Source organism: Dermacentor silvarum, chromosome 10 (assembly GCF_013339745.2).
Source record: "Dermacentor silvarum isolate Dsil-2018 chromosome 10, BIME_Dsil_1.4, whole genome shotgun sequence".
NCBI classification, from domain to species: domain Eukaryota; kingdom Metazoa; phylum Arthropoda; class Arachnida; order Ixodida; family Ixodidae; genus Dermacentor; species Dermacentor silvarum.
In genome coordinates, this window is record NC_051163.1 from 48,789,895 (window position 1) to 48,927,377 (window position 137,483).

The 137,483-nt window shown below is 46.7% G+C and overlaps 2 protein-coding genes and 1 long non-coding RNA gene across 8 annotated transcripts; 1 reads left to right on the forward strand and 2 right to left on the reverse strand.

Annotated features, from left to right (window-relative positions):
- The first annotated feature begins 2,134 nt into the window (after window positions 1–2,134).
- On the forward strand, window positions 2,135–12,784 carry LOC125940519 (uncharacterized). 3 transcript variants are annotated; one of them, XR_007463720.1, is made up of 4 exons: window positions 2,135–4,063; window positions 4,933–5,036; window positions 8,752–8,967; window positions 11,208–12,784. It is a non-coding gene; the product is annotated as an uncharacterized LOC125940519 (long non-coding RNA). The 3 variants fall into 3 exon arrangements; XR_007463719.1 differs by lacking the exon at window positions 2,135–4,063 and having other exon boundaries at window positions 4,082–5,049; XR_007463718.1 differs by lacking the exon at window positions 2,135–4,063 and having other exon boundaries at window positions 4,082–5,036; window positions 11,208–12,783.
- A 17,014-nt stretch (window positions 12,785–29,798) lies between these two features.
- Window positions 29,799–78,531, reverse strand: LOC119431184 (TNF receptor-associated factor 5). Of its 4 annotated transcripts, none has more exons than XM_037698654.2 (3): window positions 78,176–78,304; window positions 35,762–36,235; window positions 29,800–31,807 (listed from the first exon to the last, which is right to left on the reverse strand). In XM_037698654.2, exons 2-3 carry the CDS (start codon window positions 36,056–36,058, stop codon window positions 30,689–30,691), a joined length of 1,416 nt encoding a protein of 471 aa, XP_037554582.1. In that variant the 5' UTR covers window positions 36,059–36,235; window positions 78,176–78,304; the 3' UTR covers window positions 29,800–30,688. The 4 variants fall into 4 exon arrangements, with proteins under 4 accessions (XP_049512740.1, XP_037554582.1, XP_049512741.1 ...); XM_049656784.1 differs by lacking the exon at window positions 29,800–31,807 and adding an exon at window positions 32,999–33,117; XM_049656783.1 differs by lacking the exon at window positions 35,762–36,235 and having other exon boundaries at window positions 29,799–31,807; window positions 78,176–78,531.
- On the reverse strand, window positions 60,993–64,442 carry LOC125940518 (TNF receptor-associated factor 6-like). Its single transcript, XM_049656785.1, has 2 exons — window positions 64,061–64,442; window positions 60,993–62,243 (listed from the first exon to the last, which is right to left on the reverse strand). The coding sequence occupies exons 1-2, from the start codon at window positions 64,355–64,357 to the stop codon at window positions 62,109–62,111; spliced, it is 432 nt and encodes a 143-aa protein (XP_049512742.1). The 5' UTR covers window positions 64,358–64,442; the 3' UTR covers window positions 60,993–62,108.
- Window positions 78,532–137,483: the final 58,952 nt, after the last annotated feature.

Sequence of the window (137,483 nt, forward strand, 5' to 3'; positions counted from 1 at the left end):
GATAAAACGGTTTCAGCGACTGAATAGTCGACCAACACGGCACGAGTTTTTGCAGCAGTGCCCGTCCGTGCCACTTTTTATTGTTTTCCGGGGACTTCCCTCCGAGATCGGGCCGCGCGCGCGACCCTTCCAAAACGTTTCGCGACTAATCCGCTAGGGCAGGGCGCATACGCCGTCGGCCAAGGCGAAAGGCGGTGTTTCGTGGCATGCCAGCGGCGTCCTTCAACAGGAAGGTGAAGGGGCTGGGGGTAGAGCACTGCACGGGCTCGGGCTTACCCGAAAGCCCGGGCCGGGTAGAACAGTTTTTTCACGGGCTCGGGCCGGGCTCGGGCACGGCGTGTGCTTTTTGACCCGGGCCCGGGCCGGGCTCGGGCTTTCTGGTGGTGTGCATGTAACGTGCAGCGAGTTATTCTCGGGCCTCTCAACTCTGAAAAACATTATTTTTCGGTCTCGGTTCGGGTTCGGGCCGGTTTCGTGTCGGGCTCGGGTCGGGCTCGGGCCTAAGGTAAAGGGGTGGCGAGCCGGGCCGGGCAGGTAACGTAGATTATTTCCTGGCCCGGGCCGGGCCCGGGTTTCGCCATAAAATTTTGATCGGGCTCGGGCGGGCCGCCCAACGTAAAAACGGCCCGGGCCGGGCCTGGGCTGAAAAAATAGGCCCGTGCAGTGCTCTAGCTGGGGGTCGTGTGGGTATGGTTGCGTCCCTTTACGAAAGCGCTACTACAACGCTTGTCCGAACAATTAAAAAATAAAGTTTGCCTAAACTCCTGCTGGTGGCTTCGAATTATCGTAAGGGAGCTAGTACAGACACGACTTTGTACTTATTTTTTTCCCTCTTAATATGAATATCCCGGGCTTCAATATCGGAATAAAAATATTGGCAAGCCACAGAGTACTATAAATGTTTTACTGTAAAGTCCCCTACGAACCATTTTTGCCTTCGTTTTCCCGGAGTTTTGTGTGTCATCACGCAGCAGCAGTTCAGGCAGAAACAAAGCGTGACTACGTTTCGGCACTCGCCCCCGTTTCCTCGGTCATCTATGAGGCTGCTCGTTAGGCCTATGTTGAAGCGTAACAGAAGACTGAACAACATTGCGCAAGCGCCACTTGGTCGTGATGTCATGATCGATCTGCAAAGGTTGCGAAACTCGGAACTAAAAGCATGCCAGAACCTATTACCAGAGACATCAGTTAGTGGACCACGATTGAAGTGTGACAAAGTCAGAAGGGGAGAAGGGGGGGGAATCGACCCAATGAAGCAAGGAAACCTATGTGAAAACAAAATTAAATTCGAAAAGTTTAATCAGACCACTGCCAAATAAAGTGGAAATGCAGTTTGAGATACTTTTGGCGTACTCAAGCAGAACAGGTTCATTTATTTCTTATTTTTTCCCAGTGTATTAGCTGGTTCTTAGTGACCCCTACCGACCAGTGCTTCTGGAGCATGAGATAGCCTGGTCTGCGCAAGCTTCAGTACAGCTATTATGTCGTGCGGAATGGCGTTGCTCACTTGAGCCCGGTGGTTTTGTCCAAGTCCTTTTTTTTTTTCACTTATTGGAGTGTTTGTTCAAGGCTTGGCACATGCATCGCTTCAAACTTCATCTGAGATAGCACAAGGCATCCAGTGACAAAAACCGTGAGTGCAGAGCGTTTGATATTGTGCATGTTCACGCTACTGTATCCGACACGCTGAGTCCCGCCGTGATGATGAATGCGTAGCAAGAAACGCGGCGTTATGTTCGTTCGCTCTCCATGACACAGGCTCTGAGTGCACTTGAGGCAGCAAAATAAACAGGTTGAAATGCTTGATAAATGATAATATGGAACAATGCAGTTTTGTCTGATAACCATTGGATACGAGTGCGTGGTTGCACACAGAATTGCGAAGGCTTCAATGATTCTGTGAGGTTTCGTATATATTTCTACACTGGAACTGTGCGTTGGCCATCTGCTTTCCATCCATCAAAACATATTTTTTTTTATTGGTGTGTACTCGGTGCACAATTGTATACGATTAGAAGCGAAATAGCTTGGTACTTCTCTGCCGCTGTAATTCCTCCAATTCCCTCGCGTTCTTAAAAGTAACGTATAGAAGTAATTGCGGTCACTAAGAGCCTACCCAAGTAACACAGAACGTAGCGTAAACGTTGCCTGATTGTAACAAATGTCAGGCAACGTTAAACAGCCGACCTCAACGTTGAATGTACGTTGCCAGCTGTACGTTCAAGTGATGTCATAAATAAATGTCACAGCAACGTCCTGACACCCACGTTGTGTCAACGTTGCGTGTAAACATCAATTTAACGTGTAAATGGTATCAATGTAGCAACGTTACAAAACAGCACGTTCCCAGAACGTTGCCGGATGTCACCAATATTGACATTAATGTGATGCCAGGCTGCTGTGGCATTTCGCATGTATACGTTCATGCAACTATAAGATATTGTAATTTTCAACTGAACATTCATCTTTATCATACAGTGAGGTATGGAGATGTATAGTGATTATGCAGTAATTAATATCTTCTAAGGAACACCATGTTAAATTATGTTTATTATGCTTCTCCACAGATAAGATCTGCTACAAATTATATCAAATGGCAGAAGCATTCACATGGAAAAAATGCTAATTGTTGCAACGGTTCACCTATAGTAGACAAAGTTACGCATAAAAGTATTCCCTTCTTCCACACCAAATGCACAAGACTTTGTGACTGCTTGCACGCCACATGCCCCTAAAAGTGGAAACATTAAGCAAGGGCCATCATGAATAGGCACAAGCCCCATGATACGAGCTGCATAAAAATGACGAACACATGCACACTGCACAGTGGATACACACAGATCATATCTACTTGTCCATATAAAAAACAGTGCATTTTTTTCAGTTCAAGTATAGTTTACATCATAGAAACGGCACTAGAGCAAAGGACTATAAGCCACCAATAGGGCTGCAAACACACCGTACACCAGCGCACATTTGTTTCACACACCACACAGGACACATGCACGCAGCAGACATGTTTTTTTTAGGAGGAATCTTCGCGAGCCGCACGATAAACACAGAAGGTACGGACGACAGGAGTAAAACCCGCGCACATTCAACACACCGACACGAAAGGAAATGCGGACGATACGGGTGTAACCTGCGCCACACGAGCTATCAACCCTCGTGGATTTGATCCTTTCCACCTGAAACAGTTACAACGCACACGAAAACATCGAACACTGCACATCTGTACCTCCGATATCGTGTCAACAATTCCTGAGGCAACAATTCATGTTCACGACATCAGAAAGTTATCTAAAACTAAGTGACGGCGTAGGAAAAGTAGGCAGCATCGCTAAACGTCATGGATTGGCTTCGAGACAGCTTCGAGACAGCCCAAACCGTTCAAATCAAGCCACAGCGACGGCTTGATAAGGATAACCAAAGCTGATCTCGAAGGCCATGCTTATGCTGGCTGCAGATGGCGGAAGCAATTCAAAGGTAAAATACGTTTTAGAATTTCTTTCTACGCCAAACTATAGTGTAAAATATAGATTGTTCTACAGTTATTTTGTCTCGCAACATCTATACGTAGTTGTGTGTAACCCGGCACAAAATTTTAGTATGCGAGTGTACTGGTTAATATTTTTCTCATCACAGAGGCCACAACATTCTCACAAGTATGCAGGTGGCGCTATTGTTTTTCCTCCGTGTTCTGTGATGGCGGTCGTATGTGCGGGCTGCTACGAGCGTCGCGTTTGCTTGATCGTGTTTTTGTGTTTGCTGTTATGAAGTAGGTCGCAGTTAGCGTGCACAGAAGTGCCTGAAGATACCTTGTGTCACGCTGCAAACTCGCCGTATGCGTGGCGCGCGAGGCAAATGTGGCCCAACGATTTTATGCCGTGGAGTGCGGTTTCTTTGTTCTCGTTCTGGAAAGTTGGGTGGACGTCGCAAAGAATGTGTGTTAGCGCGCCTCAGCTCGTCCACTACGCAGCGGCATGTATGCGGGGAGTAACATCGTCGACGCAACACCGGCAACTTGGAGAGTGCTTCGCGACCGCGTCGTACCATTCAAACGGTAAGTAATCGTGCTGGCTAACTACGCGCGTGTTGTGTGAGCTTCTCGTGTGTGCATAGCGTGCGCGAGCGTATGAAATAGAAGTCCCGCGACAACAGTGATACCTGTGCTGATGCTTGCTGAACGCTGGTTGTCAGCGCTTAGTTACGCAAGTTTATTGCTTCGATGCGAAATTGAAAATCTTGATAAACGTTTTCTTCCGATGAGAAATATAACGTTCGAAAATAATCGTGTTCATCATGTGCGTGCGGCGCGTGAGCTCCCGCTTTTCTCCTGAAGTTGCATAATGACTCATTTGCCTCTTTACCGATTCTTATTGCAATGACGTTTCCTTGCTTACATGGCAAGGAAACTTGTTTCATATCTACTTGTCCAAGGAAACTTGTTTCATATCTACTTGTCCAAGGAAACTTGTTTCCTTGCCATGTTTCCTTGCCTCAACGTTGTAAATAATATCTGCTTACGAAGTTTTCGGTTTACGGCAGCTTTAGAGAAAAAAAATTTAAGCAATCACAGCTTGCTACTAGTCCAACTTACTTTTTAAGACAAGATGTTTTGACATACCTTATACGTAACTAAACATGACAGGGGAAAGTTAAACTGAGTCATGAAAAAAAAATGAATTGTTTTGTAAACAAACATTTCTTTGCTATGTGCTGCTGCGTGTCAATAATTTTACTGTGATCAAAGGGTCCCCATTATCAAGACATTCATCAGTGACTTCTACTTTGTGCTCTGTTGCCACCCTGCAATAATGCAAACATTGTTTTTGTGACTATATTTAGATGCTCCATGCATGTCTAGACAATTTGACAGCTTTATAAAGCTGTGTGCCACTGCTATAAGTTAACACAGAACTTATTTTATAGTGGCGAGGCTGTGACCCATAACAGTGCCTACATAACGGAGGAGCCACCAGACCCCTTGGCTATGCCTGCCGTAGTGCAACGTATAATCTGGATGGTCGGGTCAGGTATGTATGTAGTGTACGTGTTCCAAAAAGTAGCATCTTGGTATCATTTGTGGATAAGTTAATCGACATTAGTCAACACAGCTTACTAAATAGGCCAAATATTTATGCAACTTGCTGTTTATTTGTGTTCATAGCTGTTATGCACACCTTATTGTGTTCTATATAAAAGTAGACCTAACATGTCCTGATGTTAAGTATTTTTTCTTGCATCAATCGCTTGGCTGCAAGTTACATTTTAATTTTGCTTAGTACACACTATTTATTACTTTTCATTTTCGTTTTCTTGTTTTGAAACTGTTTCCTATACTGTAGGATTTTATTTCCGAATTTTTAGTGTTTACACTCTTGTGCAGCTTCTGCGCATATAAGAATTCAAAGTGTAATGGGCCAGATATGTCATAGGTGTAAGCACACAGTGTGCTTACCATTGTTTAACATTCATATTCACGGTTATTTCTGTCTTATTCCAAGAATAACTGCCACTGGAAAATACACATTTGATGAGCTCAAACTTCTTGAAATGATACATTAAGGCCAGTATTCACTGTGCTGCAGTTACTACAGTTCTGAAGTGTTTTCTAGTAAGCCTGCTTTTTTCTCTCCCATTTTTTAATATTCTTGGCAAGCTATCCCTATTCATGCAAGTAGGCATTGTAGGAGTTGCGAATCTATGTCCAGTTACATTATTTTTCTCTTTTTTTCAAGTCAATACAGCATAGAACACATAGCTAACTGGTAGGTAGTTCATTGTATTGATGCTCTATTATTAAAAAAGCACACTATTTCGCACATGTCTGCTTGCTCTTGCCATGTTTGCTGGTTATTGCAATGTTGCTCGTCAAATGAATTTGATTTCAACTACACCATACAGAACAGTCTTATTGGCTTTAGTGTAATTTTAATAGTGACAATCAACCAACAAGCCCTAATTCTACAGCTGTCAAGAAGTATTTCTAATACTTTGGGGTCCCTTTCCATATTTTCTGTTTCATCCTGTGTATTTGGTCAGCACAGTGGGCATTCGGTCTATTCATTCTGCTTGGCGCTGCTCAGGTCAGAATATGTTCAACCTGCAAGTCCAAATTATAATATGTGTACGACTTCATTTACTGGCTGGATGAATTGAAAGAGCATTATATCTGATTCTAAGAGTATTTTTGTCAAAAATACCAGTGTCTAGAATAAGCATCATATGCACTGCAACTCTTAGTTTTAAGTTAGGTAGGCAAATATCTATAGGTATCTATACTTGTGCATATACTTTCTACATATTGGCTAGTGTTTTAGCTACACGAAACGGTCTATGTTGTCACTACTCTCAAGTCAAATTTATGGTTGATGCGCCACTTGTTTTTGTTGTGCACTTACACTTCTGTGGTGTCATAAGCACTGTAGATGCCTGACAGCTGAAGTATTGCACCAGTAGACAGTTTTAGTTTAGCGTACGCTATGTCATTGCGTACGATATAAAATAGTGGGTCATCACTGCGCATGTGCAGAACGCTATCCGACCTCTAGCGTATGCATGCTATTTCTCAGATTTAGCATTACCGTCTGTGCGTGGTTTGCGTAGTTTACGTTAAACATGGCGGTGGTCCCCGCTGCCCACTTCGAATTGCATTTGGCGTGGCTTTTGCAGAATTCGCTTCGTTCGTAGAAAATGACTGTGTAAGCAACTTTCGCTTACCGTCAGGCCGCTTTGACAACAGTGTAATATGGTTAACCTTGTGGAGTTTTCGAGATCACTTCTCATTTCGAACGACACGAAGCCTAACGAGGGAAACCGACATATATCAGCGCCACCTGTCAGTGAAGTCGAGAGATAGGTGCGACGATGGCATATGGCCTCTGAGATCGGAAGATCTCGCAGGCCAACTAAAACTAATAAATGTGTGCTGTTTAGCGTACGCTGTACTATAGCGTATAGGCGTACGCTATTAGTTGCGTATGCTATACTAAAACTGTCTAGTGTTGAAGCTAACTGGCACTTACTATTGCTACAGTATGCCAACAGATACCTATCACCGTATTTGTGCATTTTCTAAGAACCAGCCGTGTTTGCTAGGTGAAATTTGTAGTGTACGTATGAGTTTGCCGGTCAGTTCATGTAACTTTTCAGGATAGAATTTACATGGGGAGGAAAAGGGTACCATACAACATGACTGCTGCTAACTGACCATTTATTTTGATGGAAGGATTAAAAATAGCAACACTGGATGTGTGCTTATGTTGTGCACAATTTCGTTCAGAGGGAAGGCGTAAGTTGTAATATAAAGGCATAAAATCACAATAAATGATATTTGTGTAAAAAGGAAAGTAAATATGGGCGCAGACTAACTTCAATCACTTGTCATCTAGAAAGGACGCCTTTTATGTCATGAATTGATCATGGGGTCTGGCTCGCATGTCTTGTTTATGTGGTATGCCTCACTGATCTCGTGTCAATTTTTCACCGTAGGTGAAAACAGATGATCTTAATTCAGCCTGAAGTCCTATCGCGGCAATGCACGGCCAAACTGGATGAGCAAGCTGGTCTCTTGAGTGAAATATGGGAACTTATTTGGCACATTTAGTTACCGGCCAGTCTGCTCTGTGTACATTTGACCAGTTGTGAAAAAAATACAGTGAGCTGCCTCTCATACACACTAGACAAATTTGGTGGTATCTTTAACCAAGCAAACCTCCCTTGCCTGCTCGCCTTTCTGAATTCACTTGTGAACTGTCGTGCATATCCTGCCTACTTTATTTTTCGCTGGAAATGTGCGTGCATAGCAGTCCACATGAGAATTGAGGCTTGCTGAGGTAAAGATGCAACCCAATTTGTCTTGTGTTCGTCAGGGGTAGCATAGTCTGTTCCTTTGATCATGTATATATTAAGTCAAATGTACATGGGGCAGACTGGCTGGTGCCTCAACATGTGCCCAGGAGAGCACCATAATTCACTCAAGGGAGGAATATGTTCGTGCCACTTGACAATGCACTGACACGACTGGTGCTGCGCGCCAAATTTCGATTGTTCCTCTATGGCAACCAATTGACCATCAAAATCAGTGACGAATACCACATTAAGGAAATGGGACATGTGTCAGTTGTAGAGATACAAGCTATACTTTGGCTACCACTAATTGCTGAGAGGGTGATTAGAGACAGTTTCTAGGAGAGCTCTTCATCTGGTTGGCTGGCACAAACTGTACCTGTTTCTGCACTGCAAAAAGCTGAAAGACTCTACTTGGGCTCACTGAAACTGCTCTTTAAAATAAATTTGAAACAGGGTAAGCTATATAATTTTGTGTGCAGCCCCCACACTAATGCCACTGGACGTACCTGCCATTTCCGGTTACATTTATCGCACGGTTAGACATATTTCTTTTTGCTACCAGCACTTATTGACATAAAACCGATGGCCTATTGCACAAGCAATAAAAGCACATCAAAACGCTTGGAGTAATGTGAAATTTAGGTAGGTTCATGTAAACAAAGCAAATTAATTGCTTTAATAAGAAAGTTGTGCAGACTGGGTAGGAATAGAACCTGGAGTGTGAAAGGAGCACGCTTCCCTTACGCCACGGCAGCTCTTTGGTTCTGGCTGACTTAAGGTGTGCCTAGTGCGTGTCACACTGTGCACGTCACATTGCAGCCATTTGGTTGACTAAAGGTGCTTTCACGTTCCCACACGCAAGCTGTCTTAATGTGTCTCTGCCATCTTTTATTGCAGGTACACCTAGGAAATGTATACATTGGCAACGATAACTGGGGCCTGCTCCAGTGCCATCGCCGGGATTCCCTGTTCTGCAAAAAACTCGCATAACTGATGTGGGGAGCCCTGGCGCTCGGTGTAGGAGTATCACAGGGGCTCCTTGTCGGTGCTTGAAGGACGGCAATGCTGTTGTGAAGCCGACATTGAGCCCCGATAAATTGGAAGCTGTGGGTAGTAAGTATCATTCACATTTTTTCAAGTTTTTGTAATGTTTGTAACAATGCATTTGATGCATATCTTTCGAAATGTGGTACCCCTGAGGAGAAAAAAATCATCTTCTCATGCTTGGTTTTGGCCGAGCGGTTGAATCGAGTGACAAAGTTTTTCGCGTTTAGGTAGCCTAAGAAGAAACAAAAGCAGAATTAACAAACCAGCTTATTTGTGGCTACTCATGAGTTGCATTTCTTTGTTTAAAAGTGCCTGTGAAGTGGCGCTAACCTACTTATCAGGTCCAGAATTTTCGATTAACACCGCTTCCAAAAGCTCGCGTTCTAATTTGGTTTCTTCAAGGCCAGAACTTCCGTATTCGTCATCCGCGGATAGCAACGGCAACTTTTGCAGTGTAGAGCAATATTCAACCCTTCTCCCGATATGCAACACCTGTAGCGTAGTTGTAGCTGGTCGTTCAGGCACTGAATTGCTGTGCAGATGTAGGCAACAACACAAGAGTTAAGACGAGAGACATGCAGCAACTCTTTAAAAAAAAGCTTTATTTTTGCTAGCCCATGTTTATAGCTGCCAGTCACTGCATTGCACATGCGCAATTCGCACCCTTAGGAAGAAAGTAAACTGTCTGACAAGTGTACAGAAGGTGTGCTGATACACACAGAGCCAAGTCGCGAAATCTTTTCAGCCTCAATTATTTTACGTGTTAGTTGATCACCGCTTCTGCTGGAAATGGTACACTGAGCAAACGACGGTTCACAGTCACGCGAACTGCAATGACATTCAAGCCTACTGTCACGCACATTTTTCTTGACATTGTATGAGTGCTCTCTAGCCGGTGATTGATGCAGTGTCCCATTTGACCTATATACTGTTTACCACCAGGGGGATACAATAAACCACATTGCTAACACAGGTGACAAACGGAATTTGGTGTTTTGTTGCATATGTGTGGCGTGCTGTGACATTGCCTTTGATTACACAACTTTAGAATGATATGCAATTTTCTTGATATTGTGAGAGCTTATGAATGTAGGGTATGACGGCCAGTTTTATGTCTGTCAGATGCAGTGACCACATGACCTCTACTCTGAAAAGCGCATGCACCGAGTGGTTGCCATGTGATCACTCCAGTATCTGACCGACTTAAAGTGGCTGTCATACCATACATTCATAAGCTGTCTCACAATATCGTGAAAACTGCAGATCGTTCCAAAGTTAAAGTTGTCTTCTTTGCACCTCAGAAGCTTATAAAGTTGTGTAATCAAAGGAAATGTTTCAGGGCAGCACACAAGTGTAACAAAAAGCACAAAAATCCGTTCGTCACCTATGTTAGCAACATGAATTACTGTACCCCTCTTGTGGTAAACAGTACATAGGCCAAACAGGACGTTGTATCAATGCCCATCTGAGAGAACACTCTATAATGTCAAGAAAAACGTGCATGACAGTTGGCTTGCATGTTGTTGCAGTTCATGTGCCAGTGAACCATTGTTTGCTCGGTTTACTGTTGTCAGCAGTAGCGGTGATCAACTAACACGTGAAATTATTGAAGCTGAAAAGATTGCGCGACTTGGCTCTATGTGTGTCAGCATCTGTACACTTATCAGACAGAGTTGACCTACCTAAGGGTGTGAATTGCGCGTGTGCAATGTGATGAGTGACGGCTATAAACATGGGTCGCTGAAAATAAAGCTTTTTGTTGGAAGTCAGCACACGTCTATTGTCTCGTCTTTTCTGTCGTCAATATCTGTGCTGCAATTCACCAATATGTTGTACCAACAAGTCAAATTTATCACTCACTCATTGGAACTTACTTTCATCACGAATGAAATGTGGTTTTGGTACCGTGGTAGAGCATTCACATCATTTGTTAATTTTTGTTTTCTTCAAAGACTGAACTGGATGTAACAAGCAGCCGTGGCATTGCAAGGAAGCTTTATGTTGAAGGAATATATTGATACTAACGTCTTAACTGCTTAGCGCAATAAAGGAAGTTGTGGGTATTGTTTATTGTGCTTTCCTTGCTCTTGTGTCCAAACTTATAGCTATAATGGTTAGGTTTTACTGAAATTTGCTTTTTGATGTTTTGCATTATTCTCCTGTGTAAAGTCACTATTGTTTGTTTCACAGTTATGCGAAGCTTAAGTTGTTTGTAAGCATTTTTATAGCCTGTTTTCACAGTAAACATGGCTTACTTCAGTGTTTCAGATGGCACTTTATAGTTTGATGTAATGATGTCTCTGCAGGTTACCGCATTATTGACTTGGAAACCAGTGAGGTCTGGATGCAAGTGAAGCTACCGAGGGAGGCATGTGTGCATCACTTGTGCTGCTGGCCATCCTCTGCAAAAGTGATGGCTGGCAGTCAGTGCTTGGATGACTTTCTGTTACTCTACGCCTTGGGCTGTGTTGACTACTTCACACTTGCTGCCATGTCTGCAAGCTTAGGCAAAAAGACCGGCTGGATGCTTGGCAGGAGATAGTATCCAACCGCAGTGTTACTGTGTTGTGTTGTACATTACAAAGTGATGGAGGACAGTATTTGTGCTGTTATTAAGAAGTATAAATTGTGTTCTGCCATTGAAATAAGGGAACTCGACACAAAGCAAAAGATTTCGAAGTCTGACCTACATGGGAAAGCAAAATATATTGTGTTGTAGTTGTAGCTGTTAGTAGAGTCTTAATATGCGATAGAAGACCTTGATGTTTCATAGAAAATATATTTAAGTGTGTTATCAGTGTTTAAGTTACTGTTATGTGTCATTTGTTTGCCAGGATGATGTAAGCAGACAGTAAATAAATGCATGGTTTGAGATTATAACCAGGTTTGTCTATGGCATTCACTATTATTTAAGGTGGACCAATGCATATTCATGGGTGCATATTCAACCACCACATTCCTCCTGCACAAACAATTCCTACATACTAGCGTTTGGTCTTAGCAGCTGATGTTGGCTATTATACAATTTCTTGAAAGCACATGCAGCTACCGACACATGATTTTTAGAGCAGTAAGTCGGAAGCAAAGACTGATTTTTTCTGTGGTCTAAGCTTAAATGATATGTTTAAGGAAATGAACATTTGTGGAATATATTTACTTTCCTGCTGCGAGAACCTTTATACGAGAACCTCTGCACATTGGACGTGCATGCTGCTTCTCTTGCTGTTATAGCCAAAATGAAAAATTGTTCTTATGAACCACTTCGCAGCTTTGCATTGTGCACTTTTACTTGCAGTTAGCATTTATATGCTGTGCTATGGACAACAGCAAGACAAGTCAGGCAAACCACCATGTGAAACACTTTAAAGATTCTGGCTTAGGGCGCGTTGGTACTATATATAGTGCAAGACAGATGAGCTGCCCGTACAGCAGCGCTGTCAGCATTACACGGCTGACAGCACCGCAAACCCTTAAATTTATATTTGTTTGACAGATAATGCATTCTAGTAGGTTTCATGTCGTATATGCATGAAAATGTAAACAAGAACTGGTGAAAACAGCATTATTTTACGTGTATAGTGTACCTTACCACAAGGTAAAGTACACAGATATCTTGGTAAACTACACAAGATATATACGTAATAAACGCTGTTTTTCACTAATTCTTGTTTCACATTTTCATGCATATGCAACATGAAAACTACTAGAGTAAATAATCTGTCAAGCAAATATAAATTTAAGGGTTTGCGGTGCTGTCAGCCGTGTCATGCTGACAGCACTGCTGTTATGCATGTCTACAAATATTCTGCAATGTCAGTTGAGTGTTGCTTGAACGTCACATACGTACGTTGCCTGAAAGCTCAAGTGACAAAGGCAACATCTACATTACGTTGCCAGGAAGTTCTGTTAACGTTATGTTAACGTCGTGAATGTGCTGCTCAACGCTGCCACAACGTTACGACCCTGCGTTGTGTGGCGATCAAAAAAGAGGACATTAGCAGCATGTAGGCAACGTTATACGCCGACATTTGTGCACATTCAGAGAACGTTATGGCAACATTTTGCGTTACTTGGGTAATTATGTTCACCTTATTACACAGTCCAGTCGTATAGTTTAATGATGCGCTGTGACGTCATCTGAGGTGAGGCTTACTCAGAAAAAAGGAAAAAAAACTGCTCGCCTTAAACATTCGCGCCACGAAGCTTAAGTTTTGTACATACATTCCTTCTACTTCGGGGTGTGGTGTCATACTTTTTCTTTCTTTTTTTTCTTGACAGAAATTGCACCCACGACATACAGATGGTGACGGTTATAACATGCCACCTCGAAAGTGTAGCCTGGGTAAAACGCGTCGTGAGGAACAACAAATTATGGATTGAAGGATAAAGAAAAAGAGTGGAAATAACTCATATATTCGAATGATGTTGGGTGTACTCAAGGTAACTTTTCTTGTATAATCATTGATAGTTATGTGTCAAAGCGAAAATTCGAGACGCTGGACGTTCCATCAGTGGCATTTGATACTGAGCACGCGAAGCCGCACGCCGGCCTTTGCGGCCAGACGCATGTAGACAGAAGTGGCGAGAATATCTCGTGAGCAGCTCTCAGCCATTTTATTATTTTCTTGTAAACGGCTGTCTCAGCTTACATATTGCGCCCACCTTTAGAAGCAGCGTAAACCAAGATGCTGGGTGGTACACCAGCGCGATTTGAGTGCCTCAGAACTTGGCTTTAGAAAAGGTGCCCACAAATGTGGACACATATATAGCGAACTAGAAGATTGGCGAGAACGCTCACAGCTATAATTTGTATTTCTAACAGCAGCCGCTTGAGCTGAGATATGGCGCCCTCCTTTCCGGGCTGAGAAAGTCGCACGATTTTAATGCCTCACAACTTTTCGCTCAGGACTCAGTACTTGGCTTTACAAACCAGTGTCTACAAATGTGGAAACTGGTAGCCTAGAACCTAGAGGAGTACTGACACTAAATTTCAAATTCAAATTACTTCTGAGGCCGACTTCTGTGGGCAACACAAATAAAATATCAATAGCGTGCGCAGCATGGAGGACATTTAAATTCAATTTTAAGTTACGTGCGGCTAGACAGCAATGTGCCGCAACGGGCCACATTGGAACGCCTTCCGTTTCGTGTGTTTCCCACCTAAAACATATAAAATCATGCAGAAACTCGTCCAGGAGTTGTCTAAGTATGCGTAAGCATTGTGCTACTTGCTCATCCCCACGCAGCCCGGTGTCATTATCACTGTTACGACACCTGCTGCGACCAGTACAAACGATAGCGCTGCGGTGACGCAAACTGGTGCTGGCGGCGGCGCAAGGTACAGCGGTGAGCACTGTTAGGGTGAACACGCGAGCGCGTGGCCGACGGCACTGTCAGCGCCCCGTTACGGTCATCACTGGAAACATTGCGCATGCGCATCACGCCTTCCGCGAAATAATTGTTCCACCGCGCGCATGACGTCATGAATGCACTTGTTCGTCGTCTGCTAGCCGCATTTTTGTTTTCTAAGCCCATGCATCCTGCATTTTAAGATTTCTTTAAACATCTGTGCTTCAACAGAACACGACAAAAAAACTTGTATATCTATGGGGGCGTGTCTATTCGTTCCCTTCAAAGTTGTTGTGCATGCAACGCCGTATATAAAACAACCAAACATCTTTCGCAGCCGTTCATTCTGTCGCCAGATCGTATTATGGCTAGGGTTCCCGATGATGAACGGCGCTCAATTGTCGATCTTTCCCTGAAAGGTTATTCCCAGCGGTATATTGGCGCTTTAGTTAATAGGCCCCTGAAGACTGTGAACAGGATAATTCAAGCCTACAAGTATGAAGGTCGCATTCAGGATGCACCCCGCGCGCCCCGCCCTAAAGCTACCACAGACGATGAAGACGCCCTCATAGTTGCAGCTGCTGTTCGTAACCCTTTCTTGCCAGCCCCAGCAATACGCGAGGACTTGGATTTGGACGTTTCGGACACCACTGTTCGACGTCGCCTGCGTACTGCGGGCCTTCGCAGTCGCGTCGCAGCGCAGAAGCCACTACTAACGGCGGCAAACAAGGACGCACGACGGCAGTTCGCTGAGCTGCACGAAGCATGGACATCAGAAGAGTGGGGTCGCGTCATCTTTTCGGATGAGTCGACGTTTTCGACGCGACAAGACCAAAGATTGCGTGTTTGGAGACTACCAGGCACACGGTGAGGCAAACTTCCTGCTTTGAAAAGCAATTGTTTTAGTTAACGTCACAATGCCACGCAGGAACGACCCGGACAACGTGCAAGGTGTTTGTGCCAGTGGGAGATCGAGTGTGAACGTGTGGGGTGCTGTTTCAAGATATGGTTTAGGGCCCCTGCAACGTATACGTGGACACTTATCGTCGGAACAATACTGCAACATTTTGAACAATGTGCTGCTCCCATATGCGAGCAGTTTATTCCCAGACGGTGATTACCTGTTCCAACAGGACCGGTCACCGATACACACGGCGCGGGCTGTCAAGGAGTTCCAGGCGGAGCAGCACATGCAGCTACTGGAATGGCCTCCGAAAGGAGCGGACCTGAATGTGATAGAAACCGTGTGGGGCCGTCTGAAAGCTTCTTTGGCAAGGAAGCCCCTTTATTCCGCGACTTCGGACCAGTTGTGGGCGCAAGTCAGCAACGAGTGGGAAAGGCTGAAAGCCGATCGGGAATATGTTCGATCACTTTACGACTCGTTACCGTCCAGAATAGCTGCAGTCGTTGCTGTAAGTGGTTACATGACTCGCTATTAGATTTGCTCATGTTTTTATATTTGTTCTCATGGTCTTGTTAAACTTGAATTGCAAAAGTGCAATTTTCTTGAATAAAAAGTTTAATAATTATCCCTCTTACACTCACTTTTTTCCTTCACGCGCCAATCTTCAATCCAGATGGACCTTGAAATGCAGAAGGTATCAGCTCAGCGAACAAAAAATGCGGCTAGCAGACGACGAACAAGCGTATCGATGACGTGATGCGCGCGGTGGAAAGAGTGTTTCGCAAAGCACATGCTGCGCATGTGTAATGTTTCCAACGATGGCTGTTACGCGGCGCTGATAGTGCCGTCGGCCACGCGCTCGCGTGTTCACCCTAACAGTGCTCACCGCTGTACATTGATAACGCAAGCATAGTACTGCAGGTGGGGGCGCCAGGTGCGCTTATGACGTTCCAAGCATCATAAGCCGTTATTGCTCTTTAGCTCCTTGTCGATTCGCGTCGAGCCCTTATAAACCGTGATCAAAGGACTCCGGCACGGCACGGACCGAACAAACGTAATCTGGCGCGGCCGCGCGGACCGTATCTTGAAAGCCATCTGTGAGACGGACAGAGTGCCGACTGCTAATAACTCCGCACGCTGTGTTTTCGCCGCTTCGTTCGCGATGAAGCGGCAGGTAGCCCGAAGGTGGTACAGTCGCTTGGTGCTGCAAGCTCTACCTTGAAAGCGATCGTCTTGTGAAGAGGGGGGGGGGGGGGGGGGGGCTGACGGACGCACGGACAGTTTTTCGTTGGGTAAGCTAGCATAGAAATGCTTACGCATTAAAAAAATATTTAAGTATGTTCTTCTCTTGCTGAAATGATGCATTTTATTGTTCAGATGGTTGAATATAACATTCGTCACTCTTGCCTGGTTCTGAGAAAAAAGAAATCCGAATTAGCCTTCGTCTATGGGTTTAGTGAGCTAGATAGCTCAATGTACTACGGGGAAGCCAGCTGTTGCTATAGTCGCGCTAGCATAAACTTGTGTCGCTGCGCAGTTGCTGCAAGGAAAGTAGTCCTCCCGGCAGGGTTGCGACGTGGGATAAGCGGTTGGTTTGAAGATGCCCATGCCTAAAAGTGATCGGCCACATCAAGTATTAGTTGGTCGTTAGCTACTTATTACAAAGAAAAGACAAGATCCAAGTTCTAGTACTCCTTTAATAGCTTCGCTGCAAAATAAATAACATGCTCAACTCCCCCGGAATTTCGTACTGGATGAATAAAAACGGAATCAGGAACTTTATTTGCAATATTCTATAAAATGAAACTGTCAAAGATTGCCGCTATAACGGCGAAGAGTCGTGAAAATAAAAGCGTTCTTCAATAAAATAGTACACCAAAAACCAATTCTCTCTAAGTGAAACAGCAGTGTCTGCTCCAACATCAAGCATGGTATAAAAGCTGGTTTGTAGACCAACATGGGAAGGTGGGACTCTGGAATAAGTGCCGAAGCGTGACGGGCTGAGTCAAGCTCCGTCACTCGCAGTCGTGTAGGACGATTTGAAATTTCAGCTTCCTTTCAAATACTTTTTTCACATGAAAATCGTAACAGTAAACTTGCGTCCACGCGTCGCATTCTGCCTCTTCTCGTGGCAAACAGTACGGAATAGACGGTACGCTTATCTCCGATACATGAACGACCTGCGGCAAATAGCTGCTCACTGCACACCTGTTTTCCCAATCTAATCTTAGACCCCATCTTTGTCCGACGTCCTCGCTCAATATACCGTAAGTCACTCTGCACCACGCGTGCCGATGACGCAGCCGACACGTTACGGTAGCGTTGCAGTACTTGTGCAGTTCGTAGACATCTGATATGACCACACGATAAACGATTTCATTCGCATTTGCACAATGACGCGTGCACGTTTTCTTCAGCGAGAACATGTGCTTCCCCCTGCTTTGCGACACCATAGACGACTGAGCTGCCGGGAGGTATACTGTTTCGTTGTGTACTCTGAGTAAGCGTTCGAGGCACCAGCGAGACTGGGCAGCGAGGACTTCCAAATTTTGAAGGATATCCGTCGCCTCCTTCCGCCTTGGCAGACACACACCCGAATAATGTGCACTTGCAGCCGCCTCAGCCTCTTTTGCCCGATACCTTTCCTCTTCTCTCGAATCCAGCATGCGCTGATGCAGCTGCGAGACTTCGCCGATAGCGTCCGAGAACTTCTCGGTGGCTGCAGCCACGGTGGCGTTCAGAGTCTGGAGGCTAACCGTTAACGCTGCGCTGAATTCCTGCTGCTGGGCGCTTTGGGTTCTGGCAACGTCTGCGAATTCGTTCACTTGGCTCAGTAGCCAGTGCATTCTGTCTTCATTCCAGTTCCTTGCTGGTTCACCGATTCCTCGCCCAGTCGCGGTGACGTCACCGGTAGCGGAGGAGGAGGTGGCGGCTTCACCTCGTACCGAGGACTCAACGAGAATCGCAGATGAGACGTTGTTGGTACCACACCCGACGATGTAGTGGGCGGCTAGCTCAGTGTTAGGAATGTTCTCGCCGCAACGTTTACACGGTAAAGTGTGGAAGACGCACTCTGCTTCGAAGTGTCGCAGTAGCTCCGACAGGGGGCCGACGAAATCGCAGCCGTAGGCGTCGTTCCAGCAGTGAGCCTATAATAGAAAAGAAAAGCAGGTTTTTCTGATAACGAGACTCGCTTTTTTTAATGAGTCTACATGTTCCCATGTATATATGGCTCGTATAACCTCCTAAAACCCGTTGTACAATATCAGTGGCGTAGCCAGCAATTTTGTTCGGGGGGGGGGGGGGGGGGGGCTCAGGTTGCAGCGTGGCCTCCTCCTCAAAGATTTTGTAGAGGGATCAAACACATGCATAATTGCATTGTAATTGCCAATGCCATCGTATATTAGATGCTGCAAACGAATTATTGAACACTATGCAGTGTGAATACAAGTAAAATTGTATTTTTTTCATAAGAAATATTTTCGTACGCCCCCAAAATTGTGGCAGAAATAACTAATAGCAATGCTTCCGCGTTTTTTTTTCTATTTAATAAGTACAGAAAATATCACGCGAATTTTTAGAACTATATCAGTTCGAAACCAGCAAGGCAGTGCATGCAGTTGAGGTGAAAAACGTGAAGGCCATGAAATTAACAAGTTGAGGAAAAATATTTTGATGAATCTATGTCATTCAAGAGCCTTGTTTACACTTTTGTACGTATGCAACATCCAGGGAAAAACCTAAATGACGCTGTCCTTCGTTGTAATTAATTGCGCAGGAGTAGCTGTTACCTGTCGTGTATTGTAATTGCAGCGAAATTATAGTCGCAACAATGAGTACATATAAAATGCGGGAGTTCTGCAAAATATACATTAGAAATGCGAACATAGAATGGAATATACAAATGCGAAGATACAACTTGATAAAGGGCAAAAAAGTGGAAACAAATTTCACTGCGTGTATATACAAAAACTCCCAACAAGATATTTAAATATACGTATAAGTCTCCAATATACGTATCTAAGCAAACGTCACTGTATATAATGCGTCAAACTGGACAAATAAACATGTTGCGCAGTAACAGATAGTAAAATTTACGCATAGCAAGACAGAAGATCCAGGTACGAACAGAACTGATCGCAGAAATTGTGACATGTACTTGGGCCATGCGGTGGTCGCGATAGCACCACATGGGTAGATTAATAGAGGAAGATCCAGAAATCAATACGAAAATGTGTATTTTAACAGCCTGCACAGCGGCAACAATTATTCTGCGCCCAAAATCAAAGAAGGCTATTGCTTTGTTTCAAAAAAGATGTAAAAGCAGGTAGCCAACAAGGAAAGAAAAGGCAAACGAAAGCCACAGATGATGCGGAAAGTTGAACTACCCAATATCCGAGTGTGTTTGTTGGGAAACGCTGCGTCGACCAGGCTTTCAATGAGCAAGGTCGGTCAAAATTGGTTATTGATGTCCTCGTAATTTTCGTATTCACATAAAAATTTTGATTATGATGCTAACTGTTACAATAAATGGCGAACATTTCTGCACTGACAGTGGTCACTAGAAGGGTGACTAGAATTTTCAGCAGTTTGTACACATTTACATAGAACCTCCAGTTGCAATGAGAGAGGACATCTATCCTGCTGCTATAACCTAAAAACACTTCATCAATGTCGTTGGCATCCTTGTTTAGGTACCTTGCACAAACATTCGATTCCAGCAATATACGTCGTTTCGTCAGCAAGTAAGGAGAAGCGGCTGCAGCGTTTACTTTTGCATCTAGGCTTTCTTTGATAATCTCACCACAAATTTCTATAATTTGGTTTTGTACATCTGGGCTTAAATACAAGGCATTACTGGGGCAACTTTCCAAATGGTTCTTCAGATATGTATCTCCACAATCAGCTCGCATGCGAACAAGCGCTTTGAAAATACCAGTATTTCCAGCCGGGGCATTGCTTAAATTCATAGGACCACTGTCCCTATATATGGCCACGGAGAGCCAGACTTTGTCGCCCGCAAAAAAGAACTGTCTCAATAAAAGGCCGCTAACTTTCTTCTGTTCTCTCTTATTTTACTTTGCCTTCGCTGGTCCTGCTGATCGATCACATTGGGCACGCTTCCTGAAAATGTTTGGAGAAATTTATCAGCTGCCAGCTGATAGTCACGGTGTTTTTTTTGTATTTTCGTGTATGGAAGATAGCGAGCGCCTGCTTCCATTTCTGGAACGGCGTGAAAACGAGGGCTCCAATGCGCGCTTGTTGGCCCAAGTTTATGAGAACTTTAGGCCCATAAGGTTCCAGAATTGAAAATCTAAAGCACGCCTTTGGAAATGTCAGTGCACCTTTCGCGTGAAAAGTTTATGAGAACGTTATACCCACAAAGTTTCGGAATTGAAATCCACGTGCTCCGTAGATTCCAGGGCCGCTGCGAGATGCCGCGACGCGCCCGCTCGCTATCGAAAAGCCCTTGAAACTTTGTGATCGGATGGGGCTCCTGGCGTTATGTGACTCCAGGTGCACAAGCGTTGCCACGAAATCCAGCCCGAGTTCTCAACGTTCGTGCCGAAATGTTGTTTCGAGCGTGAAAAATACATTGTAGACAAAATCCAGAATGATTCCTGGCGTCGGTGGTTGTTTTGGCCGGCGTCGGGAAAATAAATGTCAAAGAGGGGGCTGAAGCCCCATCAGCCCCCCCCCCCCCTGGCTACGCCCCTGTACAATATATATGCACTGACTTCAATTTTTAAATGCAAAGCATTTCTTGTCGGCGGCTCTGTCCGTCGCTCCCGTCGCCACCACAGCACATGCGCGTCCCCTCCCCCTCTCTGTCCTCTCCTACGCTCCCCCTTTCTCTCCTCTAGGAACCCGGAGCGGCGCGCACGACAGGTGGTGCGACTGCTGCATACTCCGCTGGGGGCGCCACGGTAGTTCCGCGGTATGAAAATGACGGAGCGCGCGCGCCTCATTCTCTCTCCCGTGCAGCGCCGCGATGAGCGCTCGGGCCGCTGCCGCGAAACCATCTACCGCTCAAGCTAACCATCTCCCCGCTGCTTCGCATCAACACATGGTTCCCTTTAGCGGGAGATGGAGTAAATTTTTTCTAAAATTTTCCGGAAGTTGTTACTCAAAATATTTATACCTGTTTGAAGTCCGGTGCATATGGAACTGTACAGATGTGGTTTACTCTTGTTCTTCTCATCCGCTGTCGACAAACTTGAAGTTAGGTTGATCTAGAACTCTGTGTTGCCACAGACGGTTGACAACAGACAATGTGTAACTGTGTTTGGAAACCTTTGAGATTGCGTGAAAATCCAGGATGCCGCAGCAACATGGCCATGCACTATGCATACATAGTTGATACTTCATCTCCGTTTAGGTAATTAAACGCAGTATTTACCATAGAAAACTTGAGGAGATAGTTACTTCTTCCACGCACATGAAGATGCAGCTTTTGCCATCTAACCGCGGTATCGAAAATTTTGAAAATTTTCGCAGGTTAGTAACATATCAGTAGACAATAAAAAGCAGCTCGAAGAGCTATTATGCACCGTATAGCTGTAGGGGACGACAAGTGTATGTCGAGAGTGGGACGACGTAGCCGAAATGACGATGAAACGACCACGAGGACATCACGACAAGGGCACGATAACGAATGCAAGACGACGGTAGCACAAGCACGAGTGTATGACGACAGCATGATTAGGATAGAATGATGACGGAACGATACCAATGGAACGACAAAGCCTGTATGACGACGAAGGTGCGACGCCAAGGAGATGATGTCTCTCAAGCGGTTGCCATAGTAACACGTCAGCGTGACGACGATGACTGTGTGGTGACAAGATTCGGATGACGAAGTTAGAATGACGACGATAGAACGGGAACACGGCATCGCTACTACAGTATGCAACGAATGCATGGTGATGGTCCTATAACGATGATGGCATCACAACGGTACTCATTGAGAACAGTTGGATTAGACAATGGCTTGGCTCTATGACGTCATTGCGTGAACCGGATGACGAAGCGGGAGGGACGATTATCGAACGACAATGAAGGCATAACAAGAAAAGCGCATATCTAGCGGCCCAACCATGAAGACAACTTGGGTCCCCGGATCGGCGAAGTAGACTATCAGTGGATGCCGAGAGTGTGCCGTCCATGACGTCACAGCATGACACCGGTACGTGGCGGCCGTTATTGGCATAGCTAGCTTTTCAATATAGATATATTGATTTAAATGGAGAGAAAAAATAATGCAGAGATAGGCAAAACGCTATTCTGAAGCATGTATAGTAAAATCTTATTAGTTAATTAATGGTATAGGTCTTCCTTCTTTTGAGTGTGTTACGACGCGCTGTTCTATTAGACTATAGGCGGCTATTTGTCATTGCCCCGTTTCAAAGGGGACGAATATGGAAATCAACAACAATCTTGAGCGCAGAAGCACTTTGTCACAGGTTCGCCTGACACGTAAGCTGTTACTGTCGACTGCTCATTAGGTTGCCAACCTCGTTGATAGCAAATAAATATATGCTGAACAACTGTTCGACATCGGTTGCCGGCATAACGCGGATTGCGAGACAAAACTAACACAAACTCAAAATGGCTGGCAACAGATATTTACCTCGCTGTTACGAGGATGGCACGTGTACTGACCTTGAGGTTATGCTTCTTGGCAGGCAGTTGCACCCTCTGAACCCCGTCTTCGTAGAATGGCTCTCCGTCCAGGGGACAGACGCTCCCTTCGTCTTCGACAACGCAGCCTGCCTGGCACTGCTCGCACAGCGCGTGGAAGCAGGGCAGAAGGACCGTCGTGCTTGGAATCACGTGACACAAGGAGCACGCGTAACGAGCCAGCATCAGCTCATCGGCGAACCGTGTCGGGCGCCAGTTGACGCCGCTGACCGAGTCGCACACTCTGTGCAGAGCTCCCCGTCCAGCATCAGGCATGGTAGCAACGGAGAAGAGTGGCAATGACCACATGCGCCGAGGATTCACTTATGGGGGCGCTCCGGTCACGAGCACGTGACCAAAGATAACGGCGAGAGCTGGCGTAGCTGTTTCGGCGGAGGTAGAACTGTCTATAGGACGGCGCCAAGAATCGGTGTCTACGAGCAAGTCGCTTTCGCTCAGCCACGTTCGTTTGTATTGCGATAGAAATTATATGGACACTTCAACCGGATTTCTGCCGTCGCCGTCGTCGTCGCCGTCACCGTGAGGTTCCGTATAGATAAAATCTTCGCCGCGCGCCGTGTGCCCGAGCGGAAGCGTGCGGGGACGCGCGCTATCACGGAGAGCGAACGCACTCAATCTCCCACGCGCAAGCAAAATAAGGAAGCGGGAAGCGAGCGCCGGAAGGAGCGGGAGGGAGGGAGGGAGGGAGGGGGGGGGGGCGCACTTCTACTCTGCCAACAACCGCGCTCGTCGCTCGCCCGCACCGTCTCTTATCTCCACACGGCTCTGACCTTTGTTTGGGCTGCGCATTCGCCGCGCTATTTCCGTTGAAGCGATAGACCGCACGTACAGTCAACCACAAAAGTTTGCGGACCACGCGAGCGCGTGGCCAAGAGCCTCTTCGCGACACTTCCGCTACGTCACCAGCGATCGACAGCAGCGCTACGTTGAAGACGCATCCCTCCTTAAATCTATGGCCTGTCTATTTTCGCACTGTGCGCAAATATTTTCTACCTATCTCTTTCAACGTGACGCGCTCTTTGTTAGCCAGGGCTACTTGCTTATATTTTGAGAGCAGAATATCAGTACAAGTAATCAGACAGCGTATTCTTCGGCTGTTATCAGTTCTATTTTCGCGTAGCCACGCTGTTTTTTTTTTCGTGAGTGCATGAGTGAGCGGTGAGGCAGCCATGGGACACAGATGCTTAGTCAGTAGGCAGAATTTTTCCGTTCCTACCCCATCGCTAAGTGACAGTAGCGGCCGGGATTTGATCGCCTGCGCCCAGGTTTTGCTGCGCAAAGCCCGAACCACCGCGCTGCTATAGTGGTTACATTTAGAAAAATAAGAAATAATCGGGTGCGATGACTCTTTTTATAACCCTTTGCGACACGGCGTCCTCGTTTGGGGACTCGAACTTCGGAGGCGCGTCCCACGCCACGTGTTTCTTCAAATGACCTAAAACTCAGTGTGCACATTCGTGTCCGCTTCCTGATGGGACAACTAGCGGTCAGTTAACTTCATTGTCCTGCGTATTGCTGCAGATGATCACTTTGCTGGAGACACTACCATGTTAGACAATCGTTCGACGTGCCGCGTTCCAAGACCAACGTCAAGAGTATTTTTTTTCTCCGGTCGACACGAATACAACCGAAAAAGCAAGTGTGCATGCGTTTCGGGCCTAATAGTTGATTATTTTTATGCAAGCATTGAAGCTGACGGATTTCAGAATAATTAGATAATGAGTTATACGCTAATTAATTTTTTTTACTGAAACTCGCACAAAACAGCACATTGCTTCGTCTTCTTTCTTGGAATGTAATAGTGAGCGTCTTGAAATGATGCCATGCGCATTTGACGCATTTGCAGACAGTGCATCATAATTCGTGTCTGAAGGGGATGAATTTATTCACAAGACATTTACAGAAGTGTGATGAAACATAGGTCTCTCAATGATCTAGTAGGAAGTGAAATGTCCGCCGTTTTCTAGCACCTTATTGATGCGTGTGGGCATGGACTTGTACAAAGATTCAGTAATCTCCGGTCGACCGCGCAGGCTTTCCCATTCTTGTGCGATCGCTTGCCACAGCGTATCGGCCGTGCGGCCGCGGTTGGCTCGTGTGGACAGCCGTTTCTTCAACATGCCCCAGACATTTTCTATGGGATTCAAGTCGGCGCCACATGGAGGCCACTCAAGCTGGCAAACAGCATGTTCTTCTAGCAATGACTGGACGATACGTGCTTTATGGAACGGGCTGCGGTCGTGTTGAAAAAAATAGCAGCCGTCGCTGAAGGGACCGTCCAGCGCATACGGAACGAGGTGTCTAGTGATGACGTCGCAGTACCGTGACGCAGTGAAGGGCCCTTCCAGACGCACAAGGGGACCAAGGCCATCTTTGCTGATTGCTCCCCATACGCTCACGGAACACCGTCCACTGGATAGAACACTCTGTGTGTAATTAGGCAGATATCTGCAAGAAATAGCATACAATTGGGTTCCAGCGGCGCGTCTAAAAATGTTGTGATTCCTCTTGCGTATGAACTTTATAATGCTGTTATAGAGTTGCAATAGAAAACGTGCAAACATCATTAGATAGTACTGAAAGACCCACTGGCAGCTTTTAATTAGCTTCAGAGTAAGTAGTACTATGAAACAATCGTTAATGTTTTCAACATAATACCACTACAGAAAAATCTCGTAATGTCCAAAAGCTCATTTTACGTGAAACATGTTGTGATGCAGAATTAGCTTCGTGAATTAACTGCCAATACACTGTAAACACACCTGCAGTTTAGTGGACGCCAAACCCGCTTCCGTTGTTCCCAGCGCGTGGAAAAAGTTGACTCGTCGCTAAAGATGACATCGCCCCATTTCTCTGTTGTCCAATCTTTCATTGCTGTAGCGAACATGAGTCGTTCTTGTAGCTGGCTGTCTGAGAGGCAGGGCTTCTGTGCTGCTACGAAAGACTGCAGGCCAAGCTCACTCAGCCTTCTTCTTACAGTCTCAGACGATACCGTGAGCGAGAGCGCTTCTCGGATATCCTCTGCACTTTGAAAAGGATCAGCCACGATGGCGGCCGTAATCAGGCGGTCCTCTTCCTCAGTCGTGGCCCTTGGACGCCCACTGCGCTCCATATCTGTGAATCTGTCATCGTCGCGGAAAGCTTGAATAATCCTATTCACGGCAGTCCGGCTCCTGTTGGTTCGGCGGCAGATTTCGCGCTGAGGTATTCCCTCTATAAATAAACGCACAATGTGCCTTCTTTCGTCAAGTGGAACACGCAGCGGCATCTTTCCAAATAGGCAATCACCACGTGGCCTGAAGCAAGTCTACTACGTTTTCAGCGACTGATGCGAAGATGCGCCTATGTGTGAAAGAAAATTTTCTATGCATCCGCTTTTTCTTTATTTTTGATGACAGTGATACACCTCCCTAGCCTTTCTCTGAAGACGCAGAAGCAGCAACACTCATTGGACCAAGATGCTGCCAACCAAAGTGCGCCAGTAAACGTCGCGTAAAAAAATCGTCGCAGCGCTTCGTGACACTTATCTACCCACTGGCACACCAGTCGACAAAGGTTGCAGTGATTGCTCCGATACTGCTATCAAGCCAGATATGTGGCGGTGTTATCGCAGACAGCGCTCTGCGTCAACACAACGAACTAACAATGTCATGCACGGGAATAAAAAATTAACAGGCAGGCGAGTACCAAGAGGGCTCATATCCGGGAGAGCGCCCCTGTCGCCGCTAGGTGGCGTACCGCTAGGTGGCGCGGATAGGCAGTCTGGCACGCGCTCGCGTGGTCCGCAAACTTTTGTGGTTGACTGTACCTTCGCCCGCTGCGGCGTATGCGCTTGCTGCCAGCGTTTTGGCAGTCGTTGTCTGCAGCCATTCAGTGTGATCTATTCGTGTTTGTTTGTGCGCGCTCACACCACGCTTGTTCATTCAGTTAGTAATAGTCGGGCCACATTTTCCAACGCACGCTACACATGCAATGCTGCCCGTATCGGCAGTGCAGCGCTACAGGTGTGTCCCTTCGCACGCTCTGCCCACGGGAAGCGCTTCTCATCAACACCACCGTTTCACACGCGCCTTCTCGTGGTCATCGAGTCTCTCTTCATGTCGGTCTACTTACGCCGCAGCACGCCTGCTTACTTAATCAGCTCATGTTTACTACAATTCATATTGCTAACAAAGCCGCTCACCTTACTTCGTATGACATTGCTGTGTTGCTATCGCATTCATTGCTTCGCCCTTAGGGCGAAACTGTGACATTTTTTTTTCTGCTGTCTGTGCCCCAAGCCCGTTATTCCTATAGTGGCACGGGCTGGGGTAGTTTGGTTTAGTTTTTTTTCCTTTTTAACCCCACAATATTCTATGTCTGTGCCCCAGGCAATGCAACCGTATACATGGTATCGAAGCTTTCACTGAAGTCCATGCGTTCAGAAAATGGCAGTTCATCAGCGTTTTATGGTGTTCAGCGCAGTCTATGCAAGTAAGGGTACACTGTCAGAGTAAAAAAATAGAAAAATAAAGTGGATAGGACACCATATATTTGGTAAAAGAAGTGACGTTGTTTTTGTTGTTGATACAATTTTTCTTTTTTTTTTCTTTTGTTCGTTATTTTTGTAGCGTTGCGATTAAGGCGGTATTTTTAAGCATTCTGCAATTGAACACAAGTGCGCTCTAGATTAGGCATTGAACATGTCAAACTCCGTTCGCTTGGTGCTTTAAGTTGATACCGGGCTTCTAGATGCAAAGCGTGATCAAATGCGGGCTCATGTCTCGTGACAAGTCCCTTAAGTTTAGGTATACTGCTGTTATGCCTTGGTGTCGCTGCAAGAATTAGCGCTCTGCGTGTTCTGGACCATGGCATTAACTTGGCCCATGTTCGATATTTCTACCACATCTGGCTAAGCACACGTTTCCACGTAACATGTTTGAGCGGAATGGAAGAGCCGCTGTGAATGCGAGCGCGGTCGCAGAAGCCTCCGCAACATTGTGTTTTGTCCTTCCGATTCTACCTCAAGCTTTTAGAAATCACGCGGCGTATGAAATAATTGACGTGCCCCAAAATTTAACGTACCGGCGCTTTTACATTTTGCCCACATGGAAGTTTGGCCGCAATGATGGAACCGGCAAGCTCGCGCTTAGCAGCGCATAGCTACTAAGCAGTAGTGGTGGGTGCAGGACATGTGCATTTCGATGGCGGACATAACAGTCGTGGAAATATTTATGAATAGTTCTGGAATGCTGCGATCATCTGGAAGGAAAGTTTGTATAAATGAAGACGTTCACTTTGCTCCTTGCAATGAAACACATCGCATGACATGTCGCCGCGTGCCATGCCGCGCACTCTCTCTCTCTCTCTCTCTCTCTCTCTCTCTATATATATATATATATATATATATATATATATATAACGCACGGCAAAGCGCATAGTCGGAGGCATTTTTTTCGAAAGTTGCAGAAATAGTCTATTTTGCAGAAGAGTTTAACTGAAAGTGAGTTTGTACGTAGCTGCAACGGCGATTTCTTAAAGCTTAAGGTTGCTCTCGAGTTAACCAATTTTAAGTATTGATATATCAGCTTTTCAGAACTACGATGCTATATACGTATGATTAATATTTACAGTGCCTTAACACGGCTTATATTCACCACATGCATGCACGCAAGCAGTCGTCGAAAACGCCCACTTGCGGAAAGCGCTGGCGCAACCGAAAACCGAAACCTCGAGCGAAAGATTCGGACTACTCGGCGCAGTAATACATGTGCATAGGCTCCGCCACCGTAGCCTTCGCTGCACTGCCACAGAAAGTTGTCGCCAGGTATAGGGGACCGTTTGTTACTGTCCCGTTCCAAAGGGGATGCCAATTCATCATCATCCCCAATCGCGTAGCTAGGCGGCGAGATCGAAGCCTTTCCCTTTTTTTCGGAGATGCAGGGAATTTACTGATGACTGGTTGATGCCGAAGCGTGCCATGAAGGCTCTGTTGCTGGACTGCACAGTCAGCCATCAGCGCCGCCATCGCACAAACTCCTCGGTGACCTCGAAAGTTGAGCCAGTGTAACGTGACGGGAATAACTTTTAATCATGGATTCCCGGACCACCCCCCCTCCCAACCAAAAAAAAAAAAAAAGGCGCAAGTTGCTTATTCGGAAGAGTTCACACGCTTGGCAACTTCCCTTTTTTTAATCATTAGTGCTTACCGTATTTGCTCGTAAATGGCGCGACAACGAATTTAACGCGATGGGGCACATTTGGTCTGCCAGAAAAAGAATACGCGTATAGCGGGTGTTCAAAATTAAGCATTACGGAATTTTTAAAAATCACCTGTGGCAGGTAGCGTAATTCTTATCGTTGAGCTGGGTTATTCGAAGACGCAGACATTAGTAGCACGAGAAATCGACACACACACACTCAATTAACAAAAATTCACCTAATGAACTTTTTAGTTAATTACTTTACGACACATATTGCAATTTACGAATTGTAGCCGGTGAGTTTGCACGACGCATCCACTTGTAATACATTTCCAGGATGACACTAGTTTCGAGATATTATTTCTCAAAGTGCGAGACGAAATATATGGGCGTTCCAGTTACTTGTGTGCTTCAATGTATAAAACAGCGGGGGTGGGGGGAAAGCATTTTGTTACAAAAAAGTCAGGGGAACAACAGAGCACTTTTAGGGCGCGTTTGATGGCGCATATCTCCAAGCTGGTGTCCTTCTGTAAATTCGTTCCAAGTGGATACGCCTGACAAGCTGACAGGCTACAATTCGTAACTTGCAATATGTGTCTTAAAGTGAATAAACAAGACGTTAATTAACAAATTTTTGTTAATTAGATGACTATGCGCTTCGATTTATCGTGCTACTAATGTCCGCCTCTTTGAATAACCCAGCTGAACGATAAGAATTATGCTATCTGCCACAGGCGATTTTTAACAAATCGGTAAAGCTTAATTTTGAACGCCCTCTATATTACTACTCTAACGCGATGGGGTGGCGCAAATTAACCACGAACGACGCAAAAAAAGAAAAAAAAAAGCACGGATTCCTGCAGGGGCGCTTTATTCATCGAGACTGTCAAATCCCATTGCAAAATACAGTGGAAGGACAAGTATGTCCAGAATTCACTCGTCAGTGCTCGGGCCTTTGTCACTCTCGGCGAGAACAGCGTCGTCGCCCTTGTAAATAAGGCTATTGGACAGGAAGCACTACAGATGTATGCGCCGTTAAATGGCATGTGCGACCGCGCCAGTTTGAACACGGCCCCGTACGCGATAGCGGTGGTGACCGGTAGTTTACCTCATTGCAGTTTGAAGCGCTAGAAAAAAAGAAAAGAACTAGGTAAATCGCTGTCACGAACCCTAATATAACTCCATGCGTGTTGAGAGGCCATAAAGTTTGAAAAAGAAAATAAAAATGTAACTCACGTTATATTTATGCAAATTTGGTACGTGTCAACGCAAAATTGTCGAGCTGTTAAAACACTGACGTGTGATACTGAACACGCCGCAGTGCGTCAGCCTTCCCCACCGCATGAAAACAGCTGTGGAACGCCTCTTGAAATCGTTTCTCTAAAAGTGAATGGACTCCACTCCAACGGGTTTCCATAATGGATGGATAAGATAATGAATACATTTATTTCGATTGTTTGAAAAGAAAACGGCATAGTTGGCGGCTATAACGGCGAAGTGTCTTGAATATGAATAATTTTCTTTCGAGAAATGAGACCACCGCACCTGCTCCAACATGCACCAGCTTATCAAAGCTGGTTTACAGGCCCTCATGGCCGTAAACCGGACGTCGAGAAAAGCGGCGACGCGTGACGGGATCAGTTAAGCGCCGTCACTCACAGTCGTGTATGCAAATGTGAACCTGCAGCGAATGTTCAGTGAACTTTGTCCTAGTAAAATAACGAAGAAAGTAAACTTGCTGGCGTGGGTCGTAATCTTCCTGTCTGCGCACGAAGTCATAATGACAAGGATGCGGCTTCGCTGATTTTACATAAACGACATGCGGTAAACTGCTGCTAGTTGAACACGTGCTCCAAATTAACCTAAGCCCCCATTGTGGTACGCCATTACGCAGCACTTTACCAAAAGTCACACTGCACCATGCGCGTCGACAACCCAAACGACATACTACGCGAGGGTTACGGTGCTCTTCAAGGTCCCTGACATCTGATACGACCATCAAGTAAACTATTTCATTCACATTTTCACAGCTAGACGTGCACGTGCCCGAATCCTCATGCGTGCGCATCCCCCTTCTTTGCGAGAGAATTGAAATATGAGCTTCCGGGATGCGTATCGTATCATTGTGCGCACTGAGTAAGCGTTCGAGGTACAGCCGAGACTGGACAGTTAGATTTTCCAAGTTGCGAAGGATATCCGTCGCCTCGCCTTGCAATGACACCAGTACACCTGAATCACTTGCAGTCGCCTCAGCCTCTTGTGACCGAGAACTTTCTTCCTCTCTCGAAGCGAGCATTCGCTCATGCTGCTGCGGAGCTGCGCCGATTGCCTCTGAGAATTTTTCGGCGGCTGCAACCACGGCGGCGTTCATTGTTTGGAGGCTAACCGCTAGTGTGGCGTTTAACTCTTGCAGCTGAGCGCCTTGGGTTCTGGTAGCCTGCGTGAGTTCGTTCACTTGGCTCTGTAGCGTCGGGATCTCGTCTTCGTACGCGTTTCCTGCTGGGACCTCGACTCCTCGCGCAGTCGGAGTGACGTCACGGGTAGCGGCAGCAGGTTGACTTTGAGGCGAGGACTCGGCGAGCATCGCAGATGAGAGGTTGCTTGCACAGCACCCACCCTTGTAGTGGGCTGCTAGCCTAGCGTTTGGAATATTCTCGCTGCAGCGTTGGCACCGAGAAGTGTGGAAGGCGCACTCTTTCTCGAAGTGTTGCAGGAGCATCGCCAGGGGGCCGACGAAATCGCATCCGTGTGCTTCGTTCCAACAGTAAGCCTAAAATTGAAAAAGAAACCAAGCAGAATATTCTGTTAACAAAACTCGCTTCGCAGATATATCTTTGTCAGTGACTCACGGGTGCCCCGCACTTTCAGTGCACCCAAAAATTAAGGACGTCATCCGTGTCGTCCTAAAAGCCAGGTGATGGTAAAACCCGCATGACTTCAAGTGCACGTGTTTGATAGTAGGTGCCCTGGTCGCGGCTTTCACTACATTTTATTCATCTCTTTTTATTCGTTCCCCCTTCGAAAACGCCTTGATTGAAACAAAAAGGATTTTCATATAATCGATTAAAAGTTGACAGTACAGTAACATAATTCCGCGCATAATTTGAAGTGGACGATCTTCTAAAAGAAGTACCTTGTTATCGTTATTCAAGCCAAAATTCATACTGTCGAAGCCAGAGATGGGCAACCACACAAGGTTCCTACGTCATGTCTTCGACCTCAACCTCAATCAGACCTCAACCCCACAAAGGGAGGTGAGGCTGACGACTGGTAGAAATTTCGCGAGTGAAGTCAACAGCGTTGGCTTCAACCATCAGCATGACTGAGCACTTAGCGTTTATCAACACTGTACATTCATGTGGCGCCGCCCTGAAAGGCAGAAATCAACACACATTTTTCGCCCCGATGCCATCCCACCCCAAGATCTAGCAGCGTGAACTACACATGTGAATAATAATGACAAAAGCACGCTTATAAGTTGTCATGACAATAAGTAATGGGTGATCTGGTCATCCTATTTTTGGTGGCGCAACGAAGAGGAAGTAACAAAAGATAATTGAAAAGGGCATCTTGGGCACTGCCAAATTGCTGAGTCATGGTAACTGACGGCAGCGTTCCGACAAGCTTGCCGGAGCGCGGTGAACTCCGTGCATGCGCTCTGGTGGCCATAAGTCTCGGCAATGGTAAGGTGGTGACGCTACGCTATAGAACTCTGTTGTGCGCCGTCGAGCGGGAACCTTGAAGGCGACCGCCGTCGTCTTCTTTAGTCGTCTTCATACCGGGTTGGCGAAGCAGCGTACTGACCAGGAGAGGGCGGAGAGACAAGAATACACGATACTCACTGCACTCTCTGTATTCTTGTCTCTCCACCTTGTCCCGATTAGTGCGCTGCTTCACCAACACGGTATGATGATTCCTCACCAACTCGCCCATCTTTCCCCATCACTGAACATCTCTTGCCGTAATTATCTGGCCCAGCCGCTACAGGGGAAGAGGGTGGAGAGAGAAGGGGAGGGTTGTGCTGCCCTCGTCCTGTCTGAGCGCTCCACCAGCGTATTCTTTACCGGCTCGAACGAGCCTCTGCAAGAGCCAGTCAGCTTTCAGTGAACTTTCATCCACCATATACCAGTTACCTCCGACCAACGACGAAAACGGTCGAAAGAGCCAAAGAAAGGTATTCGATATCATATGAAACGACCTTACAAACACCAAGAGACGCATTCCTTACGGACGTGCGATCAAATCCCGACCACGGCGGCCGCATCTCGCTGGCGGCGAAATGCACCAACGCTTATGTACCGTGCAAGGGGGGGGGGGGGGGGGGGTGCACGTTTACGAATCCCAGGTGGCGCAAATTAACCCGGAGTCCCCCGCTACCAGGACCTAAAACCAGGACCTCAAATGAGGTTTTGGTTTTAGCACGTATAACCACAATTTCTAATGTTGATGTCTTGCTGCTGAACGCTGAAGTTTGCTCAACACAAAGCTCGAGCTCGGTATAATGCTCTTGCTTCGTCGTTCGAGCGCCAGCCTTGCCTGGCGAATCTGAATCGCGTCCTTCCACTGGAGTTTCTTGCGCAAGCTATAGGCGACAGGGGTACACTCTAACAGGGGTGTTTTCGGGCTAATGTGGGGCAGGGAGGCTTCATCGCACAGCCTATGTCAAGCGCTGGAACGTGTGCATCTATGGTAGCTCGCATTCTATGGTAGCGAGCTACCGTGAGACAGCTTAAGCGCAAGGTGACTCATCCCACCGCAGTAGCGTCGATACCACCGACCGGTGTTGTTACGCCGGCTCGCGAAATTGCCACTAGTGCAATGCGATATAATCCCGGTGCTCGGCCTTTTGCTGCCATTCAAATTAGTCGCTACACTGCAAAAAAAAAAAAAAAAAGTTCACACCCTTTTGGGTCGTATCTTCTTCTCAAACAATAATCATCTACCTTGCTTGCGTTTCCTTTCTTGAAAACTCAGCGCTGAATACTTTCCTGCCGAGAATGCTTAGTCACGCTGACAACGCTCAAGCCTTTCGTGACTAGGACGTACCGGGCTCGCAGCGTTGAAGAAATGAAATGCCGACAAGACAGATAAAGATTATTGTTTGGGGACAACATACGGCCCAAAGGGTGTGGACTTTTGTTAGAGTATACGCGCTCCGCTGGAAGCAAAGAAAAAGTGACGCAGTTGAGGAAGCAACAGCCCATGCCAGCGATATCGCGGTGCACGAGGCATAATGGCACCCTACTCGCGAAGAACACTCGTTCAAGGTAGGGAAGCTCAGACAGCATGGTAATTATGGGTAGTACATGGATTTGTACAAACTTCGTCCTTCTGGCCTTAAATGGCTTCGTGATTTTGTAAACCCGTCATTTTCAACGAAGTAAGGTCTATTATATAATTAAATAATATCAATAAAGCTGTCCCTACCCCCCGCGTAAGATGGTGAACCGGATGCTCGTCTGGTTGACGTCCCTGCCTTTGCTTTCTCTGCCGTCCCGAGGTTATAACTGCAAGTTAACCAAAGTCGACGGCGGACTGAGTGGCATTGGGGGCCCACGGCAAACCGAAATATGAGACAGTGCACCGTGACATGGGCTGAGCCTCTTTCGAAGTCGGGAGAAGCGCTGAACAAAATTCGATTTGAGGAAACACCCGAGAACGTGGCAAAAGGAACGGGCTGCTAAACTGCACAAATATTTCCACCTCAAGATCGTGGACACAGAATGGACACAAGGGTGAAGAAAGTGTGGAACAAATACAGGGTGACAGGAGGTGTAAATAGACAACCTGAAGTTATCAAACAGGATGCGGAGAAAAACAGACAGTGGACTGGATGTAAAGGTTACGGAATGTCCGCTTGGCTTCGACGTTTTTGGAGCCAAACGCACCACGCCGGTCTCGAAACCTTCGAATCGTCCGTGCCCGGGCCGAGCATGAGCCGTCCATACCGTGATAGCACCGCAGCGACGGCGACACCGGCATCACCGACGGCCGTTACAGCGATAGCTAATTTTGGAGCATAGAGATAGTTCAGTGAAGAGACAAAATAAAAGCAGAGGCAGGCGAAAACGCTACCCCTCAATACATCTAAACGATGATAAGCTGAACCAGGCTATAGGTCTCATTTTGGCCGTGTTATGTCGCTCTGCCAAGTAGCTATACGAAGCCATATGCAACTGCGTGTCGCCCCCCTGTTTCCAAAAAGACGCGATTAGAAATCATCATTCAGCGCAGACGCATTTAGTGTCGCCATCGCGTGATCTAGCTGGAAACGTTCACGGTCAACTGTACTTAAGGTAGCCAGCCTTGTTAACAGCTAAATTTACAGGGTGTTTCAGCGAACACGTTCAAAAATGTTAAAGGTGGCCTTTGGCAGACAGCACAATTCTAGTTCATGGGCTGGTCTACTCGAGGAGTAAATTACAATATGGACAAGAAGGTAATTGTAAAACTTCATTCGTGAATTTTTCTTAATTGCCCGATTTTTTGTGCAAGTCATGTCTGCTTCTTTGAGTAGACCAGCTCATGAACTAGAATTGTGCTATCTGCCACAGGCAACCTTTTGACATTTTTTGAAACTGTTCGCCGAAACACCCTGCGGATACCGAACTGTTCGAGATCGGGAGCCAACAAAACGTGAATTTGGACACACAACGGACATAAACTGAAAGCAGTTAGCAATAGATTTCCCCTAGCTGTCACGTGGCGTGACACGTGCACTGACCTTCAGGTTCGGCTTCTTTCTATCTGGGAGCTGCAACTTCTGTAACTCGTCCTCGCAGAACAGTTCTCCGTCCAGAGGGCAGGCGCTTCCCCCTTCTTCGACGACGATCCCTGCCTGGCACTGCTCGCACAGCGCGTGGAAGCAGGGCAACAGGACCGTCGTGCTCGGAATCACGTGGCACACACAGCACGCGTGACGAGCCAGCATCAGCTCGTCGGCGAACCGCGTCGGGCGCCAGTTGACACCGCTCACCGTGTCGCACACTCGGTGCAGAGCTGGCCGTCCGTGATGAGGCATGGCAACGACGGAGAGAGAATGCCGGGGCCTCGCACAGGCGGGCGCTTCTTACGTTTGTTCACAGTCACGTGACTGCCGATAACTTCGACAGATGACGCGGCCACGAGAGTGGCGCAGCCGATAGCAGCGTCCTTGAAGTAGTATTTCCCGCTAACCCAGGTTGCCGCTCTGCGCACTCTGTCAGGAAGAGATTGCGAAAGCAGAATTTAATCACTTACGCTCGTATTTGTAGCATAGCAGTTCGGTCCTTCGGTGGTTGTTTTGCAAGCTGGCTTTGCGACTCAGGCTGCCACCACACCGCACCGTCAAGGAAGAACTTCATTCTATGGCATGCGGCAGTCCTCGCCTGCTTCGCATATGCCAGTCGCCAGAAGCAATGACCGTAGGCGCCGAGGGTTCACTAATGCGAGCCTTCGCGGTCGCCTGACCAAAAAAAAAAAAACAGGATAATAAATAAATAAATTCGGTAGACACTTTGGGCTCCTTACGTATCAGAATGCGAAAGCATTATTGTCGGTTTAATCACAGAATTTTTCGCGCGATCCTTGTCCGCGCAAGCTCTGGCCTGAGCTCTATCTGCGCCTCGGTAAGGCCAAATCAAGACGCGATCGCTTTCCCACGAGGAGTTCATAATTCTAAGGTCTGTTCAGCAGCGTTCAATTGGATATTAATGCATTTTATTAAGGCGAAAGCGTTAGGTGTTTATTTTGGCGATGACCTTTCGATGACCTTGATGAAACTGCGCCGTGACGAAAAATGGCCGACGCGGCAAAGAGTAATAAAAGCACGACAGTGAATGTTCGGATTGACATCACATTTCTCAGGGAGACTCCTGTAAACAAAGCAAATTAGTGGCTTTGAAAAGAAACTTTGGTACATATTGGCAACGCCTCCTCTAACTATATGCCAGTCAAACGGGCGGCGGGAGCACTGCTGAACCCTTTCCTACCCCTCTCTCAGGGCGTCCGCTAGAGGCGCTGAGGTCTGACACTACGCTCCCTCCTCTGAAGGTAGGCCCAACGCCTCCGTAAGCCGCACCCGTGGTGCTGCGGTGTTCTTATGGTGTGTGCTTTCTTGTTGTAAGCATATATAACGCTAAATACTGCAATTATACAGTATTGTTGCGTGCCGTTGTGCACGCAGTCAGCGTAAAAAGGAGCCAGGTGTCTCGTTTCACGAGAAAGAGCAAGCGTGAGCACATTCTGGCAAAGAAAACCTATCATGCACTCGTTATAACAACCACGTCGAATTTCGAGTGCATTCGACATCTGTTTCTTGTCAGAAAGTTCGAGTTTGTGTTGACGAGAAAAATATCAATTGACCCAATTAAATCCTTGTTTGGATTCCTGCGCAGAGGTGCCATGATGCGCTGGATCTAAAAAAGTGCGGTATACGGGCTGGAGGAAATGCTCAAGACTGGAATTGTTGCCGCTTCGAGTAGTAACGTGAAAAGTTCATCCGCTTTCGCACCCAAAAAAACTAATTCCATCTAACCAGCACTGAAGCGATGGAGCAACCAGCAATAAAGTGATGGAGAAGCTTTTCAGTGTAGCAGAGAACTGTATGACCAATGCGCCGACACAATGCCGCTCGTTTCAAACGCGGACGTGGCCAGTGCAGCTTTAATAGGAGGGTTCAACGTTTGCGCGGCAAGTGAGCGAATCCCAGGCGTAAATTCCATTTCGCTCCTGCAGGCGCCGAAAAGCAACATTCCCTTACACGGTCTCATCGCTCACTACAACTGAGGACTTTACTACCCGAACGAGGAGCTGTTAAATGTTCTGAGAGGGCTTCGGAAATTTGCTGAAACCGTGCTCTACAAATGAAGCTCTATTGTTAAGCCGTTAGAAGCCTGCGTTGAAAGAAGCGTCCGGGCTCTTATGGAACTTCCTGTGCTTCTTTGCGAAAAGAGCGATGACAAAGCAAAGAAATATACTTCTCCATCTCATCGCAAATAAGTCTGTGAAGCCCATTTTCACGAACTATGCCGTTGGAGTGACGGACGGAAACAGGGCGAATAAGCTTTTTAAGCAGAAACCATTGTCCCGCAAAGTGTTGAAGCTATAGCTGGACAACTCTGTGAAGCCGTGATGTTCTTCTTCATACGGAAGGAGACAATGCGTGATCATTTTTGTCGCCCACAGTAAGGGTGAAATAAACACAGTTTATACTTGCGTCTCTACTACGCGGCGTCCTTCATTTTTGCATGTTTATCGAAACAAACCGATCGCTCTTCTTCCCGCTTGGGGCAGCGCCGGTACTTCCAGCTGCTTACGATTTACTTCGCACTGATGCGAAAGATAATTAACATCTACATGTGATAATCTGCTAACAGCCACAGCAGATGTTTCAATTTTAACGCCCAAAATGTTGAACGAGAGGCCGCTGCTGTGTCCCGCCCCCTTCCCGACCCATACAAGCACCACGCAAGACAGTGTCAGAGCGTGGCGCCACCCCTCGGTGAAAGCGCGCAACTCCATGGCGGAACGTCAAAAAATGGGGAGCGAGCCGTCTGCCTGGCATCTAGTTCGAGGAGGCATTGATATTCGTCTGAGTGGGAATCGAACCCAGGCCTCTGCAGTGCGAGACGAGCAGGCTTTCCTGATGATACGGCTGCTATTTTTCTTCTTTATTGCATGAAATTATGAGTAGTTTCGTGAGAAAATTAGTTACGTTACATTTATACACACTTGAAAACCAATGCATATGTAGCTGGTCTAAAAGAAAGTGTTTCCAGACAGTTGGTAGGAAACTGACAGAGTTTATGAACATACTTCAAGTGAACGTCGGCTGCCAGTTGTTGACAGGAGGCTACTATCGAGTTGTTAGAAGGCGTAAAGACTGCTGGCAGGTTCTAGTAACAATAGTCAACAGGCTTTCTATTCAATGTGGCTAAAATGTTTGTAAGGATCATACAGGTAAACTGAGATTTCAGAACAATTTTACTGCTTTTGCAGAAGAAAAGTTGGATTAATTGAGAATTAAAAGTGGTCAAAGCCTCACTGTCCTACATTTCACGTCGAAACCACACTGCCGTTCTGTCAATATGACGTCACAGATGTCATAGTAAATTCTCGCACTTGGGTGCTATAAGCGAACGAAAGTTTTCCGAAGCATGCTAGATTGATTGTTTCATTGCTTTATTATACAATGTAATCATTTTTATGAGCAAACAATAATTCAGATACAAGACGCTGTTAACACTCAAGAAGATCGTTTGGGAACTTCGCCACGTCACAACGAGTCTTTTGTGCCAGCACCCTTTGTGACATTAACATACCCCCTCTAAAACTCAGCGCATTTGTTTTGGTATTAGATAAGCGTACCCTAATACACGTGAGCAAGATGTTCATTTTCAGTGTCCATCAATTCTCAAACTCTCTTATATTTTGCGCTGATATAGAAGAGGGTTTTGAGGTTGCCAGTACGAAAGTATGAAAGACGTTTACTGGCATCACGGGCTCCTGTAAATTGAGAATTATCTTGATCTGAGTCTTTTTTCTTGTGCCAAGAAGTCCCTGCGAAGGTTTTTACTGAAGCGTGCTAGGGTTGCCAGATGGCGCCAACAAAAAATAGCCAAATGATCTCAAAATGTAGCCCAAAGATAGCCAGACCCAAATTTTTTGTGACCCAAAAGTAGCCAAAAACATAGGCAAAAGTTTGATGAGGTTCTGCAGGTGTCTTACAGATGGTGCAGATGGTTCACCGCGTGTTTCCGGCTCCAAAATTACTTCCGCCTCATGCAACCAGCCCAACAGTGGCCTCAAGATCTGCGGAAAGAATTCTAGTGAGAGCTGCCACTCAGACGTGGATTTGGACACCACTTATTGTTACAACGAGCCGAAGAATTTCGTTTCCGATTGATTCATGACGTTATCAATATTTACTGAGCCACGTTGTGAGCTAACTTTACTTCACGCCTCGCTTTACTCGAGGCATTTTTCTGTAAGTGTCGGGCAAAATACTGCCAGCTCCAGCCTCTAGGATCAGCTTCGGCTGGTCACGATCGAGTGCCCAAGAGGCGGTCCGAGCTCAATGCATTTTAGACTAGTGATGCATTCCCTAAGCTTGATTCATAAAATAAGCATGTTATTTCTATCCCGCTCTCTCTCTCTCCTTATCTCTCTCAATTTTGTATTTTTTACTCGAAAGCAGCTTGACGCTGAGTTAGCAAATGCTGCCGCTTAGAGGCACAATGGACTCTGGAGAAAACTTGAAACCTTCTCGCATTTTCCTCGTGCTAAGAAGAGACAGTTGTGACTGCAATTCGCCTTTGAGTGCAAAAACGGAACGACCTGCTGGCTCGTAGCAGAAGAGGTTAATTAAAGTTACAGTTTCGATTGCCACCTGGATTACGGCGCTGGCAATAACCCGCGTGGTATTAGTATCGAAGCGTTGAACTGTGCAATTTTAAACAGGGATTCGCTGGCAAGATTCGTGCAATCTGAAAACGTGTGCGTAAGTTTCTGCGAATGCTGGCACGAATGCGGGTGTTGCCAAATCTCCGAGAGGGGCTGTGTAATTTACCTTCAGTGTGACTTGAAAAAAAAAATCATCGGATCTCCCGCTTAAGGGGACGCTAGCACAAACGCGTTAGAAACGTGCAGTACTCTCTAGTAAGGGGGAGCGGCCACAGCGTCTTACGCAGCCATTTACACATGCCGGAACGTGCACCGCGTTTGCCGACGCCATCACATGACTGCTGAGAGAGTATACCCCCCGTATTCATAAACGCTCCTCGACTTGAACTTGACTTGCCACCGCTTTGGGCAGCGCGTTCGAAACGCGTTGAAGGTAAGGCGGAGAGGCCAAAGCGTCTTGCACCAGCTTCTTACACGGGCCGTAACGCGCTAGCACAAACGCGTTAGAAACGCGCTAGAAACGCGGCCTTTCGTTAATGTTGGGTATTTATTGCCATCGTGGTGCGTGTGTCCATGTCCGCTTCGTGGCGTAGTGGGCTAACGCCGCGCGCTCGGAAGCGAGGGGTCCCTTGTTCGATTCCGCGCTACGGACAAAACTTCGGAATTTTTTTAGGGGCGAAGCTCCTTAAAGCGGCACCCGTTCGTCCCTCGTCGTAGTAGTAGTGTGTAACCAGTCTGAGAAAAATGACAAAAAAATTCCGTAGTTGTGTCCGTAGCGCGGAATCGAACCAGGGACCCCTCGCTTCCGAGCGCGCGGCGTTAGCCCACTACGCCACGAAGCACACATAGACACAAGCACCACGATGGCAATAAATACCCAACATTAACGAAAGGCCGCGTTTCTAGCGCGTTTCTAACGCGTTTGTGCTAGCGCGTTACGGCCCGTGTAAGAAGCTGGTGTAAGACGCTGTGGCCTCTCCGCCTTACCTTCAACGCGTTTCGAACGCGCTGCCCAAGGCGGTGGCAAGTCAAGTTCAAGTCGAGGAGCGTTTATGAATACGGGGGGTATACTCTCTCAGCAGTCATGTGATGGCGTCGGCAAACGCGGTGCACGTTCCGGCATGTGTAAATGGCTGCGTAAGACGCTGTGGCCGCTCCCCCTTACTAGAGAGTACTGTACGTCTCTAACGCGTTTGTGCTAGCGTCCCCTTAAGCGGGAGATCCGATGATTCCCTCCGGAGCTTCGCCCACTCATCATCATTCACCCCGTGGATATGCTGTGATTTTTTTTCTCATTTTTCTCAGACTGGTTACACACTACTACTACGAAGACGGGGACGAACGGGTGCCGCTATAAGGAGCTTCGCCCTTATTAAAGAAATGTAATTCCACTAGGGAACACATACGCGCGCGGCGTCGATGTTACCGTGTTTGGACTTTAGACGCAACCTCACAGCGACGACCACGACTACGGTCGAAATGCGCTTGAGTGCCCATATAATTGCTATCGCAATAAAAGCAAATACCTCCGATTGAGTTACCTGTTATTTTATCATAGACAACAACTTTTGTTAAACCTAGTGAAAGTATTCTCACGTTCCAAAAATACTCATTTTACGGGTGGTCAGCCCGCCGGGGCAGAGAACAGTAAAGGAAAGGAGCCCGCGCACTCTGATAACCCGTTCTTCGCGAACACACTCGGCTCGACCAGGCTGGCGCACCCTCCGTTACCGTCCCTACGTCACACTAACTGAAAATGGCGCACGTGCGTTCTTACTTCTGCAAAACGGAAACGCAATAAATATCCTATAGCGCATTCGATTACCCTTTCTTTAATAAAGCCGGTGGGCCGGCAATATCTGTGTGTTTCCAAAGACTAGAAGGGCAAGAGGGGACGGAACGGCAGCGATTCACCACGCGTGCCGTCGCTACCGATCTTGAGATAACGGCAGACGACGAGCGAGTACAAAGTGCGTCCACCGCAAGTACGAAGTGCGACAGTGCGCTCGTGCCTGTGCCGAAGTTCGTGATCATGTGGGAGCCTCACGCAAGACATTGACTCTACCTGAAAATATCCTCATTCTCAACTGCAATATTTTAAATTTTGAATGGTTTTATGCTTTGCAGACGTAATAGTTGCCTTCGAGTGCGGAATGAATTTCCGAAATTTTGTAATAGAGTAAGAAACTTGCCGAGTTTCTTACTCCATTCCGAAACAACGCACCACCAGACGCTTTTAAAACCAAATATGCGCATAAAGTAAAATTAACCTGTGAAAGAGGGGTCCTTCTCCCATTCCTTCTTATATGCATGGCTGTATTTCTCCCACTTGCCCATGCTTAGTTTTGAGAACGGTTCTCTACTGAACCACGCGTGAACCGGCAGCAGATGGCGCCGAAACCAAAACAAAAAAGAGAGCTTAGGCTGGAAAGACGTGTAAACACGGCAGCGATCCAATCAGCGCCGACATTGCCTAAAAACACAGCCTCCGAGATTGCCCACATAACTTTTTCGCCGCAATGAGCTTTGGGTTTTCATAAACCGGCGTTCTCAAATTTTGTCAGTGCTGACGTGGTCCCCGGGACCCGGAAGTGCTTAATACAAAAATAGCCCAAATATAGCCATGTAGCCAACTCCGAATTTTCGACGCCAAGCCGCGTAAAAAGTAGCCCAATTTGGCTATTAATAGCCCAATCTGGCAACCCTAGCGTGCACAGCCTTTTATTTCATTGCCGAAACGCGGTTCAAAAGACACCACATACTGAAAGTGTACACAACTGAAAAAAAAATTGCTGCAAAATGATGTAAATGTGCGCGAACGACGAATAGCATGCGGAACACCACACTACGACACGACGCTATATAAAAACGGCATATTTATCCTGCCACCCATTTTGTACGGCCGATTACTAGCCTCGCTTCACACAGAATGCAGTCCTCTGTGCATGCTCAGTAACCGGCTCACTATGCAATACTTTATTCGCGAGCATGTTTAGCATACATTGAAAATTACAAAGCTGAACTTTGTGTACGTTAGCCATTAAAAACTGAATGTTTTTTTGGTGCGATATTACGAACTTATTAAATAAGTCTTGGCGGACGGACGCAATTCTCTCCAGGAAACGGGCACTTTCCAATTCAGGAGGTCAGTCTACGCCGTCCCTTCACCACGAACTGTGGCTAATGTTCGGGCTGCCAGACTTCTGGTAAAGGTCCTTATGCCTACTTATAATGTCACGGATTCATCAAAGCCGTTTCATTTGCTCCCACCAGCGGAGTGATTGCAATCATGACTTACAAAGGTTCCTATGCCAGCTTTGTGATCAGCGTATTTTGTTTTTGAAATTTTAATGACACAGTCCTGCCTTACATCACATCCTATCTGTTTTTTTTTCTATCAAAGGAAGCCAACAAAATTGCCAAAGGTCTTGCGCACATCCTATGCTTTTGCATTCTAAGCGTGTCTGCGGCTTTTCGGGAAGACCGCAAGTGACCTCCATAAACTTACTACTGCGAAAACAAACGCCCTGCACCTCCACTGAGCTGTTGCATGAGGCGCGGAATTGCTATAATACCAAGTATTTCTATGGAAATATATGCAGAGCTCTTTCAAAGGTTCGCTTTATGAAAGCTTCATTTTAACCGAAGGCTATTTGGCAAGTATCGTCGGCATCCTTTCCTCTGTACCGGCAAGAAATAAATTCGTAAACATTTGGTAAAAATCTCGTAAACATTTTAATAGTTTCTTGCCGTAATTGGAGTCAAGGTGTACATGCTTGCAGCAGAAAACGCTCGGTGTTAAAAACGGCCGCAGCAGAGGCGTGGATGTAACGATAGCAGCCTAATAATAGCTTTACTGTTTGGAAGGTCCTGAACTGCTTTTCATATTAAATTCAAGATTGAAGTTCAAATATCCGTGTCTTATGAAGCCGTCCACAGCCAGCTGATCTCGCGTTACACTGAACGTCGTATCAAAGTGTGGAATACCGTTTTTGCGGAAATTTCCTGATGTTACCACTTCTATGGAAAAGTGATGGCGGGGATTGCTGTTTAGCACTATCAGTGACACACTGTCTCAGAAATAGTGAGAGGTCCCCAACATAAAAACATAAAGAACTTTCACATATAAACGAGATGCCCGCGCAGATGACGAAAAGGTTATCGTGAAACAGGTATCCCTATTCGACCAGTTCAAACACCCGGAAAAAATGATATGCCCAAAGCTAAATAGTTTGTCAGCGTTTTTTATAGCTATAAGTGACCGCTTGGATGAGGGTACGTCTTGCCATGAGACATCATAGGGCACCACCACGTTCGTGCAATTTAGTATCGTATCGAAAACAGTTGGTATGTCTTCCTGTGCGTGGTTTTTTTTTTTCCAGAAATAATTTTAGAGTGTACACCAGGGGCGTAGCCAGGGGGGGGGGGGGGGGTTGCTGATGGGGCCTCAGCCCCCCTCGAAATTTTTTCGTGCTGGCCTGCACCGCCGACCAAAACTACCACTGACGCGGGGAATCATTCTGGATTTTGTCTACAATGTCTTTTTCACGCCCGAAAAAACATTTCGGCACTAACATTGCGAACTCGAGCTGGATTTCGTGGCGACGCCCTTGCACCTGGAGTCACGTAACGCAAGGAGCCCCATCTGAGCACACACTTTCAAGGGCTTTTCGATAGCGAGCGGGCGCGTTGCGGCATCTCGCAGCGGCCGCGGAATCTACGGAGCGCATGGATTTCAATTACGAAACTTTATGGGTATAAAGTTCTCATAAACTTTTGACGCGAGAGGTGCACTGACATTTCCAAACGCGTGCTTTAAAAGATTTTCAATTCTGGAACATTATGAGGTTCTTAGAATGTTCTTAGAAACTTGGGCCAACATGCGCGCACTGGAGCCCTCGTGTCCAAGCCGTTCCAGAAATGGAAGCACGCGCTCGCCATCTTCCACACACACGAAAATACTAAATATCACCCTGACTGTCCGCTGGCAGCTGATAATTTTCTCCAAACATTTTCAGGAAGCGTGCCCAATGTGATCGGTCAGCTAGACCAGGGCAGGCACAGTAAAATATGAGAACGCAGAAGAAAGTAAACAGCCTATTATGGAGGAAATTGTTTTTTTTTTTTTTTTTTTGCGGGCGACAAGGTCTGGCTCTCCGTGGCCACAGGGACAGTGGCCCTATGGATTTAAGCATAGCCCCCCGCTGAAAATACAGGTATTTTCAGAGCGCTTCTTCGCATGCGAGCTGATTGTGGATATACATATCTGAAGAACCATTTGAAAAGTTGCCCCAGTAACACCTCGTATATAAGCCTAGATGCACATAACCAAATTATAGAAATTTGTGGTGCAATTATCAAAGAAAGCTTCGATGCAAAATCAGATTGCTTCTGCATACTTCCTGACGAAATGACGGACATCGCTGGAATTGAACAGCCTACTGTTTGTGCAAGGTACCTAAACAAGTATGCCAACGACATCGAGGGAGTGTTTTAGGTTTTAGCAACGGAATAGATGCCCATCTCTCATTGCGACTGCAGGTTCTATGTAAATGTGTACAAACTGCTGCAGATTCTAGTCACCCTTCCAGTGACCACTGCCAGCACAGAGAGAAAATTTTTTAACAAGAGCTTACCAAAAACTACTAGCCCTCTACAATGTCTGTGGAACGCATGGTTAGGCTGGCGCTCTATACACCCACAGAGACGTCGGCATCAGCGTGTCCGAAGTCATTGACCGCTTCGCTCAACTTCCCCGCCTAGAGAAGTTTGTCCTTTGGATAGCGAAGCAGCAAAAATCAATGCAAGTAAAGAGTCCTGTTCCTTCAGGTCCATAAGCTCGTAATTGTGAAAACGTATGACTGTTCATTAGCTTTTAGAAACCGCAGAAATTTTCGCCGTTTATTCTAGCAGTTAGCATCATGATCAAAATTATCATGCGAATACGAAAATTACGAGGACATCGTTAACCAATTTTGACCGACCTTGGTCATAGGAAAGCCCGGCCCACGCGGTGCTTGCCAAAAACACACTCGGATATTGGGTAGTTCACCTTGCCGCATCATCTGTGGCCTTCGTTTGTCCTTTTCTTTCCTTTGTAGCTACCTGCTTTTATTTCTTTTTTGAAACGAAGCAATACCCTCCTTTAATTTTGGGTGCAGAATAATTGTTGGCGCTGTGCAGGCAGTTAAATTACACATTTTCGTACTGATTTCTGCATTATTCCTCTATTATTCAGCTCATATGGCTGCTCTCGCGACCGCCGCATGGCCCGAGTACATATCATGATTTCTGCAATCATAGTTTTGTTCTTGCCTGGATCATCTGTCTTTCTGAGCGCAAAGTTTACTATCTGTGACTGCGCAACGTGTTTGTCTTGTTTGAGGCATTGTATACAGCGACGTTTGCTTAAATACGTAGATTTATTGGAGACTTATAAGTATATTTAAATATCTTGTTGCGAGGTTTTGTGTATACAAGCAGTGAACTTTCTTTCCAGCGACTCTTTTTTGCCCTTTAGCGAGTTGTATATTCGTATTTGTATATTCCATTCTATATTCGCATTTCTAATGTATATTTTGCAGAACTGCTACTTTTTATTTGTACTCACTGTTGCGAATACACGACCGGTTACAGCTGCTCCTGCGCAATCTATTGCAACGAGGGACAGCGTCATTGAGGTTGTTTCCTGGCCGTTGCATATGTACAAAAATGTAAATAAGGTTCTTGAAGATTCATCAAAATATTTGTCCTCAGCTTATTCATTTCATGGCCTTTACGTTTTTCAGATCAGCTGCATGCACTGCTTTGCTGGTTTCGAACTGATATTGTTCTAAAGTTCGTGTGATATTTTCTTTACTTATTAAATAGACAAAAAAAAAACGCGGAAGCATTGATATCAATTATTTCTGCCACAATTTTTGGGACATACGAATATATTCTTGTATGAAAAAATACATATTTTACTTGACAGTGCATAGCGTTCAATAATTGGTTTGCAGCAACTAATATACAATGGCATTGCCAATGCAGTTATTATTCATGCATTTGATCCCTCGACAAATTCTATAAGGCGGAAGGCCGCGCTGCAACCTGAGCCCCCCCCCCCCCCCCCGAACAAAATTTCTGGCTACGCCACTGGTGTACACGGATTCGTGAGCCAAGGCTTCCAACTTTCGCAGAATTAGCTTCTGTTCCAAGTGCCACGGAATCTCCATTTCCCCCGAAGTGACTACAGTGGTGGCCTCTTGATTTTCAGGAAATACATTTTTCTGCGGCAATGAATCAACTGCTCTTTGCAGACACTGCTGTTGCTGCGTGAAATTCGAGCAAAGATTCGCCCCAACTTTGTTCACTTCTGCTTTCAATTTTGCTTCAGACTCTCTAAGGACACTAATGATTTCCTCTAAGTGGGCGGCTTCGCGAGCCCTTGATTCTTCGACGAGTTGGTAATTGCACTCTGAACATGAGGCACGTGACTAATCCCCGGTTCTCTGAGAAGTGCCTTTGGTACATTCAGACCGGCATTCAGTGGTCGCGTAAGCATGCAGGTGATTTTGGCCTCAATTATCTAATTTGCATACCAAGTTATTTTCGGAGCCCGAGACCATGCGGCTGGTAACTGAAAATCGCGGTAGGTCTAAGTTTCTGTGTAGTTCCAACAGTTTGTTCACTTGTCTCTGAAGAACAGAGAGCTGGGCGTGACACAATCCTGTCAAGAAGGACTTAATTTCTTCCCGCGTGGCACTCACGTCACGAATGGGCAGTGAACTGTCCTGCACGTTCGGCTGTGAACCTCTTGCAGAGCGATCACTTCGGGAGCATCCGGCCACATAATGTGCCGCGAAGTCTCTGAGCAGTATCCTTTGTTGGCACCGTGGATACTGCAGGGCGGGGAAGGCACATTCTCTCTCGTTGTGTTGCAATACAGCTTCGATTGTAGCCTACGAAGTCGCAGCCATCACCCTCATTCCTGCAGTGAGCCTGGAAATTAAACGGAAGCAAAAAGAAAAGAAAACTCAGTGTTAATACTGGTGCAGTCTAGGTGCATATGTTTGAACATAAGCAGAACCGATCCGATAAGTAAGCCTCGTAATAGGTTCAAAATCAGGTACATCAAGGGATAGCACTCCTATCTCAGTATAGAAAAAATAATTGCTCATATTGGAAGCGTCCCGTGTTTTCAAAGGTACATTTATGTAACGACGTAGCTAAAGAAAAGATAAAGGATGCCGATTGAGAGTATTCGTGTCACGGGAAGCATCTTCGACCATGTGCTGCTTTGTAATTAGGAAGAATTTCTTATGATCACAGTTTTTGCTATTGTCACAGTCATTACTTTGTTGCCATAGTAAATTTACGCGCAGTTCTACATCACGCACTAAAACGCCGATCCATTGTTAAGGGTGCCACGGAAGTGTTATTTCGATGGTTCATGGCGATTGTTTTTCGAAAATGCCTTGCCAGTATATGGGCACGCGGAAATGTTGACAGACGCGAAGTAGTGATTTCCTTTAAAAAAAAAGCGTTGCGTGCCTCATAATCATATCAGTGGTTTTGGCACGTAAAACCCGATCATTTTTTTTCTCTAAAATCGAATTTGTGTCACATGACCTTGCATTCAATGTCTGGTGCATCTTTGGGATCACCTTTAGACTAAGGCTTCAGAGCAGAGCATTAAGCTTTGCTTTTGGAGAGTTTCTTTACACTATTACGTAGTGGGGAATCTGGCGCTGCTGCATACGCTAGTTTCATAACTGATGATGCGCATCCATGGGAATGCCGGGATCTGGGTGGGAGATGCTTGTTTTACATGGCTTGGCTTAAAACAGCCATTTCCGCACAAAAATGCTTTGTGATAATGAAATCATCATACATTGACGAAGTCAACAGTTTGATGAAATATTATCTAGTCAGAAAGAGGTAATTCACGTTGGGGCCCCCATACAAAACGAGGGCTAAAACGTCGTTTTCTTTAAATATTTGTTTAGCCTTGTCGGCACTGCTTTGTTTTTCGTCATATAAAGATTTTGTTCCTGTTTTGTTTTTTTGTATCTAGTGGAACAAGTGAAGGAAACAAAAAAAGTCGCAGTTTCGCCCGAGAGGAGAAGCATCATTGCGGTAGCAAAGTAGTCGACAGCGAAGTAAGAATAGCAGTCTTATCGGCCGTATAAACTTGTAAACATAGGCATACTAACTAAATTAACAAGCATGATGTCATGTGTGCACATGCAAACTTGAACACATTTCACTCGATGACCGCGGAAATTCGCTGTAGGAACGCTGGAGTGAGGAAGCGCGGCATGCGAGCGGATTGACCTTCGTGCTGTCGCTCGCATCAACGCGAACTAAGCCACGAAAACAAAGCGCAGGGCGGACTCTGTCCCCGCCGTAGATGGTTTTCAAGATACAGCGGCCCGAGTGGGCGCGCACGGCCGCCCGGAGTGCTTCTACTGAAGCGTTTGAGAAATAATGCGAAAAGCCATCCCTCTAGTAGGTGATCTCTGACTACGTCGTGCTTACCTTGGTCATACAAAAGATATTTTAAAGCATCCTTTCAGTGTTCCCTTCCAGCCGCCTTTATATCTACCGCCGAGGCACGCCCTACAACAAGCCTTGCGGCGTTTTGTAGACATTACACTCTGCGCTTTGTAGTCTTTTTCCGAACTACGATTCTCATTCCATCGTTCAGAACAAGGACTTATCCGCTCACCTTTAGGTTTCTCGCTCTCTTGGCGGGGAAGTCAATTCACGAGCACTCGTCCTCTTCGAAGGTCTTCATATCCAAGGGACACACGCAGCGGCCATCTTGATCTCTGGCCACGTTGCAGGAATCGCACAGAAAGTGCGACGATGGCATGCAGCGCCGTCCTCTCAGGAACGACGCGGCAGAGGCCACAAATGCGCGAGTGCGGTTACGTCTTCAGCGAAACGCGTTGGTCGCCAGTTCACGCCGTTGACGGCGTGCCGGCTCAGCACATGCACCGCCCTTGTTCCCGGGTCGCGGCATGGCGGCAGCTCGGTTACTTTCTTTCGTCTCCCGTACTGATGAAACGGGGCGGATGCTTTCTGGCGTTTTTATCAGGCGCAAGTTGTTGCAAGCCAGCTGAATACGGGCAGTCGCTATGGCGACTGCCCGTATTCGGTGTATACATTCGACAATGCACGTTGTCTACAAACTTGGAGATCGAGCAACTGGCGATAATTCAAGCGTCGGGAACGGAATTTCTCATCCCATATAAGCACAAGTGCATGAAGCGCCAAAATATCCCGATAAGTGACCGAAACAAAACGGAAGCTGCAAAAACAAAAAAAAAAAGAAAAGTGAACCGACTACATGTGACCGCCGTCACGATACTGTACAAGCTCATGCAGTAAAATGTGAAGGTCAACTCACATGTGTGAATTAGGTTAAGCGAAGCTTCAGTCAAGCAAGGTAGCAGTTTAAATTCCACACGACTAACATGATGCGCCCAAAATTTACGTTCACCTCGTATGCAGCGCGAAACCATGCACATTATTTATTTTTATCCCACTCAAAGGTCACAACTTTAACCTCTAGCAGTTCTAATGCTCACTGCACAAACTGCTCACACATTATGCCGCAACACAACCAGCAAAACAGGCTGATGCACAGTCTCAGACGTCTGTGAAGCGATCATGCCCAGTGAGGAAGCGTGGCCGGCCCAGGCCAATGGCAGCTATGTGACCCCGTGCATCCAGGTTCGTATTGCCTCGGCAGATCCTTTCCCAGCACTGTGTTTGGACACCGAGAGCACGCGGTGGCCTGGACGGAACAGCGTTTCTCAAATGCACTATAGGAGCTCTCTGGCTGGGCCCATGCTGTCGCAACCCGTTCTGGGCGTTCCAGCTGTCTGCTTTTTACACGTGAAAGAGAGGGAGAGAGAGAGGGAGTATGGCAGTAAGGGCTGTATTTTATTGAGGATAGTGAATTCATAAACACTCGCAAGACTCAACTCTTCTGTTTCCCTGACCGACTGGCTAGAGTGTTCACATGCTCTCGGAAACTTTATCGCCCTCTGCCTCAGCTTTCAACATAAGCAGGTTTTCTCCCCTATATGCGATGACCAATCTGAACCATTACAGACGTTGGCCTACAATACGTGTAAGGCTATGAATCCGCCGTATCTACACAGACACACTGTGGATTCTATAGAACATCTATAGCTGATTATTCGTTGTCTAAATCAATTCTAGCAAAGGCAGAGGGAGGCTTTTCAAGTACCATCGGCAGCGTGGCTGATTAGAGAGCGGACAGGCGTGTATTATTCGGCAGAAGAGGAGTAGAACGTACAGCGCATAGAAGAGATAACTGACGATTTGTTAGAGTAGCAGTGTGGGTACCAAGGGATCGGAAACACAAAGGAGGATGGCGGATAAAAAGGTGGCGTGATCAGATGAGGAGATCTGTGGGCATGGGAAAGCAGTCGCGCGACGCAAGATAAATAGTGATTGGTGATTCCCGCGAGAAGCTTTCGCCCAGCAGTGAACAATACATTTGATGAAAAAATAACGACGGCGTCATAAATCGGGACATGCTGATGATCACGATAATGACGACGACGATGACCTTACCTGCAGTTTTTGCATGTGCTTCTGGTAAAACGTTTTTCTTTGTCTTTGTTTCTTCGTTACAAAACTGCCAGTCGAATTTCGAGACCATAGCAATTTATGTGATGAAGAAAGGAGCATGTACAGGTGCCCCAGAAAGTAAACGGAGCCCGCGAGCGGCGGCCGAACTGCATCTCCGTGCGCTTGCGGTGGTAGAACGTGCTACAGAGCATGCGGTGCATGAGTTTGCGCCTGATAAGTATCCTGCAGTGTCCGTGCAATATACATTTAACCGTTGCCTTATCGACGGCTCCGTCGCAAGCGCTCTGCTTCCAAGCGGTCAAAGCTAGAGGAGCTATTTGCGCTTGTAGCCGCCATTTATCGATGACAAGCAGCTCTTGCCTGAATCATTTGCTTCCTGCACACTCGACTAGCGTCACTGGCCGAGCTTTTTTTCTAGCCGTTGTCCTTACCGCAAGCGCGAACCGAAATCTGGTGTCGTGCTGCGGTTCGGTGATTTCTAACCGCGGTAGATTACGACCGCGTGCGGCCACTTAGCACGCTTTATTCAAGCAGTTAACGAGTTTGTTTTCTCGGTTCAGGCGAAACACCTTTTAACTCTCTAGTCTCGCCATGTCTGCTATGCTTAAAAACGGTGTGAGGTGCTCTAGTATCATTTACTACATACATCTTGCATCCTCTAAATGCGTAAATGTCTTCGTAAATACCCCTTGGCAATGCCAAAGAGCACCCTTGCAATGTTTTCTTGTAAATGTTTGGGTAAGTCATACATAAAATAGGCCCACAAGATCAAGAAGATGGACAAAAGATAATATTTCGCAAAAGACAAGTATACTTCAGCGGATTTTACACCACAAGGAGGTGGGGGTGAAAGCATTTACTAGGCTATAGGAGGGATAGGAGGTATGCTTATTTGACCAGCCCGTAAGGGACTGGTCCTTACAAATGCTAGGCGGAGGTCCCTAGTTGGGGACCCGAACTAGGGACAGTCGTGTGCGCCCGGGCGCGCCCGACTAAGGCTTGTTGGGCCTGTAAGTCGTGGCATCCCAGTAGGGTCGCCTGCCAGTCCTCCCGGGTTGGGTTGGGGATGGGGGGAACGGCCGATGTCGGCGAGCGGCCGACGCGCTGGCACGAACATAGCGCGCTCCCATGCGGCGCCGTGGAAAGGGTAGCTTGCACAGCAGTCCCTTCAACTAATGCACACGTCATCAGGAACGTTATGAAGGAGTCCATTTGTTTTATTTACTTTCAGTGAGATGACGCCGATGGTGGAAACAGCGCTGGCGCCACGCGTCTCGACATTCGACCATGGCCAATGCCGACTTCCTCGGCTTTAAGGAAATAGCCGCGCCATAGTGCGACACCTGCAATGTCCCACATCACGTGGGCGTTCTGAGACGCCTGGTAACTGCCAGGGTGCTGTTCGCAGCAGCAGCTCGCTTTCCCCTTCCCCGCGTGCAGCGTAGCCAACCGGGCGATACCTTCGTTAACCTGCCAGCCTTTCGTTCTTGTCTCGATCTCTAAAGCACACTGCTGCCTCGCGCCAGCATGTCTCGCACGAGCATCGTTAGAACACCCTCCGAGGAGCTTGAGGGGAACGCTCAACCTTCCTATAGCTGTCAATGCTTCAACCTCTTTCAGGCATAATTGCCGAATTTCTTTATCACCTTTCTTTTCTTAACTACAAACCGAACCTGTTGAAGTTAAGTTAGCAAGAACCACGGCTATGTAAATGTACATATAGGAAAGATTTCAGCTTTGCAGAAATGCTGCCCCTGAGGCGAGAGAAGCTGTGGAAATCATGCATGCCATAGACGGTCTCCTGGCTACCCTTCAGTAGCCTGGACCACTCTCTGGTATGATGGAGGAACCGTGATGATGTGCACGAACTGTTGACTGTGCAGCAGCCATCACCATCCCTCTTGACATGCCACCTTCGTCTTCCTAGACTCTCTCAGTCGGTCCTCCAAAGCCCTTTCCCCAGCGTGGAGTAGCAGGCTAGAGGCTCAGGTCAGCCTTTCCACCTTTCTCTCGTTAAAGCTTCTCTCTCTTGGTAATGTCGCGTCCTTCCGCAAAACTTAATGTAAGACATAGAAGCCGGACCGAACATTCACCGAAGAAACGTAGACACGTGTTCGGCGGCTCGTCTTGTCACTGAACGTAAACAGGATAGTTCAAGAACAGCAAGAAACCAAGTAAAGAGAGAGACAGATAAATTGGATGCAAAAGGCAGCGAGCTTAACCGGAAGATAGTTGGCCAGTTTGCTACCCTGCCTTGGGGAATGGGTAAAGGAAGGCAGAAAGATAAAGAAAAATACACATGCATAGAAAGAGAGGGAGATAATTTTTTTTTAATTAGCAGGTTGACTTCGTAATACTGCGAGCACCGTAGCGTATGTGTAAAGCTTGTTCTGTGCGAGCCGAACAACGTGCCCTTGCGCGGTTAAATACGATTAAGTGCCGCAGCTTCGTCGACACGCATTGAACAAAACGATCCAACTTTGAACGGTCCGAAGAGCACATTTTAAGTAACAGAAGTGCTTCCATCTCGATTACACGACGTAGGTTAGTATGCGCGTATGCAGCCTTTCGCAGGCTTCACAACGTTGACACAGACTGAGAGATAAAAGCTTTGCGGTTGGCTACTATGCACTGGGTGATGGAAAGAAAACTGCAAGGCTTGTTACAGCTCTGCGATTTCAGGTCAGAAACAACGACCAACTAATGCCGCCAAGATCATTTGACACCCGAAGCACCGTACACCCAACGTACCACTGAAATACATGCAGTAGAAATTCACAGCTTAAAATGTTCTGAGCAACTCATGCGCAGCGCTTATAATCGCCTACAGCCACAAGTTAATGTAAGCCCTATCCTGCCTCGCATTACTAACTCCGTCTGCGTAATCGCATCTCGCGTAGTATCCTTAAACTGTTAGTGTACACGTGTATGTCAGTGCCCACGTCTGCCCGTCCGACGTGAGCATTTTAAGCCACGAAGAGCTGGGCCAACTGGCATCTCACACAAAGGAAAGTGTTATTTGGCCAAAAGTTATCTGGCAACTCGATGATGCTGCCCTGCTGATCCGCCTGATAAACGAGTTCCAGTTGCGAGATCGTTTCCTCCACGGGTTTATGGGCGTGGTTTGCCTCTCTGTCTTGGAGTTGTGTTGCTGCTGCTTCATGCAGGGTATATCATAATGGCTGAACGGTTGCAGCGACCAGAGCTGGAAATCAGAGCTGTCTGTGCTTCCTGTGGTGCAAGCGAAACACTTTGTCAATTAGTATTGGAGTGTCCCTCCTACAGTACGCAGCGGAATGTACTTTAGAAAGAGCGTCATTCACTTAGCTTTCCTTGTGGGACAGTAGATGATGGTTTATTTCCCGCTGGTCGTGCGTTCAAACGCGATCAAGCCCACGAGACCCTTCGATCATTTTTGAAGGGAAAAAATGTAGACTTTTGTTTACAGCCTAACCTTTTGCTCTAATTTTGCTCTAATTTGTGTACCATTTAAAGGATGCTATGCACCTAACAAAGGTCGTGGGGCGAACATCCATGTGTTATGTTGTGTCGTTCTACAACCTTCTTTTATTCTCTTCTTCTTTTCTCACCAGGCGCCTCCCTCTTACGTTATTTTGTTGTTCATTCGCCATTCTTTTTCTACGTACAGTTAGTCTTCTAGAGCCGGCTAGGCTGCGTCGATAGCAGCACAAGTGGGGCTTGCTATCGAGGCACCCCAAAGTCGGCAAGTATTCTGCCCCCCCCCCCCCCCCCTTGAGGGATGCTGCCAGCTAGCTGTGTTTCTCCTCCCTGTGATTGTTTTATGTATGCCACCGTAATAATAATAATAATTATCGAACGATACCATGGGTTAGGGGAGGAAACAATATTGGCTGGACGTGGAAAGACGTGGGTGACGTTATTATGGGTGCGCTTAATGTCAGCCTGTAATTCAGAACAAGTGTCTTTAGCCATCGAAACGTGGCGTTGTCTGTCGTCTGTTCCCTGTGCTTGTGTGTTCTGCTTAGGCTGTGTAACAGGGCATTCACATTGTAAGTCAAATAAATGGCGAGCGTTATTGCATAGGGTAACAGTATAGGTCACTGGAAAGCGCGCCAACGTCCCGATCAGTGGTGTCCTGTCGTGCCCCACTGAACACAGCTTTTAGTTTACTTACGCTGAAAGATTCGTTCATTCGATTGCAGTTGGGAGGGATGAACAACACTATGTGCCAGGCCATGCTTTCTGCTATACACCGAATCGGATGCCTTGTAATATAATCCTTCTTATCATTACAGCATGCATGATGAGAGCTTCGATCAGCGTTTATCATCTAGTAGAACCGAGTGGTACAAATGGACACATCAGGTTTCGTCCACTCACATGCTATTCGCGCAGAAAGATATTCGTTCGCTCTTCATTCAAACTACTGACGACAGATGACAAGTTGTGTGGTGTGTTCTTGTGCAACGTTCCATGCTCCCAAACAATCCGCGCCACATGCGCACCAATTGTACGTGATTTATTGATGACAAAGCATCAAATGGCACATTTAGCGAAAAGTCCATCGTCGTCTGTAGCAGCCAAACGACAGATATTGCATCACGCCGTGACATTGCATTGCTGTCATTATTCCATAAATTCATTCACTCTCACGGAATATCCCTACCATGTTTGAAACGCCACGTTTCCACATCGCGCAGATTGCACAATGATTTCACCTGTACCCGCGTATATGGTCGTGACGCAAGCATTTAACTTTTCACCACTGTCTCGCGCTATCCGTCTTTGGAACAGCCTTCCGGATAGCATTGCGTCACTCACAAATCATGACGCATTTTGCAGTACTTTGACGAAACATTTTGCTTCACACTGATCCCAGTTAGCTAGTACATGGTTACTTATCAAACCGATTACGTTTTCCATGCATTGTTAGGCGTTATGCCTGTGTTATTTTTTTTAAATTTTGTATTCACTTTTTTATTTTTCGCTTTTTCACTAGCATGCAATGTGTAACGTCCTTTGTAACTATGTAACGTATATTGTAACTTCTTTTTTTCACCTCTTGCTGTTTTTATGCAATGCTGATCTGTTAATTTCTTTTTCTTCTTTTTTTTTGAAGATCTGTCTGGTTTTTGTTATATGCAAATTTCTTCGTTTTGTGCCAATGTTGGCTTCCTTGTAGCATCAATATCTTTTAATCGAGTGAGGTCTCTATAAATAAATAAAAATTTCCCATTGGCTGCGACGCCACGTCACCAGCGGGCATTGACAGAGCAGACAAGGCGACGCGACGCAGAACGTCTTTCATATGCAGCGAAGTGTGGCCCAGAACGCGAGTGTCTGTTGGCTCGAAAACACGAAGCGTAGCAGCTTCGAGCGAGGGCGACGAGCCTAAAGGAAAGTAGTGAACATTTAGCGCAGAAACGCGAAGGGCACGTGGTGTCGACACGGTGCAGTGAGACAGCAGTAGATCTGCAAAACTCGAGAACGTTACTCGCAGCTCAAAATTCGAAGTACCGCTGAGCGGCGTTCAAATGGACACGAATGCTTTCGCATTCGCAACTCGTATGAAGTGCTCAGGTGTCCTGGTATCGTATTTGCATTCGCCCCCTTTATGTGTCGACACATTGACGTCTCGTTTCGCATCATAGAAAATATTGCCACCCGTCCGTAACCACACCGTAAACAACGTACGAAACGTGGGACGGGCAGCGACATTACGGCGTTGCAAAATCTTGTTCGAACGCACACACGCCGCAGTGTAATAGCAGACTGGGATTATTACCACCCAAACCAGTTGAATTTTGTCTAACGTCAACGAACTTTAGCAATTTGAGTTGTTTAGGCGTGTTGAATATGCAAAAGCATATCACCCGAAGCGGTGGAAAATACAGCGCTTAATGATTGATTGGCGGGGTGAATAATTAATATGTTTGTTTGATGTCCAAAAATAACATCGAGGCTATGAGGAATGCCATATTAGGATCTCGGGAATAATATTGACAACCTGGGGGGTTCTTTAAAGGGACGCTAAAGAGAAATTCTTTCAGCTCAATTAGTAATTAACCTTTTTTTTTAGAATACCAGGAGAGCCACTCTTATTGTAACATGATCCTTAGTAATCGAGAAATGATTCCTGCATAATGATAAGCTGCATTTCTAAAATAGCTAAAGATGGAATATCGCAAATTTCGGGAACTGTTACTGAGCCTCGCAGCCCGAATACGAAATAATACATTGAAATTCCTGACGTCACGCTGACGTACCGGCTCTCGGGATGTGGGGTGAAATTTAGGAAGCAAAAGTGGGAATTCAATTTTTCTTTCTAAAAATAAGCCTATTATGGAAAACATAAAGTATTGAGTTCTGAAAGAACAGTTTATCAGACTTATATGACAGCGTTTCTTTTTACTATGGCACTATTGCGCACCCGAATTTCAACAGCAAGATAAGAATCACTGCGTTTTAACGCCGTGATTATGGAGCCGCCATTATCAGCGCCGCAGTTCATTAGCAAAGCGGCTTTGTGAAGACACATATATTACAGCTGAATGCATAGATTTGGTGCACGAAGAGATATCTATCATTCTTCGAATACCAGTGCCGTCAAACTGGCGTGTGCCCATTTAATGATCGCTCACGAAATCCAGATGACTACAAACCTCTTCTTTCTTCTTTCTTGGGTTTTACGTGCAAAAACCAGTTCTGATTATGAGGCATGCCGTAGTCGAGGGCTCCGAGTTAATTTTGACCACCTGAGGTTCTTTAACGTGCACTACAACGCAAGCACACTGGCGTTTTTTTTTTTTTTTCTCATTTCGCCTCCATCGAAATGCGGCCGCCGCGGCCGGGATTCGATCCCGCGACCTCGTGCTCAGCATCGCAGTGCCTTAGCTGAGTGAGCCACCGTGGCGGCTGACTACACTCTAAGAAAAATGCTGGCGAAAACGGGAGTAACTGGGCTGTTACTCCTAAAAAAGGGCGCTTTCGTCCCTCAAAGGACTAGCTGCAGGAGTGTGCGTGTCGTGTGCAAATTTTGGGGAGTAAGTGTTTAGTCCCTGGGTCGAAAAGGGAGCAACGACAGGAAGAACGGCAACAGTTACTCCCCGTGCACTTCGCTGTTTTCGTCCGTGCGCGGAAAACGGTATTGTCTATAAATCTTGAATAATTTGAAGTTCGTGCACTGTCTATTAAAGTACATACAAAGCAGCACTATGTCTCTTCGTGTAAAAATATGCGTGAAACTTAAAATTTGGAGTGTGAAGAACCATGCAAGGCATGTGCAAGCCATAAGTGAACGATACACATTAAAGGCGCAAGTCATTGATGGACTGCCATATGCTCTTGGTCAATAGTACCTAAGTTCCTTCCGTTCCAAGGAGATTACATAAGTGAAACGATACGTAGCTCAAACGGGGGCAAGCTAAGTGACAGATGAGTTCGCATTCTATGTCGTCTTGCGTGCCCCGTATATGCGCGCACTACACGTACGTACATCGCGTAATGTCTCATCGCATAATCGCGCAACTTTCTTTTTGCAACCGCACGGTTGCAAATACACGCAACGTTAGACTCTCCCCGCGTAGCATACACAAAATGCTGAGTCTCTTGTATTGCCGCACCTGCGTTTAGATGCTTAACCTTGGCTCAGTAACCTGTCTCGTCAAGCGAGCTACCGTGGTGCAGTGGAGCCCCATCAGGCGCTCCCGAATGGCTGGCTATTATTGCGACCCAGACGCAAGACCAGCACGCATGTATTTCCGAGAAAGCGTACACAGGTTCCTTGGGACATTGAAAGCGCAAACAGATGTTCCCGAGTGGCTGTCAAGGCTGCAGCCTTTGGTCTTGCTCAGGGAATTTTAAAATGACAACGCCTGGCCGCAATGGCAATTTGGCCACTTGAGCGATCTGGCGCACTTTCTATTGTTGTGTGTTCATTTGCTGTACTGTGTCGAAGCCCGGCAATAAAGAAAGAAAAAAAAGAAAGAGCTACCGTGGTGAAGTGGGTAGAGTACCTGACTTGTGAGCGCGATGACGTGTGTTCGAATCCTACTTCGGAGTGCTTTTCTTTCCTTTTTTTGTCATCTCAATAGTTTTTTATCAGCGTATAAATGGCTAATTTCGTTAATTCCATCCTTGCGGAGCAGCGAAAAAAATTACCGTTACACCCTTGAGGAGCATCGGAAAAGAGCAACTGTTAGTCCTTGATGGAGTAACCACGTGGGGAGTAACCGTTCATCCCCTTGCAGTTACTCCCCAAAAGGACGAATGGTTGTGGCAGGTCAGTTACTCCCCAAAAAGGACTAACCTCGACATCCCATATGGACCTTTTTTTATTAGAGTGTACAAACCTCAACCTACCAAACGACGGAAATTCGGTGATATAGCCCGCAGCGTAGGATTATCGTGTTTCCGCCAGCATAGTCGGTGACAACCTAGGAATTACAAACTCCACCCATAAAAACTTAGTGCACCTGCCTTTCACCTGTGAAAGAGAGGCCAGCCAACTGGAGGCCGCTCACAACGAAATGAAGTTGCTCTGTTGATCTAAATGTTAGGCTATAATTGGAAAACAAAGGCTCGTTGCTTCAAGCTAAAGTATTACTTTTGGCTGAGTATATCAGCGTCACCCATTTAATTTGCCCGAGAAATTCATGTTTCATCCTGAAACAACTGACCCGAAGAAAGATTATACGCAAGAATAGCTGATTTACGCATGCAATAATACCGCTTGATGTCAGAGAAACAAGCGAACCTTATTGGCCGTACATAATCTGAGTGTAATTGTGAGTAAAGTCTTGCTGCCACGCCTTTCTTTCAGAGGTGAAGGATAGGGAGACTGCATTTTTGTGGGTGGAGTTTTAATATTTAGGTGTCACCGATTATTGATAACAGACATCGATGTTCATAACAATAATATCAGAGGATGACAGGGAAATCGGGACGACACAACAGAAAAAAAAATACATCACCTTTATTGCATCTCAAGGTCTTTGAACACACAGTAAATGGTGTCGTCTTATTCAGCGAAGTGTAATTTAAATTAAAACGGGCGCTCAATTTCATGGGACTCCATTTCGTCGAAGAACCGTTCAATCGTGACTAACTTAATCGGACGCCGTCCCTCAGAATTTTATGGCTATTTCAAATAAGAGATGCTGGTCTATTTCGCACCTCGTATACTGTGTAAGGACATATATTTGCCGCCATTCTTCGTAATGATATGGTTCTCTTGTTAGGTCGACAGAACCCCTCCCGTGCAGTGCCTTAACCCTAACAATGTCTGGAAAACTATTCGTATTTATTTGTTTTTCCCCCCAACTGAAATTGACCACAATGCCGTATCCACTTCGTCGGTCGACCTTAATACTGAGCCATGTATCTCGTCCAAGCAAATGAGAGAACAGTCTGACAGGATTTCCTGCTATCGGAAGCTCTTCCGTGCTTGATAAAAGCATCCAATAAAGTATTTCATCAACATTTCCACAGCTTGCCGAGCAAGATTCTCCAGACCCGGCAGTCGGCTCATCCAGTGCTCGTGGGACCAGGGTCAACTCTGGTCTCCGGGTCCGGGGGAGTGGTACGCTCTGGAAATATTTTATGTCATCGAGAAAAAACTTACAACTGTCAACTGAGGCACATAAGTCCCGAAGGATGCACTTCTCCTCGCACCACGGCGCCTTTTCGTCAAAGGAACCAGCTCCGGCCGCCACGTCGCACTCTCGCACCCGTGAACTATCCGGTGCTTTCGAGGTCAGCATGCGCTCGTGCAGCTGTGAGGCCTCCCCAATCGCTTGCGAGAATTTCTCGGCGGCCAGGACAACGTTGGCGTTCATAGTTTGAAGACTGGCCGCCAGCGCAGCGTTTAAATCGCGCAGCTGGGCGCCTTGGATTCGGCACGCCTCCGTCAGTTCGTTCACCCGGCTCTGAAGCCCCGGGATCTCTTCTTCGTACGCCCTTCTCGATGGCTGCTCGATGTCTCCCCTATCCGCCCCGACGACATCGGTAGCGACGGCTGCGCCACCTGGTCGCGATGCCTGAGCGAGCGTCGCCACTGAACGTTTGCTGCACCCGCCGATGTAGTGGGCTGCTAGCTAACTGTGCGGGACGAGCTCGCCGCACTGCTGACACGGGAACGCGTGGAAGGCGCACTCTTCCTCGAAGTGACGCAGAAGCGCCGCCAAGGGACCCACAAAATCGCAGCCATGGACTTCGTTCCAGCAGTAAGCCTTGAAAAAAAAAAGAGCGTGGCAAAAAAAAAAAAAAAAATATGTATTTCGACAGGAATGAACGTTAAACAAAGCGTTAAATTCACAATACGCACAAGTAACGCATGAACGCGTCGCAGTATGCATATGTGTTGCTGCGACACTATTGCAATGTTAGCGCGTACAAAGGCACGATGTTTTACATCTGTCTAGTCACGTGATAACACAATTATACAACTTTGTATATGTTTAGTGACCAGTGATGGGACTTCATTTTTCGACGCCTTTATTATTTATTTATTTTTTTGTCGAAATTAATCTTCCATAAAAGCGTGTAGGAGTCTCTGTGCAGTGTATAAGTACAACTTTTGTTATTGTACCTTATTTTCTTGAAGGCGAACTGCACGTAAATAATTCAATGTATGAAACAAGTGCCTTAGAATCAACGTCTGTGCCAGCGAATTTTACGCTCTCTCTTCCGCGTCCCTTCGACGTTAATTGGCAGCCCGCGCAATGGGAGACTTCTTGCTTCTAATGGGGGCTTATAACACGCCACAGCTAGCGTATCCTGCACGACCGCGTCATTGGTATTCGGGCGTGGTTGACTACTTTTGACCCTAAAGCAGTGTCATTTGCGTCATGTGAAGAATCATTAAACGAACAGATGGCCTTGGACAATGACTTTACCCTATAGTGTCAAGCCACGTGCCGTTCGAAGTAATGATATGGTTACGATGTGATATGGTCACGAAGGATTTAGCCAGCAGCTACTCTGGCAAAAAAAAAAAGAAATACTAGGCTAAGAAAAAAAAAAAGGAAAAAGGCGAGTAGCAAGATGTCCTAGAGTATCCCCCTTTGTGTACAGCTTTATATGTCGTACACTCACTGGACAGAGAAAGCCCGCCTGAGTTTTTCGAGCTCCTGACTTCAGGCTAAGTTGAAGAAAACGCACGATAATGATTACTCTTAAGGAAGCGTTACCACGGGAGCTCCTATGTAAATACTTGGTAGCGGAGAAATCGTTTTGATCGACCTCAGCGGGACAACAATGGCATGAGCACATCGAATATCGACAAAATGTCTTATTTCAATTCTTATTTCAAAATCTTATTTCAATTCCATCGAATGGCGACGAAATAAAGCAGGGGCCTAAAAAGGAGAGTGCATAGTAAAGCACAATCTTTCTAAGTATCGAGAGAAAATTCCCGCTTTCTTCGAATTAATACACCTTTATTACTATTTAATTTGGTACATTATTTCGACTTCAAAGGTATCACTTAAATGGCACTCAGGCAGGCAAGAGAGGTCCTGTAAATTATTCTGGAAATGCATTGCCTTACACTTTATAAATCACACAAGGTTTCAAAAAGAAATCTGAGGGTGTCGAGCATCTCACTAGTTCAGTTTGGCGTGGACGCACGATTCGTATATAGTCAATAGGGGGGTACTCTGCATGGTGGGTATAGGTGTACTGCTCGCACGAGTTGCTGAAGTTGTCCACGCTCTGTGCATTAGCTTAGGCTAAATCTATCGGATGCGGTCACATGAGCCTCGGCGTTTGGAGCCGTTTAGAGTGGTGCTGCTGCCGGGGGGACTCAGTGAGCGGTCGCAAACTGAGAAGCGATACATGGTGATAAAGTTCGCAGCCTCGCAGCACGGCGGGACATCGCGCTTTCAAAGCGAGCCATACACAGATAAACCTCGAGCCATCATATATATATATATATTTACGTCCCTCCCTCCCTTCAGTGGATACCGAAAGGGCCACACGAACAGGTATTTTTTTACGAAATGATACGAGATTTCCCTTCGCTGTGAAAGGAGCGAGAAATACTAACCTTCAGGTTCCTCTTCTTGTCATCGCGAAGATGCAGATGCTGGCACTTATCTTCACAGAAGGGCTCTCCGTCCAGGGGGCAGACGTTTCCGCCATCTTGTACGACAGAACCTGCCCGGCACTGCGCGCACAGGGCGTGAGAACAGGGCAGCAGGACCGTCGTTATTGGAATCACGTGGCAGACGCAGCAGGCGTAACGATTCAACGTTGACTCGTCCGCGAAACGCGTCGGGCGCCAATTCACGCCTCTTACCGAGTCGCACACTCGGTGGAGAGCTCGACGCCTGTGTTCGGGCATGGTGGCGATAGAGACGACCACACCCTGGCACACGCTGACAAGAGATTTGCTCGCAACACGGCCGCCTGGATCGGCGCGCGCGGCGGGGTTGCGCATCCGGCCGTCCCGTTCGACGCGCGCCCTATTGAGAAAAAAAAAAAAATGTAATTGAGGAAGTTCCCCCGCGCGCCGCGAGGCGGCGCTGTGCTCTCAGCCCTCTTGGTGCCAGCGCTAACATTCGCAAATGCCATTATATGCTTGAAATCGGATATATTGGCGGGTTTGGAAGTTAACCAAAGATCAGTAGGCCGGTTGGCTTTGGGAGCACGCGGTAATACGACAAATGAGGCAGTGCATGGAGACATGGGTTGGGCCTCTTTCGAAGTCAGAGAAGCACAAAGCAAAATTAGTTTTGAGGAAAGGCTCAGGAACATGGATGAAAATAAATGGGCGGCTAAAGTGCACAAGTATCTCTACATGAAAAGCGTGGACACAGAATGGAGGAAGAGGTCAAGGAAGTTGGCAACCAAGTACAGGATAATCGAAACTGTAAATAGACAACCAGGGGTCATCAGAAAGAAAGTGAGAGAAATAGAGACCGTGAATTGGATGCAAAGAATGGAAACGAAAAGGACAATGGAGATTTACAAGAATGAGAAGAAAGAAATTAGAAGGGAAAATCTGTACGATAACACAAAGGGCAGTGCCTTGCTATTTGAGGCTCGAGCCGGTTGCCTAAGGACAAAAACATATCGGAACAAATATTCGGAACTAGATGAGACATGTGTATGCTGCAGTAAAGATCCAGAGACCACTCAGCACATCCTAATGGAATGCGACGGGATCCACCCAGCGAGAACCGTAGGTAACGTGCAACTCCCAGAAGCGCTTGGGTTTAAAGTGGAAGGAAACATAAACAGATCAGCCGTAGAGATCAGCAAGAGACGATTAGAGTACTGGTGGAAAAAAAGCAGGGAAAAGATGGATACGACCTGATCTCTTAAAATCATAGGCAGCGGTACAAGCTAAATTTTTGAAAAAGAAAGATAAGGTATACAAAAATGCTAGATAAAGAACATGTGTAGTATACCTGATTAAATCAAGCAGGCTAGGTGACTATTTGTCGCCACCCCGTTTCAAAGGGGATGCCAATAAATCATCATCTTAGGGAGCCTACATGCAACGCCGTTTTAGGGTGGTGACAGCCTTTGTAAGGGCACTTGCCGCCACCAGCTAAATTGGCGGGTTAATTTTGGGGACCAAAATGGCGAAAGACCAGCCGACAGACCACACTTCCCGAAACCCTTGGTGATGTCAAATTAATTGACTTCTTTTAATAAACCTTGGCCTCAGCAGCCAGAGACAAATGGCGCGTCTGAGCGCCGTACACGGCACGTATACGTTTTAGTTAAACAGACTAGCAAGGACAGTCTTTATTACAGCACACTTCGAAAAGCACCCTTTATATATTATGTACAACTGGAAGACAACGACAATGCTTAATGCTGTTCACATTCTTGGCGTGAGATAATCCTACCACGAGCACGCCATCGTGCTTTATAAAAACTTGTTGCTTTATATGTGTCGCATGACGTGCAATAGAAAAGTAAGTTTGATATGTTAAAATAAAGCGTAAAGACATCTAGTATATTAAATATGTATATGCAGGCTTCTTGTGCGCGTTGGCGCAAGACTAAATTAAAGAAATTTAATAGATCACGTGCCAACATGAGTACATCAGAGCGTGACAAAAAAAAAGGCAGAAAGACTGTGCACCAAAATGGCTACCCACCAAATTTGGCGGTAAATAGTGGTCAAAATGTTGCTGTTGTCCCCACCCTAAAACGGTGTTGCATGTAGGCTCCCTAACCCCTCTGCTGGGGGCGTGCTGACGCATAGGCAGGATGTTTACGCGACTTGTCTGGCGCATTGCATGTGCCTTGAGACATGCATCCTGGCGAGTGAGTTTCCGCTGTGCCTAAGTGCTTCTCCGACCACGCTGGTTAGTCTTGCGCTCGCTCTTCCCTTCCAAAAGAAACTTATTTCATCACCGTGGTCATGGTGTGGATACGTTCACGGGCCGAGCGCTGTGTTCACAGAAGTCTTAATATACAGACATCATGGTGCTAATAATAATCTTGCAGTACGTTTTCTCCGGCCTGATGTACCTGCCAAATTAATTATTCGGCGCCCTTGCACGCGCGTAACATTCACATGGTGAAGTTCCCGCGATACATCAGTGGTGCAGAAGTGGTTTCTCCTTTAAGCCTCGAACTACTCTGTTACTTGGAAGTGTTGCTGCTGAAGGCCCTGTGTGACTAGCATATATGTTCTCACAATTATTTTCACGTTGTTGTACCACATTGGCTTGAGGCAAGTGATTCGTTCTTACAATCTCGCCTGAGATTCCGCGTGTGATTTACTATATTTTTCAGAAACATGCCGTACTGCTGCGTGCCCTGCTACAAGTTGAGCACCAAGAAAAGGCTTCATCTAAGCTTACACGAATTTCCAGTGGATGAAACTCTTTGGCAAGCGTGGCTTAAAGCCATATCCAAGAAACACTGCTTTCCCAATGGCAGCTCCGCCAGTAGCGTCGTCGGCTCATTGCACTTCTTGGGCACGAACTACTGTTTTGAGTCCGCCAAGACCCGGCACCTGAAGCGGAATGCCGTCTCCAGTGTTTTTCATGGCTACCCGTGCTATATGCAGTGGTAGATACAAAAAAAAGATGAAAAAAAAAGGCGAAAGTTGGAGCGGGAACGACCACTGTGCACAGTTCCTATAACAAAGGGTGTTATGGGTACAGTGAACAGCGACAGTGAAGCAAATTGTGCAATAGCAGGGGGCCATGAAGACAGCCATCATCTGCTTTTTCCCTTTTGGGAACTGCCATCCCCCGAGTTGTGATAGCTTGCTGGAATGTCATGCTGCCAGTGACAGGCAGGCTAACCACCGAGGTAGTGGAAATCGGCGCCCAGCCGATTCAATAGAATGCCCAATTCAAACCACCGACGACATGGTCCCACATAAGCATTCAGATGTGAAGCAAATAAACCGCTTGAGGGTGTAGCTTTTCAGGAACAATGATGTCATGCAAAGGCTTCGAAGGGAAAATGAAAGCCTGAAGAAAAAAAATGTTTTCAAGTCCAATACACTGCACTCTGCATTGAGCATGCAAAGATGCAAGACTGCCGCGATTTCAGCTCTCCATTTCCAAGCTCTGAGTCGTCCTATTTTTCGCTTTCCGAAGCGTATTTTGACAAGTAGCCATGTGATCAAGCTCATTGTAAGTCATAAACAAAAGTTTGCGGGCTGCGGATTCGCGAAAAAAAAAAAAAAGATCTGCGTAGCCTCGTTAGTCAGGTGGCATTCCTTCGAACAGAGCTCGAATGCCTTCTCTCGTTTGTAGGCTTTCCATTGCCATGCTACGCTTGAGCGCACGGAAATACTTTTTCCGCGAACTTTGGCTCTTGAGTGTACTCGCTTCGGTCAGCACCATATCGACAGAGGCTGGAGCGCAAACTTACCACTAGCCTAAGCAACCACCCCCGCAAAAAAATAGCGACAGGAGCCATCGGTGCTTTTGTGCGCCCCCTTTTTGTCCCGCACAACTTTTCTCGGTTTCTTGTAGAGCGGTATTTTCAAGGTGGCGCAAATCGCCTCGCGCGGAGCCGTAGCGAGGGGTCGGAGGCGCGAGCGTGAACGCCCCTTTTCGCAATTGCACCCTCTCCGTCCCAATGGGACGGCCGGAGCAACGCCGCCGCGCGCGCCGGTCCCGGAGGCCGTGCTCGCAATCATGTGAAGGCACATAACATCGTCAGATGGCGCGCAGGCATCAGTGGCAGTAAAACCCCTATATTTATAAAAGTAGCGCCATCCACTTCCCTCCTCCTCCGTTCCACTATCGCGCTCGGCGCGACCAGCGCGATCGAGGCGCGATATCGAAAGTGGCGCCGCCTGCGTCGGGCCTGCCGTGGCAGACGACAGCTAACGCGCTACCAGAGGAAATCCGAGGAAAACTTCGATCGCGCCCTGCGGAGACGTTTTTGAGGCGCGATTTTGCTTCGTCAGTCAGTAACTGGTCTTAATAATGCCGTTTTGGAAGTAGCAACGCGACGATGCGAGACGGCGCAAATATCAAGTGTGCAGCAAGCGTTTGCGCACGCCGGATGGTAAACAAAAAAATCCTTTTGCCCTCGCCTTGTCGGTTGCGACAACTTAAAGTGCAGCAGCATGCTATCACAACGAAGTTCTTGTCCCTAACACGTTTGATCCGTTTGTGCGTACAGCACTTTCGTCGCACAGGCCCGAGAATGGCAGTCGGAGCGCGCTGGAAAGAAAAAAAATATACAAAAGCGCGACGCGAACTTCCACGTGACACGGATTGGCCAATGGGGGAGCGGAGGAGGCTGGGGCGACAGGAGGCGGCTAAGAGAGGGCGAGGAGGAAGCGCCGGGGTGAGCGCGGTGGCGGCAAGATCTAAGAATGGCGCTACTTTTATAAATATAGGGGCTTTAAAGCCCCTACCAAAGCGCCACCCTAGCCACCCTACCAAAGCGCCGGCTCCGGCGAGGGCCTTTTTCTGTGAACTGCCGCGCCGCGCCGCTGCTGCTCCGGACCCGTGGGCTTCTCGCGCTCGCGAAGCGCGCGGGAAGCGAGGGTCGTCTGCTACGCGCTGTGTTTTTTGCGTTCACTTTCCACACAAAGCACTTAAACTCTATTTAACTTCAACAGTGTGGTGCTGCATGGAGCTCACCCATGTTTGAGCGCTTCTTTAGGGCATGGGCAGCAATATAAAGCAAGAACTAACGTATCATGACTAATCAGCGCGGCCTAGCTCTGGTGGTAGAGTTCGGGAACGGTATTACGGTAACTGTGCGTGCGTAGAAACGCGCTAAATGAGCCCGCGCAAGGAAAGAACGTAAAAAAGAAAAGTTATTCGCATGGATACGCGGGCAATAGCACCATGCTTGCAAGAATAAGAGTAAATTAGTAAATTACTCGCGCAGTCAAGTGAAATACTTGCGCGCGTGCAGTGACCGCTTCGCTCACCATTACGCGCTTTTCGCTCATGGTCAGTAGTGGTTTACAGCTATATGCATATGTATTTCTTCGAATATTTTTTAGCCACGACAATATTTTATTATGAACAGAGCAGTGTGAGAAGATGTAAGGGAAGCAAGAGAAAGAGCAAAGACGGCCCTAACGCCGCAATATTGTTGGCATATTTCGTTTCAGAGATTGCGTGCACGAACAATTCTTGCTGTGCGCTATCTCTTCAATACAAACTTCGCGCATGATGTAACTTAAGGTTCACCGTGAGCGAAGGTTTTTTTCAAATTCAGAAATTCGAAAGAAAAGCCATTCGATCCAGCCAATGTAGCTAAACAAATATATTTATTTTTCGACATTGAAATGAATAGATAGGTACTACTGGCCTACCCATTTACTAATTTGTTATGTAAAGGTTATTACTGCAATAGCCTTGTTTTAATAATCCGTGAATCCGTGAAATTACCAACATGTGACTTCTCATTATATCATAGTTATTGTGTAACGTGTGATTTTTTACGTAAACTAACAAGCCTTCATGGCGCATGACGATGTTTGTGCTTGCATTATATTGAGTGGAAAATCGTCTTGAAAGTTACTGCATTTGATGCACTACAAATATCGCTATTGATTTTACATATCCCTAAAATAGTTACCTTCAATAACAGCAAAAAATGAAAAGGTTATGTTCTGGTGATTTGTCGCCTCTTTCATTACGTAACTACAAGTACGTAGTTAGTGATCAGTAAATATATTTGCTGTGTACGAACCAGCGAGCATACGCAATAAATATTCCTAAAGTTACTTTCATGTTAAAATTCAACCCGCCGTGGTTGCTCAGTGGCTGTGGTGTTGGGCTGCTGAGCACGAGGTCGCGGGATCGAATCCCGGCCACGGCGGCCGCATTTCGATGGGGGCGAAATGCGAAAACACCCGTGTACTTAGATTTAGGTGCACGTTAAAGAACCCCAGGTGGTCTAAATTTCCGGAGTCCCCCAGTACGGCGTGCCTCATAATCAGAACTGGTTTTGGCACGTAAAACCCCATAATTTAATTTTTTTATGTTAAAATTCGCTTAGTGTTTGCGCTCTTGCAACACAAGAAGGCGAAAGACGAGTTGCACATACGTAATTCATCATGTTCGTTTTCTGACGCTTGCTCGTAATTATGAAATGAGGCATACGTATACAATGTTGCACTGTTAGCGTTTCATTTATTTCGGTTTGTCTTGTTTTTGCCGCGTATATTTCTCGCGTACCCTTTACTTATACACGCCGTGCTATAGCTTATTAGTGGCTTTGGTAGGTTGTACTGCTAAGCTCGATGACGCGGGTTCGATTCCCGGCCACGGTGGCTTACATTTCTATGGCGGCGAAATGCATAAAACACCCGTGTACCGAGATTTAGGTGCACGTTAAAGAACCCCAGGTGGTCTAAATTAACGGAGCCCTACACTGCGGCGTCTCTCATAGCCATATTGTGATTTTTGGGTGAAAAACCCCAGAAATTATCATTACTATTATTACCCCTTACCTGTGTTCTCAGTTCTTCATGATATATGGGCAAGTTGAACACGTTGACATCGAGATTGACATTCAACACGTTTTTATCGTCACACCCACAGCATCAGAGGGATTTCTGGCCGTAGTCATATGACCACACGTCATATTGTTATCGTTAATCGTGACGTGAGTGCAAGTATGTCAAGTTACTAATGCCATGACTCATCAGTCATCTTAGCCACACATTAGTGCCTTTACACACTATACTTTGCTATATATTATACCAAGTGAACGACCCGGGAGATTTACGCGGTTTGTATTTATTTTTTGGTACCGCGGCATCGGCCAACAGACACATTCCGCTTCCCAAGAGCCCAGTTAAGGATCTCGCCTTAATAAAGAAAAAAAAAACAGAGCATGGGATGCAGTCTTGTAAAGCAAATCGAATGCAATAAATAAATGAAAGGAAACGATAGGGTGTAAAAGCGTTAGCATGAGCTAGCCATATCTGCTACGCTCTCTTGGTTATTATCGCGGTCTCCAGCTTATTTTCTTCTGCAGCAGGTTCACGTTGCTCATTCCACGCATAACTAAATGAAGTAAGCGCGCGGAATGCGTTACTCAAACAGCCGCGTAAGCGCGGACCAAGCGAGCTAGAAGGAAATAGACAAAATACCCGTATTCACAACCGGCAAACGCGTTGTCTGTGCGGTAAGTGACTGCGGTATTACCTTGCGGTGACGTGGTATTTATATATATCCCAAATTATCGCGATGTTGGCTAATAGCAACGAAAATATCAGGCTCGTAGCAGACGAACCCCGGCTTGGCGCGGCTTCCGCAGCGGAGAAAGCCCACGGGTCCAGTACAGCAGCGCCGCGGCGCGGGAGTTCACACAAAAAGGTCCTCGCTCCTCCCATGCATTCGCGCGGCACTTTGGACACTCTCCCATATTCTAGGTCACTCTAACGAAAGTGCTGTACGCACAAGCGGATCAAACGTGTTAGGGACAGGAACTTCGTTGTGATGGCATGCTGCGGCGCCTTAAGTTGCCGCAACCGACAAGGCGAGGACAAAAGGCTTTTTTTTGTTTACCATCCGGCGTGCGCAAACGCTTGCTGCACAATTGATATTTGCGCCGCCTCGCATCGTCGCTTTGCTACTTCCAAAACGGCATTATTACGACCAGTTACTGACTGACGAAGCAAAATCGCGCCTCAAAAACTTCTCCGCAGGGCGCGATCCAAGTTTTCCTCGGATTTAGTCTGGTAGCGCGTTAGCTGTCGTCTGCCACGGCAGGCCCGACGCAGTCGGCGCCACTGTTGATATCGCACCTCGATCGCGCTGGTCGCGCCGAGCGCGATAGTGGAACGGAGGAGGAGGGAAGTGGATGGCGCTACTTTTTATATATAGGGGTTTTAAGTGGCAGCGCTGATAACAGAGACCTACGCTTCCATCAATAGGCGTCCTTGAAACACTTCTCTCCCCCATGCCCACGTTTCCTGTTCGCGCCCTTCCCAATCTCTCCTCTCTCTCTATGGTGCGCGGTGTCGGACACAGATTCCGAACGGAAACTTGACTCGCCTGCAGACCTCACCAATGGGCGTTTCCGAGGTGTCGCTCATGCTCTTTTTCAACTGTACTTGAGACTGATGGCATATTCGGGTGGTCGTGTTAGCGCGCTCTGGTAGCGCTATGAAGGTCATGTAAAACAGTTACTAAGTGTTACCGTTCGCATAAACGGGTTCCTCTGATGATAACGAAGCCGGATCATCACTTCCACACCCGGTTATTGTCGTAATACAGCTTTAAAGTTCTGTTTCACCTCTTTTGTAGCACGGCCAGAGCGCTATGAAACGACCACTCGAATATGCCATTAGCCTGCAGCCTTAGCATCGCCCCGTCACCAAACAAGTTCCTTTTGTCAGATGTGGCTTGGCTCTCACGGACAAGCACTCGATCCTTCTTTATTGTAACAGGCAACGGCGACATGTAGTAGAATTTTTTCAGGTGCGTCAGAAACTATAGTGCACAATCTGTGCGCTATAGTTTACTCGCCGTTCTTATCTTGATTCTCGCTGGTCTCACCTTGAACCCGCCAACGACAGAATGTTCTCGAAAGGTCCTCGGAATCAAGCCGAAGTGATCAAGAATGCAAACACTGACTAAACGTTCTTTATTCTTGACTGGAAAAGAGAAATTGATACAGGAAAGACAGGGACTGAGTCACGTGTATTGTGGAAAGGAGAGAGCCGTTTGTTGGAAAACACACAGAAACTTTTAATAAAACTACAAGACTAACAAAACCATAAAATAAACACTCAAAAAGACATCATGGCAAGAACCGCACTTAGGGCTAGGATGGCGTTAATAACACGCAAGTTCGGGCAGGTAGCGGGTGTGAGTGCGCACTACAGTCTCGATGCGGCGAAGCGGAGACGAGACGACGAGAGAAGCCGTTTCGGTCTCACCAAAAGTCGGTGTAGCGGACCATCGGACAAGCTACTGGAGCGTGGCAGCTCTGGCTTGGAGGAGGTCAGACGTCTTGGCGGCACGGGCAGATGGCGACGGCGTTCTGGCCACGCAGCTGGTCGTGGAACTCGGGCCCGTAGCCCTACCGCTCACGTTCTGCCCACGGGCACAGAAGCTCGCCGGCCTCGGGCAGCAGTTGACGATAAGGTAGAGGGGCGACTCCCAGGAACGGGTTGGCAGGAGGCCCCGTCGGGTAAAGTCCTGGTGGCTCCGGTCCGGAACCCGACGGCCCGTCTTCAACCCCCGGTCTGGTGGCCGACCTTCTCTCCTGGTGCCGCTTCTGGAACTCTCCCCTCTTCTGCCAGTGCGGATCGCTTTTCTGCCGCTCTGGCCGATTTGTCGTTTTCTCATTGGCCACTTTAAGCTCCGTGTTCTCTTGCGATTGGATGTCTTTTCCTTTTGCTATTTCTCTTCTTGCGCCGCGTGTTCACGCGCAGTTCTTAAACGTTGTCGTCTTTCAATCCAGCACGGAATTGGCCTCGGCGCGCGCACTACATGTCCTCTGCTTCTTGTCTCCAACCACCGCACCGCGTCGCGCACCACACATATCAGAGTCTCAATCCACCGCACCGTGTCGCACACACCACAGTAACTTCGCACTATAGCGGCAAACTTCAAGAAACCAGAAAAAGTTTACGTCTGTTGAATTTAGTCCACTCGATCACACACAATTTATTCATGAATTCTTAGCATATATATTACAAACACATGCGCGGCAATCCAGAACGACAGTAAGTTCACCTCTGCGAATTCTCAACAGTGCTAAGAGCCCTTTATTTGTGTAGTTCTTTTGCCGATGGCATAGCACACACTCACATTGCTATGAAAATGTTTGATTAGGGGCCCCTCGAAAGAAGAACTCGCTATGTGAAGAAGTCATTTCACCCGCACGTTGTATGCCACGTATCATTGTTGCAAATATTCTCTCCGCAGATTAGACCAAGTGTCGAGGCGTCCGCGAAACGCTGGCCGCTTAATACGGATGCAGAACACGTGACAAAGGTAAGGTAGGAACTCCAAAGTTAACTTGGGATTAATGTGCATGGAATGGCTGTGGGCGCACCAACAGCAGGTTGAAGGAACGTAGGGAATTCAGCGGCGTTCTGTTGGAAGATCAATTTGCAACATCATTTCTCCGTCAATTATGACGCCGTCTGCAGCGAGGTTTTCTCGGTTTAGTCCGAAACGGTGATAGTAATGTACAATACCTCTTGTGCGCTCGCACGCTCGGCATTGAACTTGACAAAATTTCTCGAAAGCAAGGTTCTTGTCGGTGTACTTGTTTAGCATTGTTACTGTGACATCGCCGAATGGAAATCTAGAGTTTTTCAACATTTCAGTCACATCTACAGTCACGTATAAGCGAGATAGAACCCCAGAAACGGAAAAAACAATCCTAACATGTACATCTCTACATATCCACTTATTTATGATTGTGAGTTCGAGTGCATGTAAGGTAAGCATTTTTTCAGCATTGCCGATTGTTACTACGTACATTTTACCATTAGGGAAGTAATTCCACGGGGCACAATGTCCCAAAACAATAGAATTAGCAACACGCGAAACCCACGGCTGGCCATCAGGCAACTGAATCCGCTGTTGTAGTAATTCTAGAGCGCGCAGGGATTCGTGGGTGAAGGTTTCGACCTTTCGAAGAATCAGCTGTTTCTCTAGGTGCCACCGATTGTTTCCTTCCTCCAAAACGCCTTCACTAGCGGCCTTTTCAAGCACTCTATGGAGAGACCTGCAGTTGCTGCATGAGCGCCGAAGAAAGATTCGTCTCAACTCGGTCGACGTCTGCCTCTAATTTATTTTCCGAATCTTTAAGCGCGCAGAGGATTTCCTGCAGTTGGGCGGCATCACGAGCCCTTGATTCTTCAACGAGTTGGTTCATTTGGCTCTGAACCGTGGTCAGGTCATCACTGCATCGGTCTCCGAGAAGTGCTTTGAGTTCACTCAGGCCGGCGTTCAGCTGTCGAATAAGCATGGAGGAGATATTGGCCTCCATGCTTTCCATACTCTGTTGCAATCTATTATCAAATCCACTGATTACACGGCTGATATTCTGCAAATGGGCAGAGTCAGATGCTTTGGATAGTTCCAAGTGTTCTTTCAATTGTCTATGACGAGTAGACGGCAGGTCGTTGCATGGATCTGTCAAAAAAGGCTTCCTTTCATTCACTCTGGCACTCACGCCGCGAGAGGGCAATGAACCATCACACCCATCCGACTGTGCACAGTCCGCAGAGAGATCCCTGCGGGAGCATCCGGCCACATAGTGTACTACAAGGTGAGACCGCGGCATTCTTTGTTCGCAGCGCGGACACTGGAGGGAGTGGAAAGCGCATTCTCCTTCGTAGTGTTGCAATACAGCTTCGATTGTGCCCACGAACTCGCAGCCGTCACTTTCATTCCAGCAGTGAACCTATACATTAACGGAAACAAGAAAACTCAGCGTTAACGCTAATACGCGCGCAGCGTCGTTACTCGCAGACTATAGCAGAACCAATATCCAAACGTAAACATTGCAATGTGGGTCAGACTTAAGCACATCCAGAGCGTGGCGATTATATCTCAGTAAAGGAAGAAAAAATGCACAGATCGCGAATGTCCTACGCTTGCAAATGTACATTTGCGTGGCTGAAGAGAGGTTATTAAGGGACGCCGAATTAGTACCTTTCGTGCTAACGTTAGCAGTCCTGCCCATTTCCTTGTCTGGCTTTCGAAACGACTTCTTGTGAACATAAATTTTGCTATTGTCACTGATTAATTTGTTGCGATGGTAACCTTATGTGTAGTTATAGGACGTGCAGTAAAGCACTATCTTTTGTTAAGAGTGTCTGGAAAGTGCGGTGTCGGTTGAATTGAATTGAATTCTGGGGTCTTACGTGCCAAAACCACGATTTGCTTATTAGGCACGCTGTATTAGGGGACTCCGGATTAATCTCGACCACCAGGAGGTGTTTAAGGTACCCGAAATGCGCAGGAAACGGCCATTTTTGCATTTCGACCCCATCGAAATGCGGCCGCCGTGGCAGGGACTCGATCCCGCACCCTCGGGCTTAGCAGCATAATGCCAAAGCCACTACGCCACCATGGCGGGTAATGTAACGGCCTTATGTTTGGTTTAACCCGTTAAATTCTAGTCTTTGCAGTGGTATATTTGTAACGATGGTACGACCATGCGCCTATCATCGTCGTTAAATGTATGTGCAACGACTTCGTCCGCGATAAGGCGCGTGTGCGCGCGCAAGCACTGGCATTCTCATGCATAAAACAACATGGCAGCGGCTGCTTTCGTTCTAGGGAACTATCAGGAACTAAGTTTTCGGTAGCACCAGGCCAAGAACAAACGTGTCTCGATCGGCGCCCCCTAGTTAGCCTTGCATTCGATAATTTCAGCAGCACAGGACGAGCCAAGGCCTCATCGAAGCTATAGCTCAAGTTTTACGTTGTTTCCTTAGCCGATGTCACGTACAGTCGTGCCCATAAGTTTGGAAACCCTGCGAGCGCGTTCGAAATTGCGTGTGCGACATCGTCCATCCTTACTCGCTGGCCTGCTTTATCCTTACTCTGCGTCCGTCCTTATTCGCTGGCCTGCTCGTTCGCTTACTCTGCGCCGGCGTGTGTGTCGTTGATCAAAATTATCAGCACCCGTCGTCAATAGCGCTTAAACTCAGTCAAGATCCCATTCAACTGATTGACGAATCTCAACTGTTATCCCTGTCGTAGGCGGCAGGTGATCGAAAATCATATCGCGTGTTACTCAAACATTAAAAAATATAAGAAGATTGAACGGGGCTAAAACAAAGCGGTTCAGAGTGAATAAACTTTATTTCAGAGACCAAGTTCTTGATGCCCCGAGGTTAATCAAGTACTTTACAACCTAACGGCGATGCGTACAACTACGGCGAGCGCTATGGCAGGAGTATCCCTAGAAAAATACGACACGTATCATGCAACATTCAGTGATTCTGTACCTCTAACGTCACACTGGGGCATACCCGTCCTGGCGGATTGGCCGAGAACAGGCACACCAATCAAGTGACACATACCAGACTGCTAAGTCAATGGAAGTAAATCGAAGAATTCGCGAAATATAAATGTCTATTTTATTAACAGATCGGTATGTTCAGCGACCTGTGAGCCGGCATTATACCTTTATATTTTACGTAGGAATCGTGCATATTGGGACATTCCCGTTAAGGAGGACTGACCCAGAACGCAGTGGCACATACTGAGCGACTAAATAAAAATTAACTAACAGGATTTCTGGTAAATATAAATCACCATTGTATTCACGGATTAGTGTGCTTAGAAACCCTTGTGCGCGGACATATATTAAGATTTTATGTAGGAAGTTTTTTTTTTTGGCGTTGCGCTGAACAAAGCTCCACCTACATGGTCAGCATACAAGGTGGGTAGCTCGACATAACGTTTATGCATATATCACCAAATATACTTCGCTTGACAGCAGCCGCAGCCGCGCCCACCCGCACATCCAGCAGTAACGGCCAGGAATATTTGGGAGGGTTCACAAAGTAACCTTCTCTTTAAAACCGGTGTCGAAACTACCTTCCAGCGTGCAATTCCGGCGTACACCTCTGCCACAAAGACAATTAACCCCTTCAGAAGGCAAACAAGCCTTGCTTTAGGCAAAGGTTTCGAAACATTAGAAGCCATGATCTACTTTATGTCCCTAACGATTGTCGTTCGTTGTCATGCGCAGAATTAGGGCCCTATCCACTCACCTTGAGATTGCTCGCTCTCTTGGCGGGGAAGTCAATCCACGAGCACTCGTCCTCTTCGAATGCCTTCATGTCCAAGGGACACACGCGGCGGCCATCTTTATCTCTGGCCGCGTTGCAGGAATCGCACAGGAAATGGGAGCATGGCAGAAGCACCGTCCTCTTGGGAACCGTGCAGCAGAGGCCGCAAATGCGCGGCTGTGGCAAGTCTTCAGCGAACCGCGTCGGTCGCCAGTTCACGCCTGCGGTGGCATGCCCGCTCAGCATATACACCGCCCTCGATCCTGGATCCGGCATAGCAGGCGGCTGGGTTTCGTCGTTTGGTATCCTGCACTGACGAAGCGGCCTTTGCTGGCCTTTCTATCCGGCGGATGGGTGTCGCTCGACAACTGCGATAAAACCGGTTGCTATGGCTACGCAGAGTTGATAACAGCTTCCAGACCACCCGCTTCCCTCCCCCAACCCAACTTCTCGTTGCGCACCACTCTCCCCCGGTACTGTTTGTTACTTCCTTGATATTTCTGCCGGCGTACTTTGCGGGCGTTATCGTGATAACAGACAGCTTTAGTTGGGCGTACGCAGCACATGCGTACGTAGTACACAATACGTGGCGTACGCTGCAAAGGAAGCAATTAATACCCCTGACACACGGGCAAAAGTAAAGTCCTTTGCAGGAAACGCCTTTTGTTACTTCGAAGGAGCCTTTGCCGAAAGGAGTTGCGCCGATGACACACGGCAGCGCACTAACTTCTTTAGGTGGTTCCTGAAATGAACGCTGCAAAAAGAAAAAAAAAAAAAAGCGCTGCTTGTGAAAGCAGCCAGAAAGAAAATGTTTACAAGAAGCTGCGCATGTAGATTACATTTAGTGATAGTAGAACCTAAAAAGATTTTTTACCATTTTCATGGCTTAAAATGCGTATATTTTGAATTCAGCATGGCGGCGCTAACGACGTGGTGCGGGCGTTTGAGAGTATAGCTAGAGTAAATCTTCCCTTTTCGACAAATCGCATTACCACTAAAATTTAAAACATTTTCCAAGGTAAAACAAATACTTACGGGGCACCTTAGTTATGTAACAGGTGTTCTATTGATGAGTCGTGCTATGCGAGAGTACACCTTCGCGCTCGAAAAGTAGATGCCGGATCTTCTTTCCCGCAAAAAAACTTTGTCGGGAGGTCGATACTCCTTTGTCGTGTGTCACTGCGCTTGAACACCTTCCCGGTAGATGTCCCCTTACCTAAAGGACTTTAGAGTGCCCGTAAGTCACCGAGCGGCAGAACTAGTTTCATTATCTGCGGGGCCTCTGCGATCGGCCCACGTGACGATCACGGAGGCCATGGTAACGGCCACAAGCATAAAATACAAGCCGCTTGCTCGAACCTCCGCTTGCATGGTAACATGCTCTTTCCACATAAAGTAGACGTTACTTGAGTAGGGTTAGCTGTTGCTGTGCGCGTCGGATGCCACTGCGGCCACCCTGCTCTCTTGTTTGCTCGAGGCTGTGCGAGAGCGTGACCCAGCTAGCCCCGCGTTACGCTCGCAGCGTCTTGTTACGGGCGTACTCACGTATCTATGAAATAGATGCGTTCCGTTCTGCGAGTGCGCGCTTCTCGCCCGCCGCTTTCTTACGTACTTCCAACTAAATGCGCCTAATCTTGTACGCCAGGGTTGGCTTGCTGTTCAGTTTCTCGCCAGAGTATACATAGATAAGGAAATACAAGAAGAGGGGGACCCTCGGCGATAAATGGCAACAGGAAACACATCACGTATTAGTGTTCACACCATCCGTTAGCTGAAGACGTCATCGCAAAACAACAATAATATTAAATGAAGTTAACAGACACTGTTTTATTTTTTTTATTCCTCACGCTAAAACCAAAAAAAGTTTTCCGTATAAAAGACGTTATACTTTGCGACTTATTTTTGTTGCGTTACCTAGCGACAAGCCAATGACACTACAGACACGCCACCTAAGCCACCAAGGCCACGGCTGTGTCAGCAGGTATACCCCCAGGTAAACGGGAGTTGCGTCACGAGCGCCAGTTTATTCCTCGGTGCCGGTTAGGCTATGCTTCTGAGAGAAAAAAAATTAAAAACTCAAGGCTGCTGTCATGGCAACAGCTTTGTTGATGCGCGAGGGGGAGACGCTATCCCGCTTGTCGTCTGCTATGCGCTCGACGAGCGCGCGATTTTCTCGACAGACGCAAGTGGAAACGAGCGCGAATTGTGTTTGCTGTTGCAGTACGTTTCTACTAACAGCTGTCATTTTCAGCCTCTTTCTTTTTCTAGTCATAATTTCTTTTTGAGTGTGCGGTTGTTCGCGTATTAGTTTGCTTCTTGAAAATTTACCCGAGTTCGTTCAAGATACGAGAGCCAGCACGCCACGGCGTGCGACTATGGCGTTTCGGCAGAGCACTCATAGTCAGAAACGTTGCTTTATTTCGCATTTCTAGCAGCAAATTTTGCACCTGCCAGAGAGAAAATACACAAAACAACAATACGAAGCTGAGTACGTCGTATCTTCAGTACAAACCGTACATTCTTTAGGCGCATCACTACATAATTAAGAAATCGAGAAGCGTTTGATGGGGGGGCTAGTTGGTAAGACATTTAGGAAAATTATAACTGCGCTAAAACGAGACACGATAACGAAGTGGACAGGACGATCGCAGGTCCTGTCCACTTCGTTATCGTGTCTCGTTTTAGCGCAGGTCCTGTCCACTTCGTTATCGTGTCTCGTTTTAGCGCAGTTATAATTTTCCTAAATTATGAAGAGCCTAAACCCTGAAGAGCCTAAGGTAAGTCTTCTAAAGCAGCCTGCAGTGTGCCCACGAATTATATGCATGCGATTCACTTCTTTTATTGCATGCATGCATATTATGTGTACATGGTGCGTGCCTATCGACTTTTTCTTGTAGTATAATTTGCATGAAAATGCTGGCAGCACTGTTAGAGAACAATTTCACACGCCGTGTTCTTACTAGCTTCCACCGTAAATGCTTCAGAATTCAATATAGTTTATTGTTGACGCCTCCCTGTCCAACGCTAAATTTAATGGCATGATAAGTGCTTGCGTACAATGGCCGACTTAGAGCTCCTTGTTCAATATTTGAACTTGTTAGCAGCTACACAAGGCCAACTTGCATGAATAGGTGTACATAAACGTGTCGTAACAGTGGCATAATATGTATCCAAGAACAAGCAGTTTGCACTCTGAAACTCCAAAGCCGAGGTTGCGCCGGTGGCCTGTTCACATCGCAGATGTATTTCCCTCGCTCTTTACATCTCGTCGCTGTGCTGCCTTCGTCTTCTAAATTTTGTCTTCCGGTTGTTGTTGCTTTGGTGTTTGTTTTAATATGCGCTTATTCTACTCGAGTATCGCGCACGATACACGCTTTGAACCCGGCGGCGTGTTCATAAATGCTCGGGCTCCAGGCGAAAGCATACATTTCGCGGGAGGTTTTAACAGCAGAGCTGTTCAAGCCGGAGATTGGCCCGTATAACGTAGACCAGAAACTGAGCCTGGCGATGACGGCACCGCGCGTTGCCTAGCAACCACTTGGCACAGCTGCGCCTCGCTTCGCCGCCGCGCCGAGCTGCTACGACCACGCACCTGCTCAGGCTAGCCATGACGTCAATTCGCGTCGCCTAGCAACCACATGTACCTCGCATCGCCTAGACATGTCAACGCTTCGCCAGGCCACGTCGTCGCTTCGCCAAGCTTTGCAACCGCCTAGTTACACGCTTTGCCCAGCCGAGTTGACAGTTGGATGATCGTGTGGAGGCGGAGCTTGGTCGTGACGTCACTGGGGAGATAAAGCTTGGAGCTGCCACTACGGCGGCAGAACTCTCGCCGACTCTGTTCCGGGTACATGTAGCCTTGACAATGGGACGACCAAAGAAGATCCGGACACCCGAAGAAGAAGCCGCCCATCTTGAATCTGCGCGTCGGTGGCGAGCCGATCCGGAATACCATGCCGAAGTTGCAGCCAAGAAGAGGCGTCGTCGAGTCGAATATCCCGAGTTTCGAGAACAAAAACGCGAGAGTGTTCGTTTCAGTATCCAGCGTCATTGGGATAGCGACCCTTACCCCCGCATTCAGAAATGCAACTTCGCTTCAAGTCCGTGCTTGACTTGAGTTAAGTGACGCCTATTGTGAACGTGCCGAAACAAACGCAATGAGTGTCCATGGCATGTTCACGCCAGGCGTCCTTTAAATCAAGTCAAGCATGGGCTTCAAGTTAAGTTGCATTTCTGATACGGCGGTTACAGTAGCTTCGCGTAAATCGAAAACCGCTGAGTAGTGCGGGGGACCGCCCGGAACGGGAAATAAATGCATCGTCTAGCTATGCTGAGTCGGGTCTAGCGAAACTGAGTCGAGCCTATACTGAGCCGAACCTAGCAACACTTAGCATTCCCTAGCGAAGCTTGGCCGAGCCTAACAAAAACCTGGAATAAGCTAGGTCGATCACAAGCTCCGCTGTTTGCTCCAGACTTGCACCACTAGTGCAAGCTGCGCGCAATTTTTTTTGTGCCTGTCGCCTTAAAGGCCTGGTCACCTATGCCTATGCTTTATAGGCCTGGTCACCCTGTCAGCCAAACGCTCTTTTTTTTTTCTCGAACAGCCACCTTTTTTGCTGGCAACCCATTCACTAAGAGCTTGGTTACAGTAATCTCAGTAGAAAACCATTGACGTGGAAAAAAAAAGCAAAAGGAACGAAGTGTAGCAGTCTCATCGGTAATTTCAATTATTGGTTCCTTGAGGATTATCTTTATGCTCTACGATTATATTAAGCGGCAAAACAGCCATTGAAAGGAGCTAAATGGAAAGGTGTACAAAGGAAGCGAAGTGGTACATTATGCGGCATCACTTGTGTGTATCAGGTCATGGCAGGGTTCTTTAATTTATTGCAATAGCTGTTGAGTGTTCTTCAATTTCGCTGAGCTAGTCTGGCAAAATCACCGTAATCCTTATAAGATTTTTGGCAGAATATATATATAAAAAAACGATATTACATCCTACCTGGGATCTGTTCACCAGTCTACAACGAGTTACCTTTCTGCCACCATTGCCATCGTGATAAACAGCAAGCGGATTATTGACATTTCTTCACATCAATTCGACTATCGCGCCTCCGCCAACCCCTCCCTTCCCGCACGCAACAATTTTGCCACATAACGAAAATATCTTGCTAAACCACGGTATTTTAAACAGTAAACTAGTTTCATTCCCACTTAGTTAGCATCAACTCTCTGAATATCAAACGAGGAGTTTAGCCCTCGCCAAGTCGACGGCTGGAATGGCTCTCCGTTCCTTCGGCGATCTGCGGAGGCTCGGCGAGCACGTTGCTCGGCACAAAGCGGGCTATGACAAAAGCTCGTGCGCTGCTGCAAGCCGGAATCTCCTCCGACCACAGGGCCAGGTCCCTCCAAGCTTCCCGCTCGGCGTTTGTCCAGGAAGACATGCCGTAAGCGAAAATTTGCTCGTGTGTTCTCAGTAGTCCACGAACCAGGTCGTGGAGTAAGATGACGTTCGTGTACGGCTGGAAGCGGGATGCATCGGGCCTGTGGACGAGACAGTAAGAATAATGTTCAGAAATGTTAATGAGACTTCTGCGTGCAGTTTCCCCTCAAACTTCGTGTACGGCTCCTAGTTATATGGCACCAAGTCTCTGTGAATTCTGCATGAATAACACATACGCACAATAACATCAGCAGAAAGCTTGGCCACCGAAAACGTTTAATGCGACAACAGCACAAATGGTTGTTATTTGCACGATGCACGTATCGTGTTTTTTTTTTATTCTGTATGCTGAGCATGTCTGTGCATTTATGTTAAGTGAAAAAAAAAAGAAATGAATAAGCAGTCGAAAGTTGGCGCTCCCGTTGGCCCCATCCCTCCTTCATTATTTGCGCTAAGCGACAAGTTTTATTATAGCAGCATATTCTTGCCGCCGACATGGCCATCTTTTGAACAGCAACTTCTTTGAGCTCCACACAACGTGGTCCTGAACCGCTACACTGTAGTGCTGTGACTACCGAAATACATGCACAGACATTATAACTCAGAAATTCAACTTTGTGGCCGCTTATGTGACTCAGTAGCCTTTTCTGCTGTTGAGCACGACGTCGCTGAGCCAATTTCCAGCCACAGCTGCCATGTTCCGCGTGCAATATATATATATATATATATATATATATATAGTATACCCAGGTTGGAAGATTTTATCAATGACGGTAATTTGACCTAAAGTACACCTCTTGAGCTTGCTCATTCATCATTCATTGGTAAGGTTCTACATCTAGAAAGCACAAGTATAATTTGATAGAAGCTAATGAGGACTCCGAGGAATAAATTCAATTACGTTGAGTTCATATATGCACCCTGATAATAAAGTGCGCAACAAGCCTCTGAGTTTAGCTCTGCCTCAAAAATATGGTCTACGTGGCTACGAGTTCAAACGGCGAAGTCGTACCAAGTACCAGGCCGCCCAAAACATTCAGCATGCTCACGAGGAAGGGTAAACACATTGTGTTCAAAGCGATTTCTGAGCAAACAGATCGCCAAATGAAGTAGACCAGAAAGCGTCAACACTAAACCACAGCATTGGTTCTCTCGTGTAGTTAACTTAGGCGACACCTTGCTGAACGCAAGTGACCCTTAGGCCCTTCACTACAGCGTCTCCTATTAGCCGGCTGTTACTTCGTAGGATATCTACAATATAAAACAATTATAAGCGGTGACTTTTCATCGCACCTGACAATTCTGTCGATGAGAGCGAGGCTGTCGCCCACAGCGTTTCTCTTCTCATCAGGAAGTTCGTGTAGGCCAACGTAGACGGGCATCTCTCCTGTTTCAAAAAAAAAAAAGAGCATGAACTACTGCGCCATCACTCATTCTCTCTTTAGGATAGGCCATCTGCAAGCTTTCAGACAGCTTGTTTTACACGTCCGCAAACAGTTGCAGTTACAACGGTGCAACTCGCCGTGTAAACGGTCAAGCCTTCGTTGGTAACGCAGATATTACAGAGCTTTAAGATACCTGCTTCTACTGTTCTGCGGTTACCGCATCCGCCTACGCCGCGAGCCAGGTTCTCAAGTTAGCTAAACTCTGTTTCACGCTTATAAAATGCAGCGCTGCGGAAATTACACAAGAAGCGCAGTCATACAAGCCTCACTAAGAGTGCTTCGCAGAGCAGTTTATTTTGAACTGCGACGCTTTCCGTAGCACAGCTACTTCATATATGACAATGACAATGACAATGATGTTTATTTGCATCAGTACATAACGCATCAGTACATGACGCGAGGGGCATTACCACTAGAACTTGTGCACACAAGCTTACATGAAAAGTTGCATTACTTGGGCACCACGGTGCCGCCAGCATGTGATGTACAAAGTTTTTGGTCGCGCTACTGGTGCGCTTGCAGAAACGTGTCACTTGCGCGTTCAGTGACAAATTAGTTCACTACGTGACGGCTTCCGTGTAATATTTACGTCATAACTTTCGACCCACAAGTATATAGGGGCTAAGGGTACGTCGAATTACTTGATGCATACTTATGTGCTTCTTTCATTAGTGCTCTTTCTTGATAGTGAATGCGAATAGTGAGAGAAGCCTTCGTGGTGTTGCCTATGTATGAAACGGAGTATAAGCCAAGACAGGGGCACGCACGGCAGCTATTACATGCAAGTGTGACAAGTGAACGAGGCAGCAATTCTGCGCTCTCTATATATACATAACCCATAGACGCATCAGAGCGTGGACGTGGAAATACGGCCAGTTAGCGAAACTTTACATATCTAGCTAGAGTTTAGATTTAATTCACACCAGCGATAAAATCTGTTGCGAGTAGTTTGAACAGCAATGATGTGTGTTTCTTGACGTGGCTGAGCAAAGTGCCACGGAAAGCCATCAAACACGGAAGCAGAAAACTTGAAGACTAGCTGCAACGAAATTTAACTTTGGCTTGCTTGGTTATGTAAGTTTTGGCTGAGGAGCTTACACTAGCAAATGAATCTTGGCAAATCTGCTGGGCGGCTAACTGAAGAGCCGCGCTGGTTCTCAACCGGGAGCTGCACCATTTCTAAAGATTGGCGAACGCCGTCATTTTTTTTATTTCTCTTGGTATCACAAACGTCTACGTTACGTTTGTATGCGTCCCGCGTTACATCAGCTCGTATTTAAAACTCTAAATTTCGGATTGAAGATGGGATATATTTACTAAATCGGAAAGTATGCTTCTGACAGGGTACAAAACTTTGTTCCATTTGGCCTGAAGGTACAGAGTAAATATGATGGTATGCTTGTTGAGGTGTTTATAATAATGTCGCTGTCAATGTATTGCTTGACATTTTCAGAGCTGCGGCGCTCCCTGAGGGCTTGTTTCCGACTGCAACGGTGGTTGATACGAACCTAAGGGCAGTCCATCATGTTTCTATAACAACATTGAGTCGATCATTTCTCCCTGCTCATTTCGGTCATTTCGTTATTTCTTTGAGTAGTAGAGGTGCTAAAATAGCCAAATGTCCGGATCGAATGGAATACGAGTATTCAGAGAAAAAATTCAGTGCCATTCCACTCTGTGAAGCTGGATGACCAGCCAATCTGTGTATGTGGCCATCGACCGTTGCTCCGGTGAAACGTTTCAAGTTTACGGGATCGGGGCCACATGGACGGTTCGCATTTCTTAGCGCCTCGCGGTCGTGGCGGGCAGCACGCTTACGATTCGCGTTGGCGGCTCGCTCATCGTCGGTGGCCTCTTTCCGCCGCCACCACGCCCATTCCCTTTTCCGTTCACGCCGTCATTCTTGGTTGGCACGCTGTTCTTCTTCGGACCCTACAACAAGCGGCCTACCCATTTCACAGTCAGAGCAGAACTGATAAAACAGCCTGTACGTAGAACATGACGCCAGGAGACGGAGGACACTCAGATTGGTAGGCACTAGTGCGAATACGCGGCGTGGCGTACACGTGTGTGGTGGGAACGTTGGCATGGCCGACGCGGGTCAAAGAATAGGATATCTTCTTATCAGCTTAATATCTTATGCGGGTTATATTTGGACCGAAAATATTTAACTCATTTTAGAAGTTGACGGAGTTCTTGAAGCCTGCTTCACCCCCGCCGTGGGTCGGCCAGGTACCGCACTACCTTCGGGATTTTTGGCAACTAGCCATATACAGCTTCGCTATAAACACCTCTAAACAGCGCGAAATGTCAAATTCGCATGCAATGCGTTTAGTAAAAATAAAAGGGTAAGAAAAAAAAAACGACGTAGGCTTTATTATTTCACTTCACACAAGTTTACAAATGGCCTTACGGACAACTGAATGGCTCCTAAATGAGAACCTGAAAGATCATTAGATTTTCACATTCTGACCAAAACCATACGTAATAATGGACAGAAATAGCGCATCACCAGATGTTGAAGGAGCAAAGAGCAATACTATAGTGTTGCAAATTGCTTTAATAAATGCAGCTATAGTGGGATGGTCCCAATAGTAAATTTTCTGGCTAAAGTAGAGATTAAACATACGTAGGCCATCTTAAGGCGAGACATGCTTACTAATATACAGGAAGTTATTAAGAGGAGGTTGAGAACCGCATGCCTTAGCTTAGTTAGTTAAGCGTGTTTCGCATGCGTGAAACACGTTTAACTTTATAGTTATAACAAACATTCACGCACCTCCGCCCGAGTAAAGCCTGGATGCTGCAAAATCCACGATGCAGGCCTCCCATCCGTGCAGCTCAACGAACAAAATAGTGTTCATGAATCGGTAATGGGCTACGCGACGGCGTGCTGGCCTAACCAGCACGTGCCCAGGGGTCAGGGCCCGGTGCTCAAACTCCAGCTCCGCCTCAGCGACCGCTAACGCTAGCGCCACCTGCTGGACCACGGAGCGGAGCTCCAAGGCGTTGTTGAATTGCCCGAGCTGAGGGAGAAAAGAATAGCGTACGATAAGGCTCAGAATGGGCAGTTATTGCTGTGGAAACTAGGGCAATATGACCAACGCTGAATTTGTGTGACCGTAATAATTTTGTTACGTCGCAGTGATGGAGAAAAATAAAAAAATTCCCGGAAGCGTGAGTTAAAATCTTAACTCTTTATTGGGGCTACCGTGTGCCTAGGAATTCAAGCACCACTACGATAGTGGTGAGCACGGTTGTACAAAATGGGGTTCGTGGGACAAGTGCGTCGGTTATCAATTAATAACTCATTGCAAAATCCAGCGTATTCACTGGTGCTCGCGTTCGTTCGAGATGGTATAACTCTATACGCGTCGCTCCTACAATCGGATTACGCAAGGCTTTTACCTATTTATTAGGCGACGACATTTTAAAAATGTCAAATACATTATGCGCGTCTTTACGCTGAGCGACGAATCGATAACCATGACAATCAGGTGAAAACCAGTCACCGTGCAAGAGGAAAACAATATACGCTTGATAATATTGCACACGTCTTTAACGAACTATTTAGCTAATGCTTGCTATGAGGGTATGACGACGTATACATCTGCCACCGTCGACACCAGAACTTGTCTCGCTCAAACGAAGCTACAAGCGTACGGGGTTGCTGGCAATCTCAACCTTGACTGACCCCAATTCTGGTGAGCTTCAGCATTTTAACAAAGGCTGGCATATTCAGCACGACAAAGCCGTTAGCCGGGGTTTATAGTATAACCAACGTTTGTAGGCTACACTAAAAGCTTTTGAACTGAGCCAGCCAGCGAACCAGCCCCACCTTGCTTGCCTGCATAGCCATATCAAGTCAAGGAAATCACACAGAAAAGTATTTTTAATTGATCAACTTGTTATTTCAAACTTTCCTACCAAAAAAACTGGTGACGGCGACATAAAAGCACTGTCAAACGAGTGCTCGACGGGCGTCACCACCCATACTACTCCCATACTACTTCGTCACACTACAATCAAATTCTGCGCTAATCTATAAACAAATTCACAGTTTTATCAACGAAGACACTTGCCTGAGCCAATGCTTTCTTTGGCTTTGAACGGTTAAATATAGATTGCATATTTTGTTACAGTCGGCTGATGTTTTTTTTTTTTCGTTTCTAGTACGAAGAAATTAAATTGAAGCAGTCTTTGACATGGCGCACAGCTTTGACCAATCCGCCTTAGAAGCATTTGTACTGAAGAGGATGCGCCGTGATCTTGACGGCAGGCAACAATAATTTCATGGCGGAACTTACCGTAATTTTGGAGAGCGGTTCACCTGCGTTTTCCATGCAGATGACGGCGTAAGGTGCGTACAGCTTTCGTCCATCTGAAAGTATGATGGACGTAAACGGTGTGTCACAAGAACCTAATTTTAGTGTATACGCGTACTGAAGAGATTTCATTGAGAGGCCTTCATCCTGCGATGTACGTAATAGATCATGATGATGATGGTGATGGTGGTGTCACAGTAAGAGTGGCAATCAATATGCGACACTTAATAATATGCACTTCATCTCAGCTGGTAACTGTAACCCAGCTCTATTCTGCCTGTGTGGCTTGACGAACATCACAAGGGGCAGCTCATCCCAATGCATTCAAGCTTCGGGCTAAAAAAGCCACGTCTGACACCAGACTTCCTTCGTTATATCCAATCTTCGTTATAAGCATGTATTCGTGACATGCTGATATTGGTGAGAAACGCTTTAGACTACACGTTGGTCGCCAAGTATCGCAATCATAAGACAACAGAAATTACTGCGGCCGCAGAGATTAATCTCCTGGAGGTCAAATGGCTGAGTCGATAGGATCCTCATGAGGCATTGATAAGAGCTAGATTATCTATAATAAGACCTGCACTTAAACACTAGCATTTCTCGACCTGCGTAGGACATAAATAGGTCCTTCAGCGCGTGCCGCACGGGACACTTTTTTCACAATTAACTTGCGTGTTTAACAAAAATCTTTTTTGTTTTATGTCTACCGGATACACTACATATATCTTCAGCGCATAACATTTCACCCTTCCCGCTAATAAAATTAAACTGAAAATTACGCTAGTGTCTGTCTGGTCTCGTGTCCATCTCCAAGTTTGTGCGCAAGAGCGTACCGTCATTTTAGATCGTCTTCATTCAGTTTGTTAATGCATGTTTAATATGTCGAGCTTCGACTGTATTGTCCGGGCAGTGACCCCTTTCGAATAGTCATCGAACCTACAAAAGTGTATACGTAGCACAACTTGAGGCGGCGAAAATTAGTTTCGCAGATACATTCAGACATCAGCGTGTAGAAAAGAGCACCTAAAAGCCTAAATCAATCCTGTGCTTTACTCTGTGGATTTGAACAAGGCTCAAAAATTATTCATTAGGTGAGTGAAAGCGCGGGCTTCTTTTATTTGCGCTTCAATTAAGCAATCAATAGGACAGGTAAAACGACAATTCATTATTTGACTGAACAAGGAGGCTAGCTAGGACAAGCAGGTAAAGGGACAACGAGTATAATTTTGCCATCATGTAGAGAAAAATTAAACACCTCAGGGAACACTATCATAGCGTGCTCACACTTTCTGAAATCTGCCGACCCTTTCCTCGTCAGGTAGCTGGCGCATGCACTTTCCAGCAGCCCGGGATAGCTGTCCCAAACGCAGCGCGTCCTGTGAAAGATCCGGGAAAAACTTAAAATGAATATTCCGGCTGTAAAGTTCTCGCTTCATTTCATTTCATTTCTTTACTCTCAACGCCTTTCGGCGTTACAGAGATCAGTGCACGAACAAGAGAGAAGTTGCCAGAGATGATTACATAGTAATGCTCCGACCAATGGAGAATCTGTGATAGAGATGATTGCAGGCAGCCTTAAAGGCACACTAAAGAACGACAACAAAATCACTGTAAACACGCGAAGCATTCTTTAAAAACTCTATTCTGATTCATGCGGCAAGAAAAAAAAAAAGCGGTTTACCGGAACAGAAATCGGAGGTCAAATGTTGTCATTTTGAACTCCCCATTTCCTTGCAGCCAAGCATGTCCGTAATACGTCATCGATTTAACGGCATCTTCTCGTGCTCGCCTCAATATAGATCAGGATAAGTTCTCGAAACTCACTAGGTTCACTCTTCGCTTAAATTACAATACAACTGTTTGTTCGTTCAATGAGTGGCAATTAAATGGAGGCAGGCACACTCACAATTGGTGACATTGTGGCAGTTAGTGCGGGGAAGACTAGGTGGTGTCGCCACCGGTCACTCGCTTCTCCGCGTTTTCTGGCCTTCCTAAGCCTGATCTCATTGTATGAGTTCAGATATTAGAAAAGGTCAGTCCACTAATGCAGGCTTACTTAGTGGCTAGCGACCTGTAAATGAGGACCAAATACGATATTAGGTTAAGCTCGAGTGAACATCTGCAGTTGCAAAGTGCTCGACAGATAGGTTTGATATGGCGTAGAATGCACAAGAACAAAATCCCGGGGGGAAGAAAACCGCGGCATTTACGGACGATCACTCCGTGACGTCAGAAGTTTTGACGGCGCTTACTGTGGCGCTAGTGAATTGCATACTCATAAAAAAGACGCTTAGCTCACAAACTTTGATGTACTCTAATGCACACAAAAATACCTAAATATGCGAAAACATTGTCGAATCCATGACATTACGGTGACGTCACAGGTTCCGTGGCTCGGGAACGAAATTAGAAAGCCGAAAGTGTGGCCATCGTTTCATATTCTCTAATAGTATCCCTAAATGTGGAAATAATGCTTTCTTTTATTTTATTTAAAAATAATATTGCGCCACTGCTATGTGAACAGTTTTTCATACGAACCATACCAAAGTGTGTAGATGGGTTATTAGTCCCCGGTAATGTGTATTTAACGCAAGTATTGCGCAATGCGGTTTGTAGTAAGCTTACATGTGAAGCTGAGGGAAGCCTCTTGTTTGGTTCTCCAGGCCTTCAGCCAGCATCGTCAGGGACCTGTATGGATGAAGGGAAATTAAAGAGCATAATTAAAGGCATTACACTCAATCCATTTTGTTCTCAGTATTGAAGGGATGATGTTGGCAGTGTGTTTTTAATTTTTTTATTTGTACATACTGCAGCCCTATCGGGCTATGGCAGGAGTGGGTGTGAAACATGGTCTCCCAACACCAGCCAGTTATGTTGTCATAATATCATAGAATTTTAGTTCATCAAGTACGCCTGCGAACGAATGACACCAAAGCTGCATGGACTTACTTTTCGAGGAAAAAAAAAAACTATCCTTGCTTCAGCTAGCAGAGTGCGCGCTCTCATATAAACAAGTAAATAGTAGTTATGCGATGCGGCGCACTCGCAAAGCGTTAAAGAGCGCTAGCTTGCACTAATGAAAGACTGGTTATCCCGTCGTTATATGCTTTCGTATGTGACGTAATGAGTACAGCATCTAGCTGCTGCGCTGGAAAACTCGGGTTAAAAATCCACGTAATATTTTAGTAAGCGACAGCCTTTGACATGGCGTCGAGGTGCAAAAGCTACCGAACCACGCCATACGCCGTACGAGTAAGCAAATGAAGCTTCGCCGTATAAAATAATCACTCATGGAACCACGATGGTTTTAAGCGTTAACATTTCCTTTCAATGTAGGGAGGATGCTTGAGTTGCGTTGTATTATGCGTTATAGTGGCATTTGCGCGTTTATTATGCCTTAGGGAAACTGGCTACAGATTTCTGACTTTGCATTTTACGCGCAAAATGATTGTTCTGGACCTGGAAACCATAGACAAAAAGCACTGGGAGGCCTCACAGTGCACTAATTAATTTACCCTATTAGATTTTACGCGAACATGTTTCGGTTTCATTGTCTCAGGAGCTGTTTGTGTTTGTCGTTGCGTCATGATCTAGAGGGTTGTCATGTGTGCGGAGGACATCGCGAGGTTCTGGCCCTCGCTCCGGCTTGCACGGCTCTCTTTTATGGATCGACATCGAGCTGCAAGACGGTTAGCAGCACCGAAAGTAAGTGAGGCGCTATTAGAGTAAACTATTTTACTAAATTCGACTTTTTTTAAGGGAAAGGGGGGTGGGGGGAGTTCGAGGAGGTTTACGACGTGCATTAACCGCAAAAAAAAAAATAAAAAATAAAACGTTAAGTCGAAAGCGGCATGTCAGTAATCTTTTATAGAGAAGCCAGGAGCGAGAAAATTCTTCAGCGACTCACCAGCCAATCCGGACCTCGTTGATGAGGCACTGCATGTACTTAGTGATGCGCGCGCAGTCGTAGACCTTGAGCGTCATCGTGTCGCCGCGCACCGTGGAAACGAGGAAGATGTCCGCGTACTCGCTCTCGTGTAGCTTCACGCAGGTGTCCACGCGACTGCAACGTTTGATTGCCGTATTTACTCGTACACAAGCGCCCTCTGCATCCCATGCCAATCGTGACCACAATGGGCGAGTGTGACCTATTTCCGACAAAGAAGGAACTCTCAACCTTAGGGCAAGAAACCGTGCCATGCTATAGGAAGGCAAAATGTATACGTACGATACTGAAGCAGTTCCGTTGTGTTCCTATAGCTCTTTCTTTAAATACCATTGACATTCCTCTTTGCTATACCACTCTCGTTTGATAACGCCATTAACGCTTTAAGAACGAGGCTTATAAACACCCAGAAAGAAAGTTCATTTTCGATCTAAATGTGCAAACACATCAATAATAAGCATAATCAGCAAAATAAATAATATTTTGCGGAAATGTTTTCAGCAATAGGGGGAAAACCCCAGACAGGAACTGGAAATGGGCTCCACTCCAAATGAACCTATGGCTTCGTTTTCAATTTGTATATACAGCTCTCATCATCTGTGAACCATACTTGTACATGTCATTTACTTTATATCACACATGTCACACCACTGTATCTGGTTATCTTTCATCGGCCTCTCTCCTCTGACATTGCCTTCAATGGACAATGAGTCGCGTGCCAAACATCTTGCTCGTCAAGTGTTCCTGATTTAAACCAACAAATGACGCTTACTGCCTGTCATTCAGTGTTGGCCACAGACATTAAGCCAGAAACTTCGTACTCAATACTGAAAAAGAGACTAAACATTACTATTAATACTGAAACTCGGCAAGAATTTTTTTTTCTCTGGTGCGTTTCCTGTAGGCAATACACGTCAATATAGGGTTTAATTGCTTCCACAGTTCTCATAAACTGAAATACTTCCCATAATCCAGTGCGTCTACGTTTCTTTCCGGCAAATATTGTTTTGATGTTCGTTTAGTTACCACTGCACAACAGTCACTGAAATGGACATTTCACTGAAGTGTTCTGTGTCACTCGTACACGTAAGTATTGTCATAGTTACATCGCAGTTCAACCTAATAGCAAACACAACACGTGCATTCGGTCTCTCATAACTTCTGCGTACTTTCCGTGTTCGACAAAAGTGATCTACAAGCTGCGCTAGGCAGACATAGATCAAAGGTGTTATAGGCCTGAGGCCCTTGTTCTTAATTCAGGCTGCTGTGAGCACTTGAATAGCCAAAGTGGTGATTGCCCTGAGAATGTATCTATGGCTAAAGATACGGCAGTGGTGTGCTCGAACGTGCGCTTGCACCTTCTACCATTGGTCGCTGTTTCGAGGAAACTTGCTTGAGCATGCGCAGTCGATGGAACAGGCATGGATATTGGCCGGGGCTCGGGCGTCTCTCTATGATTGCTGCTATCACTGCCCCCTTTACTTAACTCTTCCGCAAGTCGACTACTGAGAACCAGCATCAGTAATTGATACGCTAGGAACCAAGTTACATGCCCAGCTTGTCGCGTTATGCAAGAATGTATCTCATTACAGGGGCCATTTTCGCTGGACAGAAGATGGCGCTACTATTGGTGGCTAGGCTAGTCAGTTAGACATTTTACTTAACTGGTCGTTCCCAAAGCTTCTAGGAACGAAGAGGAAGATTACAGGGCAACAAAAAAGTGGCTATTCTCTGCTATCTTAACTCTTTGGGGCATAGTGGTTACCTGCATGGGTCTACCACATTTCCTGGACTTTTTTCCCCTCTTCAAGCGGGCCTGTCTAGCATATCGACTTTCAAACGGCGTGCTCTTTCAAGCTTACGCTACTTCATGAGTGGTGACGTACTGACTTTGAACTCTAGAGTCACGTGTGGCAACAATTTTTTTCCGACCTCGATGACCTCCATGACGTTACACGCTGAAACTGAAAGTCTTCTATGGAAAGGAACTCAAGCTCCGTCTTTACTAGGGTTACATAATAGGGTAACGTAATTTATGCATGGAAAATTCATGTTCTGCAAGAAACTAAGTGCTCGACTTCCAGTCTGTCATGTCACTGAAGGTGGTCGTCCCCTGGAGTTACCCCCTTTCTTAAAGGGTCTTAGAAGACTGGTTTCTGCAATTATTCCTTCACGTTTCGTGTTAAGAGTTTCAATGTTTCGTATCACCACGCAAAAGTAAGAGCCAGCGCTAGAAAAACCCTTCGCACTGTGTGCGTGTTATTAATACAGAGGCTGATCAAGATTATGTTCCTCTCCTGACTGCGAAGGTGCCTGTATACAGACTCCGTCTAACGATATTCACCACCCTTTAACTATTTATCATCAAGCGCAGTGTCATTTGCCAACCACAACAAACAGATAAGTGCAAGTAACATCCTCTTCTTTCTCTTGTGTAGACGCCAACAACGTTAGTGGGATGGGTTCTTTTCTGGGGCTCCCTCACCGACGTGGCCCAGATAATAAAATGAACGCCTTATGTATAACCTAAAATATGCATATGCTTCACTACAAACACCAGGCGAAAAGGTGCATTGTGGCGAGGTTGCTTCTGCAGTAAAAAAAAACCCTATACCTTCGAGGACATGGATGTGCGAGACATGCAGTGTCACCTTGTGCCTGCTAGGAAACGGGGCTTCTTTTGCTGCCCTCCATAAAAGTGACCGCTAGACAGTTAGAGCATGGCGGTCACGCCGGTGAGCTCATCACTTCGAATAAAAAGGGAAGAAAATTGTTTAGTTGTAAGAGCAACATTTTCGTACCAGATGTTTACAGTTTATTGAATGTGATTTGGTTTTATTCGAAAAAGAAACTTCTGAGCATGAAAGAGGTAAAAGGCAGCTGAAATACTCAACTAAATACAGCTTCTAACTAGACCAGCTTTATGCTGTAACTACCGACACTGCTCGTTCGCAAGCGAATGGTAGATTTCGCGGGCGCCTAGACATGTCTCAGGGGGCATTCTTTGTGTTTTAATAACTGCTCAGAATTCGTTATCGACTACAAAGTGAATTACAGAAGCTGTCTTTGTTGCAGACGGAGTCTTTTCAAAGTCAACCCAGCTTTGACGAACACTTCTCTGCCAGGAAAGCTACGGACGTGCAGACACGCTCAAAACTTGCTTCGCGTTTCGCGTATGGAGACTATCATGCGCACAAGAACAATTGAGGGCAGCACTTGTTCCCGCGATCACACAGACCCTGCATAACGTTTGCACAAAATTGCGCAGCGTAAGATTTTTGAATAAAAGAAATTCTATATTGCGCAGCGGCATATAGTGGCACACCGACTCACAGTTCCTGCAAGGTGGCGGGAAATGATACGGGTTCTGGCTGCCTGCAGGCCTCAAGCAACTGGTCGAACAAGTTACGAGGTCGCCGTTGCGGGCGACGGCAGAGGAGTACGCGTGGCCACCAAGGGATCGACTGCGGCAGTGATCGAGAGCCATCCTTTCGAGTAGCCGCGTTCCATGAGCAGATGCTCGCGGCTTCGGACGACCGCTCGGATTCGGCAGCTCCATGTATGCCGTCTCTTTCCGACAGGCCACTGTTGTTCACGTCGGAGCGGTCTGCGCAGAGCGTGCGAGGCACAAATTAATTTATGCAAGCACTTCTGTCCCCCAGCTGTCCGCGGTCTCTCAGTTGCTTTAGCATAGCGCTGCTGAACACGTGTCGCTGGTTCGACCTGGCCACGGTGCCTGCATTGCGATGGAGGCGGAATGCAAAACACGCTCGTTACCGTGCGTCAGTGCACTTTTAAAATTCCGATTTGGTCAACAGTAAACCGGATCAACCCCCCCCCCCCCCCCCCCCTTTAATGCGTGCCTCATTAACGGTACGTTTACGGCATGCAAACTCAGTTTACTAAAGAGCAGCTTCAGAGCAAGTCTAAGTTAGATACTCATCGGTTCTTCTAAAAGCAATTTGATTAACTTAGGCATTCAGTTTATGACTGAATTTCTGAATTTTTTCTTTGGCTTTCACACGTGGCCATATTTGTGTTTTGCCATCTTGCCTTGTCGTTGCCACGTCTACCTAAATGGTTAGGCTCGAAAACATGCACTTGAGTTGGTAGTTTGCGCACGCTATTTTCTCTTGTTGGGTCTGCAATTCGTAATTTCCGGTAACCTTGTGTAACGCAATTTATTTGAACGCAAAAAAAAAAATCAGCTATCCTCTCTGTGAGCCTTATCGATTCCTGTGCTTTAGGTGTGGAAATGCAACTTGCCGGCATCTTGTGCCATCTCGGGAGCAGCGACGTCAAGTATAGTCAGCAGTGGTCAAATTGAATGAAGGCTACTTGAGTCTCGCAGCTTTTATACATTTGCCGTTGAATGTCTGTGGACGAAGTCTGGGTGGTGGAGAAGATTCCAGAACATGCCACAATCATCCGATGTCACGCCTAGAAATTTCATTTTTCATTTCATTTCATTTCATTTTATTGTTTCGGACACAATACAGGTCAGGGGAAGGTACGGCTAAAGGCAGAAGAGACTGCCTGACAATGGCCCTACCACCCATGCATAGTTCAACAATGGCATGAACATTCTACCAGAAATTAAACAGTAGATAGCGAAAACATTTTACAAGCCACGGGCCCTCAAAGAGTAACATAGTAAAAGAGTAAAAGATAAGAATGGCACTCGAAGCCAATTCACTGCCGAGGTCAAAGTTCTGTGATTCCGGTAGGTGGCGCTAAGTGTTTCTGGATGAGGTGGCTGCGGCCATGGCTACGGCTGCGGCCATAACTATCTGCTTGACAGGTGGAACGACCCAGAACGTGCTAAGTAAGCCCTGTCAGATCCCGTGGCCGGGCTCGCTACGTCGTTGCTCTGTAAAATGCGCCCGAGGATCGTTGTTAAGTTCTGTCTGAAGCACAACTACTTCTCGCCGTTTCATGGTAAGGTAGCAAGCAGTTCTTTTGGATGTTCGTAAAGACTTATTCTCTTCGTATTTCGTTATCACTGTTAGCCACATGAACGAGTGACGGAGGGGTCATGGTGGCATTGAAGCCATAAACAGCTGCTGCCGATTTGTAACGTTGCATTTAATTTTGCATCCTTTTTTTTCTTTTTTTATCATGCGCAGCTTAGTGTGGTGATGCCAGTGATAACCGCGACGCAGCAGCGTCCCAACTGCGATGCACGCTCGAAACAATGAGGAAGTTCGAAAAGGAAAAAAAAAATTGATGGTTCGTTAAGAAATGTGGTGTCTGTCAACACATGTCATTCCGTGCAGAGGGCTTTATGTTCATTTATTCAAGAAGAGTGCGCGCAGCGGCTTCCGTAAAAGTTTGATTCGCAAGCCTTGCAAAAGAAAAATGGCTTTTTCAAAAGCCGTGCACGGGCAAAATTCGCAGTATGGCCATAATGCAAGCACTTTTAACCTCTGCACCATGTTATGAGCGTTCGAACATTGTTAGCTGTGTTTCATTGGGATGAAGATTCGTGTTTGCATGTTTCAATTGTGTATGGAGTCCTTACCGCTGAAAGGTTCTTGTTTCTAAGCATCTATAGCAGGGCTTCCCTGACAGCCGTTCTTTTCGATGACGTACTTTAATACCAGAGGCAGTCGCTGCGTTAGATCAGAGAAATACACAATACATGAAGCATCTACATTCAAAAGCTTTGAAGGCTCCAGTATTGCGTTTCCTTCGGCCTCTGTCATTCTATGTGTTGCAGTAATCTCCACTACTCCTTCCTCAATATAAACTATACAGCCAGAGGACATCATGCATATCCAAGGAAAAGTTTCCAAGTATCAGAAGACGATTGCAAGGCTTCGAAGACAGCAGGAGAAGAACCCCAGCACAGTCGAAGTGTTTAATTGCTTGTGATGCCAATATCTTGGATCTATTTCGTGAGGGACTGATGGGATTGCACATTAGAGACGATTATGTTAGTGCGTGCCCAATTGTTTATGCACCTAGACCAGATCAGGCTTCAGAACTCGGCACTCTTTTTTTTTAAAGCGGCAGAATTTCTTCTGGAAAACTGTCCGAGCGTCCGTCCTTCTCCGCGTAAGACGATCATTTTCACGAGAGAGCCAGCTGTGGAAGATGACGACGACGAATGCGCGAGCAGTGGCACAGCCGCGTATCTGTGACCACGTGACGTGTGCAATCAGGCACGCACGAGGTACACCTTCAGTAAGCCAGAACAATGGATCGGTTGTAGCTTCGGATCGGAACATTATGAGCGTACCTAGCGCCGCCATCTGCAGTAGTTTGCTTGCCTCGTCTGTTGACGTTGCGCCGGCCTTCCGCAGCAGTTCGTGTCGCTGCAGCGCTGTCGCATTTACCGTAATGGCGCCAGGATGACCGCAGCCGCTGAGCAGTGCGAGGATTACCAGCAGTGCTAAGTGTGGACACTCAACACCAAGTCGCTACTACAAAATGCTTACGCATCATTCAAGATAACTCCCTGGAGAGATTCTACGTCATTTTTTGTCAGTCGTACAAAAAAAAAATACACCCCGTTAACGCCTTGGACCATCCATCTCCTGCTCAGCATCATATAATGGTTATATACTTGCCATTTTACTTTGGAACGGGACCATTCACGTATTTTTGTTACCTTAATTCACGCTCCTTCATAGGAGTAAGTACAAGATACATCGTCATAATTATTCTTTCTAAGGTTCCCATTCTGAGTAAATTAAGTGCTGGCTTCCTTGTTTAGTTTTCTTTTTTTCATTATCTGAATACTTGTGACGCATCTTGTGTGTGTTATGCCTGTGTAAATGTTTATTGTCATCCCTCCATTCATTTCCCAGTACTCTCCATTGCTTGCGTTTCGCAGTTCTCTCCCGTTTTATTGTCTGCCACATTATCACAATTTTGCTGCAATAAATTATTGTCTGCTACTTTCGTGTTCTTGCTGTCAATCACGTTGATTGATATTGAAGGAACATGGCACATTTATTTACGATACTCGTTTTCGTGTGAAATTCTGGTAGATGTACAATATCACCGACAATAACGTTCTACTTCCTCATGAAGAGTTGGCAAGATTGTTGCGCTAAGTTACAGCTTGAAACGTAACGATTATGAATTTCAATAAAGCTAACATGAAGTGAAACGACAGCTTCGTGCGCTCGTCACCGCATCATAAAACAGTGGCGCAAGCACCTGCATGAAATAAAAAAAATCATGCCACTGTTTTGTTTTCCTTTTATTTATTTACCTTCAATATACATAGCTAATTTCGTACATCTAATATCTGAATTCCACTTGACTCCCGACCAATCGTCGGAGTGCATCGTTAGGCGCCACTGCAATTAGGGCCCTCATGATCATGATTATATCACACCCAATTTCTAGCTTTCAGCTGCTGTTGCAGTAAGATATTATTACAGAGAATCTGCAGTAGCCCTAATTTGTTTAATTAATAAGGTAACTGCTAGAAAAACCCTGCAGTGAGGAACGAAGCTGAAGGAAACCTATGACGTCTCGCGCCACTCTCTCAGCCTGAATTTCATGAATGCCAAAGTATGCGTCTTATAATCACTGCACCCATGATGCCTTCCTGCATTTCGATGTACCCAGACAAACAGTTGACCCATAGCCCTTAATGGCGGTTTTAACCGCGAGTTCGATTCCAGACCGTGGTGGCCGCATTCCTGTGGGGTCGAAGGGAATACACGCTCGTGTAATTGGATTTCAGTGCAGGGTGAAAAAGCCCTAGGTTGTAAAAGGTAATTGTAGTACTCCACTGCACGTCAAGAACATTGCCCATCCTTTAAGGTATATAATGGCCCACAACAATCAAACTATCTTGCGTGCTTTTTTCCCACGACGCCGCGTCCTGTACTTGCACGTCACAAAAGGCATCTTCATTATAAGCGTGACATATAAAGCGTTCTTGACACGAAAGTTGGGAGCGGCCAATTTTTCAAGAAAGAAAACGCAAGTAAGACAGTTGACGATTATTGTTTCGGCACGAGGATACGCACTGAAAATGGTGTAAACGGATTCTAGAGTGCACGGGCGTCTTATAGAGTTAGGCGTTAATAAAAAAATCAATCGCGGCTTTAACAGTACACGTTTCGAAACAAAAAGAAACTGTGTAACGCTTACCGCCGTCACCACCTCTAGAGCATCCCCTCTCCCCGTTGCTGCTTTCGGAGTCGGAAGAGTCATCCGACACCTGCAGTAAGGGCTGGTCTTCATTGCCGTAGTCTACGATTTCTGGGATTTTCTCGGTGTTGTCTTGACTCCTCCACTTCACTTGGTAGTACAGATCTTCCGCAAGGTTTCCCCGAACTTCGCTGCCGTCTCTTCGCTGACAAGCAGCTTTGTTGCTGGCTGAAAAGTCTGGGACCTGTCCCTCGAACGCAGCCCTTCCTGGCCTGCTCGAAATCCGCGTTCGTCGGCGTCACTAAGTCTCGTAGCAATGCACTCGCTCCTGTTAGGCCGATGACCCTGCAGGGTTTCCCCCGTGATGGCCGGGAGCCATTGCTGGACCTTGCCGGCATCAGTCAGATCCTGGTCTGTGAAGCCGTTGTGACTCGCTGCGTTGATAAAAAATGAGCGTCACTCGCATCTTAGGATTCAAATTTGGCATCGTCCGTACCTCATACCAAGGTGTCTCTGAATCTGCGTGCTATATATCTGCGTGCTATACATGGGTGTCCCAACTATCATGTACCGAGATTTAAGAACATGCAAATGCCACGTAGCTGCACAGAACGAAGGTAATGTTGTTTGCCGTCGCTTAGAGATACTCAGATTATTTTTTCCCTTCCGCCTACTTACGTACTCGGTGTTAATTATTCAACTTCTCAAATATTATAATCAGATGAAAAGTGTCAATGAGAGAATTGTAGAGCAACATGAAAAACTCCCGATCCAGCTTACTGTTGCACAATGCGTGCTACATACAAGTGTTTTTCGAAGCGTGAAAGAAGCCCGCGAGTATACGCAAAATTGCTGCCTGACTGGCCGCTCGAGGCGCTTTGCGTGTATTCGCGGGCTTATCTCACTCTAGGAAAAACACTTGTATGTAGCACGTATTGTGCAACATTAAGCTGGGTCGGGAGTTTTTCATGTTGCTCTACAATTTTTATTGACAATTTTGATCTAATTAAAATATTTCAGAAGTTGATTAATTATTTAACAGGAATTATCTAAATAGGCGGAATACAAAAGAAAAAAAAACGATCTGGGTATCTCCAAGCGACGGCAAGCAACATTACCTTGGTTCTGTCCAGCTACGTGGCGTTTGCATATTTTTAAATCTTGGTGAATGATTCGCTGGGCCACCCTGTATATCGACGGCCAATCGGCCCAATCTTCGCACATGCTTCCGCACTTGTCGAAACGCGCACTGCTTCTGCTGCAGTTCCCTCTGTCCGCGTCGCGTTATCATTTCGATCGGTCCGGTCACCCTGGACGATCCGCGCACCGATACAGGCGGACCCGCGCCTTTCTGAGCATTGTGGCGTTCGGGCACTCTGTGCGCGATCCCCACATCGGGCACGAAGGGACACGGTACGCGCAGGACCTGTGGAAGTACGCGGGTCAGTACACAAAATATATCAAATATTTGAACACTCGAATAGTAGGTATTCGAATCGCGAATCGAATTATTGGAACATCCACTATTTGATTCGATTCGGTGATATTCGAGTATTGGCAAACTTCTACTAAAGACCGATTTGCATCCTTAAGAGGCCGTAAGGGTGTAAATCGGTTTATAGTCAGGAACATCTTGAGCGGCATTTCGAAAGAGCACTGATGTGACCGTTTTCACTAAAATTTTTGGTTGAACGTCCGTCAAAACTCTAAACGGAAAAAGAAGCCTTGGTAGATCTATGCCACTCGAGCAACTCGTACATCAAAGACGCAAATCGGCCTAAAAGGAGTTATCTTAGAAGGGTGGCTCGGCTAGCAAAGGGATAATTTATATGTGAAAGCAAGTATTAGAGAAGGAGGGCACGAAATGAATGGGTAGTGAGGGATAAAGCCACATCCGGATAGCTTGAGCAGCCAGAGTACTCCCAAATGAAAGGATAAGCAGACCCCTACTATTTTCTCATAACAAGCAAAAACTTGTAATATAGGCATATAACAGGAAGTTAGGAACACACTACAAAAGGCAACTAGATCCTTCCGAATATTAGCCCCGGCCCATCCCTCAACGGCATTAACATTACTTAACTGCGAGAAGCTAGACAAATTTCATTGCAAGATGATGCTCAGGTTGTTGACACTTTGTCCGGTCTGCCGATTACGTGAGCGCCGGAGACACGTCTTGACGAAACAAGTGTTCACGTTACGATAAATAGTTACCAACGATGAGCAAGTAACTTAGCGCAATAAAAAAACGCAGACGCAAGAAAGGGAGACGAAGACAAGCGCTTGTAATTGTCTCCCTTTCTCGTGTCCGTGTTTTTTATTGCGCTAAGTCACTTGCTCAGTTATAAAAAACCAACTAGCCCAACAAATAATTCTTCTAGTTACCAACGTTGCTTGCTTCCGCGTAGCTCGATAACGCCGGGAACTCGACGGGGGGAACCTCCTGCGAAGAACGTCGACGGCCTACCCCGTGGCATTGCGGCGTTCGCCCATCTGTTGGTAGAATGGTCCCGAATTCGCAACACGCGCGAATCACGAAGGCCTCGCAATCGAAAGCATGGTAGGGGAGATCGCGATACCGGGGCACGTTATACGTCCCCGCAATTGTGTTAATGTTACGGAGGGATAATGACCGATTTCCTCATTAACTTTAGCAGTCTGCATTAACCTCCGTGTTTTAGAACGTTTCTCCAATCGAGACTCCACCTCGATCAAAGAAAGCGAGAAACTGGATAGCAGCGCCTCCCCTCTGCAGATGTGGGCACTGCGTTTCATTGTCCATGGCGTCCGAGATTGCGAAAGCTACTTATAAACCTAAGCACGTAGTCTCGGAGGCTATGCATTGACACACCACTGCAATTCTTGAGCGCGGCCTCCGCGATCGCACACTTGTAGCAATCTCTGAGGCCACGTCTTGAGAAGCGTAATGCCTTCATCCGTCGAGGAGCGGCGCTGTGCTCAGATTTGTGGAGTGCAAGAAGAGCTTCCTGTCGAGTATCCTTTGAGAATGCGGACATTACGCTCCCGCTTAACGACGCACTAGCAATGCTCTCGAGATACTGCACCCCTCACTATGCCCATGCTATAAAATTCGAGTCACGCAAACACGACGCCTACCTTCTGGTTTCCGTAGCGTCAGTGTTTCCCGCAGGATAGGTGGAACAACAACAATCAAATTCAGCGCACTTACATAAACCTCTTGTTTATTTTGCGTGAGAACTATTTCAATACGATGCTTTACCTCGCGCCCAACGGCAATTTATCTTCTGAATGTCATGTCAAGAGCAAAAATGCTCTCATCAGATAATCGCTGAGCCGGGAAAGTGGTTTCAAAAGGTGAATTTGACGTGTGTTTGAAATAGAAAGTTCCGTTGAAATGTAACTTGTTGCATAGAAATTGCCAAAAGCTTGCAAACGAAATAGAATGAGGCGTAAAGTTTGCAAGTTCATAGCGATGCACAAAAAACAGATTTCACAGTTTTCTCAACATTAAAAAAACTTAATGCGGACAAACGTAATGTATCATTTCTAATGTATCATTTATTCAATGTAAGGAAGACATAAGTTTTTCAATTGTCTTATTCATTAAAAATATTAGTATGATTCAAATGTAAGCTCAATATCTCATGGCGTTTTTGTACTCTTTACACGTTTCATTGCGTAAACTGACATAAATGTGTGATATAATTTTAATTGCTTTTGCAGAAGTGTATCGCTGTGCTCAATTTATATTTGAGATTTATAAATTTGTGAATAATCTTATCATAGCGTGATGACCTAGACCAAACATTTCTTCAATGCAGTCGATGTTAAGTTTAACGTTTTCTTTAAGTACAGCTAACCTCATCAAAGTTATCGTCGAGGATACCTAAAATTGTTATCTTCCCACGTATTTAGATAGCAGTTGCCGACGTAATGCTTCCTCATAAACTACTCTAGCTTTCGATAAATGTCTTGTCAAATAAAGTCGCGATTACAGTATATGGGGAACAAGTTGCGAGAAGAGCTGTGCAAGGTTTGCTTTCGGTTTGAAAATACGAAAACACAAGTTCTCTAACGAACACATCAAAGTGAAGAGGTATAGTTTAGCTGGATTAGTAAACTAAGCTTCGGGAAATATCAGAACCGCTAAATACTACTTTTGGAAGAGGCTTGGTAAACCACGCAGTGCACAAGTAGCGAAGCCACACTGAAGTTCCTAAGTCGCCGTGACTTCGTGGATTTTCCCAGCGTCTCCTCGTGCTTACTTAATTCTTTATCGGTAAAAATGAAACACATTTTGTAATAAAAGAGCCAAAGATTGCACCTAGGAAGCTTCATTTGCTATTGTGAACCCACAAAGGCCGGAATACTAGAAGATATTTGAAGCTCATGACGTCACATTAACGTGCAGGCGCTTGTGTTCCATCGCGAAATTAAAAAAAGTAAGTTTGACTTATCCGTTTTTTTCTTACTTTTTTTGCTTACTCTGGCAATAAATTTATTTTCGCCAATTTAGCAAAAATTGAAGCTCGGAAAGAAGACTATCACTGAAAGCTGACGTAGCGTTTCACTTTGGTGACCGTTTAAATAAGTCCGTTTATATACCTTGTTCTGGGCTTCTCAGGGGCCTGTCGCCCAGCAGGTCGTGTAGGGTCACGCTGCTGCGCCATGACACTTCGGAACTAAATGACGCTTTTGATGACGGTCTTCTTTGCTTTCGACGGCAGCAACTGAGATTTCAGAAGATATGAATGATAGCGTGAGAGCGTGGGTTAGACAAAAAATTGCTGTGGTTTAGCTTTGTTTAACCCTGGTTGACAGCGAAAGCTTCACTGCCATGGCTAGGTCCATTGTCCAGCTGCGGCCAAGGTGTGGTTTCGCCCAACTCTACTCGGGCAACGGTGGCAATGTCTCCTTTCAGGGCTCCGTAAAAGCCTAAATATAGTCCGACGTAGCGTGAACGCGCGTACACGTTACGTCACGTTGGCGAGAACAACAGCGGCTATAGTTCGACCGATGGTTCGACGTACTGGCGCCGCCAACGTAACCAGACGCGCGGCCAATGCGCTCCAACGCGCCCGGCATCTGGACTATAAACGCGCCTTAATTCTCTCTTGTGGTTTGACCTCTAGCTCTCAAGGAGAAGACTGTTGAGTCGCCGACGGCTGCCCGAGGTAGCGTAATGAAGCTTTCGCTTCAAAAAAAAGGTTTTAAGATGCACACGCATCAGAAACAAAGAAATTGTAAACCACTCTATAATTATTAGGAACCCGCAAACGAGCAGTCATAACCAAAGGAATTAAACATGTTAAACGTGTTTTTTTTCTTTCGCTTTATTTATTTCACGTTTTTTTTTTGTGCGCGATATCGCTAGATTAAGTAAAACTTTGGCTCCGCGGTTGAAAGGAGACAAACGAGCAAACGTACGCTCCCCCCCCCCTCCTCTCAGTAGCAGGCAAAAAGCTCCATTCCATTATTAAGCATTTCGTAATGATCCTTTTTTTTCATTACAGCTAGTCTTGCAGAACTTCTTTCAAGGTCCTTCTTGGCAGTTGCCTAATGTGACACCGCCTTTCCTCGTCTACAAAACTCCTCCGGTATTATGGCTTAGAACGCCAAAACATCAAGGGAAAAGAAAAACCAAGACAAGATAACCGCTTGTCCATGAATGTCTTCAAAGTGCCCCAATTTTCTAGCCTTTTGATTTTTGTAACGCTTTCGGTAGACCACCCATGAAATAATAAACTAGCAAGCAATAAACACAATCTCCCACTGACATCTTGAAGATGATGCCCAGCAGCAGCGGTAGCAGGATGATGAGCGACTCCACCGGGATGCCGTCGCATGTGATGCGTGCCACCTGGAGAGCCTGCTTGACGCTCTCGTAGCGCTGTTTGTCGATTCGCTCGGTTGCCGCACGGACGTGGTCGAAAACAGGACGCGCTGCGCAAAAACCGGTAAGAGAGAAATCTCACACATGGCCGAGCCGAAAGGACCGCCACAGTCAAATGCGCTGGCGGCAGCTCTGTTGCGTGGCAATCATTGCTCGGGTTCCCGAAAGTGTGCCAAATTGTTTTTGTTCGGAACGCTTTTTTCGACACACCCTTATCGATACCATCTCGGCTTTCAAATGACAGAACCACTAACCGCTCTGCCGATGGGTCGAATACGGTAATTTGGACCAAGCTCTGGTAAGTAAGGTTAGCGTATGGGTTACGTTAGCACGGGTTAGGATAGGAAATATAGTGTGCTGGAAACTATTACCCTCTGTGATAGCGCCTCTGATAACATACACCACGGTACGTACTAACTTTTGCCTTCCTTCCGAGTAAGACCAGATAGACCAGATGAGCTTCAGGGCCGAGGGGGGGGGGGGGGGGGGGACGATGGCGACAAGATTAAAGCATTGCGCAACTTTCAAAATGTTCTTCAGGCCTAGGCCGCGGTAGACACTTTACGGTGATGTCTTCAAAAACGACACAAGCTTCATTGCAATAATGTTGGAAGCCGTAGATTTTCAATAGCCTGAAGTCCAACATGAAGGGCAGACAACCATGACGCAAGTCTCATATGCCCACGGACCTTAACACGACGCACCCGCAAGCACCGCGACGTTTATTTAATGCGTCACAAGCGACGTCCAATCAAGACCTTCGTTGCTACTTACGAGGATCGCGCTTGTGCACCAGAAGCGGTGGCGCTCCGTAGAAGTCGTTGTCCCAGCGTCGCTGACCGAGCCCCAAAGGATAAAGTTGCCATTTCTGATGGTAGACGCCTAGGAAGGCCACGCCCAGTATTGTACAGGCAGCAATGAACCACAGAACCATGGCGGTGGCGGCTGCGCACGGCTTATTCGTCTCGTTACGGCTCCCGCTGTCTTGTTGTTGATGATGATGACGACGATGAAGCCTTAATTAATGGCACGAACCCACTGTGGGGGAAAGGCCACGAACCGGGTGGTAATACGATTGAAAATTAATACGAATTAGTTAAGAAATAAATAAGTATTTAAAAAATAAAATAAATGAATAATCGAAGATGAGAAATAAACCGATAATAAAAGAAATAAAGTAGTGTATGATAAGGTAGTCAGCCTTGCCGATAGGAACAGTAACATTAACTTAATAATAAAATACATAAAGCACGTGTAAGTAAAATTTTTAATAATAATATTATTATTATTATAACAGATAATTTGTGTTTTTGTCTCGAATTTTTGAAATTTAAAATTTATTGAAGGAGAAATAAATCAATCCTGGAAATGGGGAAGTATTAATTCTTTCCCATGCGGCGCAAGCCCAAATGTAGGATCTTTTTGTAATGCATAACAGTGGCAACGCATGAAGAATTTAAATGACATGCCAATAATATTGAATCTGAATATATATAATGGACGAGGAATAGTTGCAGATGCTAAACAAGCATGTTGAGCATCTGTGGTCTATGTTTTTTCTTCTTCTTTTTAATCTCAACATTTTGCACAAACATAAAGCTGGGGACTGGTCAAGAATGTGTGTTGTGCGTTTGGTAGGTGAAACAATAAAAGAGAGAAAGGAAGAATGATGCCTACAGAGAGGAATGACAGGCAGAATAATATTACAAAAATTATTGAATTTTAACCACGGCTTTAGACATGCCAGAATTATTAGTGATCAGGTGGTCCTTGCTCTATAATCGCCATGATGAACAGTCTACTTGAGAAAAGCGAAAATCATCGAGCAATGTTTCCTACTGACGATGATATTTCAGTTTCACCTGTTATACTTTCTAGCAATAGCTAGATGCGACTCCCGTCACTACAATACTGACGTGTATGCAATATTCATTTAACTTCCTACAAAGCGTAAAGTGATGAACAGCAGTCTAACTAGGTATGCCGGTGAAGCCAACATTCGCTATAGCGACATTCCTTGTTCTACTACTGATCGTCACTTCAAGTTTCTGTCTTTCTTTGAACTTCTTTCTTGATTGTATAAAAGACATAAGCGATTTCGCAGTTACATTGCAGTATACATATATCCTAAACCGATAAAAGCGAGAATATATTTCGACTTCGGGGAACACGGGGAAGCCAACGACGCGCGCAGGGAACGGGCAGATAGTGGGTACGCGCCAATAATGAGGAACAGCGTCATCTCAATCAACAGCCACATTAGGCCTATTTATGAACAAAAGGGTTGACAACCTTACGAGAGCGGCCTTCCGTGCCCTGTTCTATGAATATTTCCTGCGTCAACGTACGTAACTATAGCCATATTCAGGGAACTACACCAAAGGGGAATCATAATAACCACGAGAAACGGCACGGAGATACCCATGGTCCAGAAGATGAGAGTCCTGGGTCTCTGGATCGAAGCCAGGGGAACTAACGCGGAAACGGTAACGCGCCTGGAAACGAAAGTCACGGCGACCGTAAGGCTAATACAGAGGGTCTCCCACAGCAGAAGGGGCTTTAAATAAATGAACGTGCTACGGGTCGTCCAGGCTTTCGCGATCAGCCACGTCGCGTACGTGGCGGCATTCGTCTTCTGGAACAAGGCTGAGAAACACAAGATTGATGCGCTCATTAGAAAAGCGTACATAGCTGTACTGGGTCTCCCGCAATACACAAGGAACGAAAGGCTACTACAACTCGGGGTACATAACACGCTGGGCGAGATCGCGGAAGCACAGAGGATAGCACAACTCTAAACGCTCTCCGGAACCAAGGCGGGCAAAGAAATCATGGAAAAGTTTAGCATAAGCTACCACGGAATGAAGGACCCAAGACGCAGATTCACCAGGACGTCCGAGCCGCAATAAACACGAAAAACATCCCGAAGAACATGCACCCCGTGCACAATGTCGAGAGAAGAAAATACAGCACGAAAACGATCCTCACAAACCATGGCGCGCGGGAGGGGATGCTCTTCGTAGACGCCGTCAGGTAGCCCCTAAACCGGGTCGACAATGGTGGCGTCGGCGGTATTGCCTTCGCAATGGCGGTCACAGACATGAAAGGAAAGACCGTGACGGCGGGCGCTCCGTCAGGACCAGATCGTCGGAGGCAGCGGAAGAAACGGCAATCGCATTGGCCGCAGTCGACGATCGGAAACAAGACAATAATAATCAGCGACTCCAAGACGGCCGTTCTGGACTTCACAAAGGGCTGGATCTCCACGGAGGCAGCCAAAATCCTGAGCCGCAGAGCAGTACGTTTCAAGAACGGCAAAATCAGACCCAAATAGCTCAAATGGATCCCGGCACACATGGGGAAAGTAAGCACAGAATATCCGAGCACCCCTTCCAAACTCAAGGAGACGGCCCACCGAGCCGCGCGAGAACTAACTCACCGCAGCTCAGACAGGAGACGGCCCGACACCCCACACCCCCCGCGGAAGGGGTGAGGACTGAGGCGGAGGCGATGGGGAAGACGGAGGAGGCGACGACGACGAAGTAGCGATACAGGACGACAGGTACAGACTAGTCACGTACCACGACTTACTGACACACTACAAGAAACAAAGAGAAGCATACCCACAACCGCACAAACAACTAGACAGATCTCAAAAAACAGAAAAAGCGCGCAAGGGGGCGTTGAGGTAGTGTGCAGATGTGCATGCGCTATGAGGGGGGGGGGGAGGTTAGTGCATATCTCATCTTCTACTCCCGCTGTGGAGGTTGAGTACGGTCGCATGCGTTCTGTTGTTGTTGTTGCCTCAAAACATGGCTCGTACCCACGAGGGGGATTGGCCACACTGGATAAAATAAAACATGCACCTAACAACGAACAAAATGGTAAAGGTGAATAATCAAACTTAAGATTTTGGTAACTCCTTAACACAGATTTTAAGATGTCCTATGCATAAATTAACTAAATAAAAATTAAGAGAAAACTAACTACAAAAATCTGTCTCGGAGGTAATCTGCGCTGGGTTCGAAGGCTCGCCGACAGGAGAGCTGATGGCTTCGTGTGCCCTGTGCTCTCGCACGCTAAGTTCACGTTGATGCGAGAGGCAGCAAAAAGGGCAATTCGCTCGCCGCTGCACTTCATCACAAATTTGCGTCATTACCTATCGCCAAAAACACATCGGGCGACAGCGAGAAGCACACAGGTTAGAACGCTAGACTTCAACTGAATTTTTTCCGCAAGGAAACAGGAATCATGGGACGCACAGAACCTAGACGCAAAGTAGCTACATTCTTCTTTCCCTTTCCCCCCTCTAACCCAGGAGCTATAGGAAGAAGTCGATGGACAGGTTGTTTTCCAGATACCAACGCTCTTTCTTGGTGAAAGTCAGGGACGGGGCGCTTACATACATATCACCTGCTTTTTTGACACCAAACGCTTCAAATGTTTCTCTATCGACATGCCTTGGAGCCGCCTGAGCACACGAGAGCGTTCAAACTTCTCGGTTTCTGCTCTAGAAAGCAAGAAAATATCTAGGGACTTTACTAGGGCAGTGATCCCGCCGATGGCCACCCACCGCTATGACACTGACCGCTGCCCTATCTTACCACAAGCGATCGCTTAAACACCTCAGCGGCTGGTGGCCATTCTCTATGGCGAAACTCTCTATTGCCACAAAACATTGTCCGTAGGTATAGATGTTGCAGATCACGGCGGCAGATCCCGCAGACTATAGAGGTAATAATAAGGTTTACATCTAGCGAGGTTTATCTGTTCGCAATATTTCTCAATAAACTTCGAAGCTTCTTCAGTATTGCAGTGTCATAGTGTTTAAAATATATACACAAGGTAAGTTTGTACGGCTAATATAAAGAAACTTTTCAGAGGCACCCTGTGCAAATAGTGGGGCTGAATCATAGGAATACTACGAAGAAATACATGTGCTTTGGCTCCAAGCGCTATGCATTACCATCACCTTGCGTGCAGAGTGTGTCATTCATGAATCCGATCCTGACATTTGTGATTTTGCATGTACACTGTCGTAATGTTGTTGATGTGTGGCAAAGTCAATGTCAAGCAGACGCAATTTACTATTTTGTTTGCTCATCTGTTTTGTTTATATCAAGTACGATGTATTGCATGTGTGGTACGTTATATTGTACTCTACGTTCATACAGCTGTTGTACGCGTGCCTACGGGTAAATAAATTCCCTTGTCAGCAAAGTTCCAATCCTTCGATCAAGCTTTTTCTTAGCACGTATCTAACCACGCCATCAAGCTGGCAACTTTCTACGTCATGGCTGTGCTGTTACGTCGTCGTGCCTTTGTCATTCGTACACTTAAATCTTGGAATTACCGTTTTGTAGCGACAGCTACACTGGCCGAATTCTCGCTGTTTCGCTGTGGCCGATGGCAGCACCGAGAGCTGAGCCGTTGTCTATCGATCACCGCAGCTGGCAGCGTTTCTTTCTTTATGGTCCGACCACCCTGCGGCGTCTTACTGGCGTCTGACCACACCGCAAGCGACGTCTGACACGCGTCTTTCACCCGGCGAACTGCTTCACTGGAGAGGGCCCGGAATACCAAGCGCGCGAAGATAGCGTCGGAGTCTGAGGAAGAGCGAGCCGTTCGGCACGCAAAATGCTTGGACTTGTGGCTTATAATTTATGCCTAGCTTAGATCGATGAGTGTACACCTACGTATGATAATTACAGCTAAATCAAAGGCTAACCAAGTGAAACCAAGACATAACCAGGCTAAACAAAGCTTTCGCTTTGCATATCCATGGTTAGCATGAGCTAAGCCGCAGCCACGTTTTTTACCAAGAGCTCACGCCAAGAGCTCGTTCGTATCTGGAAAATAACCTGTCCATCGACTTCTTCCGATAACTCCTGTGTTAGAGGAAGGAAAGGGAAATATGAATGTTGCTCCCTTTGCGCCAAGGTTCTTCGCATCGCATGAATCCTACGTTTCTTTGCAGCAAAAACTCAGTTGAAGTGTATCGTTCTGGCCTGTGTGCTTCTTACTGTCGCCCGATGTGTTTTTCGATCGAGCTAGGTAATGATGTCATAAGTCTGCAATCTGTACGAACAACTCAACTATTCTTCTAAATGCGCTTTTCATCACGCCAGCGTTCTGAAAGCGAGTCTACGAGCAAAAAGTTCCACAGTGTCCACTGGATGCACCTTGGGGGAGGTGCGAGACAATGCATCAGCCGTAGCCAACAATTTTCTAGGGACGTACAGCACGGTCCACTCTTGGAGGGAACACGCGAGCGCGTGGCCGGCGGCCCGCGCGGCAATAGCTGGTGGCGATATTAGAAGCGAAGCATCTTATGCTCGGGTCTATGTCACTCCCTCCCTCCGCCGTGCGGCGTCCGCTTGCGATTCCGATTCCGCTTCCGCTTCCGGTTTCATTTCCGGTTCCGGAAGCCAGCTTGCGGCTTCCGGAGAACGCTTCCGGCGTTTTGCCCGAATGATCACCCGGTGCTTCGCCCACTCATCATCATTCACTTCGTCCTCTCATTTTCCTCCCGCAACGCCGCGATGAGTGCCACGGACAGCGTCAGCGTCAACGCCAGTGTCAGCGCCGTGGACAGCGCCGCGGAGAAGAGGGCTCGAGCCGCTGCCACGAAACGGCAGCGGCGACAGGCCGATCTGAAAACTAATGGGAACTTGAGTCGTCCCCATGGCTGCTTCGCATACTACTCATGCAGGGTTCTCCTACGGGAAGATGGTGTAATTTTTTGTAACCGCGGCGCATGCGCATAGAGCTGTAAGGGTGGTGCGTGCCCTGCTTAGTCTGTTAGTGATCCGCGCCTGCCTTCGGCAGGCGCTGGAGAGCGCATCCGTTTTTCCGCGGTGCGACTTATCTAGCCTCCACTCTGCCTGCTGCTCGTCGGATAACCAGCAAGTAGAAAAAAATGGCTTTGTTTGTTGCTGCAGTCTCTCGCCAGTTTTAACTTGACTCGGTTCTTGCTCGTTGAAGCAACGTCCGCAGAAGCTCCATAGTTCGAATAGTTGCGATAATTATTGGACATGCAATTGTATGAAAATTATTTTGTTGCACCCACACGTGCGCGCAATGAAATAAGGTGTGCATACAACGACACATGAAAGTAAACGTGGAGGAGGAACTTTATTCATTATATTTTTGTGACATGGGGATATTTTATTTATTTCGTGATACTGTCAATCCCATCAGGGATTTTTACAGGAGACGTACGACGTATGGGGCCAGAACTAGTCACACGAATTTAGAAGGACGCAAAGTTCGTGTGTAGGCACACGTACGTGATCTGTAATACGCAAAAAAACGGAAAAGCACACAGACCTGTACAAGGGAAATATGAGCAAGGGCTGCTCTCAGCAGAGAAAATTTGCACGACTAATAATTATGGAGTACCCCTAATTGTGCAATTCCGCAAAAGTGATAACGAAGCCGGTAATTTCCTCAACATTGTGTCAATGCTAACCGATAAGGAAGTCATATGTTTTTCACATACTGCTCGCAGCAACTGACCACTCTTCTTAACAGAGAAGGCAATTGAAGCCCGATGCAGCGAGCACGCCAAGTTTGTCCTTCCAACCATAAAATGTCCGCCTATTCAACAAGCGGAAGGCAAGGGTGGTATCAGTTGCTTCACACTGTGAAAAAAACAAAAAAACAGGCAAGTCTGCACTCCGTCGTGCAAAGTTTAGGCACAGCGAAACTGTCGATCCTCAAGTCTTACTGACAGCTATTGTTTGGCATTAACTTCGCGCTGCTAGATCTTGACTAGGTTTAAGTTAACTACGCATGTAGGAAGGTATTCGGAGCTACCTTCCCTTTCACGACATTTCGCGTGACTAGCGCTGGACGCGTCGCGCCTACGAGCGACAGCCTTCCCGGCATGCCACAAACGCAGGCAGGCAAACCAAGATTGGCACAGTGCCAAGAACGCTGTTGCTGGCCGACGCCGAACACGTTGGAGGCTAGCCGCTCGATAACAATCGGCCAGCTTTTTTTTTATTATTATTACTTGGCTCAGCACGCCGCGGAGAGAAGAGAGGCGGGGGTCGGGAAAGCAGAGATACTGGCGAGGAGTCCTCCTCCTTTTTCGGGTTATCATGGCTACGGCGCGGCAGTTTCTTGGCATGCACCACAAATTACGGCTGGCTTAAACAGCTTCGCTGTTAAAAGCCGGAAGGGCTCGCTAGCGCGCTGAGCGCTGGGGCGGAGAAGAAGCAGACGACGCAAGGAAGGCACCGCCCTTATGAATCTATGCACGTGCTCCGCGTTTCGAAATCTCGCCAGCCGTCAGCGCTCCGCGGACCGTCGGCCGTACTGTACATAATTTGCAAATGATAGGGCATTGTCTTTAGCTTGAATCTTTGCACCCTCGGAGGAAGCACATCAAGTTCCATCTGGCCAAAGAATAACACGAAAGGAAGTTGACGCCTCTGATGAACTCGTCAAATCTCTGGATGCCCACGCTGTAGCCGAGGCCTCTTTTTCCGTTTGGCTGTACCTTTCTGTGGTGGTCAATGACCTTGAGACAAAGGCTATCTGGCCTGCGTTCGCCACCTGATTGTGATTGCAACAGGACTTCTCTAAGTCCAAAAGAGCTGGCATCATCCGAGGCTGTTATGGCATAAGATGGGGTTTTGCCTGCGTGCGCGGGACAACGTGCTAACCTTACTTCGTGCAGCTGTATAATAATTTGCTATTGCAATCAGTGCTTCAGCTGTCGGGCGAAACAGTGACATTTTTCTTTTGCAATGGAAAATCTTCTAGGCACGGCAGGGCGTACGGTGGGTGCTCACGAATCAACGTATCCCGTGTTGTGCGCAGCCTGGCCGAGTCAATTGCCTTGAGGAAGCTGACTTGCTATTCAAGAAGGTAAGTACTTGCACTTTTCATTCTACGCGTGAATGAGGGCCTTAACTTCAGCCTTACTAACTGCTCTGAAGCCACATTACAATGCTCGTTTACCTTTGCGTGCATCTGAAGCCGCAGTTTCAGTTAGTTAACTTAGCTTTCTGACGCTGATAGCGTGACAACGACTGAAACGAAGCGCAGTTTTTTTTTCTTCTGGAAGACATGCACGCGCCTGCATAAACAAACAAAAAATCAGTGGCCCCTCTCCTGTCGAGAAAGGGTAAGCGAAACTTGTCGTTTGTTCCTTCGGTGTTCCTCGGAACGAATTGCACTGACGAGTACCACGTTGTGCTCGAACCACAACCGGTCATACGCACTGCAGCTGGTTTCGAAGTTCCGGTTAAGAAACTCGCGTTGAAACCTGGCCGTCGCACCGGGGAAGTTGGCGCTAGCGTTGCCGAGGCCGTGGGTTCCTAGAGGCACGGCCGCTGGATAAAAAAAAAAAGGTGTTTTTTTTTTATACAGCGGCCGTGCTAGAGGGCAAGAAGACGCCGACGTTTGGCCTCAACATCACGCTCCCGCAACTCGGGCTCTGTGGCTCTTCGCTGGCGTTTCGCCTGGGCTTCGGAAGTCCTGACGCTAGAATCGGCACATCGACGACGAGCCCTTTCCCGAGGGCGTTCGCAGCGCCGTTGCTCATACGCAGCCTGCTTCTCGGCGGAACGCACCACGCGCGCCTTCCCATCCTGACGCCGAAACTGATCTGAGGCGGGCGACGGCCGGCGGAGCGCACATGGTCGATTCAAATAATTCGCGAAGCTTCGGACGAAATGCGGCTCAGAAAAAAATGACACCCACATCAGCTAGGGTGGTTTGGGAGCAGCGATTGAAGGGCGACTATGTTTGGAGGGGACAAATTTTGGGAAAGAAAAAATGCGTTTTTTAATTAAAGCGAGACACAGTTAGATTCACTCAACGAAAATAAAATTTCTAATCGATTTTACATGCGCGTGACGGCAAAAAAAAAGACAACTCTATTTTGTCATTCTCAATAAATATCTTTGAGGCGCCCATCGTAAGAGGGGGCGGGGCGTTGACGCCGCTATCACTTGCAATGCCATGCAGCTTTTGGAGAGTGTTTTAGCGATTTTATTGAAGAAGAAAATGACGGAGAGTGCACAAAGACGTGCTCGTAAAGTTCACCTGTTACAATACGCCCCCTCACACGTTGTGCTGTTTTGGTTTTTGACGTTTGCCTGAATTTCGTGACGCGGGTAGTTTCATCGTTTCTTAACATGTTCAGTCAATTGTAGTGAGTTATAACCTCCAGATAAATGCTTCATTTAGTTTTCATGTGGCTGCGCTGGCCGACGGGCTTGGCGTCGGATGATATGACGAGTAGTCTACACCGAAAGCTTTCGTCGGCCTCCAAAGAAAATATGTCCTGTGCAAGGGTGCGGTTTCGACACCCGTACGGCTAACCTTTTCTCCTGCATCACTTTCCGCACTAAATGCTCGAAATGTCCATCAAGTCGAATGGCGGGGCATTTGAATACACGCTGTAATGGCAGGCCACCAACACAAATTTTGCGCTTTTGGGAACGCAATGACGTCACTTATGGTTTTTGGGGAATATGGCATCACACTATGTTGGCATCACTGGGGATATGGCATCACATTATATGACATCACAACCCACGCTATTACTCGAGTTCAGCGTCTTTGGTTGACCCTAACGCAAAGACCCAAGGCTGCCTTGCGTTTTGCGCACGCTCAGTTGTGACCCGCTATCTTCTTGGAGGCCCCAAGGCGCTCGGGGCCTGAATTCTAAAGCTCTCTGTTGTCCGTGGGTGTAAATGTCGCGTACCACGGCGGTAGTTCCTACAGTATCTAGGGGTGATAATGAGGTTTAAATCAGGCATGGCTTATCTGATCTCAATTTTTTAAATAAACTTCGGCGCTTCTTTAGGGTTGCAGTCTCAAGGTAGTTACAAATATATACAGATCTTAAGTTTTTACGGCTAAGATAAAGAACATTTTCAGAGGCACCCTGTGCAACTAGTGGGGCAGAACAGAAGGAGTACTGGGGCGAAATTTCCTTCCGGATCCAAGTACCACCAGTTTTTTTATGCGCAGGTTCTAGCAACGTTCATATCATATTATTACGATAGCAATTATATGGACACTCAAAAGCCGATTTCTGCCGTCGCCGTCGTCGTGAGGTTTCGTATGACGTCAATGGAGATGAAATCGTCGCCGCGCGCCGAACGCTGTATGTGCGAGTGAAAGGGCGCGAGGGGCGCGCGCTTTCACGGGGAGTGAACGCACGGAGGAGAACAAACGCGCGTTCTGCGCCGTGCTCCCTTAAGGGCTGCAGAAGTAGGCGTCTCTTTCCTCCTTTACAATCACCATATATGGCGCTGAGCCGTGCTCCCTCAAGGGCTGCAGAAGATAGCGCCAACCTTTCCCTTTCCCTCAAGAACCACTTACCACCGCCTTCTTCCGATGCGCGAGAGGCCGTGGGGGAGGGGGGGGAGGGGGAACGAAGGGAGGCGACGTTTAGCTGCGGCACCAAGTGCCTATTTATATCAGAGGCTCCGGCAAAGTCACCAACGCCGCACGCATTTTGAGCGAACGCGGGCGAAACGCCGACGGCGTCGATAACAGTTCTGCGTGTTGCCGGTGCTGCTGCATGTCCAAGTTTATACAGCTGATAAAGCTACTATCATTACTCCGTATAGCTCTCTACAAATTTGCTATCGCAATTGATGCTTCGCCTTTCAGGTGAAACTGCGACAACTTTTTTATGTTGTATCAAGTCTTAACGCTTATATATATAACGACGCCATCAGGCTGGCAACTTGCTGTACTGTTCCGTCATCATGAATTTATCGTTCGTGAATTCAATGCATGGAATTAGAGTTCTAACCCCCTCCCCCTGTAAAAGAAAACAGCAGCCTTTAGCGCTTCCTTCCGCTCTGTAACCATTTGTTACAACAGAAGCATTCTCCCACTATGACACTACCGCATCATTTTCCCTTGCCTAGTATTTCCTAAAATAATAATTGTCTTCGCTCACTACGGAGAACTACCGACAAGAGAACCAGACGGTCCTAGGTGCTTTGGGCAGGGTAAGCGACGCGGTCGTGTAAAAATGGCATTAGTTTAGAGAAAACCTTGAAAGACAAAATGTTTATTATACATTTGAAACGTAATTTTATTTGTATTGCAGCACATAAAAGATTTTATGCATGAGGGAAATACATTTTCACATTACTTCTTTGGGGAGAGCGAAAGCTTAGCCTCAAATGTCTTCCAACGCTGATAGTAGTATAGATTAATTGTGCCAGCCTTGGTACCCTAGCCACCGCAATTACCCCAAAAAGCGAACACGACCGTACACCGTCGCATCGGCACCATCTCGAGGGCAATTGCAGAAGCAGCAATATTGGTTACCTCTTCACTTCCTTCGCACCACACTTCTTTTTTTTCCAACACCTGAAAGCATAGTTTCCTTTCTTAGGAAACCTGGCAGACTTGACTGACAGCGCCTAAAACTGTGCGTAAATTCTCTTCCATTTCCGGTATCTCCACTTCTCGAATGAACCCAAACACCGGCACCCCTATTGTACGTCTTTCTTATCATAACTTCAAACTTCCCTTCCTCCCTACCCCTGTCAGTTCCCGGTCGTCTTCTTCTGTTTTTTTTTCTCTTTTGATTTTGTACTTTGACTTATTTAAGACAGATAACTATACACCACGCACCAGAGTATTCTACTCCACTCCCCCATTCCGGGTGGAGGTGAGTGACCTAAGCTTACTTAAAAATGCTGCTACGGAGAGCATTTGCTGCCCAGAAGATGACAAGTACACTTGTCGAAAGGTTAGCTTAAAGCGACACTCCTTGTTCAACCGCTGCTCATCACTTAAGGCCTTCAACATCCTGTGGACTTCTGTGTGGCTTGGAAAACCATTACGTAAGCAACAAACTGCAAAGTATGACTGTCAGACAATTCCATAGACTACCATCATCAACATCGTTACTAGCTGTATAGATGTCGAGGCTGTTGGTCACGTAGTCTCCGAAATACTGAATTGATATGGAAAGCTTAGGATGTTAGCGTAACCTGTCTCGCGTGTATTCTTTTGTTTTTGTTTTTTGTTTTTTGTTTTTGAAAAGGATGCGTGGTGGGCGGGGTTGTACTGCGCAAATTTTTCAAAATAGATTGCGGCTGATAAAATTATTGTAGTCCTTGAGCTGGATGAGTTAAACTGGCCGACACATTACATTATCTGATAAATCGGAATACATATTCAGTTTACCAATCTTCTGCTAATGCACTTTTTATTTCCTTATTTTACGCATATATTTCAGTTTATGTATTTAGCGGGGGGTTGGGGTGTTTGCAAAGAATATTGACTTGGGACAGGTCCTGTGGATGGCCCCACCTCTAGACCGGGAAAATGCATGCTTGTTTATACTTTTTATACAAACACTGTTTTACGTATTGAAGCGAAAAGTAATTGCACCGCCATTGTATTTTGTCGCTCGCTTTAGGGGAATAAATACTTGAAACCGGTGTCATCCTGAGAATTAGTTCCAATAAAATACTCCTAGTGAATTCACTGGCTATTGTTCGTAAATTGCAATGTTTGCCGTAACCTGAATAATTAGGAATTTCATGCTTAAATATTTTCATTAATGTTATGCATATGAATTTATTTGCCAAGTAACGGCCCTTGCTTCGTGTAACTCAACTCAAGGACTACTATTATCCGATATGCCACAGGTGATTTAAGCGATATATTAAATGAACAACGTAACGAGACTGCGACTTTCCTTCCACGTCTTTCATAAACCTTGGTGGCTAAGGCAGTACAAATATCCAGTATCTTGGACTTGATGATTGTGAAGATTTCCATATCATTTTAAAGACCACGTGAGTCTGGAAATCCCTAGGACTAATAACATGACAGAAAGGTAAATAAAAACAACTGGAAGGGAACACGTGAGACAGCACTAGGCTGCAACATTAGTCCACGTCCACACACGTCACATTTCCGGAACGTCACTTTCCATGACGTCGGAGCCAATCAGCGAGCACGCCCCATCGAGTCTCCACCTCACATTATTTTCTCTAACCGGCGCTTTCAAATAGCGCAACATAGTTGCTGCCTTAACTTGATACTTTCGACACACCTGTGAAGAAAGTCGGCGACGTCGGTTCTCCTATTTGCTCAGTCCAAGTGAGCAACCGCCATGAGTGACTACCAACTCACGTCAACAGATCACACGCCGATCACACATGTCACAACTCGCCCGAAACTATCCTGGCTGCAAGCAGCATCGCGCCGTGTGCAAGCAGCTGGTGAGGCGTTATCTTAGCCTTTGTTTACCTCCAGTGTTATGATGGACTTCGCTATGGGAGACACCGGCGTCCCCAACGACTACGTCGCCCACGAAAACGAAGACGCCATGATGACTCCCGAATGTCTGATGTGCGGCGCCTTCATTCCGAGAGTGCGCTTGACGATCGGGAAAACAGCTACGAAGAACTGCAGCAAACGGCGTGGCATCAAGGCACGAAAAACTTTGTTGAAGTGCTCCTTGGAATGCCCTAGTCGTTTAAGCTACGTACTCATGGGGTTTTCCTGTTCACTTGTGGGAATGCGACCCATCACATCTGAGCATCCGCTGCCGTGCGACTGCGCCTGCGCATTCTGCAGAACGGTTCTTCTCAAGGCACTCAAGCTTCTCTGCCTCCACATTATGTGCGATAATTGCCGAAGCAAAGCCAGCGCCGGCCCTGGAGAGAAAGTTCGCATGCACTATGAAGCCATTGACGAATGCAGGACGCGCGTATTCCGTGCTCGTGCCTCATATTGAATCCCATTAGATGAGTGCGACATCCAGCTGGACCTTTTGAACATCAGGAAGTCCAACGGAAGATCACGCTGTGCGTGTTATTATTTTTTTTTCTAAAGTTTCGATTGGGTCCCTGAGGCAGAACCTCTAATAACCGAATCAAGGACAAAGCCGTTCGTTCCAAAAACCGCACAAAACGTTTAATGTAATCAGCAAAAAGGACTATATTGTAAACAACTAATGAAATTTTCACAGTAAGACACAAATACCATTCGAGCTCGAATGGTAGCTATAGAATAGGAGCTACGGCATACCGCGATTGCATGCACACGTAACAGTTCAACGTTCGTTAGTGACTGCGAAGCGATGAAAGAAGCAGCGTTTCTTCCATCAAAATTATCGATGGGTCTGACTGATGAATTCCTGACCAGAACACGGCAGCTGCTGCTTGAAATGGATCGCAGGCATGCCTTGAAAGCGGTTAGACAACGGGACGTTCAGGCAAGACAACTGTGCGCAAATCTCGGACTCCTAGCCCGACTTCTCCCGCTCTGTCTGCGCGTACAGGAGTCCGTAGGTCTCGGGTAGAAGTCCGGAGCCTGGCGGTGTTGCGAAGCATGGCAACAGGTTGGCAGGATGCCCCGTTCGGGTGAAGTCCTTGTGGCTTGGGTCTGGAACCCGGTGGGTGGCCAGTCTTCGTCTCACGGTCGGGTGGCCGAGCTTCACCCTGCGTCTCTTCCTCGAACTCTCCCCCGTTCTGCTGGTACGCCTCGCTTTTCTTTTTTGACCGGGAAACTGTTTAAGCCGGCCGTAATGTTCGCCGCCTTCCACTGCGTTGCCTAGCAACCACCTCGCGGAGGGTCGCGCGCTATGCTCTGGAGAGAGAAAGAGAAAATGAGAGCGAGAGAGAGAAACAAATTGTAGCAGCACCAACGAGGCAACGCGCAGAGGTGCTGCCGACGCAGGTGGCTGCACCATGCAGGCTCTGCACGTTTCCGACTCCGCCCATGAAGCACACACTCAGCTCACTTGCATTCACCGGAAAACACAGGGACCCTACTACTCCCTATTGCTACAAAAAGTTGTCCGTGAGTGTAAATGTCGCGGATCACGGCGGCAGTTCCCCCAGTATATAGGGTTGATAATAAGGTTTAAATCAGGCGCGGCTTATCTGCTCCCAATTTTCTAAATAAACTTCGGTGCTTCTTTAAGTTTGCAGTCTGATGAGTTTTAAAAACTTACACTCATTTTAAGTTTACGTGGCTAAGATGAAGAAACATATCAGAGGCACGCCGTGCAACCAGTGGAGCTGAAATGAAGGAGTGCTATGAAGGAGCGCGCCATCAGGATCGAAACTTCCTACGTCTTCATTGTGCTGCTCCGTTCGTGAATTACAATGTTCGTAGATATTTTGCATGGAATAAGCGTTTTCCCACGGTGAACTCTACCATATAATTTTGCCTTGCCTGGCTTGGCCTTAAAGGGTCCGTGAAACGGTTCGGACAAATTTTGTAGAAGCGTAGTGCACAGCTACATTAAAACATTCGCGTCACAATTCAAGTGAAGCGTAGTAGTGATTTTATTGAAGAAGAAAATTACGCTTATTTCTGCTGCCCAATAGGGGAGCACGGCGTAGCGTCTGAAAGTGAAGCGTCTCATATTAAGAGAGCTACGGACACTTACAAGTTTACTTACATCCGTAGCCATGCTTCTCCTCTTCAACTCGTTCACCGAGTGATCGGGGCTAAGCTCCGCCTTCGCTGGCTCTACGTCATGATGTGACGTAATGTCGTCTACTTCCGGTTGTCTTGGAGCCCGCGAACGAGCGCGAGAAGGCTCTCCAACCTCTCCGCCTGCCGCCTGGCCGTCTATCTCCAGCGAGAACCATTCAAACAGTGCGCGTTGCGAGCGTTCTGTCGCAGCGCCAAGCGTGTCCGGTATTCCGGTAAACATAGGCAAGCTGGGTGTTTTTACGGATAGGCGGAGGCGTAAACTAAAGCCCCTCCATACCGCTGTCGAGGAAGAGCTTTAGCGTAGACGTATGTGAGCGGCTTGATGCTGTTGAATGATGATGATGATTTATTGGCATCCCCTTTGAAACGGGGCGGCGACAAATAGTCACCTAGCCTGCTTGATTTAATCAGGTATACTATACATGTTCTTCATCTAGCATTTTTGTATACCTATCATTATTTTTCTTTTTCAAAAATTTACCTTGTACCGCTGCCTATGATTTTAAGAGATCAGGTCGCATCCATCTTTTCCCTACTTTTTTTCCACCAGTACTCTAATCGTCTCTTGCTGATCTCTACGGCTGATCTGTTTATGTTTCCTTCCACTTTAAACCCAAGCGCTTCTGGGAGTTGCACGTTACCTACGGTTACCTACGGATCGGCATGCACGGTCCAGCCACCTGGTGGCGCGGAGCTTAACTAGCCAAATAGAGTAAACACTTAAAAAGACAACGTGTTTAAAATTGCACTCCTGCCGAAAATTTCGGTCAGCAGCAAAGTAGAATACACTTGGAAACTGCTATATTAGTTCTGTGTTTGGTTGAGCTTTGTGCGCCGTGTGGCTGCACCGTGCAAGCAGTTCACGTTTGCGCCTCCGATCATCACGTAAAACGCCCAGTACACTTGCGCTTGCGTTCACCCGAGTACCGGGCACGCTAAACTCTATTGTGGTAGTAATCCTTAGGCGTGAAGTGACGGCCGTAAACGCGTATAAGCCGGCGCCGTTCAGATACCGACAGTCCGATGCGCCACAGCCACTTCGCTCGTCTACTGCCTTTCAGAGAGGCACGATCTCGCAACTAGACATATTGCCAGTCACTACGTTTGCAGCCCACAACGCAACAAGGGCGAACCATGGTGCTCGCGAAAAGATAGAACGAGACCAACACTGACCGCGCAGCTCTCGTCAACACGGAGCACGTTGTAAAACAAGCAGACGACACTTGCTGTGTGCCGGAAGTGCTTTTAGTGTAGTGATACGTTGTCCTTGTGCATTCTCTTTCTGTTACTTTCTTTTATTGCGATAGCAATTATATGGACACTCCAAAGCAAATTTCTGCCGTCGGCGTCGCCGTTGTCGTCAACGGCGATGAAATCGTCGCCGCACTCCTGACGCTGTATGTGCGAGTGAAAGGGCTCGAGGGACGCGCGCTTTCATGGGGAGCGAACGCACGTCGGAGAGAAAACGCGCGTTCTGCGCTGTGCTCCACGAAGGGCTGCAGAATTAAGGCCGTTTCACATGGTGCGATTTTGCACTGCGATTATCGCACCGGAAGTGCGATTTCCGTCGCATGCGACGAAAATCGCAGTCGCCGGGCCGATTCTGCGATTTTCGGCTGCGACCAACCGGTTGGTCGCAGCGTCGCAACGTCGCAGCAATCGCTGCGATTTTTCCGTCGAAATTGCGCCGAGAGGTATTTCGCGGTCTGTTTTGGAAAATGGCGGCGGTTGCGCAACGCAACGTTTATAGATACTTTTTTGTCTATAAATATTAGATCAACGAGCCTCGAACAGTGCAACTAATTGAGTGGAGCCTTGGATTGCGCAATCGGTACGTAACATCAGCACCGACACGCGAACAGTGCAGATAAAAACAAGTAGGTCAGATTCGGTTCTGTGATTTCTACGAGTTTGTTGACACGCTACGTTGCTAATCTGGCGACGCTGTTTTTTAGGTTGGCTTCGGTAGCTGATAGTACGTACTTTTGCGTGATTTTCCGTTATTCACACGCGCTGCGAGTTGGTAAATACTACGAGGTTTCCCTCACGGGAAGGTCGGATGTCGTCCCAATTTTCTGGTTCTGGAGACAACTCGCGGTATACGAAAACTCCACAGTTTTATCGCCGTATGCTTTTACGGACGGAACAATTTAAAGAATATGAAACTACGGACAAATGCTGTGGTCAATAGGTCACGCTATACGCGCGACCATTTAGTTGCAGTCGGTTGGTTAGGGCTTTCATGCGTATTTTCCCCAATGAATTATCTCATTTCAAGGTTCTGTTACTTCCGCTGCGAGATGCAAAGCGAACGTGAAAACTGGATATCGTAATGAATGTTCTACAATAGCATATTTCACGCTTTTGACTGGGAATAAGCAGTATTGCCAATTTATTTTCGAAGCAATATTTAAACAATTTTTTTCTCATTTTTCTGATGCATCATTTTTCTCCTGAATAAAAAAAAACCAATAAACCTTCAGTGTGTTGCAGACTTTGTATCCTTACTGCATCTGTATTAACCCTCACATTAAAAGGTAATTGCACATTTCGCTTACTTCAGTGCATCGAATTACTTTTGTTTATGCTGGTTGTAACATATCGCAGTACTCTAAGAAACTACTTAGCCATAAACATCCTTGCCTTTTCTTGCTTCTCTGTCTCTACTTCCTGTAAAACACATGCAATAATGCGAAAAGCAGGCGAACACCTTATTTTTATAAGCAGTAGATAACTCATTAAACAAAAGCAGATCAAAATTGTACAGTGAAGACAGCCGGTTGCATTCCTTCGTATGAATGATAGTATCTTTTCAAGTGTGGGTGGGTCTTGCATATCCACAGCTCATAAAGTGTGCAGACTCATCACGAGGCGTAGGTATAGCCCATCAAGATGGAGGCAATGTTGATAATGAGTCTGCACTTACATGTATTACTACATAAACTCGTGTAACCATATCCCATCATTACTCAATCGAGCTTGCTCAGTCATATTCACCAAAATTCTACTTATCCGAGCTTGCTCTGACTCATATTCACCAAAATTGTACTTGGCCGAGCTTGATCTGACTAATATTCACAAAGATTCTACTCAGGCAAGCTTGCACCGAGTCATATTCACCAAATATCTACTTAGCCAAGCTTGCTCCGACTTATATTCATCAAAATTCTACTCAGGTGAGCTTGCACTGAGTCATATTCACCAAAAATCGACTTGCCGAGCTTGCTTTGACTCATATTCACTAAAATTATACTTGGATCAGCTTTCACCGACTGACACATGACAATATTCACTAAAAGTTTACTCAACTGAGCTTGCTCTTACTCGTATTCACCAAAATTCTACTCAGTCAGGCTGAAACGAACTCAGACTCACGGTTAGTTCGAAGTCTTAGTGAGCCGACGTTTGAGTGAGTTCACCGTGCTACGTATACATTACATTATGTGACCTGTGCGGTGACTAAGCAAACATTGTCTATGAGTACGTGTTGCATCGGGTGAAATAAGGACAACTGTAAACACTGCAGTTAGTTTTCTAAAGTTCAACTGACCGTTGCGTGAAAGCTTCGCCTCATGTCGATTCAAGCAAGTGCATTGGATCTGCATCATATTTTTTGCCAATCCTGCTGTCTGTCCTAACCATTATTGGGTGGCCACATTTTGTACATTTCAACACAAAGTTTAATAAATGACTGTAGTGCAATATATTAAAAAAAAAGATGCTTGCATCACTGCACGTATAACAATCAGAACATGACACAAACACATGCACATAAGATGCACACAAATGATAAATACATAAACAGATGGAATCAGCTAGCCACCACCTATTGAAAAAAAAAGAAAAAGCACAGGACTACGTATAACCATTCCCCTTGCCAGGTACATGGGCTATAGGAGAAACACACGTGCAACCTAGCAGTTACCTCGAGGTAGCAGCTATGGACGCTTTTGCATTCGCAGCTGGCCACTCAACCACTCAAGTGTGTTCAGTGTGCACTTGTACTTAGGCACACTTTTTATTGTCTGTATCTCAAAAATTTAATGTGGCTCTTCAAAATTTTGAGAATGTTTGGATTCTGAGGCTTGCAAAGGTAAATATTTTTATTCCATTTTCGTTCAAGGTGAAGGCTCATACAAAAGATTAGAGATATTGCCAGTGCCCCTCACTTTCTCTCAGAACATAAGTGTTCTGTTATTGAGATTCTAGCAGCTTTTCAACAGCAAGAAAGGGAATCAGCTTCCCCTGTTTTCAGCATTGGGTTAATGCAGGCAATTCAGGGAGGCATAAAGTTTCGCTAATATAATCGGTTCGGGAATACCAGATTAGACTGTACCTTGACACTTTCCTTGCACTTTCTTATTTTGGTCAAATAACCCAGTTTGAGATGGCTCCAGTTAGCATGCTCTAACATTGGTCTAATATAGGTTAAGTACATGACTATCTTAACAGACTGGGATGCTGGCTTTCATTTCCAGGAAAGGAATCATAGCACCTGCTCCAGTTGCATATGTGTTTGGTTATCAGGGGTATTCAGCCTCACTTTAAGGATAACGTGCTGAAGCAGGTAGAAGCACACGCATGCCATTAGCGGATAGTTTCGATAGCTTCTTTCCTTACAATTGCCACCATGAATACAAAATCTTAGCGTTCGATTTGTTATTAAACAAACAAACGTACTCCTATCAAGGTATTTTAATGTTAGCCGTGTGGCTACGCGGCTGCGCTACGTACTGCAGCATATTAACTTAAGCTTCTTGATACAGATTCACAGCACACTAACAGCGCAAGAAACAGGACGAGAAAATAGACGACGCCCATGTCTGCCAGAATGATACGATAGTACGTACACAAGTGACTGCAGCTCCTAAAAAAATGTGGTGTCGGCTTTTACGCCTTTCTAAATATTCAGAGAGCACTTGTATGAATAATTACAGCACAGGCGCCGAGACGGACGAGCCAGGCTGGCGCTAAGATAAACGTTCACAACACAAATTCCATTGCACGTTCAGTAATTACACACAGATCATTTGCGGCTTTGTTCAGGGGCAGACGTGAGCTTTGGGTTGGTGCTTGCTGCTAAGTTTGGTGCAAGAATATTGCTAGGAGCAGGAACCACTAATGCGCAATCACGAGCAATACACACACATCCGTTTTTCAGAAGCTGACGTTAATCACGGGTAGCGCGACGGTCTCTGCGTTGACATGACGACTCCGCCGAATCCCGAATACTGCATATGCGATGACAACAGCTATAGGGGCTTGTTGATAGGTCCTCTTGTAATTTGTTTAACCGCAGGTAGAACGACACAGGCATAAAACACACACGAGACAGCACACATCGCTGAACGACCACCTGCGAACAGCTGTTTACGTCCGCCATTTCTCCTCGTATTGAACTTCACAAACCGCTGTTGCGCACTCCAAAACAAACTAAACTTTGACGCGTTTTTAAATTACAAAACGCACGTATTATTTGGTCCTAATAAAGAGAGGTCAATTATATTATAACGCGCACGTCTTTTTCATTACATTAAACGAATTTATGCGTCGTGTGCGACAAAATCTGGCAGCAAGCAACCCTGGGCGTCGCATAATCGCATTGTTCACATCGCACCATGTGAAATGGCCGTTGCGAATTTCGCATCTGCGAAAATCGCAGTGCAAAATCGCACCATGTGAAACAGCGTTTAAGCGTCTCTTTCCTCCCTTCGATATATGCAGAGCAAACGCAACTATTTCCGTCGCGTGAAAGGCTGTGGGGAGACCAGAGGGAGGGAGGGTAGGCGACGTTTAGCTGCGGCACCAAATACGTATTTATATAAAAACTCCGCGCGCGTTCGGTGCGAATGCGGGCAAAACGCCGACGGCGTCAACAGTTCTGCGCGTTGCCGGTGCTGCTGCATGTCCAAGTTTATACAGCTGATAAAACTACTATCCTTACTCCGTATAGCTCCCTACTAATTTGCTATCGCAATTGGTGCTTCGCCTTTCGGGTGAAACTGCCGCAAATTTTTTGTAGAAAGAACTAACGTCTCAACTATCACGACCAACATTTATTCAGCATAATGTTGGAAAAATTATCGATGACGGGCCCTGGGCAGCCATTCGGATAGCTCGCCCTACTGACGTCATATGGTCAAAACGCGTCACCTGGTGCGGGGCGGCTGAAAACTCAGCCGATTGGCGTGCTGTGATTGGCAGCGATGTGCCTTTTAAAACCTTATAATAAATTACGCGCTTCGCGTGGAGCGCTTAGACGCGTCGAAAAATGATCAGAAGGACCTACTATTGCGACTCAGTACGTCTGTACAAAATCGTCAAACTCCTTTCAGGGTCCCTTTATATAATTGTGTTGGCCATTTACGAGAAACTCTACACAAGAACCCAAAGGTTATAGGCGGTTTTTGCTGGGTGAGGGGTGCAGTCGTGTAAAAATTGCATTAGTTTAAAGAACGATTTTGACGAAAAGAAATATTCATAATACGTTTCAAAGGTAATTTTACGTGGATGTGTAATTAGCGTCCACGGAAAAAGAAACTTCGCTCGAAATATACCACTATCCTAGGAAGCTTTTATGAATTCTAAGAGGCGCTCGTAATTAGGCCTTACAGCCTAATTACACGGGCTGTCTTAGCCGCAGTTAATACAACTCAGCTATCGCTACCGGTGGATAGAGCAGTTAAATAGCATATCAAAGGGGGGTGAGGCCGCTACCCACTGTTGACGGCAAATAGAGCCTGGCGATCACGGCTTAAAGCATACGTCGGCAAAATAAGGGGAATTCAATCACTCACAAAAAAATAATAAAAAAAAAAACGATTTGCTTACGTCTCACACAAACCAACTAAAATATTACTCTATGGGTAAAATTTTGTGACTCGCTCAGATTCATAAAAAGTTTACTCAGCTGGGCTCACTCAGGCACGCAGTCACGATAAGTCTACTCAGCCTAGCTCACTCAGTCTAACGCTCACTAAAATTTTACTCGATTGAGCTCACTCAGACACAGACTCACCAAAAGTCTACTCAGCCTGGCTCACTCGGACTAAGACTCACTAAAATTTTGCTCAGCTGGGCTCACTGAGACACAGACTCACCAAAAGTCTACTCAGGTGGGCTCACTCGGATAAGACTCAGTAAACATTTACTCAGCTGAACTCAGTCGGACTAACACTCAATAAAATTTTATCAGCTGGGCTCACTCACACAAATAATATACTTGGCTCTATGTTGGTATGCTTGCACTTTGCCCAACCAGGAGGTGCCACTGCTCCAGCCGTTCGCGTTTACACCTCAGCTAATCCAATAAACCGCCTACAGCACCCGTACTTTCCGGAATACCGGACACGGTACAGCTCTCTAATGAGAGTCAATGCTTTCGATAACTGCCTATGACAAGCCTGTTACGTACGTGACACTGTTACGAGAAACTACCGCTTGAAAATGTGCAGAGGTTTGATGACGGTGCGTCTGTTTCAGCGCTCTGCGCAGAGAGGCCGGCCGCATGGCATAGCAAAGACGAGAAATGCATTACAATTATCAGTCATGTTGTACATACGTGATACGTGTTGTCTTCTTAACTGTTCGGACGCATCATTATTACTTTCGCGCTGCAGTGGACTGTATTTGAATTCTAGTGGAAATAGAAACTAGCGGCGTAGGTTATTCATTGCCACAGTATAATCCCGCGGGACTGCAGTTGGCGTTAACGTTGGCAAAGTAACGACCGTTAAGTTCGACCATTCTTGCAGCTCTTGCAGGTACACGAAGATCCTACACCCTCCCCGGACACACACCAGGGGCCATTCGCACTAAGCATTTTAGTCACGGAATATTTATGTTACGGTAAAGGTTTACTCCAGTCCCCTGACTTGGCGTATATAGAGGGGCGTCCAGAAACTCACGAGGCAAGCGCGCGTCAGGCACCCAGCGTCACCTTGCGCTGCTGTCTCGCTCTTTCGCATGGGGAAAAAGTGAAACCGTCCCTGGCACCATCTCGGAGTTAGGCATACATTGCTGCCCCTTCTTCGAGAGCTGTGCGCCCCCGTTCTATTTCAATAAGACATTTCGCAACACCAACGAATCTCTATTAAAGTGCGTGCCCGTTCGACATTGTCGGCGACAAAAAACTCCGACGCCGTTTTAGTCTGGGCTGTGACGGCATGTACGCGTAGCCGCATGAAAATGCCAGTGCTGCTACAGGTGTTCATCGCGTTGCTACAAGGCACACCCCTTTCTTTTTATTGAATAGCAATCATATGAACACTCCAGGCGATGTTCCGCCACCATCGTCGCCGTCGCCATGATGTTCCAAATAAAGTCCAAATGCGATAACTCGTGCTGTAGGTGCGAGCGAAAGTTTCCGAAAGTGAGCCAAGAAGGCTGGTGGCTTGATGCGGCGGCGTCTTCTCGCAAGAATGAAAGGTGGGGAGGGTGCGCGCCATCTTCTTATGCCCGCAAGGGGACGGTAACATGTGCGTGTGCCTGGAGGGGGGCGATTGGGGGGGGGGGGGGCGAGTTAGTGCGCATCTTCTCCTCGACTCCAGCGGTGGCACTGGAGCGCGGCCGCATTTGTCCTATCTTGGAGATAATCTGCGCTGGGTTCAAATGCTAGCCGCTCTCGCGCGCCAAGTTCGCGTTGAAGCGAGGGGCAGGAAGAAGGGGACTTTGCTCGCCGCTATGCTTCATCACAAACATGAGACATCATTAACTAGCGCGAAAAAGACGTCGGACGACAGCAAGAAGCACATACGATAGAACGCTAGATAAGCTCACTTTTTTACTACACGGTTGCTTGGATTCATGGTCATATGCAGATATTAGACGCACGGAAGCACTACTTTTCCAAACGCTTGAAATATTTCTCTATCGACTGCATCTGGAGCCGCCTGCAAGCACGAATGCATTGAAACTGCTTGGCACACGAGCACTTATGGCAATGATCCGCTAGATGGACATCCGCTTCTAAGGCACTGACTGCTGCCCTATGTTACCACAAGCGGTCGCTTCAATACCTTAGCGGCTGGTGTCCATTCTCCACGGCCAAAGTCTCTATTGCCGCAAAAAATTAGAGAGTTTTCGAACTGGGGTCCCAAGACCTTGCGGCCCCACACCCTGTTGCGGTGGTTGCTCTTGGGATCGGAGGAGCATCAGAGTTTTAGAATTGGGACAAGAGCAGCGCTGGGTTGCGCGCTCTGGACGCCGCAGTGGTGGAAATAGTAGGCGCTTGAAAGTGAAAATGACACATATAAAAAGAGTCTTTTTGCAAGTGAACCCACCCACCGGGGCGGCTCAGTTAGCTAAGGCGTTGCGCTGCTGAGCACGAGATCGCGGGATCGAATCCCGGCCGCGGCGGCCGCATTTCGATGGAGGCGAAATGCGAAAACGCCCGTGTGCTTGCGTTGTAGTGCACGTTAAAGAACCCCAGGTGGTCAAAATTAATCCGCAGCCCTCCACTATGGCGTGCCTCATAATCAGAACTGGTTTTGGCACGTAAAAACTCCAGAAAGAAGAATTGCAAGGGAACCAAAAGGGGTGCATCTTTAATTTTAAAGAAGGCTTGGAAATGTTTGCAATAAAAATAATAACTATGTTGTTATTTGTGCGGCTTATTTCTGCCATGTTTAAGCCAAAGGGAGGGGGCGGGGGTCACAAGACGCTGACCCGAGCGCAGCTAGCGTCTTCTTACGTCGCCCTGAGCCTCTTGCCTCTAAGAATGCCGAAAATCACCCAGAACAGGGCAAGATATCTCTGCAACCAACTTGATTGAGCGATCTGGGCTCTGGATGGCTGCGGCTCATTTGTTTCTCTTGGCTATCACGTGACTGCTCGTTGCCCGCGCAAGCCACCCAAGGCGGCTTGGGAACCCACGCTATTTCTCGAGCTTAGCATCTTTGCTTCACCCTAACGCAAAGACCCAAAGCTACCTTGCGTTTGCGCATGCTCAGTTGTGGCCCGATATCTTCTTGGCTAATTCTCAAAAACTCTATTTTCTGTGAGTGTAGATGTCCCGTATCGCGGCGGTAGTTCCTACAGTATCTAGGGGTGATAAGAAGATTTAAATCAGGCGTGGCTTATCTGTTCTCAATTTTTTAAATAAGCTTCGGTGCTTCTTTAGGGTTGCAGTCTCAAGGTATTTACAAATATATACATATCTTAAGTTTGTACGGCTAAAGGCATCTTATGCAAGTAGTGGAGGCATCTTATGGCATCTTATGCAAGTAGTGGAGCAGAATAGAAGGAGTACTACGGCGACATACATACCTTTCGGCTCCAAGCACCACCCGTGTGTTGGCACGTTCTCGCTGAGCTAAGTAGCAGTTTTATATTGGTATTACTTCGTCGAAATAAGCAACAACAGTGTCTGTGCTAGCGCATTGATGTGTTCCGCGACTCCAGTCTCATTCTGCAGGCTGTCACAGTGAACGGTTACGAGAGAGCAACTCCGCGGCGAATGTATATCACGCCGTCCGCAGCAATACGTAGGCGATGTTGTGGGTGCTCCTCATGGGTGTCATTATCCGAGTTAGTGGCAAATGTAACACTTCTGTCGCAGATGTTAATCTCGGTGCCGTACTGACGCAAGAAATTCATCCCCAATATACGTTCCTTACAACACTAAGAAAGAAAGACGAGGGTGGCGACGAAGGTTGAACCGGCGATTAAGAGTCGGGCTGTGGCATTTTCCGACAGGTGTCATCAACTGACCTCCGGCGTTTCTTATGCTGGGTCCGTGCCATGGCGTCTTCACCTTCCTTAGTTTGTCGGCGAGCTGTGAGCTTATGATTGAAAAATGGGAGCCAGTGTCAACCAGAGCGGCTACTTGGTGGCCGTCAATGCGAACGATGAGGTCGGCGCTGATGACGTCAGTTACGTTTTTCGTAGTTGTGTCCGTCGTATTCATCATTGCATTCGCTGTCTTCGTCGTATTCGTCGTTGCATTCGTCGGAGTCTTTACATCGGCGTACGTCGATACTGGGGGATGTCGAGAACTTCGACTACTTGCAACCTCACCCCTGGAGGTCGCTGCGTCTAGTTTCCCCGTCGCGGGCTAAGGGACCTGTCCCTAGTGACGCCGGCAAAACTACGACGATTCGGATAATTTTAGCGCGCAGGAGATGGTGAAGGGGGACGTGATCGGAGAGTCGTCGTATTTTGCGCCTGGATCTTCACAGGAGCGTCGTTGCAAGCGCGTCGACCATCATAGAATAGGCGTGCAGTTGGCAGGAGAGCTTGGGTATTGGGCGCCTTGGTAGTTGTTCCTTTTGTGGCAAACTCGATAGACGTGTCCAGCTTCGCCACAGTGGTAGCACACCGGTCGGCGGTCGACGGTGTACCGCAAATCGGTTTTCCGACGCTGATACTTCGGCGGCAACTCTCCATGGAGCCAAGGATTGGCGTGCCCATGTCGAAGATACGGCATTGTATCTTCGACATGCGAATATTAAATGCCGTAAAAGCCACAAACTAAGTCCACTGTGACACTCAGTTGTGTATTTTGTCTTATTTGGCTGTTGTAAGTAAGGTGTTCAGGTTTTCTGTTCCCCAGCTTAAACTCGCGTTGATGAAAGGGCGGGGTCTTTTCTCGGAAGTGTTCAAGCTTGTGCGCACTTTGACTCCATGGTTTTTCCAATATTAGAGAGTTTTAGCCCGTCCGGTATTTCAGTAAACGCAAAGGAGCTTGCCGGGGACGGTTTTGGCGAATGCTCAGAGGTGTAAACGCGAACAGCCTGCATGATGCCGCCACGTGGTGGCGCACAGCTCACGCACTCAACTATAGATATAATATACCAGTAACCAAGTGTATTCTACTTTCTGCTGGTGTAAATTTTCGGCAGCAGCGTAATCAGAAACATGATGTCTCTTTAAATGTTTGAAATGTGTTACACTTGGTTGCAGCAATATTACCTATGTGTTTGGCTAGTTCGAGTTGTACGCCACCAGGAAGCTGGCATCATGCAGGCTTTGCATGTTTACGCCTCCGCCTATCCAGCACAACACTCGGCTCACTTTCAGTTGGCGGGATATACTGGGTTGCCACACAATTGCCACAAAAAGTAGTCCGTGAGTATAAATGTCGAGGATCACGGCTGCAGTTCCCCCAGTATCTTAGGTTGATAATAAGGTTTAAATTAGGCACGGCGTATCTGCTCCCAATTTTATAAATAAGCTTCGGTGCTTCTTTAGGTTTGCAGTCTCATTGTTTTTAAAGACATGCACATATTTTAAGTTTTTGTGACTAAAATGAAGAAAAATGTGAGAGGCACCCCGTGCAACCAGTAGAGCTGAAATGAAGGAGTGCTACGTTAGAATACAATCACGCTGGCTCCAACCACAAGCAGTCGCCGGGATGTTGTGAAATATCGCAGTTTCTTATATTCAACCCCGCCATCAGGTGTTCGGTCATCGTGACTTACAGTGTTCGTACATTTATTTCTTGGAAGAAGCGTTTTCAGCGAGTGGCATCCTAACAGCGTGCATTGCGAGCGTTCTGTCTCAGCGCCGAGCGTGTCCGGTATTCCGGTAACCAGAGGCGAGCTGGGCGTATTGACGGATAGGCAGGGGCGCAAACTAAAGCCCCTCTATACCGCTGTGATGAAAGAGCTTCGTAGACGTACGTGAGCTGCCTAATCGGCATGCACGGTCCAGCCTCCTGCAGTGGCACACAGCTTAACCAACCAAATACAGTAAACATTTAAAAACACAACGTGCTCAAGTTCGCGTTCCTGCCGAAAATTTGCGCCAGCAGCAAAGTAGAATGCACTTGGATACTGCTATATTCGTTCTCTGTTTGGTTGAGCTTTGTACCGCCAGGTGGCTGCACCGTGCAAGCAGTTCACGTATGCGCCTCCGTTCATCACGTAAAACGCCCAGTACACTTGCGCTTGCGTTTACCCCCATACCGGACACGCTAAAGACTATTCCAGTAGTAATCCTTCGGCGTGATGTGATGGCCGCAAACGCGTACATGCCTACGCCGTTTGGATACCGACAGTCCGATGCGCTCCAGCCACTCCGCTCGTGTGCTATCTTTCAGGCACCCAGCACCCAGTCAGGCGCCCAACGTGACGTTACGCTGGTGCATCGCTTTTTCGCATCGGGAGAAAGCGAAGCCATCCCTGGCACCGTCTCGGAGTTAGGCATACATTGCTGCCCCTTCTTCGAGAGCAGTGGGCCCCCGTTCTATTTCACTAAGCCTGCAACACCAATGCATCTCTATCACAGTGCGTGCTCGTTCGACGTTGTCGACGATAAAAAACTCCGACGCCGCTTTAGACTCGGCCGTGACGGCATGTACGCATAGCCGCGTGCCAGTGCCAGTGCTGCTACAGGTGTTCGTCGCGTTGCAACAAGGCACACCCCGCTCTTTCTTTTTGAAACAGCAATGATATGGAAAATCCTGGCGAATTTCTGCCGCCGTCATCGCCGTCGCCGTGATGTCCCGAATAAAGTCTAAATGCGATAACATCACGACAACGCGCCTATGCGGCATGTGCTGACGAAAGCTTGCGAAAGTCAGCCAAAAAGGCTGGTGGCTTGATGCGGCGGCGTCAATGATGCGGCGGCGTCTTATCGCGCTCGCAAGGAAGAAAGGCGGGGAAGGTGCGCGCCAGCTTATTATGCGTGCAGAGGGACGGGAAGATGTGCGTGTGCCTAAAGGGGGGGGGGGGGGGGGGGGGG

Bases quoted from the DNA above. Each gene is read 5' to 3' on its own strand.
- LOC125940518 (XM_049656785.1), bottom strand. From the start codon at position 64,357: ATGCCCGAACACAGGCGTCGAGCTCTCCACCGAGTGTGCGACTCGGTA. The intron at 62,244-64,060 runs GTTAGTATTTCT...TTTTTTTTCAAG, and splicing joins ACAAGAAGAGGAACCTGAAG to GCTTACTGCTGGAACGAAGT.
- LOC119431184 (XM_037698654.2), bottom strand. From the start codon at position 36,058: ATGCCTCATCACGGACGGCCAGCTCTGCACCGAGTGTGCGACACGGTG. The intron at 31,808-35,761 runs GTCAGTGCACGT...TTTCAATTTTAG, and splicing joins GAAAGAAGCCGAACCTGAAG to GCTTACTGTTGGAACGAAGC.